The following is a 144,179-nucleotide window of genomic DNA, read 5'->3' as shown; positions in this document are numbered from 1 at the left end:
ACAAAGCGCTGCTTTCCGCCAGGAGGTTAGCATCTGCCAGAAGCTTAGTCCTTGGTGTTGCCTGGCTTCCCCCAGCAAGACATGAGCAACAGATTTGTAAGTAGTTTGAGAGCCCAGTTAGAATGTACACCTGAGTATCAACCCACCAATGCAACCTCTCCCTTGTCGTTAGCTGCCATCAAGATGATTCCACCTCAAGTCAACTTACACACAACACAGAACAAATGCTGTATGGTCCTGTGTCATGCTCATGTTCGAGTTCATTGTTGCAGCTGTAGTGTCAATCCGTCTCACCAAGGGTCTCCCTCACCCTTGCTGGCCCTCTACTTCACCAAATATGATGTCCTCCTCCAGCGTTTGATCCCCCCAGTGATGTGTTCAAAGCAAGTGAGTTGGACAGTGTTCTGTTGTGACCCACAAGGTTTTCATTGGCTTATTTTTGGAAGTAGATCAGGCCTTTCTTCCTATTCTGTCTTACTCTGGAAGCTTTACTGGCATTTGATGTACTGATGGCATAGCTTCCAGCGTCACAGCAACACACAAGCTACCACAGTATAACAAACTGACAGATGAGTAGTGGGTTGTAGGTAACATGAAAATATGCATATGACATGTACCCTCTGCCTCAAGAAAAGGCACACAAAGGAGAAATACCAAATAAAAACATAAATGCAAAGGGTGTGTGGGGAAAACTCTGTTTTAAAACCTTATTTTTTTAATCAGACATGAGTTTTAAGGGGCTCTTAGCTTTAAAAGGAAACCCTGTTGGCATTGTGGCTAAGTGCTACGGCTGCCAACCAAAATGTCAGCAGTTTGAATCCACCAAGCGCTCCTTGGAAACTCTATGGGAAGTTCTACTCTGACCTAGAGAGTTGCTATGAGTTTGAATCGATTCGACGGCAAAAGTATGGTATGGTATAGCTTTACAAACACAGTCAGCTGGTGCCAGCTGCCTGTCAAGAAGCCAAGCTATAAAACCACTGGATCTTAGGACTGGAAGGGACCCCAGATGTCATTTCTCTCAGTCCTTCACCCATTGCTGGAAAACCTTCAGCAGCATCCCGGCATGCTTGTTCACTTCCCTTAGCCTAGCCAAGGAGGTAACCCTTTCCAGCCAGATCCACCATGACTGCTAGAAAATGGTTCCTTGGATGGAGCCAAAATTTTCTTCCTCTATTTTCCTTCCATATATCTGTCCTAATTCTGCCTGCCAGGGCCACAGAGAACATGGACAGCCCCTCCTCTACGTGACTGTCTAATATCTGAGTACAGTTTTCACGTTTCCCTAAGCCCCCTAAAAACAAAAAAATTAAAAAATTAATAAATCCACTGCTGTCAAGTTGATTCCAACTCCTAGCGACCCTGTAGGACAGATTAGAGCTGCCCTGTAGGGTTTCAAAGGTTGAAAATCCTTACAGAAGCGGACAGCCATATCTTTCTCCCATGGGGCAGCTAGAAAGTTCGAACCACCAACCTTTTGGTTAGCAGCCAAGCACTTTAACCACAGTGCCACCAGGGCTCCCTAAGACCCCTACTCCCAGCAAAACAGACTCATGACTTTCCACTGCTTTCCATGTGGCACGGTCTCAGATCACCTAGCCTGTCCTCGGCACCAGTCTCTGCATCATCCTAGATCTCAACTTGGGCTGCCAGGCTGGGCCAGGGCCCCCATCACCCCAATCCTGTTGTTAGAAATAGCCTCCAGGCAGAAACCCAGGGTGATTGCGGGGCTCACTTTGTTTATTTCCCTGTTTTCAGGGATCACAATCCTACACTGCCTGTTGTCTGGGGGGAAAAAAAGTTATGTCTTTTGTCCAGCTTCCTAGTTGTTTACAGTAAGAGTTAAGTCCAGTCCTTATTACCACGTCATGGCTGAAAGTGGGGGTCCCCATAACATGTATGTTTTCTACACATTTGTAATTTTTAAAGTTATTTCCAAGCTTTTTTGGAGATGTTCCCAATTTACCATGAGAATGCCTATTCTAGGTGTTTTTTTTTTTAAATACCTGTATCTATGTCTTTGCGCTACTTACTATTAAACACTGTAATTGCCCAACACTTGCATATATAATTTAATCCTCACAAGTCTGTGAAGTAGGTATTATTATCCCCACTTTTCAGATGAAGAAACCAGGCTCAACTAGGTTAGTAAGTTAGCTGTCATCAAGTTGAACTCCAACTCATCAAAATAGAATGAAACATTACCCAGTCCTGCATCATCTTCACAACCACTGGCATGTTCAAGAACATTATTGCAGCTACTGTGTCAATCCGTCTCACCAAGCTACTCCATTGCCTTCACTAGACCCCTTCTTCACCAAACACGATGTCCTCTTTCAGCAATTGATCCCTCCTGATGACACGTCCTAAGCAAGTGAGTCTGATAATGTTCTATTGTGATCCTTAAGGTTTTCATTGGCTAATTTTCAGAAACAGATCACCAGGTCTTTCTTTCTAGTCTTTCTTAGTGTGAAAGCTCCACAGAAAGACCCTTCTAGTCTTTGAAATACTGGTGGCATAGCTTCCAGCATCACAGCAACAGGCAAACCGTCATAGCATAACAAACTGACAGATGGGTGGTGGCCAAAGAGGTTAAAGAGGGTGAAAGTGATCAGGCCCCACAACATCAGACAAGATACCATAGACATAAATACGTGCAGGGAAGGACTACATAAGACACAAGTCTCTGCCCTCTGAGTCCTAACCTGCTAAACACACACATGGTATCAAACTTTAAATTGAAAAATTTGTGCTTTCTAGGGACTTTAGCTGACCAAAATATCTCTCTAAAACTTCAGCCTGCTCACTCTTTTACTCCCTTGTTTCAAAATTGGGCAAAAGAGACAATTTTTATAAAAAATACAAATTACCAAACAGACTCAAGAAAAATAGAAAGCGTGAAGAGACCTACGAGTATAAAAGTAATCAAATCATGAATTTAAAACACCCACACACACACAATCATCATGCCTAGAGTTTATCAAGGAGCTTCTATCAAACAGTCAAGAAACAGATAAAGCACATTTTATATAAATTCTTTCAGAAGAAAGAAAAAGAAGGAATACTCCCCAATTTATTTTATGAGGCTTTTTTTTTTTTTTTTTTTTAGCTGCCATCAAGTTGTCCCTACTCATGGTAACCCCATGCACAACAGGATCATACTGTTGTGATCCATAGGGTTTTCACTGGCTGATTTTCAGAAACAGGTAACCAGGCCTTTCTTCCTAGTCTTTCTTAGCCTGGAAACTCTGCTGAAACCTGTTCAGCAACATAGCAACATGCAAGCCTCCACTGACAAGTGGTGGCTGCACTTGAGGTGTATTGGCCAGAATTGAACCTGGATCACTCATATGGAAGGGGAGTGATACGAATTGAATTATGTCCCCCCAAAATATGCATTAGAAATCCCAACCTCTATGCCTGTGGTTATCATCCCATTTGGGAATGGGTTGTCTTTGTTATGTTAATGAGGCAAGATTAGTGTTGGGTATGTCTTGAGTCAATCTCTTTTGAAATATAAGAGATTAAACAAGTGGGCAAACAAGCAGAGATGGGGAAGAGACATGCCAAGATACATGGAGACCTCCAAGGAACCAGGAAGCAGAAGCTAAAGAGACAAGGACCTTCCTCCAGAGCCAACAGAGAGACAAAGCCTTCCCCTACCGCTAGCACTAGCACTCTGAATTCGGACTTCTAGCCTCCTAAACTGTGAGAAAATAAATTTCTGTTTGTTAAAGCCATCCTCTTGTGGTATTTCTGTTACAGCAGCACTAGATAACTAAGACAGGGAGCTACCACTGACCCACCAATGCCCTCTTTAAGAGGCTAGCATAATCTTAATACCTTCCCACAAAGAAAACACCAGGCTCAAAACGTTGTTCCGGTGAGTACTACCAAATCACTTAAGGAACAGTATTTCCAGTGTTACACAAACAGCGTGTGATAAAGAAAAAGAGACAATCATACCTTGATATCAAAACTCGGCAGGACCCAACCCAGCTATACATGAAAATCATACCAAGTCGGAGGTTTGTCTGCCTTTTTTTTTGATGATGATTCCTCCTGCTCCTCCCTCCTGGAGCTCCAAAGAAAGTAATGTGAGTCAAACCTAGTTTGAGTCTACAATTGAAAACAGGATTCCTATGTTCACTTTGACCTGTGCTGTTAGAGGGTGTGCACACATTCCATGTTTAGTGAGCATCACCAGCCGCCCATCATTGGGAATATAAAGGTAAACAAGGAAGATAGGTTGCCTATTGTCACAGAGCTTAAAGAAAACCAAAGGTAACACGTACACAGGTAATTACTGCCCAGCATGCTAAGTGCAAAGAGCCATGGTGGCACACTGTTGAAGCACTCGGCTGCTAACCGGAAGGTTGGTGGTGCAAATCCCCCAGCTGTTTTGTGGGAGAAAGATGTGGTAGTCTGCTTCCGTAAAGATTTACAGCCTTGGAAACCCAATGGGGCAGTCCTACTCTGTCCTATAGGGTTGCTGAGTCAGAATCAACTAAACACCAACATGTTTGGTATCCCAAGTGCTACGCTTGGGAGGCATCATATGTGGGCATTGGAGTCCTGGTGGTTAAGAGCTACGTACGGCTGCTAAAGAAAAGGTCAGCCGTTCAAATCCACCAGCCGCTCCTTGGAAACCCTGTGGGACAGTTGTACTGTGTCCTATAGGATTGCTATGAATCAGAATTGACAGCAACAGGTTTTTGGGTATTTTTGTTTGTTTTTTTTGGTATGTGGACATTGGCGGTTCAATGGTAGAATTCTCCCCTTCCATGCAGGAGACCGGGTTCAATTCCAAGCCAATGCACCTCATGGGCAGACGCCACCCTCTTCCTCAGTGGAGGCTATTCGTGTTGCTATTGAAGCTGAACAGGTTTCAGTGGAGCTTTCAGACTAAGACAGGCCTGGTGATCTACTTCTGAAAATCAGCCAGAGAAAACCATGTGGATCACTACTGTCCAATCTACTGGGGATGGCACAGGACCAGGGAGTTCTCCATTTCGTTGTTCCTGTGGTCATCATGAGTCGGGGGCCAACTCAATGGCAGCTAACAACAAATGCTATGACTGGGAGACCTCGTGTGTGGTGCTTAACAGGGCAGGCATAAGTCAGGTTGTCAAGATTTGAATCTTGACTCCATGATGAACTAACCACACCATGATCTTGGGCTAATTCTTACATTCTCTGAACTTCAGTTCATATTCCCTATAAAACAGGAATATGGCATCTGCCTAATGGGGTTATGGCAAGGGATCAGAGAGTTTAAGTAACTTGCCCATGAACACACAGCTAGTAAGTGGGCAGTCAGGATATCTCTTTTTTTTTTTTTTTTTTTTTGGTGAAAGTTTACAGGGCAAAGTAGTTTCTCATTCAAAAATTTATACTCAAATTGTTTTGTGGTATTGGTTGCAGTCCCTGCAATGTGTCAGCATTCTCCCCCTTTCCACCCCAGGTTTCCCTATTTCTGTTCGTCCAGTTTTCCTGTCCCTTCCTGCCTTCTCCTCTTTGCTTTTGGCAGGTGTTGCCCATTCTTCACGTGTGTTATTGTTTTATAGACCTGTGTAATCTATAGCTGAAAGTTGGACTTTGGGAGTGGCTTCAGTTTTGAGTTAGTAGGGTGTCTGAGGCCACAGTCTGAGGGAATCCTCCAGTCTCTGTCAGACCAGTAAGCCTGGTCTCTCTTTTTTTGCATTTGAATTTTGTCCTACATTTTTCTCTCACTTTATCCAGGAACTCCCTCTTGTGATCCCTGTCAGAGCGATTGGTGATGGTAACCAGGCACCACCTAGCTCTTCTGGACTCAGGCTGGTGGAGGCTGTGGTTCATGTGGTCCGTTAGTCCTTTGGACTAATATTTTCCTTCTGTCTTTGGTTTTCTTCATTTTCCTTTGCTCCAGACAGAATGAGACCAATAGATGTATCTTAGATGGCCGCATGCAAGCTTTTAAGAACTCAGACACTGCTCACCAAAATAGGATGTAGAACAGTTTCTTTATGAGCTGTTATGCCGACTGACCTAGATACTCCCCGAGACCATGGTCCCCAGCCCCTAGCCCCAGTAACTTCGTTCGTCAAGGTGTTTGAATGTGTCAGGGAGCTTCTATGACTGTGCTCCCTCTGTACATGCTGTACATACAAATAAAAAAGAAAAAAAAATTTTTTTATACGTATGTAAAAATATCCACAGACCTAACATATATATATGTATGTGGTGTACTCCTATACGCTCTCCTTCCCCTATTTGACATATGTATCTACCTATGTATCTGCTTGTAAGTTATTTGTTTTTACTGTTGTCGTAGGATTGTGTATGCTATAGTATTTACTGGTTGCCTCTTTTTCTTTTCTCTTGTGTTCCTCTAGGTGTCTTCCTTTGCCTTAGTCAAGTTGTGCTGACTTCCACTATATCGTGTATCATCTTTCTCTTTACCAAAGTTAACACTTGTCTACTATCTAGTGTTTTCCCCTTCCCATCCCTCCCCTACCTCATAACCATCAAAAGATTGTTTTTTCTGTTTGTAAACGTTTTCTTGAGTTTTTATAATAGTGGTTTCATACAATATTTGTCCTTTTGTGACTGACTTATTTCACTCAGCATAATGCCCTCCAGATTCATCCATATTGTGAGATGTTTCAAGGATCCATTACTGTTCTTTATCATTGCATAGTATTCCGTTGTGTGTATGTACCATCATTTGTTTACCCATTCATCTGTTGATGGGCACTTAGGTTGTTTCCATCTTTTTGCTACTGCAAATAAAGCTGCAATAAACATGGGTACGCATATGCCTATTCGTGTGATAGCTCTTATTTTTCTAGGATATATTCCTAGCAGTGGGATTGCTTAATCGTATGGTACTTCTATTTCTAGCTTTTTAAGGAGGCACCATATCATTTTCCATAGTGATTGTACCATTTTATATTCCCACCAGCAGTGTCTGAGAGTTCCAACCTCCCCACAACCTTGCCAGCATTTATTGCTTTCTAAATTTTTGATCAGTGCCATTCTTGTAGGGGTGAGATAGTATCTCATCATGGTTTTGATTTGTATCTCTCTAATGGCAAATGATGAGAATCTTTTCATGTATTTGTTGGCCTTGTCCTCTTTCGTGAAGTGTCTGTTCATGTCCCTTGTTCATTTTGTGATTGGGTTGCTTGTCTTTTTATTGTTGTTGAAGTTTTCTGTATATTTTAGAGAGTAAACCTTTATCAGATATGTCTTTGCCAAAGATTTTTTCCCAGTCTGTAGATTCTCTTTTTACTCTTTTGGAAAAGTCTTTTGATGAGCGTATTTAATTTTTAGGAGGTCCCAGTTATCTAGTTCATCTTCAGGAGTTTGTGCACTTTTAGTTATGCTTGATATTCTATTTATGTGATAAATTAAGGTCCCTAGCATTGGCCCCATGTTTCCTTTCATGAACTTTATAGTTTTAAGTTTTACATTTAGGTCTTTGATCCATTTTCAGTTAGTTTTTGTGTATATGGTGAGGTATAGATCCTGTTTCATTTTCTGCAAATGAATGTCCAGTGTTTCCAGCACCATTTGTTGAGGCGACCGTCTCTTCCCTACTTAACACACTTTGACCCTTTGTCGAAGATTAGGTGTCCATAGGTGGATGGATTTATTTCTGGGTTCTTCATTCTTTTCCATTGGCCTATGTGTCTGTTGTTGTACCAGTACGAGGCTGTTTTGACTACCATGACTGTATAGTAGATTCTGAGATGGGGTAGTGTGAGGCCTCCTAATTCGTTCTCCTTTTTCAGAAATGTTTTACTTTTCTGGGAGCTCTTTCCTTTTCACATAAAGTTGATTAGTTTTTTCATCTCATTAAAGAATGTTGTTGGGATATGGATGGGAATTGCATTGTATCTATAGGTTACTGTGGTTATTACTGACATTTTCACAATGTTAAGTCTTCGTATCCATGGGCATGGTATGTTTTTCCATTTATGAACTTTTTTTTGGTTTCTTGCAATAGTGTTTTGAGTTTTCTATGCTTAAGTCTTTTACATCCCTGTTGTTGTTGTTAAGTGCCATTCAAGTCAGTTACAACTTATAGTGACACTGTGTACAACAGAATGGATCACTGCCCAGTCCTGCACCATCCTCGCAATTGTTATGTTTGAGCCTGTTGTTGCGGCCACTGTGTCAGTCCATCTCACTGAAGGTCTTCCCCTTTTTCACTGCCCTTCTATTATCCAAGCCTGATGTCCTTCTACAGAGACTGGTCTCTCCTGCTAATATGTCCAAAGTATGTGAGAAGAAATCTCACCATCTTCACTTCCAAGGAGCACTCTGGCTGCATTTCTTCCCACACAGACTTGTTCATTCTTCTGGAAGTTCATGGTATATTCAATATTCTTTAACTCTATGGGGCAGTTCTACTCTGTCCTATAGGGTTGCTATGAGTTGGAATCGACTTGATGGCACTGGGTTTTTTTGGTTTTTGCCAACACCATAATTCAAAGGCATTAATTCTTTTTGGTCTTCCTCGTTCATTGTCCAGCTTTCACATCTGTGTGAGGCAATTGAAAATATCATGGTTTGGGTCAGGCACACCTCAGTCCTTAAAGTGACATCTTTGCCTTTTAACACTTTAAAGAGATCTTTTGCAGCAGATATGCCCAATGCAATGCGTGGTTTGATTTCGTGCCTGCTGCTTCCATGAGTGTTGATTGTGGATCCAAGTAAAATGAAATCCTTGACAACTTCAATCTTTTCTCCATTTATCATGATGTTGCTTATTGGCCCAGTTATGAGGATTTCTGTTTTCTTTATGTTGACACATAATCCATACTGAAGGCTGTAGTCTTTGGTCTTCATCAGTAAGTGCTTCAAGTCGTCGTTGCTTTCTGCAAGGAAGGTTGTGTCACCTGCAGATCACAGGTTGTTAACGAGTTTTCCACCAGTCCTGATGCCACATTCTTCTTCATATAGTTCACCTTCTCAGATTATTTGCTCAGCATACAGATTGAATAAGTATGGTGAAAGGATGCAACTCTGATGCACGCTTTTCTTGCTTTTAAACCATGCAGTATCCCCTTGCTCTGTTCGAACAACTGCCTCTTGGTCTATGTACAGGTTCTGCATGAGTACAATTAAGTGTTCTGGAATCCCCATTCTTGGCAATGTTATCCATAATTTGTTATGATCCACACAGTTGAATGCCTTTGCATAGTCAATAAAACACAGGTAAACGTCTTTCTTGTATCCTCTGCTTTCACCCAGGATTCATCTGATATCAGCAGTGATACCCCTGGTCTTAGGCTGGGTTCCCTAGAGAAACAAACCAGTAAAGCATATAAATATATAGAGATTTATATCAAGAAAACAGCTCACTCGATTGTAGAGGTTGGAATGTCCCAAGTCCTTGGATCAGGATAGCGGCCTTTCACAATTCACGGAGCCACAGAAGCTAGTGAACCTAAGATCAGCAGGTGGGAAAGCAGGGCTCGCACTCAGGCTGTGAAATCCCCAAGGTCAGCAGGCAAGACCACAAGGTTTCTCCTAATTCACTTAGCTGCAGGGGCTGGCAAACCCAAGATCATCAGGTCAGGGTGCAGGACTCTTGCTCTGAGGCTGTGAAGATCAACAAATCCCAAGATGGACAGGTAAGCTGCTACCTCAAGTCCCAAGAACTGGAGGTTAGACAAGAGACAGCTGCTGGATCCAGAACAAACCAACAACCTTGACAAGGTGAGCAAGAAGGAAGTAGGCAGTGGAAGGTGGAGAGATGAAGGCCCCACCCCCTCTGGTACCGCTCAGCAGATTCCATCAACAGGGAAGTGATCATAACATTATACAACTGCCAAAACACTGAGAATCACAGCCCAGACAAGTTGACACACAAGCCTAACCATCACACCCCTCATTACACCTCCTCTTCTGAAGCCAGCTTGAATTTCCAGCAGTTCCCTGTTGATGTACAGCTATAACTGCTTTTGAATGATCTTCAGCAAAAGTTTACTTGAGTGTGATATTAATGATATTGTTTGATAATTTCTCATTCTGTTGGGTAATTTTTCTTTGGAATGGGCACAAATATGGATCTCTTCCAGTCAGTTGGCCAGGTAGCTTTCTTCCAAATTTCTTAGTATAGACGATTGAGTACTTCCAGCACTACACCTATTTATTGAAACATCTCAACGGGTATTCCATTAATTCCTTGAGCCTTGTTTTTCACCAATGCCTTCAGTGCAGCTTGGACTTCTTGCTTCAATAGCAACGGTTCTTGATCATATGTTATCTCCTGAAATGGCTGAATATCAACCAATTCTTTTTGGTACAGTGACTTCCACTGGTACATATTCCTTCCATCTGCTTTTGATAATTCCTGTGTCACTCAATATTTTGCTCATAGAATCCTTCAAAATTGCAACTCGAGGCTTGAATTTTTTCTTCAGTTCTTTCAGCTTGAGAAATGCTGAGCGCGTTCTTCCCTTTTTCTAAGTCCAGGTCTTTGCACATTTCATTATTTTACTTTGTCTTCTCGAGCTGCCCTTTGGAATCTTCTGTTTAGCTCTTTTATGTCATCATTTCTTCCATTTGCTTTAGCTACTCTACATTAAAGAGCAAGTTTCAGAGTCTTCTCTTCTGACATCCATTTTGGTCTTTTCTTTCCTGTCTTTTTAATGACCTTTTGCTTTCTTCATGTCTTCCCCCAACTTGTCTGGTCTTCAATCATTAGGGTTCAATGCGTCTAATCTATTCTTGAGATGGCCTCCAAATTCAGGTGGGATATACTCAAGTCACATTTTGGCTCCCATGGACTTGACTTAATTTTCCTCAGCTTCAACTTTTTTTTTTTTTTTCAACTTGAACTTGCATATGAGCAATTGATGGTCTGTTCCACAGTCGGCCGCTGGCCTTGTTCTGACTGATGATATTGAGCTTTTTCATCCTCTCTTTCCAGATGTATTTGATTTGATTTTTGTGTTTTCCATCCAGTGAAGTTCATGTGTTTTGTTGCCATTTATGTGGTTGAAAAAAGATATTTGCAATGAAGAAGTCATTGGTGTTGCAAAATTCTATCATATGATCTCTGGCATCATTTCTATCACCAACACTATATTTTCCAATTACCAATCCTTCTTTGCTTCCAACTTTCACATTCCAATCACCAGTAATTACCAATGCATCTTGATTGCATGTCTGATCAATTTCAGACTTCAGAAGTTGGTTAAAAAAAAAAAAACCCTTCAGTTTCTTCATCTTTGGCATTAGTGGTTGGTGTGTAAATTTGAATAATATTCATATTAACTGGTCTTCCTTGTAGGTATATAGATATTATCCTATCACTGATGGTGTTGCACTTCAGGATATATCTTGAAATGTTCTTTTTGATGATGAACGTGACACTATTCCTCTTCAATTTGCATTGAATCAGACAATAATAGTAGACCATGTGATTGTCTGATTCCAAATGGCCAATACCAGTCCATTTCAGCTCACTAATGCCTAGGATAATGACCTTTATGCATTCCATTTCATTATAACCTGGTACGTCCCTAGTTAGGTTTATTCCTAATTATTTTATCTTAGGGGCTATTGTAAATGGTATTAATTTCCCAATTTCCTTCTCAGAGTTATCTTTGTTAGTGTAGAAGAATTTGACTGATTTTTGTATGTTGATATTGTACCCTGCCACTTTGCAGATTCCTTCTATTAGTTCCAGTAGCTTTTTTGTGGGTTCTCTGGGATTTTCTATGTATAGGATCATATTTGCTTCAAACAGGTATAGTTTTATTTCTCCTTTACCAATATGGATGCCCTTTACTTCCCTTTCTTGTCTTACCACTCTAGCTAGGACTTCCAATACAATATTGAATAAGAATGGTGATAAAGGGCGTCCTTGTCTTGTTCCCATTCTCAGGGGGAATGCTTCCAGTCTCTCTCCATTGAGAATAATATTGCCTGTTGGTTTTTTTGTATATGCCCTTAATTATGTCGAGGAATTTCCTTTCTGTCTTAGTTATCTAGTGCTGCTATAAGAGAAATATCACCAATGGATGACCTTAACAAAGAGAATTTTTTTTCTCTTATAGTTTAGGAGGCTAGAAGTCCAAATTCAGGGTGCCAGCTCCAGGGGAAGTCTTGTTGGCTCTGGGGGAAGGTCCTTTTCATCAATCTTCCCCTGGTCTAGGAGCATCTCAGCACAGGGACCCCAGGTCCAAATGACAGTCACCACTCCTGGCTCTGCTTTCTTTGTGGTAGGCAGTCTCCCTGTCTCCCTGCTCACTTCTCTCTTTTATATCTCAAAAGAGATTGACTGAAGACACAACCTAATCTTGTAGATTGAGTCCTGCCTCATTAACACCATAGAGGTAGGATTTACAACACATAGGAAAATCACATCAGATGACAGAATTGTGGACAATCACACAATACTAGGAATCACGGCCTAGCCAAGTTGACACACATTTTGGGGGGGATACAATTCAATCTATAACACCTTCAATTCCTATTTTGGTGAGAGTTTTTATCAGGAATGGTATTGGACTTTATCAAATGCCTTTTCTGCACCAATTGAGATGATCATGTAATTCTTTTCCTTTGTTTTATTTATGTGGTGGATTACATTGATTGATTTTCTAATGTATACCTTACATACCTGGTATGAATCCCACTTGGTCATGATGTATTATATTTTTGATATGCTTTTGGATTCTATTGGCTAGAATTTTGTTGAGAATTTTTGCATCAGTGTTCATGAGGGACATTGGTCTATAATTTTCTTTTTTAGTGGTATCTTTGCCTGGCTTTGGTATCAGGGGTATGCTGGCTTCACAAAATGGATTCAGGAGTATTCTTTCCTTTTCTGTGTTCTGGAATAGTTTGAGTAGTACTAGTGACAATTCTTCTCTGAATATTTGGTAGAATTCTCCAGTGAAACCGTCTGGACCAGGACTTTTGTTGTTGTTGTTGGTAGATTTTATACTTCTTCAATTTTTTTTTTTTTTTGGTTCAGGGTCTGTTCAGATTTTCGATTTCAGTTTATGCTAGTTTAGGTATGTAGTGTGTTTCTAGGAATTTGTTCATTTCCTCTAGGTTTTCAAATCTGTTGGAGTATAACTTTTCATAGTATTGTGTTATGATCCTTTTTATTTCAGTTGGTTCAGTTCTGATGTCACCCATTGCATTTCTTATTTGGGTTATTTTCACCACCTTTTTTTCTTTTGTCAATTCGGCCAATGGTTTGTCAAGTTTATTGATCTTTTCAAACAAGTTTCTAGTCTTGTAAATTGTTCCAATTGTTTTTCTACTTCATTTATTTCTGCTCTCTAATCTTTATTATTCCTTTCCTCTGGAGTCTGTGGGCTTCTTTTGCTGCTCTTTTTCTACTTGATTAAGCTGTAGAGTTAAGGTATTGATTTTGGCCCTTCTTTTTTGCTGTGCATGTTTACTGCTATAAATTGGCCTCTGACCATTGCTTTTGCTGTGTCCCAAAGTTTTGGGTATGTTATAGTTTCATTCTCATTTGAATCTAGAAATTTTTTTATTTCATTATTAATTTCTTCTGTTACTCAGTGGTTTTGAAGCATGGCGTGTTCAGTTTCCAAGTATTTTATTATTTCCCTTGTTCTTCCTGTTATTGATTTCTAATTTTATAGCATTGTGATCTGAGGAGATACTTTGTATTATTTTGATATTTTTTAAATTTATTGAGGCTTTCTTTGCAGCCTAGTATACGGTCTATTCTAAAGAATGATTCACGTGCACTGGAAAAGAATGTGTACTGAGCTACTGTTGGGTGAAGTAATCTGTATATGTCTATGAGGTCAAGTTGGTTGGCTGTACTATTTAGATCTTCCAGATTTGTTGAGTTTCTTTCTAGTTGTTCTGTCCGTCGTCAAAAGTGGTGTGTTAACTGCTGGTGGGAATGTAAAATGGCACAACTACTTTGGAAATCGATTTGGCACTTCCTTAAAAAGCTAAAAATAGAACTACCATACACTCCAGCAATCCCACTCCTTGGAATATATCCTAGAGAAATAAGAGCCTTTACACGAACAGATATATGCACACCCATGTTTATTGCAGCACTGTTTACAATAGCAAAAAGATGAAGAAACCAAGGTGCCCATCAACAGATAAATGGATAAATAAATTATGGCATATTCACACAATGGAATACTATGCATCAATAAAGAACAGTGAGGAATCTGTGAAACATTTCATAACACGGAGGAACCTGGAAGGCATTATGCTGAGTGAAATTAGTCAGTTGCAAAAGGACAAATATTGTATAAGACCACTATTATAAGAACTTGAGAAAGAGTTTAAACTGAGAAGAAAACATTCTTTTGTGGTTACGAGAAGGGGGAGGGAGGGTGGTGGGAGAGGGACATTCACTAATTAGATAGTAGAGAAGAACTACTTTAGGTGAAGGGAAAGACAGCACACAATACAGGGGAGGTCAGCACAATTGGACTAAACCAAGAGCAAAGAAGTTTCCTGAATAAACTGCTTTGAAGGCCAGCATAGCAGGGGCAGGGGTCTGGGGACCATGGTTTCAGGGGACATCTAAGTCAATTGGCATAATAAACTCTATTAAGAAAACATTCTCCATCCCACTTTGAAGAGTGGCATCTGGGGTCTTAAATGCTAGCAAGCAGCCATCTAAGATGCATCAATTGGTCTCAACCCACCTGGATCAAAGGAGAATGAAGAACACCAAGGACACAAGGCGATTACGAGCCCAAGAGACAGAAAGGGCCACATAAACCAGAGAGTACATCCTCCTGAGACCAGAAGAGCTAGATGGTGCCTGGCTACAACCAATGACTGCCCTGACAGGGAACATGACAGAGAACCCCTGAGGGAGCAGGAGAGCAGTGGGATGCAGACCCCAAATTCTCCTAAGACCAGACTTAATGGTCTGACTGAGACTGGAAGGGCCCCGGTGGTCATGGCCCCCAGACTTTCTGTTGGCCCAGGACAGGAACCATTCCCAAAGCCAACTCTTCAGACATGGATTGGACTGGACAATGGGTTGGAGAGGGATGCTGGTGAGGAGTGAGCTTCTTGGATCAGGTGGACACTTGAGACTATGTTGGCATCTCCTGCCTGGAGGGGAGATGAGAGGGTGGAGGGCATTAGAAGCTGGTGAAATGGACACAAAAAGAGAGAGTGGAGGGAGAGAGCAGGCTGTCTCATTAGGGGGAGAGTAATTGGGAGTGTGTAGCAAGGTGTATATGGGTTTTTGTGTGAGAGACTGACTTGATTTGTAATCTTCCACTTAAAGCACAATGAAAATTATTGAAAAAAAAAGTGGTGTGTTGAAGTCTACTATTATATTAGAACCGTATTTCTCTTTTCATTTCTGTTGGAGTTTGTTTTAGTATTTTAGAGCTCTGTCACTGGGTGTGGCTATATTTCTATGGTCATGTCCTCTGGGTGGACTGATTCCTTAATCATTGTATAACATCCTTCTTTGTCTCTTATGATAGAGTTTCATTTAGTCTATTTTATCAGAAATTAATATTGCCACTCCTGCTCTTTTCTGCTTAGTGTTTGCTTGATATATTTTTTTCCATTGTTTAGTTTTAACCTCTTCATGTCTTTGTGTCTAAGGTGTGTCTCTTGTAGGCAACATATTGATGGGTCTTTTTTTTTAATCCACTCTGTCACTCTCTGTCTCTTGACTGGTACATTTAACTCATTTACATTCAGTGTGACTATTGATAGATATGAACTTACTGCTGTCATTTTGTTATGCTTTTTTTTGTGTGTGCGTGTGTGGTGTTAACAAACTGTTCCACTTAATTTTCTGAGTTGAGTTCTTTTTGTTCACGGATTTTCTTTTCATTTCCTTCATTTTTTCAATTTTGTGTTTAGTGAGCCTTTTTTTATTCTTTATTTTGATGGGTAGGTTTGTTAATTTTCTTTGTGGTTACTGTGACATTTATCTTTACCATCCTGTGTTTAAAACAGTCTGTTGTTTTTAAATAGCTCCTTGACTTCCTCTCCATATAGAAGTTCTGTAACTACACTTTTCTTTCCCCTTTTTTGTTTTGAAGTTGTTGTTGATTTCAGATAGACATCTCTGGTTCCTTGTTTTTTGGTTCTTTGGCTTTATTTTACTTTTGAGATGTCTCTAACTGGGTTGGCATCTTGGTGTTGCTGTCGTGTGCTTGGTCTCAGGTTGTTATCTGCTGTCACTGGTTCTCTATCCAAAGGACTCCCTTTAATATTTCTCATAAGGATGGTCTTATTTTTATAAATTCCCTTAATTTGTTTTTCTGGGAATGTCCAAATTTTGCCATCGTATTTGAGAGACAGTTTTGCTGGGTATATGATTCTTCGGTTGGCAAATCTTTTCTTTCAGGGTTTTATATATGTCATCCCGTTGCCTTCTTGCCTGCATGGTCTCTGCCAAGAAATCAGAGCTTAGTCTTATTGGAATCCCTTTGTAGGTGATATTTCATTTTTCCCAAGCTGCTGTCTGAATTCTTCCTTCATCTTTGGACTTAGAAAGTTAGATTATTGATATGTCTTGGTGACTTTCTTTTGGGTTCTATCCTGTATGAGGTTCACTGAACTTCTTGGATGGAAATCTTTTCATCTTTCATGATATTGGGGAGGTTTTCTTCCAGCAGATCTTCAAATATTCTGTTTTTTTTTTTTTTGGTCTCCTCCTATTCTGGGATTCCTATCACAGGTAAATTATTCCTCTTCATCTCTTCATAGCGTCTCAAGTAAATCTTAGGCTTTTTTTTTTTTTCTTTTTTCTGATTGTTCCTCAAATAGGTATCAAAGGGTTTGTCCTCTATTTTGCTAATTCTGCCCTTTGAATGAGTTATATTTTTCTGATACTTTATTGTTAGTCTTCTGGATTTCTAGTTGCTGTTTTTGTATGATTTCTAATTGTCTATTTGTCATTTTGTTCTTGTATCATTTTCTTGAATTCTTCTAGGGTTTTGCCTGTTTTCCTTGATCTATTTGAGGATTCTACATACAGCCCTTTTAAATTTCTTATTAGGCTGGTCCATTACCATCTCTTCCTCAGGGAAATTTCCTGCCCCTTTGTTTTGGTCAATTGGTAGAGCCATCTTGTCTTATTTATATGATTTGTCTGCTCTCTCTGAGGCATTAAGGTGCTGTTTTATTTATGTTTTTGTTTTGTTTTGTTCCATCAGTGCAGGGAGGTCAATTGTGCTTTGGTGATGGCTTGTCTAGCAGCACAGAAGCATTCACTTCCTGCCCCCAGTTGAATGGGGCAACTGCAGCCAGGATTTACACTCAGTCTGTCTTCCTCCAAAGTGTGTGCCCTTAACCCACTGCTATATCTCTTTGTTTGTTCCTCAGGAATTACACTTCAGTGTTTGGTTTTTTTACAGGCATTTTCAGCCACAGACAACCTATATACATTGTTATATGGTACTCTGAAGAGAAGCCTCTTAAATGCATACCTTTGGCCCAATTCTAAAGTTGAGTTTCAGGTTTCCATTGGATTTAGCTACTTGGGTATATATTGGCTCAAACCCAATATATATTAAATGCAAACTTATTATTTTCACCTGACACTGGTAAGTCCTGGCTTCACCTCTGTCTAGCTGTGAGACCCAGGGAAAGCCCCTGAACCTCCGCCTCTCAACTTTCTCATTTGTTGAATGTTGTGGGGAGCAGGGGCAGTGGAGAGATCAGGGAGGCAGATATATATCATGCATAGTTCCTATTTCTCTTCGTGTCTGCAGTATCAATCTTTTTTTTTTATTGTATTTTAGATGAAGCTTTACAGAACTAGCTTCTCATTAAACAATTAGTGTACATATTGTTTTGTGACACTGGTTGCCAACACCAGAACATATCAACGCTGTCCTTTCTCAATCATGGGTTCCCTATTACCAGCTTTCCTGTCCCTAGTCCTTGCCCCACAGCTGGTGTGCCCCTTTAGACTTTTGTTTTGTGGGCCTAATCTTTGGCTGAAGGGTGAACCTCAGGAGTAACTTCATTACTGAGCTAAAAGGGTGTCTGGGGGCCATACTCTCGGGCTTTGTCCAGTTTCTGTCAGGCCAGTAAGTCTGGTCTTTTTTTTGTGAGTTAGAATTTTGTTCTACATTTTTCTCCAGCTCTGTGCGGGACCCTCTGTTGTGATCCCTGTGGTGGTTGTCAGGCACCATCTAGTTGTGCTGAATGCAGTACCAATCTTGGTGTCTGATACATGGCAGGTGCTAGGTATATTTTTGTATTTATTCATTCAGCATCTATTTCATCATCAGAACTGATTTTAACAACAAAATCAGAGACCTGGATTTAGGCCTAACTCACCAAAAAAAAAAAATTTTTTTTTCACCACATATAGGTTAATTTTTCAGAAAAGCTATCATTTCCCACTTAATCATTTCGCATTAAGCCAAGTAAACAGGGTGCTAAAGGACACAGCTGGTTTCATTTCCATCTGGTGTTTGTGTACGCCATCTAGTGGACTCTGAGCAAATCACAAGCAAAAAAAAAAAAAAAGGGCACTGGGTCCCTCTTTGGAAACCCTGGTGGCATACTGGTTAAGAGCTACAGCTGCTAACTAAAAGGTCAGCAGTTTCAATCCACCAGGCACTCCTTGGAAACCATTTGGGGCAGTTCTACTCTGTCCTATAGCATCACTATGAGTCAGAACTGACTTGGAGGCAATTGGTTTGATGTGGTTTTTTGGTTTGGGTCCCTCTTTGAGGACCCCTGGTGGCACAGTGGTTAAATGCTTGGCTGCTAACTGAAAGGTCAGCAATTTGAACCCACCAGCCACTGCATGGAAGATGTGGCAGTCTGCTTCTGTAAAGATTTACAGGCTTGGATCCTATGGGGGCAGTTCTACTCTGCCCTACACGGTCACTATGAGTAGGAATTGACAGCAATGGGTTTGGTTTTCCTGGTTTGGGTCCCTCTTTTGACCCAAGTGAGAAAGGTAGCATCCTGGAATTAAAAAAAGTATGAAGACTTATCTATACCACTGTTAGATTTCAACAACTCTCTGAAAACATAAATGACAATGTTTTAAATATAGAGGTCAACATTGTATCAAGTTACCAGCTCACAATCGTATAATCAATCTCTAACTTGTTCTAACCAAAATAAAAATAATAAAATCAGCATTATTTCCTACAACTGATTGCTTTGCTTCATTTAGATTCTCCATGCCATCTTAAATGGGAACCTAAATTAAAGAGGAGCCCGGGGGTTGACTGAACTAGGGGTTGGATTTCCAGACCGTTCTACCTTTAGCTAGCAAAACAAGTTGGTTTTCCTTTCTGAGTAACAGTTACCATTATGGAGTGCTTACTGTCTTGGAACTATGCTGAACATTTTACATGGATTATCTCATTTAATCTTCATGAATATCACTTTTCCCCTGCCTTACAAAGGGAGGCGCTTTTACCTATGTTTCTCAGCCTACTGTCTAATCTGTAAAAATGAGATAAGTATATTGCTGGAGGTCAATACCAGGAGATGAAGTTGGATCCACAACCCAGGCTGCCTGAAACAAACTCAAGCTCTTTATGACTACATTATACTAAATAAAACCTCTTGATTCTAAAACTTTTGTGAGGATGAAACCATTCACGGAAAACACTGTTTGGAGAATGCAATGTTTGAGTGTTACATTTACATAACAGATATCTTCCCCACAAATAGGCTCAAAATGTTTTATCTTCTATTGGAATATTAGAAAAGTATTCAACTGCTCTTCCTGTAATGTTAGTAAATCAGGTTTCATTCCTGATTTTAGTAACTTGAGTCTCCTTTTTCCCTTGGTCAGTCTAGCTAAAGATTTGTCAATTTCATTGATCCTTTCAAAGAACTGTGAATGTAGCTACTACAAATGCAGACTGATGCAGTGTTCTGACTTGGCAATTCAGTCCATGAGCAACGCTGCTACTGGGGACAGGGGTTTTCAAAATGGTAAAAAGCAAAATAAAAATCTCTTGGTAAAATGCCAAACAGTACAACCCCCCTTATTTGCATTTCTGGATAAGTCAAGAATTGCAAATATGTTTTTAAAAATGTAAAATAAAGATGAGAGGAGGCGGGGCCAAGATGGCGGAGTAGTAACGCTTCAAGTGAACCCTCTTACAACAAAGGCCCTGAAAAAACAAGTGAAACGATTATATTTATGACAAGCTAGGAGCCCTGGACATCAAAGGCAAAGTCAGACAACAGACTGAGCAGCAGGGGGAGGGAGAAACAGTTCAGAAGCAGAAAAGAGTTGCCAGACCTGAATCACTGGGAACCCTCGGGCACCATTCACGGGAGCAACTGCAGTGGGCTGGTGGTAGCATTCGGCCGCAGTTTCCTCAGACAGCCAGTCGCACTGCCTACTCACACCTCCGAAACCAGAGAAAAACAGTGCTCTCAGCAAAAGCTAAGTACTCGCGTATAATTTACCGCTCCCCAAGCCCCAAGCTGGCTTCAGTGGCTGTTGATCTCCCTGGGCCTGAGATAGGTCCTGCTGCATTCCCTGAGCCATTCTCCCACCCTTGGAGAAGGAATAAATTCACAGTTGGGAGAGATGATCTGCCACCTCCACTAACCTGGGGAGCTCAGGACAGAAGTGGCTCCTGTCCAAGCATAAATGGTCCTTGGACTTTGAATGCTTTTACCCCTGCATAGACCTGTGTGGGCCTATTTCAGGAGAATAGGCCCTTGTTGGCAGACTGCAACTGTTTCAGCTGTGCAGTGGAGAGGTGGGTGTTTCATGTTTGACATTGCTTTGCCTATTAAACGAGGTCCTCACCTACCCACATTAGGGCCCTAAGGACTGGTGGCTCCACTCAGGTCACCCAGCCACCCGTGACAGGGGCCAAGGATAACTGGTACCTCCCAATCCTTACAACCAAAAACACTGGATGCCTGTGGTCCATCTGCAGAACCCACCTACCTGTGCGCTCTAGGGAACAGGGACACTCAGGAGATGGCTGTCAGCCCCCTGCCTTGTTCAGAGGGTGACCCCCTGCTGCAATAAGATACCGGTACCTACACCAAACACCCCTGCCCCTCTAAGACAGTATGATGGAGAATGTGTCACACACTTGATGACCAGCTACCTGGACACCTGAGCTGAATCCACACAAGAAAAGTGAATGAACTCATAAGCTCATATACCTGACAGCAGCTCTAGCCATCTGATGACAGGACGTCAGAGCTCCAAAATTGAAAATAATCAAGCTAGCTCACTCAAGCAACCCATTTGGGCAAATCAAAGCAAAAAAAAAAAAAAGGCAAGAAACTAGGATACAGTAAGCAAACATAAAATAAACTAGTAACTTATGGGTGGCTTGAAGACAACAGTCAATATCAAACCACAAAAAGAAACAGATCATGATCACCTCAACAAGCTCTCAAAACAGAAAATCAAAGGATCTTCTGGATGAAAGTGCCTTCCTGGAATTACCGGATTCAGAATACAAAAGATTAATATATAGAACTCTTCAAGGCATAAGGAAAGAGATCAGGCAATACGAAGAACAAGCCAAGGAACACACAGATAAATCAGCTGAAGAAACTGAAAAGGTTATTCAAGAACATAATGAAAAAATTAATAAGCTGCAAGAATCCATAGAGAGACAGCAATCAGAAAATCAGCAGATTAACAATAAAATTACACAATTAGACAACACAATAGAAAATCAGAGGAGCAGAATTGGGCAAGTGGAAGACAGAATTTGTGAGATTGAAGATAAAGCACCAGTACCAATATACTGGAAGAAAAATTAGATAAAAGAATTTTTAAAACATGAAGAAACCAAGAATCATGTGGGACTCTCTCAAGAGAAATAACCTATGAGTGATTGGAGTACCAGAACAGGGAGGGATAATAGAAAATACAGGGAGAATTGCTGAAGATTTGTTGACAGAAAATTTCCCTGCTATCGTGAAAGATGAGAAGATATCTCTCCAAGAAGCTTATCGAACACTACATAAGGTGAATCTTAAAAGAATGTCACCAAGGCGTATTATAATCAAACTTGCCAAAACCAAAGAAAAAGAAAAAGTGAGAATTTTAAGAGCAGCTAGGGTTAAACGAAAAGTCACCTACAAAGGAGAGTCACTAAGAATAAGCCCTGGCCCGGAGGGCTTCACTGCAGAGTTCTACCAAACATTCAGAGAAGAGTTAACACCACTACTACTAAAGCTATTTCAGAGCATAGAAAAGAGCAGAATGCTCCCAAACTCATTTCTATGAAGCCAGCATATCCCTGATACCAAAACCAGGTAAAAACACCACAAAAAAAGAAAATTACACACCTATATCCCTCATGAACTTAGATGTAAAAATCCTCAACAAAATTCTAGGCAATAGAATTCAACAACATATCAAAAAAAAATAATCCACCATGACCACGTGGGATTAATACCAGGTATGCAGGGATGGTTCAACGTTAGAGAAACAATTAATGTAATCTAATCCATCATATAAATAAAACATAAGAATCACATGATCTTATCAACTGATGCAGAAAAGGCATTTGACAAAGTTCAACACCCATTCATGATAAAAACTCTCAGCAAAATAGGAATAGAAGGAAAGTTCCTCAACATAATAAAGGGCATTTATACAAAGCCTACAGCCAACATCATCCTAAATGGAGAGAGTCTGAAAGCATTCCCCTTGAGATCAGGAACATGACAAGGATGCCCTGTATCGCCCCTCTTATTCAACATTGTGCTGGAGGTCCTAGCCAGAGCAATTAGGGTAGATAAAGAAATAAAGCACATCCAGATTGGTAAGGAAGAAGTAAAAGTATCTCTATTTGTAGGTGACATGATCTTATAACAGAAGACCTTAAGGAATCCTCAAGAAAACTACTGAAACTAATAGAAGAGTTCAGCAAAGTATCAGGATAGAAGATAAACACACAAAAATCAGTTGGATTCCTCTACACCAACAAAAAGAACATTGAAGAGGAAATCACCAAATCAATGCTATTTGCAGTAGCCTCCAAGAAGATAAAATACTTTAGGAACAAAGCTTACCAGAGACGTAAAAGACCTATACAAAGAAAACTACAAGACACTACTGCAAGAAACCAAAAGAGACCTAAGTTAGTGGAAAAACATACCTTGTTCATGGATGGGAAGACTTAACATTGTAAAAATGTCTATTCTACTAGGAGCGATCTATAGATACAATGCAATTCCAATCCAAATTCCAATGCCTTTTTTTAATGAGATGGAGAAACAAATCACCAACTTCATATGCAAGGGAAAGAGGCCCTGGATAAGTAAAGCATTGCTGAAAAAGAAGAACAAAGTGGGAGGCCTCACACCTATGCTCATCTAAAGGCTTCACCAAAAGAGTAAAAAGACTACCTATAAACTGGGAAAAAGTTTTTAGCTATGACATTTCCGATCAGCATCTGATCTCTAAAATCTACATGATACTGCAAAAACTCAACTACAAAAAGACAAATAACCCAATTTAAAAATGGACAAAGGATACAATCAGGCACTTCACTAAAGAAGACATTCAGGCGGCTAACAGATACATGAGGAAACGCTCTCAGTCATTAGCCATTAGAGAAATGCAAATCAAAACTACAATGAGATTCCATCTCACTCCAACAAGGCTGGCATTAATCCAAAAAGCACAAAATAATAAATGTTGGAGAGATTGTGGAGAGACTGGAACACTTATACACTGCTGTGGGAATGTAAAATGGTACAACCACTTTGGAAATTGATTTGGCACTTCCTTAAAAAACCAGAAGAAATAGAACTACTGTACGATCCAGCAATCCCACTCCTTGGAATATATCCTAGAGAAATAAGAGCCTGTACACAAACAGATACCTGCACACCCATTTCGCTGCAGCACTTTTTACAATAGCAAAAAGATGGAAGCAACCAAGGTGCCCATCAACGGATGGATAAATTATGGTATATTCACATAATGGAATACTGTGCATCGATAAGGAACGATGATGAATCCGTGAAACATTTCATAACACGGAGGAATCTGGACGGCATTATGCTGAGTGAAATTAGTCAGTTGCTAAAGGACAAATATTTTATGACATCCCTATTATAAGAACTCCAGAAATAGTTTAAACAGAGAAGAAAATATTCTTTGATGGTTATGGGAGCAGGGAGGGAGGGAGGGAGAGGGGTTTTCACTAATTAGATAGTAGATAAGTGCTATTTTAGGTGATGGGAAAAACAAAACACAGTACAGGAGAGGCCAGCACAACTGGACTAAACCAAAAGTGAAGAAGTTTCCTGAATAAACTGAACGCTTTGAAGGCCAGCATAGGAGGGACAGGGATTTGGGGACCATGGGGACATCTAAGTCAATTGGCATAATAAAATCTATTAAGAAAACATTCTGCATCCCACTTTGGAGAGTGGCATCTGGGGTCTTAAATGCTAGCAAGCGGCCATCTAAGATGCATCAATTGGTCTTAACTCACCTGGAGCAAAGGAGAATGAAGAACACCAAAGACACAAGGTAATTATGAGCCCAAGAGACAGAAAGGACCACATAAACCAGAGACTACATCAGCCTGATACCAGAACTAGATGGTGCCTGGCTACAACCCATGACTGCCCTGACAGGGAACAGAGCAGAGAACCCCTGAGGGAGCAGGAGAGCACTGGGATGCAGACCCCAAATTCCCATAAAAAGACCAGACTTAATGGTCTGAGACTAGAAGGACCCCAGAGGCCATGGTCCCCAGACCTTGTTAGCCCAAGACAGGAACCATTCCCAAAGCCATCTCTTCAGACAGGAATTGGACTGATTTTATGGGATAGAAAATGATACTGGTGAAGGATGACCTTCTTGGATCAAGTAGACACATGAGACTATGTAGGCAGCTCCTTTCTGGAGAGGAGATGAGAGGGCAGAGGGAGTCAAAAGCTGACTGAATGGACATGAAAATAGAGAGTGGAGGGAAAGAGTGTGCTGTCTCAGTGAGAGAAACTAGGAGTATGTACCCAGTGCCGTCGAATTGATTCCGACTCATAGCAAGGTGTATATAAGCTTTTGTATGAGACTGACTTGATTTGTAAACTTTCACTTAAAGCTCAATAAAAATTAAAAAAAAAAGAGAGTATGAAATCAGTACATGAAATGTAAAAAAAAAAATGTTTTTGAACATAAAATGGAGCTATAGTTTATGCTCAGATTATTGTTGCCTAGTGGGGAACCACTGGTGGCGTAGCGGTTAAGTGCTGCAGCTGCTAACCAAAAGGCTGGCAGTTTGAATCCGCCAGGCGCTCCTTGGAAACTCTATGGGGCAGTTCTACCCTGTCCTGTAGGGTCGCTATGAGTCGGAATCCACTCGATGGCACTGGGTTTGGTTTTTTGGTGGTTTTAATGGGGAACCATGGGCTGCCTCTGTATGAGGATGTTACCAAAAGACCCGTTGCTATCTAGTTATTTCTGCCTCATGTGACTATGTATGCTACAAAGCACACTTGCCCCATAGGGTTTTCTTAACCATACTTCTTCCAGAAGCAGATAACCAGGCCTTACTTCCACACTGTGGTGGGTGGGTTCAAACTACCAACTGTAGGTTAGTAGTCGTTGAGTGCAAACTGACAGCATCACCCAGGGATCTTATGAGAGTGTTAGAAAGGGCTTACTTAGAATTTGGGCTCGTTTGGTGATTTCAAGTAGAATTCCGTGGGCCATGGTTTTACTCTGGATTGGGTGCGTTAAGCAAGGGGAATCCTGTGAGTGGATATCTTAATAGTTTTCATCCAGGAGGCAGGAGGCATAGAGTGGGCTGAACTGGTAAAGCGGCACCGGTCACTCATATGGTCCAGGAGGGGATATTTGATCATTTTTTGTGGTTTGCAGTATTCGTTTCTATGCTCCAGCAGTGCTCTTATCTTTGTCTCATTCCAAGACACACTATTTTGTTCTGTAAAATTGTTGTGTTTGAGAAGAGAATGTGATGGCCGTGCTGTTAGGGCTGCAAGCTGTCGGGAGATGCTTCTTCTTTCTCATTATAAACAGTGTCTTTGCACACATAAATACGCAGTAGGACATTTGGAAGTTATGAGAAATGCAGGATGATTCACTGTAGAACCCGTGCTCTGCCACTGCCTGGCATCGGCAGCCCCCACCCACCAGATGCCCATGTCATCCCACCAATCCCTATGTTCACCCTGCCCACCCTGGCCAATTTCACAAACACCGTCCCTTGGGAATGGCACCACGCCCATGAAACCACTGTTTGGAATCCAACCCCTGAATCACATCAAAGCAGAGATACATGCTTAGAGTTTATCAGTCTCACCCTCACAGAACAATCTTAACAAGTTGTAGTTTAATGGTTTTGCATCAAAAGGTAGCCAAAAAAAAAAAAAAACTGTCTAGATAAAATGTCACTTATTGCTTATAGACGATGCTGAGAGCATTGGCAGCACACCACTCACATTCTCTGCATAAAGCCCCACCTGAGAAGTGTGTAGCAGACACTGCCAGTCGCCCACCCAGCATCACTTCCCCCATCATCTTTACTAACAAAACCTCAACTTCTTTAAGGCAGCTAGCTAAACATCTGCTTTTCCAGGCTTCCTTACACCTGGGGGCCCCCGTTTTGGCAAATGAGACATAAACAGAAGCAGCAAAAGTTTGTGATTTCTGAGAAAGCATTTGCTTTCCTAAAAAAAATGAAACAAATGCAACTGGGGCTTCCTTCTTTATTCCTTCCTTTAAAAATAGATGTGTCCTCTTCACCTGTGGCAGCATCTTGTGACCATGAGGCAATGAGCATGGGGACAAAAACCAGCTGAGGACAGCAAAACGTCAGGATCCTTGATGGAACTGTTGAGTAGGTCAATCAACACCAAGTAATTGTCTCCTTCCAGACTTCTTACGTGAGGGAAAAGAAAAAAGCTTTTTTTGTTTAAGCCACTATTATTTGTTTTTAAACCACTGTTATTTGTAACTAGACAAATTCCTAATAGATGAAGTCAACAGGTACAACATATAACTGATGGAATAAAAACAAGGTTTATGTAGCGCCTTTAACACTGCAATGCTCTGAACGTGGTGGGAGATTTAAGTATTCATTTTTCACAACAGGAAGTCAACAGTTAACATGAAGTTGATAAACCAAGAAACACTGTAAGCACATTATTTAGAGGTACAGGGGTTATCTACCTAAAAATATAAAAACACAAACAAAGATGTTTGCTCCTCGGAACAGAACTGGGGGCAGGATGGGCCCTTGCTTTTCTTTGTAAGCTCTTCTGTACAAGTTGCTTTCCTGATCACAAGTGTTTAATTTTTTAAAAAATTAATCCCAGTTGGAACAAGTAATGTATGAGATTAAATTTTTCTTGGCACTGAATTATGATTTCTTGAGGAAATGTTTCCTCCTTTCTTGTAAAAATTACAATATAAATGCTTTAAGGCATGCTTCCTCTTTTCTTAAAAGAATTAGATATTTATTTACATACATTTGAAAAGTATATTTACATACCATTTTACCCTGTACCCTGTAAAACCAGTAGACTTCGGTTTCACTTTCCTGGCAGTGGTTCCTTGGAAGCTGGTGGTCAACGTCGAGCCGGTGGTTCAGGACTCCCTAGTCCTGCTTCTACTAGAGCTGTTTTGCTTTACTTACTGTAGATACTAGGCTTTGACAAAAGATTTTATTTGAAGAAAGAGTTCCACTAGTTGAAAAATGCTTGAAAATCACTGCACTAATAGCAATGGTTAGCCACAGCTGGATGTGACCTGCAAATGTTTAGCCTGGCTTTGCATGTTTTCTTGTTCCTTTTTAAACTTAATTTACAGCATTTAATGATCAAATTTCATATAAGCATCCAGATTTCTTATTTTTCTTGAAAAGCCAAAAGATCTAGCAGAAGGGGGGTACTCCTGCTTGGCAGCACACACGGTGAGGGATGAGAAGCTTCTGGTCCTTTAGATTGGACACACATCTCCTAGCTGACACTTTTCCCTGGTTAGTGTCACCCATTTACAGCATCTGTAGGCTCCACCAAAACGTGCAAGCCTGCACTAAGCAGCAAGGAATCCAATTTCTTTCCTTGCAACAGGAAATTGAAGCACGACAAAGACTACTGAACGAGGATTTTTTTTTTTAAAGTTTTCTGAGTATCAGGTTATAATGTTATAGAAACAAATTAACCAGGAAATCAACTGGTTGAGCTTGCCAAAGGTTTATTTCTCACTTGTGCTGTTTGTCCAAGAGGAGTAGGAAGGTTCTGTTCTACAGGTCACCCAGGGACTCAGGATAACAGAGCTTCCATCATCCCAGGTGCCACTGGCTGCCACAGAAGGGGAAGGCTGGAGATGTCACGTGAAGACTTTGCACTTCTTCCCCCGGACGTGACGCATTTCATTGGCTATAAGTAGCCACATGGCCCCCCACTAATTCAGGGACTGGGAAATGTAGGGGAAATGACGCGTTATTTGGTGAACACTGCTATCTCTGCTATACGCAACCTTCGGTGCACAGTTTTACCTACCTCAGTCTTAGCTGTGCTCCTGCAACATGACGCACTTTCAGTCATGAAGCCAGGAAATCAAGGACAAGTGGCCTTTATTCCAGGTTTTATTACTGTAGAAGGAGAAAATGGACACTGGGGGGGTAAGTGGTAGACTCTGCCACATGCATATTCCTAAGAAAACTCAATTCCTATTTGGTTTAGGACTGCAGGTTCAAATACACAACACAGTTACCTCAACAACCATACCAGTATGCCCCCTGACAGACTCTCAATCATAAAGAGTTAGAGCTTTCAAAGAAATAAAAACACAACCTTAGTACAGTATCAACTAATCTCATTCAATGAAACAGCTAAATAGTAAGTAAAATTGTGAAAAAGCACTTAATAAATTAACGTTCCCTGGGCACTGGGTTTTTAAGAAAGGAAACATCCCTGGGTGACACAGCTAACGTACGTGGCTGCTAACCAAAAGGTTAGTGGTTTGAGTCCACCTAGACGTGCCCCGGAAGAAGGGCCTGATGATCTACTTCCCAAAAATCAGCCACTGAAAACCCTGTGGAGCACAGTTCTCCTCAGACACACATGGGGTCGCCACGAGTCCGAACTGACTCGATGGCAACTGTTTTTTTTTTTTTTTTTTAAAGAAAAGATATTTAGACGCAATTATTTCCTTTAAAAACTGTTACAAATCCTGATGGCTCTTGTAATCTGTGCTTCTTGGGAAAACCATTCAACCTGAGGTTCAGTTTCGTCATCTATAAACACAGATCATATGTAACAGGCCTGCTGAGAGAGTTAAGTGAGAGTACACAAGTCAAAGTGCTTTTGCAAACAGTCAAGTTTTATACAAATATAAAGTTATGCACCTTCAAAGCTATCACTCCAACAGACACTTATTCAATTAAACATCTTTTAAAAAATTTTAACAATGTATAAATACAATCACAAAATATGTTGATTAAAAGACTCCCACAATGTTTACAGTACCCACAACAGAATTTAGATTACTACAATAGTTTGTACAGGTTGGTTTAGTTTACAGTTAAATATATTGCTTTAAGAAATATCAATACAAATGAACGATTTACAATATCCCATTATAGCAAGAAAAAAATAGATTCACAAAACAAAATGTCCTTTAGACACTTGCTATGCCAAGTATCTAAATGATTACTCTATGACATAACTCACTATGACGTAAGAATAATATTCTCTGAGTGGTAAAAGACAGATTTCATTTGGCTGAGGGCTACTGAAGAGCTTCCAGGGAATTCCACAGTAAAATCTGGCTAGTCTTTCCATAAAATAAATAGAGCAGCAGCAATCTCTAGGTATCCATTAAATATAAACTACGAAAATTCTATTTACATAAATTGAACCTCTAAGTACATGACTTATTACAAATAAAAAGAAAATTTCAGAAACTAACACCACTGGCCCAAATCTGATTTTTACTTGTAGCATGTTTAGGATAAGGATCATTTCTAATGTAAAGATAAACCAAAGTGCTTACTCTTCCATGGAAGCAAAGCTTTCTTCTTCAAATCAACAGAAACAAAATGTAAATACACAGAGCTTTAAGACTAAGAACACCCTCCTACAAATAACCACGGATCCAAACGCAAGGTTCTTCACTGCACACGCATGTGAGCCCAAACGCTAACTGATTGGGGATACGCAGATACCACAGAGCTGCGCGCACACCGGGACACCACCAGGAAATTCTGACGGCGTTTCTAGGGACACCATACCTTCAATCCTCAACTGCCGGAAAGAAAATGAAAACCACTGTTTTTTAAAATCAATAATTGGAAAAACAAACTCAGTACTACTCTTTGTAACATGTACTGAGCTCTAAAAGGTTCAGAGTCAAGAATTTTTTCAGTCATTCTCCGGTGTAACAGGACACATACGCTTTCCCTAGTTATCAAGTCTGATCATCTTCTGTGTTCTGCAAAAGAGAAAAACTCCTTAACATTAAATTTTATTTCACTTAACATACCACAGACTTCAAAGCAACAGACCTAAGGAAACATTCTATATTTCAGCAGAGCTAGCCACTAAATGATCTCATACTCGCTGGCCCAATTATGTTAAAACTGGACACACTGGCGAAGGAAACAAATGGGCACCATCACCCACCCAGGTGCCCATCATGTCCCATTTCTGCAGCGTATCACAGGTGCCACATGCCTCTACTAATCCCTTCCATGCTGTATCAGGCTCAGGACTCTATCTCACCTCCACTCAACATCCTTCCCCCTTGAGAAACACTGAAAATCCTAAGGAAAAACCTATTAAGCACACACATGGCAATTACCATACAGTGGATTAGAGCAAAGGTGTATTGGGGCCATGTAAAAATACCTTCAGGATGAGAATCACGTCCCTACAAGAATATTAGTTTTCTCTATCTCCTACCTTTATAAGAGAAAGTGAACAATGGAAAGAACAATAAAATTCAAGTCAGGAGAAGTGGGTTCCAAGCCTAACTTTGAATCACGTCCTAGCTGCACATTCCTAAGGAGTCGCCTACTCTCCCAGGGCTTAGTTATCTAAAGTGTAATCATCCGACAAGCAGCGTCAGCATCTCCCAGAAACTTATTAGAAAGGCAAATTATGAGACCTCCCCCCAGATCTACTTGGGGGTAAGAGTCCAGCAATCTCTGTTTTAACAAATTTTCCAGGTGACTCTGATGCTCACTCAAGTTTGAGAACACTGTGCTATTTAATGCTGCTCGCTGTCCAGGCTGCACGAAACAAACCTGAGGTGTTACCCATACAAAGACCCAGTCAATTTCCACAGAGATTTAACTAATATCCTATTTGCCTATGAATACTATGATTCAAATCCTCCTACTGGGGAATTACAGTAGAAGCTTTTATGTTGGGTGGTGGGGACGGGAATCAGGACTTGTACTAGTACTTTAAAACAATTTTAATACGGTGTTATTTTGTTTCAACTTGTTCTTCCTATATGCTTAAAGCCATACGAAAAAACAAACATTCTTTAAAATTGTTCATTTAGAGCTACCATAATTGAAAGCAACTGAACTTAAGGTAATTAAAAACAAGTTATTATCAATGATAGCTGAACATTAAGGCCCTATGGTCTCATTCCTTGAACTCCTATTCTTCTTGATTTAAAATAATTTCAGGACACTGGCAATACATTTTTGGAATGTCCTAAAAGCATCCATTAAGAGTAACTAAAACAACTTTATCATCATCATCTGACATCTGAATATATATGTGCCTTAAAATTCTTATGTTAAGAATTATTTCACAAAATTAAACTCTGCAAGAGTTAGAAATCATTAACACCAAAATTACCCTCACAACCAGAAAACACTTACTTGTCTTAAAAACTGCTTTCCAAGATAAGAGGTAGCCATGCTGGTTAAATTCTTTCTGCTGCCCACTTTACATCTGATGTAGCCATACAGGTTGGCACCTTGTAGCACCACACCCATGATAACCACGGCCTGGGAAAAGAGGAAAAATAACCAGTGGTTACTGGTATAAGAATGACAGCTTTCTCAATGCCATGAACTAAGACACGGCAGCATGTCATGGGAAAGAGGAGGAAAAATGCGCTCTGCAAAGTGGAGGCTGGGCCAATGAGACTCCTGAACTTGCTAAAACAGACCTATCCAATACATGCTCTGCACCAGGCACTGTGCTAGCCCCTGGGGAGCCCCGGGGGGAACCCTTCTCTCCAGGGCTTCCTATGAGTCCATGGTAAAATATAACGTAGATGAGACTCAGAAAAGGCTCAAGTGTTTGTTATTCCTTTAGGGATTACAAAAGAACGGTCAAGATGGAGATGTAGTTCAATAAACTGAGGGCATGCAGTTCTGTGCTAACCATGTGTGGGTGACACCTGGCTGCTGGGAATGCCAACTCAGTGCCTCAAGGCAATGCAGTGCTCAACAGGCTACGCCTTCCATGATGGGGGAGACAGGCACTGGAGGAAGTGCCCTTGTGCAGCTGTTTCTCCCTTGTGGCCACATCAGTGATCCTACAGGTGAGCCCACTGAGGTCACTGACAACAACTCAAACCCACTCTTTAAATATCACAGAAGGAAAACTGACTAGGACAGTGTGAGCTGGTCCCATGGTCAAATATTCTAGAACAAGGGTCTGCAATGGTTTCTGCCAAGGCCCAGACAGTAGTAAATATATTAGGCTTTGCAAGTCATGTGGTCGTGGTTGCAACTGCTCCCCAAAGCAACCAGGTGTAATGGAATGGCTGTGTTCCAGTAAAATTCACAGTAACAGGTGGTGGGCCAGATTTGGCCTGCAGGCCACAGTCTGCCAACCCATATTCTAGAATAAACAGCTCATCAACTCTTCTGCTATAGAAAAGATTACCCAGGAAATGCTTACATCTGTGGAAAGCAAAGCACCTAAACAGAATGTCTTTTCCAATCCAGACTCATACTGCTTAACCAGGGCTTCTAACCTGTATTAATTCTAGTTGAAACCCCTGCTGAAAATTTGCATTTCTAACAACTTCTCCGGAAGTTACTACATAAGAAGCACCTGGGGATCTTGTTAAACTGTAGATTCTGATTCAGTATGTCTGAGTGGAAATGCACACGAACCCAGTTTAAAACCTTGTCTTTTACTCAACAAACTCTATATACCTGATTTTAAGTAAGCAAGTTAGGGAATTTTTACGTTTAATTAAGGAATAGGTTCAAGTTCCTAGTAAGAAAAAATAGTTGGTACTTTCTAAACTTGTATTTCATGAAAATAACACATAAGAATTATACAAAGTTCCCAGTTACCGGAATAAACAAAAAGCTCTACGTTCATTTAATTAAAACTCCACCAATTTCTCAAACTTCTCAAAGTGGGGTGGCTCCTGGGTATGTATGGACCAGGGCTTTGAACCAGTTTGTTCTGGTTCAAACCGCTGCTGATAATTTTCATTTCTACCCCCAGATATACTGAATCAGAATCCACTTTTTAAAAGTGTGCTTTAGGTGAAAGTTTACAGTGCAAAACAGTTCCTCATTCAAAAATTTATACTCAAAATTGTTTTGACTTGGTTGCAAACCCCCAACTGTCAGTACTCTCCCGCATTTCCACCCCGGGTTCCCTGTGTTCCCTTGTCCAGTGCCTTCCTACCTCCTTGTCTTGGCTTTTGGGCAGGTGTTGCCCGTTTGGTCTCATCTACTTGATTGAACTAAGCAGCACATTCTTCACGTGTTACTGTTTTATAGACCTGTGCAATCTACAGCTGAAAATGAACTTCAGGAGTGGCTTCAGTTTTGAGTTAGCAGGGTGTCTGAGACCACAATCTCGGGGGATCTTCCAGTCTCTGTCAGACCAGTAAGTCTGGTCTTCTTGAGTGTGTGTGAATGTGAATTTTGTTCTACATTTTTCTCTCACTTCGTCCAGGAACACTCTATTGTGATCCCCGTCAGAGTGACTGGCGGTGCTAACAAGGCACCATCTAGTTCTGGACTCAGGCTGGTGGAGGCTGTGGTTCACGTGGGTCGTTAGTCCTTAGACTAATATTTTCCTTGTGTCTGATTTTCTTCAATATCCTCTGCTCTGGATGAGATGGGACCAACAGATCTTGCATGGCCACTGGCAATATTTTAAGACCTCAGGACGCTAACCACCAAAATAGGATGTAGAGCATTTTCTTTATGAACTATGTTATGCCAATTGACCTAGATGTCCCCTGAGACCATGGTCCCCAGCCCTCAGCCCCAACTCGGTCCCTCGAGGTGTTTGGACAGGTCTAGGAAGCTTCTAAGACTGCCTTCTTCCCCTATATTGTATGTTCTCTTTCCCTTCACCAAAGTTAGCACTTGTCTACTATGTAGTTAAAGATTTCCCCTCCCTACGCCTCCCCTCTCACGTACCCATCTGTTTTTTCTGTGTGTAAAGCTTTTCTTGGGTTAATACTGATTTCATACAATATTTGTCCTTTTGTGATTGACTTATTTCACTCAGCATAATGCCTTCCAGATTCACCCATGTTGAGATATTTCACAGGTTCATCATTGTTCTTTACTGTTGGGTAGTATTCCATTGCGTATGCACCACAATATGTATACCCATTTATCTGTGGATGAGTACTTAGGTTGTTTCCATCTTTTTGCTGTTGTAAATAACGGTGCAATGAACATGGGTGTGCATATATCTATTTGTATGACTGCTCTTATTTCTCCAGGAAATATTACTAGCAGTGGGATTGCTGGATCATACGGTATTTCTATTTCTAACTTTTTAAGGAAGTGCCATATCATTTTCCATAGAGGTTGTACCATGTTACATTCCCCCTAGCAATGTATAAGAGTTCCGATCACCCCACAACCTATCCAGTATTTGTTATCTTGGTTTTGATACTTTCAGAGTGAGATGGTATCTCACTGTAGTTTTGATTTGCATTTCTCTTATGGCTGGTGATCAACAAGCATTTCTTCATGGTCTGTTAGTTGCCTGAATGTCATCTTTGGTGAAGTGTCTGTTCATATCTTTTGCCATTTTTAATTGGATTGTCTTTTTATCGTTGAGGTGTTAAAGCATTGTATAGATTTTAGAGATTAGACCCCTGTCAGATACGTCATAGCCAAAAACTTGTTCCTGGTCTGTAGGTTCTCTTTTTTTACTCTTTTGGTGAAGTCTTGATGAGCATAGTGTTTAATCTATAAGAGCTTCCAGTTATCTAGTTTATCTTCTAGTATTTGTACATTTTAAGTTATGGTTTGTATTCTACTTATGCCATCTATTAGGGCCCCTAGCGTTGCCCTTATTTTTTCTTCCACGATCTTTATTGTTTTAGGTTTTATATTTAGTTATTTTGTGTTAGTTTTTGTGTATGGTTTGAGGTACAGGTCCTGTTTCATTTATTTACAGATGGATGTCCAGTTTTGCCAGTACTGTTTGTTAAAATGACTGTCTTTTCCCCATTTAATGGACTTTGGTCCTTTGTTAAAGATCACCTCACCACAGTTGGATGGATTTACATCTAGGTTTTCAATTCTGTTCCATTGGTCTATGTGTCTGTAACTATACCAGTACGAGGCTGTTTTGACTAGTAGGTTCTGAGATCAGCTAGTGTGAGGGTTCCTCCTACTTTGCCCTTTTTCTTCAATAATGCTTTGCTTATCCTGGGCCTCTTTCTTTTCCATTTAAAGCTGGTAATTATTTTTTCCATCTCATTAGAGAGTGCTGTTGGTATCTGGACTGTGATTTGTATTTTATATGTAGATCACTTTAGGTAGAATTAATATTTTCACATTTTCCAAGAGCATGGTATGTTTTCCCACTTACACACGTCTCCTGATTTCTGGCAGTAGTATTCTATAATTTTCTTTGCATAGGTCTTTTACATCCCTCCTTAGATCTCCTAAATATCTTTTTAGGGTCTATTATCAGTGATATTGTTCTCCTAATTTCCTTTGCGAAGTTCTTTTTGGTGTATAGAAATCTAACTGATTTTTATACGTTGAACATGTATCCTTCTACTCTTCTGAATGTTTCTACTAGTTCCAGTAGTTTTCTTGTGCAATCTTTGGGGTTCTCTAAGTATAGGACCGTATCATCAGCAAATAGGGGCAGTTTGACTTCTTTTCCAATTTGGATGCCCTTTTTCTTCCCTTACTGCTCTAGCTAGGACTTCCAGTCACAATGTTAAATACGAGTGATGATAAAAGGCATCCTTGTCTTGTTCCTACTCTCAGGGGGAATGCTTTCAGCCTCTCTCTGTTGACAACAATGTTGGCTCTTTGTTTTGTATGGATGCCCTTTATTACACTGAGGAATTCCCCTTCTGTTCCTGTTTTAGTTCTTATCAGGAATGGGTGTTGGACTTTTCCAAATGCCTTTTATTCATCAGTTGAGATGATCTTGTGATTGTTTTCCTTTGTTAGATTTATGTGGTGGATTATACTGATTGATTTCTAACGTTGAACCACCCTTGCATACCTGGTATGAATCCTAGTTGGTCATGGTGTTTTGTTTTTTTTTTTATATGATATGATGCTGAATTCTATTGGCTAGAATTTTTTTGAAAACTTTTGCGTCTATATTCATGAGAGATACTGATCTCTAATTTTCTTTTTTTGTGGTGTCTTTGCCTGGCTTTAGTGTCAGGGTTATGCTGGCTTCAGAGAATGAATTTGGGGGTATTCCTTCATTTTCAATGCTCTGAAATAGTTCCAGTAGTACTGGTATGAGCTCTTCCCTGAATGTTTGGTAGAATTCTCCAGTGAAGCTGTCTGGGCCAGGGCTTTTTCTGTTGGGAGTTTTTTTTTATTACCTTTTATCTCTTGTTATGGGTCTGTTCAGATTTTCTACTTTAGTCTGTATTAGTTTAGGTATGTAGTATGTCTCTAGAAATCAGTCCATTTCCTCTAAGTTCTCAAATTTGTTGGAATACGATTTTTCATAACATTCTGTTACCTGTCTTAGGCTGTGTTCTCTACAGAAGCAAAACCAATGCAGCATATAAATAGAGATGTATAAAAAGGAAATGGCTCACGCGGTTGTAGAGGCTGAAAAGTGGCAAGTTCACAAGTTGGGTTGGAAGCTTCTCCTGAGTCACAAAGCCATAAGTGCTGGTGAATCCAAGATCAGAAGGTCTGACAGGGGGCTTCTGGCTCACAGGCTGTGGAGCCGACAAATCCCAAGACTGCCAGGTAAGCTGCTAGCTGAAGTCCCAAGAACCAGAGGTCAGATGAACCAGAGCTAGCTACAGGATCTAGGGCAAGCAAAAGCCCACAAGCCGTGCCAGAAAGTCTACCTATATTAAATGCAGGTCACACACCCAAGGAAACACCCTTTCCACTGACTGGCTACTCACAATAGATCCCATCATGGAGGTGATCACATTATTATAGACCAAACCCAGTGCTGTCGAGTCAATTCCGACTCACAGCAACCCTATACAACAGAGTAGAACTGCCCCATAGCTTCCAAGGAGCACCTGGAGGATTTGAACTGCCAACACTTTGGTTAGCAGCTGTAGCACTTAGCCACTACGCTACCAGGGTTTCCATGATTGCCAAATTACATCATAACTGCCAAACCACTGAGAATTATGTTTTATTTATCCTGGAGCTCTTGTCATCAAGTACGTAGGTATTTCTAAAGGTTATGTCTTTTTGGTGGATTCTCCCTTTATCGTTATATAATGTCCTTCCCTGTCCTTAACAATGGATTTTCCCTTAAAGTCTACTTTATCGGATATTAGACTTGCCATTTTTGTTCTTTTTTCATAGCTATTTGCTTGATATATTTTTTCTATCCTTTGATTTTTAATATATTTATGTCTTTGCATCTAAGATGTGCCTCTTGTAGACAGTGTATTGATGGGTTGAATTTTTTAATCCATTTTCTCACTCTGTCTCTTTACATGTGTATTTAAGCTGTTTACATTCATTGTGATTATCGATAGGTATGAGTTTATTGCTATCATATTGTTGTGTTTTTTTACGTGTGTGGTGCTGACGTTTTCTTTGATCCTCTTACTTTCCTGTGAATTCCTTCTGTTTGTGGATTTTCTTTTCATTTCTTTCATTATTATAGATTTTGTGTTTACTGAAACTTTAGGTTTTTCTCCTTTTTTATTTTGATGAGTATGTTTGTTAACTTTCTTTGTGGCTACCTTGAAATTTATTCTTATCTTCCTAAGTTTGAACCAGTCTTTTATTACTTGATATCACCTTTACTTCCTCCCCATTTCGAAGCTCTATACCTACACCATTTAGTCTCCCTTTTATTGTTTCGACACTGTCGTCATTTACAGACAGGAAAACTGTCTGTTTCCCTGTTTTAAGTCTTCTAGCTTTGTTTTATTACTGAGAGTTCTTTACCTGGGTTGGTATCTAGCTGATGCTATCCTGTGTCCTAGACACTGGCTCTTGTCTTATGTTGCTGGTTCTCTACCCAAAGGACTCCCTTTAATATTTAAGTTTAGTTTGGTTTTTATGAATTCCCTTAGTTTCTGTTTATCTGGAAATGTCTTAATTTTGCCATCATATTTGAAAGAGATTTTTGCAGAATATATTACTCTTGGTTAGGTTTTTTTCTTTCAAGGTTTTATATATGTCATTCTAGTGCCTTCTTGCCTGCATAGTTTCTGCCAAGCAATCAGGGCTCAGTATTGTTTCCCCTTCGAAAGTGACTTTTTGTTTTTCTAGAGCTGCTCTCAGGAGAATCTACATTTTAACAAGATCCCCAGATCCCCATGTATAACTTCCTGGGAACTTGTTAGAAATTAAAATTCTTAGCAGGGGTTCAAACCAGAACTAACCAGTTTGAGGCCCTGGTATGCACCAACATGTCACAGGGCACCTGAATTCACAGAATGAGCATGGGTTCCACCGAGGCATCAATTTTACTTAATGGCAACAAATTTTAAAATGTATTTATAAGTTAGAATAAGCAGACTTCTGGTTTAAAATGGTGTAGTATGGCCAGATATCTAGATCTCCCTGCCTCTAAAACAGCAAATAAATTTTAAAAAATGGCAAATAAGCCAGTACCAATGAACATTGAAAAGGGCTGGGGAACAGAGGAAGAGCTAGCCTGGTACAGGCCTACACATTACCCTACAACATTCAATACAATTCTACCCTCCAAAGAAGCTTTAAGGAAAATTGATTAGTAATCATCACCCTCAATTCAGAGGCAGAAGTATAGAGCATACAGACAGCTCTAGGAAAAGACAGAGAACCAGTGAAAGAACAGGAGACCCACCCAGCCAACAGCAACAGAGTCGATTCTGACTCACGGCGACCCATGTTTTACAGTAGAAATGTGTTCCATAGGGTTTTCTTGGCTGTCATCTTCATGGAAGCAGATCACCAGGGCTTCCTTCTATGGTGCTGCTGGGCGGGTTTGAAAGGCCAGCTTTAGGTTGGGTTAGTAGCGGAGCACGAACCGTTTGCGCTACCCAGGGACCTTCCCAACCAACAAGGACCCAAAAAGGCAGGGAAATTCTTGCAGCTTGCATGATAGTTCCTTCCTCATGGGAGGAAAGCAGGGGAGCAAGAGTAGAAGGACCAACAATCATCAGAGTGAACCATCTTCAGAGAACAGGGGTAGGGAGGGAGGTTCATTAAAAGCCTAGGTGAAGCTGCCTCCCACCCTACGGACTTAACACTGGAGTCCCAAACAACCTTTAACATAGCCTTTCCCTCTTCTGGAGTCCCTAGGTGATACAAACAGTTAACACACTCAGCTGCCAATTAAAAGTTTTGAGGCTTGATCCACATGGAGATGCCTCAGAAGAAAGATCTACTGCCAAAAAATCAGCTAGTGAAAACACCATGGAGCACAGTTCTACTCTGACATACGTGGGGCCACCATGAGTCTGAGTCAACTCAACAGCAACTGTCTCTCCCTCTTTTGCTTTAGGGCAATAAAAACATCTGACAGGAAAAGACCGTGCTGACGCTCTCAGATGATGCTAAGGTTCTGGGCCTCACGAACTACCTGAAGCAGGAGGCAGAGCCAGAATGGAGTTCACCCCCAGCCAGGGACAAGAGGTCTGCTACATGAGAGAAGGCAGAGTCCAAGCCAACCAGCCAAGTCAGGCCACAGCCCAGGCTGAGTTCTCTTCACACATGCACCTTCAGGCCACCCAAAACAGTATCTAAACTCTAGTTCACAGCAGAGCCCAAATGTCAGGCAACATGAGAAAGCAACCAAGGAGGATTCACCAGCGCTGAACCAGCACAAAGAGGAAATCTGGACAGAGCTGCCACCATAAGCATGAGTAAAATGGTGAGGGAAAAGGCAAAAAAGCTTCCATGCAAAACAACAGCAAAAAAGAAAATCAGGAAGATAATATGCAAAGGACAGGTGAAGAATCTACTCTGAAATATAAACCACCAAATTAAAAACATTCCTGGAAGTACTTCACCCTAGAGAAAAACTGAGTCGGAATCAATTGGATGGCAGTGTTTTTTTTTTTTTTTTTAAAAGAAAAACCTAAAGATGAAAATGGAAAGAGATCAGAGGTAGGCTAAAATAACAGAAGGAGATGAAAGCTGAGCTGGAAGAGCAGAGGAAATGCAGAGAAGCCTTGGCTGGGCACCCGGTTTAAAGCAGCCTCCTGTCTCCTCCTAGCACTCTCTAGCCCATTACTCTGCACCATTTTCTTTAACATCCTCTGTGACCTCGTCTGTCTACCCCCACTAGAATGTACCTTGTTTACCTGCCCCTGTGTCCCCAGATCCTCAGTGGCACAAACAGTTTGCGCTTCACTTCTAAAGGTTGGTGATTCAAACCCATGCAGTTGTGCCACAGAAGAAAGTCCTGGCAATCTGTTTCCATAAAGATTACAGCCAAGAAAACCCTTTGGAGCAGTTCTACTCTGCACACATGGGGTCACCATAAGTTGGAATAGACCCAACGGACAACTCGTTTGGTTTTTGGACCTCTGTCCCCACAACCTCGAATACCACTGGCATATGGTGAACTCCCAAAAATACTTCCTGAATGAATAAACATAAAAGAAAAATGAGACATTAAAGCAATAGTAGATCGTTCTTGTTGTTACGTGCCGTCGAGTCAGTTCCGACTCATAGCGACCCTATGCACAACAGAACGAAACACTGCCCGGTCCTGCGCCGTCCTTACAATCGTTGTTATTGTTGCAACCACTCTGTCAATCCACCTCGTTGAGGGCCTTCCTCTTTTCCGCTGACCCTGTACTCTGCCAAGCATGATGTCCTTCTCCAGGGACTGATCCCTCCTGACAACATGTCCGAAGTATGTAAGACGCAGTCTCGCCATCCTTGCCTCTAAGGAGCATTCTGGCTGCACTTCTTCCAAGACAGATTTGTTCGTTCTTTTGGCAGTCCATGGTATATTCAATATTCTTCGCCAGCACCACAATTCAAAGGCGTCAACTCTTCTTTGGTCTTCCTTATTCATTGTCCAGCTTTCACATGCATATGATGTGATTGAAAATACCATGGCTTGGGTCAGGAGCACCCGGGTCTTCAGGGTAACATCTTTGCTCTTCAACATTCTGAAGAGGTCCTTTGCAGCAGATTTGCCCAATGCAATGCGTCTTTTGATTTCTTGACTGCTGCTTCCATGGCTGTTGATTGTGGATCCAAGTAAAATGAAATCCTTGATAACTTCAATCTTTTCTTCATTTCTCGTGATGTTGCTCATTGGCCCAGTTCTGAGGATTTTTGTTTTCTTTATGTTGAAGCGTAATCCATACTGAAGGCTGTGGTCTTTGATCTTCATTAGTAAGTGCTTCAAGTCCTCTTCACTTTCAGCAAGCAAGGTTCTGTCATCTGCTAACGCAGGTTGTTAATGAAGTCTTCCTCCAATCCTGATACCCCGTTCTTCTTCATATAGTCCAGCTTCTCGGATTATTTGTTCAGCATACAGATTCAATAGGTATGATGAAAGAATACAACGCACATCTTTCATGACTTTAAACCAATCAGTATCCCCTTGTTCTGTCCGAACAACTGCCTCTTGATCTATGTAAAGGTTCCTCATGAGCACAATTAAGTGTTCTGGAATTCCCATTCTTCGCAGTGTTATCCATAGTTTGTTATGATCCACACAGTCGAATGCCTTTGCATAATCAATAAGACACAGGTAAACATCCTTCTGGTATTCTCTGCTTTCAGCCAGGATCCATCTGACATCAGCAATGATATCCCTGGTTCCACGTCCTCTTCTGAAACCAGCCTGAATTTCTGGCAGTTCCCTGTCGATACACTGCTGCAGCCGTTTTTGAATGATCTTCAGCAAAATTTTGCTTGCATGTGATATTGACAATATTGTTCTATAATTTCCACATTCGGTTGGATCACGTTTCTTGGGAATAGGCATAAATATGGATCTCTTCCAGTCAGCTGGCCAGGAAGCTGTCTTCCATATTTCTTGGCATAGACAAGTAAGCACCTCCAGCACTGCATCCATTTGTTGGAACATCTCAGTTGATATTCCATCAATTCCTGGAGCCTTGTTTTTCGCCAATGCCTTCAGAGCAGCTTGGACTTCTTCCTTCAGTACCATCAGTTCCTGATCATATGCCACCTCCTGAAATGGTTGAACATTGACTAATTCTTTTTGGTATAATGAATCTGTGCATTCCTTCCATCTTCTGTTCATACTTCCTGCATCGTTCAATATCTTCCCCAAAGAATCCTTCACTATTGCAACTCAAAGCTTGAATTTTTTCTTCAGTTCTTTCAGCTTGAGAAACACTAAGCGTATTCTTCCCTTTTGGTTTTCCAACTAGTTTTCGTTTTCAAACCAGGTTGTAAAAGGTGATCTGACTTCTGCTTTACAAGCTGGAACACTTGAGACTAGATCTCTGAGCCACTATGTTTTGGGGTGATTTGTTAGGCAGCTATAGATAACCGACACAGATTACCAAGCAGTATTTTCAGAAAAGGACACTCTATTAGTTCCAAACTAAACTAACATGTTTTTTTGGAGTTTACTGAAGTTTAGCACAGGCAGTGACATTCCCCTCCAACAAGAAAATACTGTGACAAGTACGGTAATCTCTGTACAAGGTGGACTCCATCAGAATTCTGCTGGGCACTAATATCCTGAAAAATCAGTGAAGTGGTGCTCTCAACAGGACTCTGCTCTCCAGGACTTAGAGGGCAGCAGAGTCTGGAAACAGAACTCGTCTCCTCAAGATCAGTCCTAATGTTAAGGGCATGGGTGGTTGCTTATTATGACTGTCTGTCAAATAGCTACTGGATTATTCAAACACTCTGCCTTGACACTCACCAACCACTTCACTCTGAAGGAGAAAAGCGCACTGAAGGCAAATATCACCCACAACACCGGACATGTAATAAGTCCTAACCAAAAAATTCTTGATTCAGCCTCTGAAGCAGTTTTGCTGTCTTGAGAAGATGCCTACAAAAGAACATAAATAACCACCATTGTGATATTTATCAGTAAAAAGTTTAACATTTTTCATGGCAAACACCTTAGTTACAAATTCAGATACATTAATACAGACAAACCAGGTAAGCAGTACCCACCTGCCAAAGAAAAAACAGTTCTACCATTATTAAAACCTTAAGAGGTGATTTTAATACACTTTAAACTCAAGAATTTTGCATTTTTAGGGTAAAATCAACAGTTTACCCTGGCCCAAGAGAGTAAAAGGAGGTCTCTGATAGGCTTCTACTCAATTCTTTTCCCATAAGTATACTGTTTATTCACAAAGAAGCTTTAAAAATACCTTATTGGGTGAGGATCAAGGAAACCAAGGTTATAGTCATCCTGGATGCCAAAAGGTCAAGTCAGGATCCAGAGAGAGAAATGGGGTCAGGGGATTCAGGAAATAACCAAAATATCTTCACAATACCAAGGAACTTAATCCTTTAGTGACTCATGGAACATATTGTATCCCACCTACTTTCTATGCCTCTGGAGTTCTTTCGGAGTATACTTTTCTTGCTCAAAGTATCTGCTTCCCTCCAGTGGGGACTTGTGCAATGGTGAAAGGTGAAAGACTGATTCGTTGAAGGAAAATAGCCGGGATATTAGGTAAAACCAGAGGTGCCGCATGTATCCAAATGGAAGGTACCCCACAATAAAGCCTGCTACCTAAGACTGGTGGGCCAGATAAGCTCCCACTAATCATGTATTGTCACATGATATTTCTCAAAATCTGTATTATATAAAAAAAAAAAAAAAAACCAAACCTGTTGCCACTGAGTCGATTCTGACTCATAGTGACCCCATAGGACAGAGTAGAACTGTCCTATAGTGTTTCCAAGGAGCAGCTGGTGGATTCAAACTGCAGACCCCTTGGTTAGCAGCCAAGCTTTTAACCATACCAACCAAAAATTTAAACACACTCAATGACTCAGCACATATTCCACTACTGAAAACATATGGTATCAACAAAAAATTCAAAGCAGAAAATAACTGGGTTTTAAAAGGGTTAAAAAGGTGGTGAGTTGTTTCCAAGGTAGGTTTTATAATATAAAGGAATATGGGTATGCTGAATACAATGCTGCTTTCTGAGAAGTACTAGTGATAAAAGCCCTTCCAAGCAGAAGGTGAGCAAATTAATTCTGTCTCCAAATGTTTTGTCTTCCGTCTCCCAGACTGATCTGAGAGATGACTCAGAAGGGGCAAGTGAAAGAGCTCCTAGTCACTAACCAGCAAGAGGCTAACTCAAAACAGGCAAGGATGGCCCGGAGGTCCTGAAGTCAAAGGCTTACAGAAGAGGCTGCTTTTAAGCAACTTGGATTTTCTGCCCAGTTACAATCCTCTTTCTTCCTGACCAGAAGTGGAAAAAGGGCCATGGGAGCAAGGACAGAGCAGGATATTAGAAGCAGTTTATTGGCTGAATACAGAGGGATTCCTGGAGAAATCAGGCAATGCAATCAATAATAAGTTGAGTGCCATCAGCTAAGCACACTGCATAAACTCTGACCCAAAGTCAGGGCTTCGAACCAGTTCATTCTGGTTGGAACCACTGCTGAGAATTTGCATTTCTAAGGAGCTCAGTATATCTGGGATGGAAGTGCAAATTCTCAGCAGGAACTGGTTTGACGCCCTGCCCAAAGTCCTCTTCTCAGAGGATTCAGTCATAAATATGCCTTGTTTCCAGTCTGAACTACACAGAAAAATATAGTAAGTTTTAGAAGTGTGTGTGAATTTTTTTAAATCTGAGGTTCTGATATGTCTGAATTAGGGGGATTTCAGAACTAAAATGAGGCACTCCATGCTGAAATTAACTGAGAATTTCACTTCTACTCTCCTGATAAAGGTTAAGGTTTTACCACTTGAAAAACAAAGCTCAGTGCCTGTTATGTATGTTTCCCAAAAGGGCTCCAGAGAAGGCCTCACTGATATGTCAAATGAAGTTAAAGCTGTAGATAAACTTGTTAACTACCTTCAAGGAATTTCCCCAGCAGGACTTTATCTTAATTGCCTGGACTTTATCTCCTTTTCCCTTAGCTGAATAAGCAGAGTTTACACTTTGAAAGACTTAGATTTAAAGATGATCTAATCTTTACACTTTCCTAAAGGTCAGTTTTGTATCCAAAGACTCCAATTAAGTAACTCAGACTGCAATACATTACTGAACCTTCATGTCAAAAATGTTTATATGTTTCATTTTAGAAATATTGCCTCAGACAAACTGTGGGAAGAATGAGAGATTTGTGTTAGACTAGAAGCTGATGTTAAGAAAGCTGCAGTTAGTCACCACTTGTAAATCTTTCCCTTTGGTTCCTTGCAATGCTTTGATGTGAAACAATTGTCTATGTTTACTCTGCCTGTTAATTATTTCTTTGTTCTGCCCTCCGCTGTGGCAATGGACTTGAATGCCTCCCTTTCTCCTGAGAGTTATTCCTTCAATCTATTGAAGAAATAACTTGAAAGTTGGTCCTGGACTCCACTAGGACAAAGCCATCCGGTTTAGTGCTGACATTCCAAGTGATTTGGAGTAGTGTTTTAAACTTGAATACTTCATCCTTAAATGTTCAAATGGCACTTTTTTTTTAAAGGGGGGAGGGCAGTTTACCTTCCTGGACTCAAACACCCAGTGGCTCTTTCCATCTTCATCGATATGATTCCACCAACGCAGGCCAACCATTAGTCTACCTGTGACATTCTGATGAAGATTAAATACATACACTTACTTTAAATGCAATATTTAAAGATTCATCTTTAGTTCATAGCTTAGCGCAACATTTCACAAACAAAAACCCTTCAGCTTTACCTTTATAATGTCCGGTGAACATGGATAATTATGCGTCATATCTGGCCAAAGTATTACTTTACCTCCTGCTTTTATCTTTATCATTTTCCTAATTTCTGTCAGGCTTGTTGTTTTTCTGTTTGTTTGCTTTTTAAACTCTGGCTCTGTTTAGTCTACTATTTTCATTCTTTGTCTAATAATAAAAGCATTTGCCCAATAAAAGCATTTAGTCTATTATTTTTCTTCTTAGGGGAAAGCATTGTATTTTAGAATTGGGAATAGGAATTCTAGGAGTGTGTATCTTTGTAAAAGAGGTAGGATTCCAGAAGTATCCTGGGAGTAGGAAATTCTGATGCCGGGAAAATCAGGAGACAGCATTGGAGGAAGCAGTCTAGTTAGCTGTTCTTTGGGAGAAAAAAGATGATGAAACAAGTTCCAGTGGCAACAGGTTATTAAATACAGCAATTCAAACGACGGAAACAAGCCCTCTTTTCCTTTCCTTTAAAAAAAAAAAAAAACTCCTACCTTAGGCACCCTTCAAAAGTTTGATTGTAGTGCTCATTACCTTTAGGGTCTAAATCATCTATATTTACAGTTTTGTTTTCTTTCTAAACCAAGATATTTAGAAGGTTGGCTTTTTAAAAAATTTCCAAGTAGCTGAATAATTTTTGGCATCATTTTTAAATTAATGACTAGTTTTGCTGTATTGGAGCAGAACATGTAGCTAGCTGCTTTGGGCAATTTACTTGGATTTTCTTCATGGTGTTATTTAATCAATTTGTGAATGTGCCAGAAACATTAACAAGTAGGTATCATCTCTGTAGGGTACAAAGTTCCAAATACTGTTATTAAATTGACCTTATTAGTTACTTCATTCAGATCCTTTTATGACCTTATTTTAGCCACTTTGATCTGTCAGAGAAAGGTTTCTTAGAAGACTTCTATCATGGTGCCTCTTTCATCTTCTCCTGGTACTTGTAATAGTTTCTGCTACATACAATTTGTTGCAGTGTTATTCTGTGAGTAAGCCTTACTGCATTAGTACCTTTGTTAACATACAATGATTTTCTTTTTTTTTTTGGTCCCATTTAATGTTTTCTTACCCTGATTTCCACTTTGTCTGACATTATCTGCAAACAAAAACCATCATTTCATTTGAATTGGTCCGATGTTATCTTTGCCTACCTGAATTTTTTCTAACATCACTATTTTTGTTAGATCTCTTTGTGGCTGGACTTTGATTTTTGACCCAATCTTAGAATTCTTACTTTAAAGTGGAGTTTTTAATAATTTAATAATAAATATCAAATGTCATTTACTATTGTAACTTTTTTAATACTTCTGACATCTTGTACTATGCTGTGCAGTATTTAAGCCTCTGCTTTTTCTTTCTTTTGGTACATGAACTATGTTTTAGACTCCAATGTTGTACAAGATACACGACTTGTCTTAAATTTGACCAAGAGTCACCATTAAATTTTTAAAACTACTACTGAACATTCTTTACTCTTACTTCTCAAAGGAATAAAATTAAAACCACATATAAAAATATAACATATAAACATAACTCTAAAAAACTATCCTTCCTTCTCCACCATTTCTTGGTCTGTATTAGTGTCACCTGTGGGTTTAGAGGCAGATTACTTTTATAAAAAAATACCTTTTCTTTTGGTGACTGGACTGGGATTTATAATAATTATAACACACTTCTGTTTTGACCGGTTCCAGAATCCTGCTCTACCCTGTCCCCAGGTCCATTTTAATAATTTCCCCACTCTTGATTTATGTTTGCTTCATATCTCAGTCAGATGTATTAAATCTATAACCAATTTTACCAACAATAAATGGGTGACAGTTTTAAGTCCCTTTAAAAAAAAAAAAAAAAAAGACAGTTTATCAAAAATAAACTTTTGGGCCACAATTTTTTGAACCCTAAGCCCAAAAGTGAGTTTGCACTTGACTACCAACCTAAAGGTGTGCAGTTTGAACCCACCAAATGTCACCACGCAAGAAGGGCCTGGCAATCTGTTTCCATAAAGATTAGAGCCAAGACAACCCTACTGGAGCAGTTCTACCCTAACACACGGGGTCGCCATGAGCTGGAATCGACTCAACAGCATAGGGTTTTTGGTAAACCCAAAAGGGTTGTGGGAGCAAAGGGATTACGAAAGCTGGCTGAAGGCCATGTTCTATCTGGCTGAACAGAAGCTGCACTTAAAAAAAAAAAATCCATCAAAACGAAAACGAGGATACAGTGAACACTTAAGAAAATAAATCTGAAGACATTTGAAGAGATGCTAGCCAAAGAAGGGTGCAAAAGGGAAATCTAAAGAAAACGGGCCTTTGAAATCTTCTTTAAGGACACATCACAATTCTCAGCATTATGAGGCCTATGGAAACTGACCACCACCAAGCCGCCACTCCTGACGGCTGTAAGAATCAAAAGATCTAAAAATGGCTCGGCTGGTGGTCTGAGTAGACCTGTGGTATCTTAGTGGTCTTGGAATCAGTATTAAAAAAAAAACTGCTGCCATCAAGTCGTTTCTGACTCATGGCAACCCTGTGTGTCCAGGTAGAGCTGTGCTCCATAAGGTTTTCAATGGCTGGTTTTTCAAGAGCAGATCATCAGGCCTTTCTTCCGAGGCACCCCTGGGTAGACCTGAACTGACAACCTTTCACTTAGCAGCTGGTACTTAACTGCGCCACCCAGGGACACTGGAATCAGTATACATGTCCCTGAAATTCCAAAACTTGTCTTTAGGTTTTCAGGGGTTTTTTGTGTGTGTTTGCCTTTGATTTTTTCCCCCAGCATTTACTGTGAAAATTTTCAAACACACAGAAAAGTCAAATTTGACAATGCGCACTCACATACCCACCACCCGGATTCTATACTTAATATTTTATTACAGTGACATTACCACATATCTATCCCTCCATCCCTAACTCCACTTATCATTCAACTGCCTCTTGAGTTTAAGACCATTTCTTACACACCATCCCTTAGAGCAGAGTTTCTCAACCTCAGTATTAATGATATTTTAGGCTAGATAATTCTTTGTTGTGAGGGGGTTGTCCTGTGCACTACAGGATGGTAGCAGTGCCCCCGGTCTCTAACCACTAGATGCCAGTAGCATCTACCTTCCCCCAGCTGTGACAACCAAAATTGTCTTCAGACAGTGCCAAATGTCTCCTGCCCTGGAACACCCATCAGCAGCCTCTGCAAATAGCAGGCACTCCTTAGAAATTTGTGGACAAACTATCCTGGGGCACTACCTAGATATCGTGCAGCCCACACTTGAAGGTGAACCTGAAGCAAGACCAGTGGTATAGATTAACAGTAGTATGTAGGGTCTGTGGCTGCTAGTCACATTTTTATTTGTTTCCTCTTTTTTTATTGTGCTTTTGGTGAATCTTAGCTTCTCATACAAAAACTTACGTACACGTTGTTATGTAACCCTAGGTGCTCTCCCTACAATGTGACAGCACACTCCTCCTCTCCACCCTGTATGTCCCGTGTCCATTCAACCAGCTCCTGTCCCCCTCTACCTTCTCATCTCGCCTCCAGCCAGGTGCTGGCCACACAGTCTTTTGGGTCTACTTGAGCTAAGAAGCACACTCTTCACGAGTATCATTTTATGTCTTATAGTCCAGTCTAAGCTTTGTCTGAAGAGTTGGTTTCCTTTGGGAATGGTTTTAGTTTTGGGCTAACAGAATCCAGAGGCCATGTCCTCTGGAGTCCCTCCAGTCTCAGTCAGACCATCAAGTCTAGTCTTTTACTAGGATTTGAGTTCTGCATCCCACTCTTCTACTGCTCCATCATGGATTCTCTGTTGACACTTTTATTTATCCTTAAAGACAGCATAGATTGATGTATGGCACAACTTTGTAGTATAATAATTTACATGCAATATAGCACACCGAACATTTTAGCACAAATGAGACCTGAGGTAACAAAAGGATAAATTAACACTAACCTAAAATGCTTAAGTGTCATATACTTTTTACTTTTCATAAATCATTCAATCTCACCATATTAAATGTGATTTTAAAATAAAAACAAACCTACCTTCACTGCCCAAAAGTCACATGACAACAACAAGATAATTGTCACCATACAGGCAATAAAGCTGGTGCTGAACAATTCACACAGAAGATAGACTACAATTGCACTGACTCGAAAGAATAAATGGAAAAATGATGCCACTGGGTGTCTGAAAACCAAAACATAATAACAGAAATGCAATTACATTTTACTACCAGCACTAACAGATGTAAATGAGAAATGTTTTAGCTAGGACATAACCATGCAAAGTTCTGTCAAAATAAAATAGATGCTTGAGGAAGGTGCAGGCTGCCTACCTCGCTTTCTTCCTAAGTCCCGTTATTTGACTAGGTCACAGAAAACATGACGTGACTTGTATGTAAACATGACTCTGACACCCCACTGTGTATCAGCTTTCACAAAATATACGGCAACAGCTTTACCAAATGTAGAGGAATGAGGAAACTACACTCCAGATTGGAATCCTATTTCACACGTCCAAAAATCATGCCAAAGGAACTCTAAGTCCTCAGAAACCATGAAGTCACCAACCAGTAAAGTGTTCAGGGTTTTTTGGTTTTTTTTTTAAGTTTTATTGACATATAACTCACATGCCTTACAATTTGCCAATTTAAACTATAATTCAATGGTTTTTAGTATGTTCAGAGTTGTGCAAACATCACCACAATTACTTTTAGAACATTTTCATCACCCTAATTAACGATTAAAGGAAACACTGGTGGCATAGTGGTTAAGAGCTACAGCTGCTAACCAAAAGGTCGGCAGTTTGAATCCACCAGGCACTCTGTGGAAACTCTATGGGACAGTTCTACTCTCTCCTATAGGGTCATTATGAGTCGGAATTGACTTGACAGCAACGGGTTTTACGGTTTTAATGATGAAAAGAAATGCAGGCTTAAAAAAAAAAAGTAAAAGAAATCCTATACCCATCAGCAGTTACATTTTTTTCCAATCCTCATCTTCCCAGTCCTAAGTAACTACTTTCTGTCTATGGATTTGCCTATTCTGGACATTTCACAGAAATAGAATCGAACAACATGTGCGCTTTTGTGACTGGCTTCTTTCACTCAGGATAACTGTTGTCACGGTTCACATGAAGTTTTATTTTATTAAATGATTTTCTTTAGCAAGAATGAAATCGGGAATAGAAACCACTTGGTATGTTTGGCTTGATATTTTCATGTCAGTTTATACAAAAGATGCAATTTTGAAATTTGTACAATAAATCGAAATGTAATATAACTACAAAAATTAAAGAAATGGTGCTCCTCTTCTTGGTAAATCATAGCTAACGCAGAATTAAACACATAGTAGACACTGAAATAATAGGATTTGCTGATCTGAAAAATCAGTATTAAATAAATTTCCATATAACCAAAACCAACCCAAACCCACTGCCATCAAGTTGATCCCGACTCATAGCAACCCTACAGGGTTTCCAAGGCTATAAATCTACAGGAGCAGACTGCAATGTCCTTCTGCCGCGGAGCCGGTGGTGATTTTGAACCACTGACCTTTTGGTTAGCTGTCGATTGCTTTAACCACTGTACCACCAGGACTCCTTATGCCAGACATAAAAACCAGAAACCAGCTGCCATCAAGTCGATTCCAATTCATGGTAAACCCCGCCTGTTTGGGAGTAGACCTGTGCTCCACGAGGTTTGCACATACGAGAATCTGAAAAGTCATCTGTGCCTCAGACTAAAGGTCAACTAGCGATGCTCAGTGTTCACGAGCACACTGTAAGCACTCTGCCTTGAACCTCGTCGTTTGTCATCAGTGTTCACGAGCACACTCTAAGGACTCTGCCTTGAACCTCGTCATCTGTCATCACTCCATGGACAGAACAGCACTACACATCTTTTAACTCATACCTGATTTTGGATTTTTTTGGTCTATGAGTTGTCTCCTCTTCAGCATCAAACAGTGAAACATCTTCAGTGTCATCGTTACTGTCCTAAAAGGAAATTTAAATATCCATGAAGCAAAACGAAATTCAGTTTTTCCATGCAAACTACATGCAAGGCAGCAGGCTAGTAAAAGAGGAAGGTAAGACTGAGATGTGGTCACAGCCATTAGGAATTCACAACCGAGGGGATAAAGAGGACAGTGGCCTTCCCTCTCCATCCTTCCGCCATCATTCAGCAAAAGGCCCACATGGTAATCCCAGTGTCTGCGGTCTCCATCCCCACCCCCGAGGGGCTGAGCCCTGAGAGAGAGCCACTCGGGTGTAGACGACGCTCACGCACACTTACATGTAGTCTCAGCAGCTGCCTCTCAAGTCACGGAGAAAGCTGAGGCCATCAGGATTACAGAATGACAACTGCATCCTGCTTCCGGGACCCATCTCGCAACTTTCTCTTCAAGGTTCAACCAACTACTTGTGCTTGGGTCCTTTCTTCTCCTGCCTCCTCAGGGGCTTGTTCAGCCAGTTTTCCCTTCATTTACTTACTCTTTCCCGTGCTTTCAAGTCTTTCCGTTGGATCTGTCTCATCAGCGTATGGACCTGAGCGTCATTCACTAGTCAAAAATATTTTCTAAAACCCTGATCCTGCATCTCCCTTCGGACTAACCTCCCATAGCATTCCTTCCTTTCCCAACCAGGCAGCTAAGAGGGGTTCACTCCTCAATTCACTGTAGTTCATATTCAGTCTCAACCACAACAGTGACACTGCTCCTCCTAACTTCACTAGACTCAGCCACAACAGTGACACTGCTCCTCCTAACTTCACTAGACTCAGCCACAACAGTGACACTGCTCCTCCTAACTTCACTAGCTTCAGCCAAAACAGTGACACTACTCCTTCTAACTTCACCAGAGCCAGCCACGACAGTAACACTGCTCCTAACGTCACTAGCCTCAACCACAACAGTGACACTGCTCCTCGTAACTTCATTAACCTCAACCACAACAGTGGCGCTGCTCCTCCAGACTTCACTAGCCCCAACCACAACAGTGACGCTGCTCCTCCTAACTTCACTAGCCCCAACCACAACAGTGACGCTGCTCCTCCTAACTTCACTAGCCTCAACCACAAAAGTGACGCTGCTCCTCCTAACTTCACTAGCCCCAACCACAACAGTGACGCTGCTCCTCCTAACTTCACTAGCTTCAGCCGCAACAGTGACGCTGCTCCTCCTAACTTCACTAGCCTCAGCCACAACAGTGACGCTGCTCCTCCTAACTTCACTAGCCTCAGCCACAACAGTGACGCTGCTCCTCCTAACTTCACTAGCTTCAGCCACAACAGTGACACTGCTCCTCCTAACTTCACTAGCTTCAGCCGCAACAGTGACGCTGCTCCTCCTAACTTCACTAGCCTCAGCCACAACAGTGACGCTGCTCCTCCTAACTTCACTAGCCTCAGCCACAACAGTGACGCTGCTCCTCCTAACTTCACTAGCCTCAGCCACAACAGTGACACTGCTCCTCCTAACTTCACTAGCTTCAGCCACAACAGTGACACTGCTCCTCCTAACTTCACTAGTCTCAGCCACAACAGTGACACTGCTCCTCCTAACTTCACTAGCCTCAGCCACAACAGTGACACTGCTCCTCCTAACTTCAGTAGCTTCAGCCACAACAGTGACACTGCTCCTCCTAACTTCACTAGCCTCAGCCACAACAGTGACACTGCTCCTCCTAACTTCACTAGCCTCAGCCACAACAGTGACACTGCTCCTCCTAACTTCACTAGCCTCAGCCACAACAGTGACACTGCTCCTCCTAACTTCACTAGCCTCAGCCACAACAGTGACACTGCTCCTCCTAACTTCACTAGCCTCAGCCACAACAGTGACGCTGCTCCTCCTAACTTCACTAGCTTCAGCCACAACAGTGACACTGCTCCTCCTAACTTCACTAGCCTCAACCACAACAGTGACACTGCTCCTCCTAGCTTCACCAGCACCAGCCCTTTACCAGCCCCCGCCTTTCTCTCTAGTTTCAGCCCCTGTCTACTCTAATCTCTGATCGTCCATGTTATAATTGTCTTGACATGGAAATCCTACTGCATCGCTCCCCAGCTCAAATTTTTAAGTGGCCTCCCTCTAGTACTGGGTAAAATTTAAAAACTTCACATACAGCCCATGGGATTTCATAACCTGATGTCTGCCTACCTACCTTCTGACAATCCCTCACGCTTGACACTTCAGCAAAACTGTTACATGGGCTCTGAAAACACCGTAGTCTTTCCTATCTTTAACATGCTGTCTCTACCTGGAAAGCTCTTCCTTGGTCTATTCCATACCTAGCTCACACCAAGCAAACACCAAATCAGCCTTCGAATTTCAGTTCAAATACTCAAATGGCTGTGAAACTTGCCCTCAAAATCCCAAGGCACACCTTTTCTCATGCTCCCACAGTACCTGGACAAATCTCCATTTGAACAATTATCTCAGGAAATTTGTATTGCCAAGAGTGGCCTCCCTGTACCCCCTTCTAGACTCTAAGCTACTAGAGGGAAAAACTGTCTTTACCAGTGTAGTATGTTCTAGGACCTGACTAGCAAGACATGCACCCCAGCATGGATCCTAGCAGGGCACCTGACCAAACAGTGCAATATTTGTTGAAAACATGAGTGAATAAACCAGGAAGGCAATTACCCACAATACAGTGCAGATTGTGATCACTGCCAACAGAAATGCCAGTGCAAACAGAAGCATGGAGAGGAAGAAGATTGTTTTTATTAGACGGCTGGAGAGGAGCTTCCAGGAGAGTCTGATAGATTGGGGGGAGGGAGGCTTCCTACTCACTCTAGTCCCTCAGCTACGTATGTCTTCAAAAGCACAGGAATAGGAATACACAAAGTATGTGTAAGGAATGGCCAAGTAGCCCACATACTGAGTGAAAAGCGGAGTAAGAGCTAAGGCTGAAAAGGTAAAATGGGTTCAGATCTATGAGACTAATGGTTCTCAACACTGGCTACACACTGGAATTGGCTGGGGCACTTAGGGAAAAAAAGGGTGCCAGACAACAAAACAAAACTGATGCCTGGGTCCCACCCCTAGAGGCTCTGATATAACTGATTTGGAATGCAGCCTGGGTATCTGCATTTTTTAAAGCATCCTGAGTGTGCAGCCAAGGCTGAAAACCGCTGAATGATGCAATGGAATAAAAAGCTGAGGTCTCCCACTCTTGATCTCAACAGTCCAAACCCCATCCAGCACCCAGGATGACATTTTTACATTAGATCTTATCATTCTCCTGCTTAAAACCCACAATGCTTTGACTGAAAAGCAGACTCCTTAGGACCTGTCAGGATCTGGCTCCCTCCCACCTCCCAGACCTTATTCCAGGCCACTCCCCCTTCCTTAGCTAAGCTCCTGCCAGACTAAGTTCCTTAGCATGCCAGGTTTTAAGTTCCTTAACTTGTGCCCCACTGGGTCCTTTGAAAGTGTGATTCATTCTATCTAGAATCTTCTTTCTTTTCTTTAACCCAATCTATGAAAGACTAGGTTTTTTTCATTTAATCCATAAGTAAGGAGTGCCTACGACATGCCAGACAGTTGTCAGTAGTACAGCCAGAAACAAAAGACAAACAGATCCGTACTCACAGAGTTACATTTACTAAAATGGCGAAGGGTGAGGGACCAACAGATTAGGAAGGAAAATCCAGCGTTAAGTTTTGGACAAAGAACGAGCTTATTAAAAACGTTGACAGGGGAAACCATGAGAGGGTTCTGAGCAGAGGCCTGAGGTGTTCTAAGTCATGTTTATGTCTCTCCCCACCACTTCCACGACTCCCCAGCTTCCCACAGTTCAGGGTAAGAAAGCGCCTGTATCGTTCACTGTTGGATCCCAGAGTAGACTGTAACGAGTCACAGTAATCCCTCAATGAACTGTGAGTGGAAGTCATGTAACTGGAAGTGCGCCATAGTCAATAAAAACTTTTAGACGAGGAGATTATTAAACTGCGCTCACTAATATCTGGCCGTAAACACGTAGACTACAGCTTCCTTAAGGGGCACAAACGTAACCCTCGAGGTGGACCACTTGGCCGCGCATCCCCAGGGGCCCGGGGAGGACTCGAGAGAGGCCCGCAGTCCACCGCCCCTCACCCCACCCACCCGCGAAGGCAGAACAAACAAAACGTCCGGACTCCGCCGACGACCACCTTTCTGCAGCCAGCACGGAACCGTCCCAGCGCTCCGCGTTCCCAGCACTCCGCGTTCGTTCACAACGTACAGCGCGCTCCTCCAGACTTCGGGCTCTCCGGGAAAAGCTGTCCCTCCTCAGCTTGGTCCGGGTCACCTCCCCCGCGGGTCGCCTCCCTACACGGGTCGCCTCCCTACACGGGTCACCTCCCCACACGGGTCACCTCCCCCCCGAATCACCTCCCCACACGGGTCAGCTCCCACACAGGTCCCCACCGGACACCTGCCCAGCTCTCCCGGGGCCGTCCCCCCGCCCAGGCCCTCTTCCGCGAGCTCAGGCAGCAGGCCGCGTAGCGGACACAACGGCACAGGACGCCGACCCGCGCTAACGCCGCCGTTCAGCCGAGACCCCAAACCCGCCGCCCATTCCCGGTGCCCACCGCCCTCTCCCGGCGCCCACAGCCCCTCACCTGCGACAACATGGCGGCCCTGCGCCAGTCCCACTTCCGGGCAGCCACGTCAGCGCGCGGCCGCCAAGTCCCGGCTGTGGAACATACGCAGCCTCTTACGCACAGGCCAGCAGGGGGCACTTCCGCCTCCAGACGCCTCGCGGGAGGAGAAACTCGGCCCCGGGGCAGGGGGCGGGGCGCGGAGGGCGCGAGGGGCGGGGCTGGGGGGTTTGAGGGGTGGGGCGCGGGAGGAGCACGCGGGCGCGGAGCGGGGCGCGGAGGATGCGAGGGGCGGGGGCGGGGCGGGGCGGGGTGGAGAGCGGGGCGGGGCTCGGACCGGCTGGGCGGGGGCGCGGGGCGGGGTGGGGCGGGGCTAGGACCGGGCAGGGAGGGAGGCGGGAGCGCGGGAGCGGGGCGGGGAGCGCGGGGGGACGGGGTGGGGGGTGGGGCTCGGACCGGCTGGCGCGTGGCCCGGAGGCGGGGCCGCGGGGGCGGGGGCTCGGACCGGCAGCGCGGGGCGGGGCGGGGCGCGGGGCGGGGCGCGGGGCGGGGCGCGGGGCGGGGCGCGGGGCGGGGCGCGGGGCGGGGCGCGGGGCGGGGCGCGGGGCGGGGCGCGGGGCGGGGCGCGGACCGGCTGGCACAGGCCCAGACAGAAGTGCAAACTGATGGTACAGCGGTCCTTTTTGTCGTTTGTTATGGAGAGCTGTTGATTGCTGTTATTTCATAAGTCCTTTTTGTTGGAATGTTTCCCAACGACATATATTCCTCCACAGCATTACTTTTGTACCATAAGTTTCGGAAGCAATTAAACAATCATCTGCTCCTAGGTAGGGGTTAGAAAGTCGCTAAGAGCCCGGCAAAGGGACCGCCAACAATGCGGAGTACGTCTATGCCAGGAAGCTAGCGTACAGGCTGAGACCTTGGCCCCAGAGCTTGAGCGTCTGCGTCTGGACCCCGCTCTTCCTTACCAGCTATCCAACTAACCTCTATGTACTTCTCTGTCCTCAGCTGTGAAGCGAAGACGATGATGGTATCTATCACGGAGAATAACCAGAAAGAAAAGACCGACTCGCCGCGGCGTGTGTTCCCGCTGCTAGCATGGGGTAACTACCCAGTAAGGAGGAGCCGTTACTACCCTAAGTCCAGCCGTCACCTGCCGTTAACGGGGTGACCTCGCCCGATGAAGGAGCTGAAATGCAGCGGCACCGAGTCACCTTTGAAACTGACGATAATAATATCCTATCTGCCCGGCCTGCCTCAAACTGCTGTTTGAAGACCCACGGAATAATGTGCAGTAACAAGTTTTCTTAATTAAAGGAATTATTTTCATTAAAATCACAATTTTACATGGCTTTTTATCAGGGCTATTTTAAATAATAGCCTAGGAATGAACGGGGGAAAAAAAAACCCGTTTCTCAAAGGAGCGAGGTCTTGGCAAGACAATTGCATCCCTGCACTTGGGAGGAGCCAAGGTTGGGAATAAATGGGCTGTGGACCTAGGCTGACCACGCCCTGGCTTCTGGGGCCCAGACACCCAGTGTTGTAGTTTTGGTTTTTTGTTCTAATATATTTTTGTTTTTTATTTGCATTGTATTTAAATTCAGTATTACCCTTTAAAATATCACGGTATGTCACAGGCAAACCAGAGTTTCTGGCTTCGCTTGAAGAAGCAGAAGACCTGGCAATGCTGAGCCCCTGAGTGGGAGCTATCCTCCCTCGGGGTGGCATGCAGACTCTCCAATGGGCCACAGCCCCAGTGCAGGCTTCACTCTCGTAAATTACCTACCAGGTCCCTGACAACACTCCTCTAAAGGCTTAAATAGAAACCTCAGTGCACTCACTGTTAGTGGCCTTTTGTGTAAAGAGGATGAATATGTTCAGTTCTCTTCCATAGGAGCGACCCCTGAGAAAGAAAAGAACACAAAACTTTCTCAAATACAATCGCTCAAACCCATTGAGGCCTTCTCTTGTAGATTCTTAACTGAACTCACCAAGCTTCATCAAAATTCCATGCAAAAATACTAGGGCACACCAGTGCATAACTCTGATATAAGCCTGTCACTTGATTTGCTGGAAAAGAATGATAGCACTAAACGGGTCATTGATGGGAGGTATCTCATTTCTGATGATCACCTCTTCCTCCCCCTTCTGCCCCCTCAGTTTCATGGAATGGTTTTCCATGGATGTACAGATGCCAGTCTCTCCCAGCCTCTTTCTGTTTTCTCACTTTGATAATTTCAATTCTTAGGCTCATAGAAAAATAATTAGGAATTCTCAGAATAATTTCTAGGGAACAGTCCAGACAAAGCAAAAGGCCAAACCCCAACACCCACTTGGTTTTATGTTTATTGTAAGACAGTGTAATTTCCCAAGCCTGGTTCAGATAAATGTGTTTTGCCCAAGTTCAGGAGCCGCTATTTTCCCTTGCTTCATGAAATTATCTATAGGCAGGCCTTTGATCTTCCTGAGCCATGCAGTTTTTCTGGCTTTTTCTGGATCAGCTACCCTGGTGGACTCCCTGGCCTGATACTCCTTCATCTTGGCTTCCCCGTACTCTTTCTCCTCCTTCACGGTCAACAGCATGAACCCTGTGTTCATTCTAAAGGGATCGAGAGCTGTGTAGAAGCGAGGCCGTTCCTTCTTGAGAGACAGAGTCGTGGTGCCCACTCTCGGAGCGACCATGCGGTTGGGTCTGAGGACGTGCATGCTGGTCAGGTGGCCAGCAGTGCGTGCTGCCCCTTCAAGAGAACTGGTCACTCCTTCTTCACCTTTGAAGCTGCCCGAGAGCCTGGAGCGGATGATCGTGGGCTGGGGTATGGTGGACTGGACTCTGGGACTGTGCAAAGAATTCTTCAGGTTGGGCTGCAGTTTCTGGATTTCCAGCGGAATGGTGGTTTGTTTCACTACCGTGGTGGAGTTGATGAGCCTCAACCCGTCAACTGCAGGCTGGAGTGATTTTCCTTTGAAACTCAGGACCTTCCTTGGGTGGGAGATCGAAGGTCCCCAGGCATCAATGACTTGGGTTTGGGGCCTCCTGGGATAGGCAAATGTCCCCGAATTGTGGGCCTGCTGCAGGGCATTGACGGTCAGGAGGAACTGGTCAGGCGACATGGGGGTGTGCCAGCCCTTTTTCCTTGGGCAAGAGGACGATTCTACAGGAGTTTCCAGTTGTCTTTGTTTTTGTATTTTTCCCATGTCATCTGCTTTTGCAAAAGAAGAAGACAAAACAAGTCAGCCTTCTGTGAAAAAGATTAAGTACTTAGGCATGAAAGTTAAAGCCATTCTAACACTATGCAAATTGAGGTCTCTGCTACCCAACAGGCATGTCATCTGTGGGCAAATGCCCCTAGGGTCCAGAAATGATGACATTTAACAAGACAGGTTTTTAAGAATATGCTGGTACTTTTATAGGCAAGTGTGTATTAGCCTCGATACCCATGTTTTGAAGGCAACATGTGTTATCTCAGTGCTTCACACATTTTTGAAACATCCCTGTAGAATTGACCTTGATACCTCCTTTATAATTCACCCAAAATAGGTCTTAAATTTCATAGTAACATACCTACCTTTTTTTCCTTCAGAATGTGATGCTTATTAAAATCATTTTCACAGAATAATGATCACAATTAGGATAAGAGAATTGTGATATATCACCTGGTTAAGAACAATAACTCACCAGGTGCCTGTGCTATTGCAGTGGTTTGGCCAGAAGGGAGGGCACTCAGCAAAAGTCTAATGATAAATTTCTGTTGCCAACCTCATCAGTTTCCTAATGGACAGTATCTCCCAAATGTGTCTACGGGTGCGATAAAATGTTTTAATATGTAGCTTCAGTGGTGGATAGCAGACGTAGGATTTGGGCTTTTGATTTCTGAATTTCTACGTGAATGGTCATAGAGAAGTACGCCTTGTGATATTTTTCTTGCTCATCTTTCTCTTTAAAATGTCTTCTCAACTAACACACATTTTTTGTCATCTTCCTTATCACATTGTATTACAATGATGCTTAATTATCCGTCCCCAATCCTAAGCAATTATGAGCCACTTGGGGCAGTCAGGTCTCATCTGTCTCCTGCAGAAATAAATCTACCCTTCAAAGCACAGCTCTAACTTAATCTAGCTTAAAAGACAAAAACTGTATTGTAGAGTTTGATCTCTACCTTATTAATCAAATTTGACTCCAAATGATCTTTGGATGTCTCCAAAAACCAAACCTGCTTTGAGTGTGTCACTTCTGAGTAATGACCAAAAGGCAGCTTCGAAAAAGGGGTTCCCAAAATATTTTGAACAAAATATTTTGAAACACCATGGATAAAGACAAGATGCCTACTTGACTGTACAAACTCTGGCCTATTTCTTTAGAAAGCAGCTTATTACATTATGGCAATACCTCCAAGGTGCCTAAGACCCTCAGGTAACAAAGATGCCTTTACAGGGAAGCAAACCTATTATGTCTCTCCTACTTGGGCTTTTCAATCCTTACACTATCTCACAGATGCGTTATCCCTGTGAAAACGTTATCCCTGTTTTACAAAAGAGGTAACTGAGCCATGGAAAATCATAGTTTGCCTTATCTGACCTAGCAATTAAAAGTCTATGACAAACTACACCAATCAATAACCAACAAATAAAATTCAGCGTTGTGTTGAACATCTAATTGTCCTTGACCAGACAGATTTTAGCTCAATGTTTGTGTATGGGCATAAACTAGGATGAAAAAAAAAAATTCAATTTTCCTCCTTGGCCTTTACTTTATTTGTTAATTAAATAATATTAAAAACATATAAAACTGAATGAAATAAAGATGTAAAATCTTGCCCACTCTTCCAATCCCAGAAGAAACTCTGCTAACACATACATAAAACACAGAGTTTTTGTCCCTTTGTAAAAAAGGAATTATGATGAGCACATTTTCACTAACTTGTTTTTTTTTTTTCTATATCATAATATATTCTGTATCTCCAAGTCACCTTGGATCCTCATTATACAATTTTTAGCTATTGTATAGTATTCCATAGGATGATTGTTCCCATTGTCTTCTCAGCCATTGTCCATTGATGGACATTCAGTTTGCTAGTGATCAACCTTAAAGAAATGCAAATATCATTTTTTAATTGTATTATCGAGTACAAAATGATGGGTAATACCGAGTGTTGGACTGGCTTTGGGGAGCTCTCAGATTGGAAGTGTAAATTGATACAGTACTTTTTAGGCACAACCATGACATCTTTCTGGTTTTTAAATGCATCGGTCCTTTGGTTCAGCAGTTCCACTCCTAAGACTTTACCCCACAGGTATACCCAGACACAGGTATACACACAGATGCCCATTGCTAGTGTAGCCCTCATAAAGCCTAGCTGTTTGGGCCCCACCTTAAAACCAGCCTTTGCAGTGAATCCAATTCTAAGAAGCACTGTTATATTAGTCAAAAATATCTGAAAGACATTTTCAATCTTTACTCACGTCTTCAAAAACATCAAAGGGAGAGCCCATGCCCGATGTCCAGAAACTTTTCTTAAAACCCTCATACCCATCTCCCTTATCTCCTTACCTCACATAACAGCTGACCCAAAATCTCTTTCTCCTCCCTCATCCACACTAATTGCCATTCCTTTAATTCTGACTCATGGTGACCTCACGCACTTCAGAGCAGAACTGGCATCCACAGAGTTTTCAATGACTAACTTTTCATAAGTAGATTGCCAGGCCTTTCTTCTGAGGCACCTCTGGGTGGACTCGAAACTTCGCCCTTTCAGTTTGCAGCTGAGCCCTGTTAACCCTTGTACTATCCAGAGACTCCTCCCTCATCAAATCCCCTAAAAAGCTCTCTGAAGCTAACCCTGACTGCCTCTTGTCTCTTCTGTTGTGCTCATTACCCAGATTAGCAACACAACAGTCCAAGAAGTGAGGAGGCTTAGTGGCAGGGAAGGGAGGCAGGTTGTGAGCCCAAAACTAGAAAGACAGGTCTTTAAAAGGTTCTTGATCTATGGCCTGAAGTTAGGAAACAAGTAAGGAAAACCAACCAGTCTTAGGAGAAACCCGGTGTTGTATCCATCCTGAATTCTCAAAGATAAGCAGTTATTGGCCTGCTGACAAATAAAACTAAAACAGAGGAAGAGATGGATACCTGACACTAATTCAGAACTAAGTATTACCATTCATCTTATCTCCTGCCATCGATTTTGCTTCCGAGTCCTCTTGCCCATCACCCAAGTCACTCGGTTCCTTAAAAGTGGGAGATCTCTTCTTGCCATCTTTCCTTGATGATTTTAACTTTTCTTGAATTGGAGTTGACATTATTAATGCTGATAAATTAAGATTAGAACGCCGTAGTGATTATACAGTTCAATTAGATCTGAATAGCTGAGATGTAGCTAATAAATAGACCAACTTCACCCAAAATATCCCCTACTGTTTACCGTCCTCTGGGACGAAGTAGTCGAGTAGAATCCAAGCTCTACAGCACCTCCCAACTCCCCTCCCACCCACCTTTCCTACTGATTATCAGGCTTTAAGCATTATCTAGCACATTTGGTTGTCTTCTCATCAGGAGATAGCTGACCATTTTTAGTGTAATAAGCTTAGGGATGATCTATCGATCATCTTTATGGAGCTGTAGATCCAATTTCACATGTCAGATATAGTACAAGTCAAAAGAAGGAATGTGGCTATTCTAGCCCACAATAATTTATTCTTCAGATGTCTTATAAATGACACAGTCTTGTACCCTGCCCTCAGACACACACACAACACACACCAGCTTTATAACTAATATATTTCAGGTACACACATTGTTGCAATGGGAAAATCTGCTACAAAAGACTTCTTTAAAGTGTTAAAAAGCAAAGATGTCACTCTGAGGACTAAGGTGTGCCTGACCCAGCCATGGTATTAATAATCACCTCCTATGCATGCAAAAGTTGGACAATGAATAAGGAGGCTTGAAGATGAGTGATGCATTTGAATTATGGTGTTGTCGAAGAATATTTAATATACCATGGACTGCCAGAAAAACCAACAAATCTGTCTTGGAAGGAGCACAGTCAGAATGCTCTTGGAAGGGAGGATGGCGAGACTTCATCTCAAGTACTTTGGACATGTTGTCAGGAAGAACCGGTCCCTGGAGAAGGACATCATTCAGCCAAAAAGAGGAAGACCCTCAACAGGATGGACTGACACAGTGGCTGCCACAACAGGCTCAAACATAGCAATGATTATGACGATGGTGCAGGACCAGGCAGTGTTTCGTTCTATAGTATATAGTGTCGCTGTGAGTTGGAATTGACTCCATGGCACCCAACAACAACACACATATCATCTCTCAGAGGTCTAAGGATATGTGTTAAAATTCTGCATAGAATTTTTTTCTGCTTACAGTAACTTTTTTTTTTTTTATTGTGCTTTAGGTGAAAGTTTACAGCACAAATTAGTTTTCCATTCAAAAATTCATACACAAGTCATTTTATGACATTGGTTACAATCCCCACAACGTGTCAACACTCTGCCCAATTCCCTTTCCACCCTGGGTTCTCCATGTCCATTTGCCCAGTTTTCCTGTCCCTTCCTGCCTTCTAGTCTTTGATTTGGGCACATATTTGCCATTTGGTCTTGTATACTTGATGGAACTAAGAAGCATGTTCCTTACATGTGTTATTGTTTGTTTTGTAGGCCTGTCTAATCTTTGGCTGAAAGGTGGGCTTTGGGAGGGGCTTCAGTTCTGAGTTAGCATGGTGTCCGGAGGCCACAGTCTTGGGATTTCTTCCAGTATCTGTCAGACCAGCAAGTCTGGTCTTTTTTTTTTTTTAAAGTGAATTTGAATTTTGCTCTACATTTTTCTCCTGTTCTGTCCAGGACGCTTATTGTAATCCCTGTCAGAGCAGGCGGTGGAGGTAGCCAGGTACCATCTAGTTCTTCTGGGCTCAGGCTGGTTGAGGCTGGGGCTCGTGGTTCATGTGGTCCATTTGCACTAATGTTTTCCTATGCCTTTGGTTTTCTTCAATATCCTTTGCTCCAGGTGGGATGGGACCAATAGATGTATCGTAGATGGCCATTCGCAAGCTTTTAAGGCCCCAGATGGTATTCACCAAAGTAGGATGTAAAACATTTTCTTTATGAAATGTTATGCCAATTGACCTAGATGTCCCCGAGACAATGGTCTCCAGCCTTTAGCCCCAGTAACTCAGTCTCTCAAGGTGTTTGGATGTATCTAGGGAGCTTCTATGACTTTGTCTTGTTCACGTTATGCTGGCTTCCCCAACAATGTGTGTTGTCTTTCCTTTTACCAGAGTTAACACTTGTCTACTATTTAGTGATTTTCCCTCCCTACCCCTCCCTTCCCATGTACCCATCAAAGACTGCTTTTTCTGTGTATAAACCTTTCCTTGGGTTTTTATAATAGTGACCTCATACAACATTTGTCTCTTTGTGACTGATTTATTTCACTCAGCACAATGCCCTCCAGGTTAATCCATGTTGTGAGATGTTTCGCAGATTCATCATTGTTCTTTATCATTGAGTAGTATTCCATTGTGTGTATACACTATAAGTTGTTTATCTATTTGTCTGTTGATCGGCACTTAGCTATTGTGAATAATGCTGCAATGAACCTGGGTATGAGTATGCCTATTCATGTGATGACTCTTATTTTTCTAAGATATATTCCTAGGACTGGGATTGCTGGGTCATAATGGCATTTCTATTTCTAGGGTTTTAAGGAGGTGCCATATCATTTTCCATAGTGGCTGTATCATTTTACATTCCCACCAGCAGTACATAAGGTTCCAATCTCTCTGAAACCTCTCCAACACTTGTTATTTTCCCTTTTGATTAGTGCCAGTAATGTCGGGGTGAGATGGAATCTCATTGTAGTTTCGATTTGCATTTCTCTAATGGCTAATGATGGTGAGCATTTTTCATGTGTCTGTTAGCCACCTGAATGTCTACTTTGGAGAAGTGTCTGTTTATAGTCTTTGCCCATTTTTTAATTAGATTATTTGTCTTTTTGTTGAAGTATTTTGTAGGTTTTAGAGATTAGACCCTTGTGGGATATGTCATAGCCAAATTTTTTTTCCCAATCTGTAGGTTGTCTTTTTACTCTTTTGATGAAGTCTTTTGATGAGCACAAATACTTAATCTTTAGGAGCTCCAGTTATCTAGTTTATCTCCTGGTGTTTGTGCATCATTAGTTAAGGTTTGAATACTATTTATGCCATGTATTAGGACCCCTAACATTGTCCCTATTTTTTTTTTCCATGATCTTTATCATTTTAGGTTTTATATTTAGGTATTTGATCCATTTTGAGTTAGTTTTTGTGTATGGTGTGAGGTATGGGTCCTGTTTCATTTATTTACAGATGGAAATCCAGTTTTGCCAGCACCATTTGTTAAAAAGACTGTCTTTTCCCCATTTAATGGACTCTAGTCCTTTTTAGTCCTTGGTCAAAGATCAGCTAGCTGATCATAGGTAGATGGGATTTGCATCTGGGTTCTCAATTCTGTTCCATTGGTCTATGTGTCTGTCATTGTAGCCGTACCATGCTCTTTTGACTACCATGGCTATATAGTAGGTTCTGAGTTCAGGTAGTGAGAGGCCTCCTACTTTGTTCTTCAGTAATGCTTTGCTTATCTGGGCCTCCTTCCTTTCCATATAAAGCTGGTAATTAGTTTTTCCATCTCGTTAAAGAATGCTGTTGATATTTGGATCAGGATTGCATTGTATCTGTAGATTGCTTTTGGTAGAACAGACATTTCACAATGTTGAATCTTCCTATCCATGAGCATGGTACATTTTTCCATTTATGCAGGTCTCTTTCGGTTTCTTGGAATAATGTTTTGTAGTTTTCTTTGTTTAAATCTTTTATGTCCCTGGTTAGATTTATTCCTAAGAATTTTATCTTTTTAAGGGCTATTATAAATGGTATTGTTTTCCTGATTTCCTTTTCGAAGTTCTCTTGTTGGTGTATAGGAATCCACTGATTTTTGTATGTTGATATTGTATCCCGCTACTCTGCTAAATCTTTCTATTAGTTCCAAGAGTTTTCATGTGGAATCTTTGGGGTTCTGTATGCATAGGATTATATCCTTTGTGAATGATAATAGTTTTATTTCTTCCTTTCTCATTTGGATGCCCTTTATTTCTTTTTCTTGCCTTGTTGCTGTCACTAGAACTTCCAGCACAATGTTAAATAGGAGTGGTGATAAAGGGCATCTTTGTCTTGTTCTCATTCTCAGGGGGAATGCTTTCAGTCTCTCACCATTGAGAATGATGTTTGCTGTTGGTTTTGTATTAAAAAAAAAACCAAACCCAGTGCCATTGAGTTAATTCCGACTCATAGCGACCTTACAGGACAGAGCAGAACTGCCCCATGGAGTTTCCAAGGAGCGCCTGGCAGATTCGAACTGTCAACCCTTTGGTTAGCAGCCGTAGCACTTAACCACTATGCCACCAGGGTTTCCAAATAGATGCCCCTTATTGTGTTGAGGAATTTCCTTTCTATTGCTATTTTATTGAGAGTTTTATCAGGAATGGGTGTTGGACTTTATCAAATGACTTTTCTGCATCAATTCAGATGATCATGTGGTTCTTTTCTTTGGTTCTATTTATGTGGTGGATTATGTTGATTGATTTTCTAATATTGAACCATCCTTGCACACCTGCTATGAATCCCACTTGGTCATGGTGTATTTTTTTTTATATATATATGATCCTAAAGTCTATTGGCTAGAATTTTGTTGAGAATATTCGAATCTATATCGTGAGAGATATTGGTCTGTAATTTTCTTTTTTTGTGGTGTCTTTGCCTGGCTTTGGTATTAGGTTTATGCTGGCTTCATAGAATGAATTCAGGAGTATTCCTTCTTTTTCTCTGCTCTGAAATAGCTTGAATAGTACTGGTGTGAACGCTTTTCTGAATGTTTGGTAGAATTCTCCAGTGAAGCCGTCTGGGCTAGGTCTTTTTTGGGGGGGTAGGGAGTTTTTGTTTGTTTGTTTAATTACCTCTTTGATCTCTTCTTCTGTTATGGATCTGTTGATATTTTCTGTCTCAGCTTGTTTTAATTTAGGCAGGTAATGTGTTTTTAGAAATTTATCCCTTTCTTCCAGGTTCTAAAATTTGTATGGTTTTTCATAGTATTCTGTTATGAACCTTTTTATTTCAGTTGGGTTTGTTGTAGTGTCCCCATCTCATTTCTTATTTGGGTTATTTGCTTCCTCTCCTGTTCATCTTGTCAGTTTGGCTGATGGCTTGTCAATTTTATTGATCTTTTTAAAGAACCGAGTTTTGGTCTTGTTCATTCTATTGTCTATTTCATTTATTTCTGCTCTGATCTTTATTATTTTCTTTCTTCTGATGGCTCTGGGCCTCTGTCATGGATTAAGTTATGTCACCCCAAAAATGTGTATCAATTTGGCTGGGCCATGATTCTCATTATTGTGTTATTTTCTCATACATTGTAAACCCTGTCTTTATGATGTTAATGAGGGAGGATGGGTGGCAGTTGTGTTAGTGAAGCAGGACTCAATCTACAAGACTGGATTGTGTCTTGAGGCAATCTCTTGAGATATAAAAAAGAGAAGCGAGGAGAGACAAGGGGACTTCATACCACAAAGAAAGCAGTGCCGGGAGCAGAGCGCATCCTTTGGACCCGGAGTCCCTGTGCAGAGCAGCTCCTAGTCTAGGGCAAGATTGATGAGAAGGCTGAAAGAGAGAGAAAGGCTTCTCCTGGAGCCGACACCCCGAATTTGGACTTTCAGCCTACTTTACTGTGAGAAAATATACTTCTCTTCTTAAAGCCATCCACTTGTGGTATTTCTGTTATAGCAGCACTAGATAAGTAAAACACCTTCTTTTGCAGTTCACTCTCTATTTGTTCAAGTTGTAAAGCTAACATTTTGATTTTAACCTGCTCTTCTTTTTTGATGTATGTGTTTATTGCCATAACTTGACCTCTTAGCACTGCCTTTGCTGTGTCCCAAAGTTTTTGATGTGATGTGTTCTCATTCTCATTTGATTCTAGAAATTTTCTTCTTCCCTCTTTGAATTCTTCTATTACCCAGTTGTTTTTTAAACAAGGTGTTATTCAGTTTCCATGTATTTGTTTTTTTTCCCTTGCTCTTCCTGTTATTGATTTCTACTTTCATGGCATTGTCATCAGAGAGAACCCTTTGTATTATTTTGATTTTATCGAGGGTTGCTTTGAGACTAAAATGTAGTCTGTTCTGGAGACTGTTCCATGGGTATTGGAAAAGAATGTATACTTTGCTGATGTTTGGTAGTCTATATAACTCTGTTAGGTCAGATTGGTTAATTTGGCCTTTAGATCTTCTATATCTTTGTTGAGTTGCTTCCTAGGTGTTTTGGCCTTTCCCAAGAGTGGTGTATTGAATGCTCCTACGATTATTGTACAACCGTATATTTCTTTTTACAGGGATGTTAGAGTTTGTTTTATGTATTTTGAAGCCTTGTCAGGTGCATATACATTTATTAAGGTTATGTCTTCCTAGTGGCTTGTCCCTTTAGTCATTATATAAAGTCCTTCCTTGTCTTTTATAGTGAAGTTTGCCTTAATGTTTATTTTATCTGAAATTAGAATTGCCACTCTTGCCCTTTTTTGTTTACTGTTTGCTTGATATATTTTTTCCATCCTTTAATTTTTAAATATATCTATGTCTTTGTGTCTAAGGTGTGTCTCTTGTAGACAGCATCTTGATGGGTTGTGTTTTTTTTTATCCATTCTGCCACTCTCTGTCTCTTTACAGGTGCACTTAAGTCATTCACATTCAGTGTGATTACTGATAGCTATGAGTTTATTGCTATCATATTGTTGTGCCTTTATTGTGGTGCTGACGTTTTCTTTGTTCCTCTTACTTTCCTGTGCTGAATTCCTTTTGTTTGAGAATTTTCTTTTCTTTCCTTTCATCATTGTAGATTTTGTGTTTATTGAGACTTTACATTCTTCTTCTTTTTTATTCTGATGACTAGGTTTGTTAACTTCCTTTGTGGTTAAATTGAAATTTACCCTTATCTTCCCAAGTTTGAACCAGTCTCTTATTACTTGTATCACCTTGACTTCTCCATTTGAAAGTTCTATACCTACACTGTTTACTCCCCCTTTTATTGTTTTGATATTGTCATCGTTTACAGATTGACATCTCTGTTTCCCTGTTTTATGTCTTTTTGTTTTATTATTGAGAGTTCTTTACCTAGGTTGCTATCTGGCTGATGCTGTCATATGTCCTAGATTCTGGTTCTCATTTCATGTGGTTTGTTCTCTAACCAAAGGACTCCCTTTAGTATTTCCTGTAATTTTAGTTTGGTTTTTACAAATTCCCTTAGTTGCTCTAATTTCATCATCATTTTGAGAGAGAGTTTTACAGGATATATTATTCTTGGTTGGCAGTTTTTTTCTTTCAAGGTTTTATATATGTCATTCCATTGCCTTCTTGTCTGCATAGTTTCTGCTGGGTAATGAGAGCTTAGTCTTATTGTTTCCCCTTCGAAAGTGACTTTTTGTTTTTCTCGAGCTGATCTCAGGATTCTTTCCTTGTCTTTGGTTTTGGCAAGTGTGATTATGATATGACTTGGTGACTTTCTTTTGGGGACTATCCTTTTATGTCATTCGCTGAGCGTCTCACATGGTCAGCTTTTTGTCTTTCATGATACTTCGGAAGTTTTCTGCCAGCAAGTTTTCAACAGTCTTCTCTGTGTTTTCCATTTTTCCCCCATTCTAAAACTCTGATCATGTGCAAATTTTTCTTCTTGATTGTGTCCCACATAATTCTTAGGTTTTCTTGTTTTCTCTGATTTTTTCTCAAAGTAGTTTCCATGGATTTGTCTTCAATCTCACTGATTTTATGTTCTGTTGTTTCATATTTGCTCCTAAAACCTATTGAGTTGTCCATTTCTGAAATTTGTTATCTTTTGGATTTCTAGTTGCTATTTTTGTATAATTCCTAATGGTTTATTTATTTTGACATTTTGTTCTTGTGTTATTTTCCTGAATTATTCTAGTGATTTGTGTGTGCTGTCCTTGATTTTGGCTATGTTTTTGTTGTTTTTGTCTGTTTTCTGTGCTTTTGTCTATTTTTTCCTTGATTGTTTCTGTTTTTCTTTATCTCTTTCCTAATCTCTTGGAGAGCCTTAAATATTAGTCTTTGAATTCTATATCAGGTATTTCCACTGCCTTTTCTTGTATTGAAATGTCATCTGATTCTTTATCTTGTTCACTCGTTGGAGCCATCTTGTCCTGCTTTTGTATATGTTTTGGTATTGTCTGCTGTCTCCAACACATTAAGGTATTATTTTCTTTATTTATTGATTGTATGTTCATTTGTTTCATCCTTCTTCTTTGTTTTGTTTTGATATGTCAGGGTGGGCGGGCCAGGCATTGTTTGCTGCTTGCTCATCTGTCTCTAGACATGATAACTCTCACCACCTTGTCTGGTTGGGCAGGGCAGCAGCAGGCAAGGCAATCCCACTTCACTGTATAATGGTTTGATGAGGTACCTGGGAGCAGACTGGATAGGTGCTGTCTTCCTCCTGATGATGGTCCAGTGGTGAGGGAGCATTCAAAGCTCTTTGTCAAATAGGCACGTGTGTCATACAGGGAGTAGTATGAGCTCATTTCCCACCATTCAGCAGCTGGTCAAGTGGCAGGAGGAGAGGGTCAGTGTGAGCTCGGTGCACCAGTGGACCTGAGCACCGGGGATGCTCTACCCACAGCGGCATGGCTAGGTTTGGTGTTAAGGTGGGGTGTTGTACACGGCTAGGTGGGGGGAGAAAAGAAAAAAAGGATAGATGGAAGGTTGGGCAGGGCAGACCTGGGGGCCGGCAGGAAGGGGGTAGGTGGTGTACAGGGCTAGGTGGGATATAGAAAGGAAATAAAGAAAGAAAAAGGAAAAAATAAATAGTGGTGCCATTACAACTAGTAAGTGGGGGTGGGCTAGTGTACCAGTGGCACTCTATACAGGGTAGCACACCAGGGGCCAGCATGAAGTGGGGAGAGGGAGAAAAAAAAGTAAGAAGGAAAAAGAAAGAGAAAAGAGGAAAAATGGCAGCACAGTGGAATCTGGCAAGTGGGAACAGCATAGACCCAAGGCTAGTGGGAAGGGAGAAGAGGTGACATACAGGCTAGGTGGGAGTGAGAAAAAAAAGGAAAATAAAATGGAAGTATGTTGGGGGCCACGGGTGGGGACAGGGTGGACCCAGGGCAGCAATAGGCTGGTGTGCCAGTGGCTCTCTAGCCATGGCAGTGTGGTGGGGTATGATGGGACAGGGGGAGATTGCATACAGGGCTAGGTGGGAGGGAGAAAGAAAAGAAAGAGAAAAGAAAAAAATTTAAATAAAAAAACTGGAGGCATTGTGGGGGCTGGTGAGTGGGGGTGGGGAAGGCCCAATGGCCAGTTGGAAGGGAGAAGAGGTGATGTGCAAGGCTACATGGGAGCAAGAAAGGAAAGAAAAAAGAGAAAGAAAAAAATATGGTGGCACAATAGAAGCTGGCCAGTGTAGGCGGGGCAGACCCGGGTCAGCAGTGGGCCAGTGGCTCTCTACCTTTGGTGGTGCGGTGTGGCCCAGTGGGAAGGGAAGGAGGTGGCATACAGTGCTAGGCGGGAGGGAGAAAGAAAAGGAAGAAAGGGAAAAAAATGATGTGGTGGGAGTTGGCAGGTGGCAGCAAGGTGGGCAGCAGGCCTGAGCACTGCGGACACTCTAGCCATGGCGGCATGGCTAGGTTTGGTGTTAAGGTGGAATACTGTAGGATGGCTGTGGGCTAGTGGCTCTCTATCTGTGGTGGTGCAGTGTGGCCCAGTGGGAAGGGGAGGAGGTGGCACACAAGACTAGATGGGAGGGAAAATGGAAAGAAGGGAAAAAGATGAAAAAAATGGCATGGTGGGAGCTGGTGGGTGGAGGAGGGGTGGACCTGGTGGCAGTGGCTTGATGGCTCTCTGGCCACACTGGTGTGGCGTGGCCCAGCAGGAATGGGTAGAGGTGGGTTATGGGGCTAGGTGGGAGGGAGAAAGCAAAGAAAGAAATAGGGGGAAAATGGCACAGCCAGAGCCAGCAGGTGGGGGCGGGGCAAACCTGGGCTGGCCAAGGGCCAGTAGCACATTAGCCGAGGAGGTGTGGCATGGCCCGGCAGGAAGGGGTAGAGGTGGCATATGGGGCAGAAGGATGAGGGGTGAGGAAGCATGGTTTCCTGGTTAGCAGGTCCTTTGTCTCCTGTTGGGAGCTCTGTGAAGTTGTTTTCCCATTCTCCCTATCTAGGGTGGTTGATGGCTGTCCTCCAAGATGGCGACACTGTGCTGTGTTAGTTGGCAGGGGACCTGCATTCCGTATCTCTCCTCAATCTCTGTTTTCTTTCAGTTTCTTCTTCATTTGGTGTTTGATCTAGTTTTTTATCCCTTCATTTAATGCTTAGGGTTCCAGGATTGATGTTTGTATCTGGTTTAGTTAGTTTTTAGGGTCTTTGCTTCAGAGGGATGGCATGGTGCTTCTGTCTATGGTGCCATGTTGGCTCTGCCTCTTATACTAACTTCTTCTCTTTGTCCTAAGGAAACAGTTATGTACTACATATTTGGGCTTTTTGCTTTTTTTCTGGTTGTTTGTTTTTTGTTTAATGGCAGGTGTTGAAAGCTAGTCTTACCTACTGTACAAAGATTTTAATAAGTCTGAAATTCTAGGCCTTGAAAATCAGGATATTTGCTTTACCTCTCTACCAAATTGTCTGGGAGATCAAAGAGAATGGCTTCCACTTTCCTGTAAGGTCAGAACTTATATCCTCGAGAAATCAAGCATTAGCCAGAAAAATCCACAAAGAAACCATGATGTCCTGACCTGTCATCTTTCACTGGTTATCACTGAAATTGCCTAAGATTTAACTGTTTTACCTGTAGATAACATGGCTGCCTTCAGGAGAACACGAGATCTGTGAGCTTTACTGGATAAAGCCTCCTGGCCCACAATTTGTTTACTGGATGCAGAGTCCCTTAGGCTATGAGCCTGAATGCTTGACTTAGAGACAGCATCAGCAAGACTATTCTCTTCCTTTTCCTCCTCTTTATCCTTGTTCTTCTTTTGTTTCACTCGATCCTGAGAGTACTGCCACTTTATATTCTCAAACTGGAACATGATAATATTGCTCTCCGTGTTGATCACCATCCTGCAACCAAAATAACAAGATTTTTCACAGAAGGAGCATGGAGGCCACCCCTGCCCAGCCTCCAAAATATGCATTTCAATTACTGTTCCATCCCATCCTTAGGCCAAGGGAATGGTGTCCAGTAGTGACCACATAAACAGGGCGGGATAGGGTATTGGAGGGTCTGATGTGGTGAAAGGTGGCAGGCTCACAGCAGAGGTGGTTAGCTCTGTGCCTATTTTCTTTCGAAATAAACATGAACAGGGCCTGTTTATTCTCATTACATCACTTCTCAAGTTAAAATATTTTTAAACACGTGTTAGATCCAGGAGTGAGCGCCAAATACCTAGCTAGGGTGTCCGAGGCAGAAGGCTTAGGCACCCTGCACACAGAATCAGTTGTCATAAGGAGAAAAATGTAAAACAGAAACTCAAATTCTTAAAAATTCTAGACTTACTAGACTGGTTGAGACTGGAGAACTCCCGCAAGACTACTGCCATAAGTTACTTTTTAAACCTTGAACAGAAACTAGCCCCTGAGGTCACCTTTTAGGTAAATAACAGATTGGCTCACAAAATAAAGAATACCATCCATGAGTACTGTGCTCCTTAAGAAACATCTAAAAAGACCAAACAATAATAACTACTTTAAAACAAAGATGAGACGGTAAGGGAGCAGGGAAACTACGTTAATGGAAACAGAACAACCAGAACAGAAATAATGAGAATGTTCATGCATTATGAAGAATGTAACCAATGTCACTAAACAATTTGTGTAGAAATTGTTGAATGGGAACCTAAACTGCTACAAAAACCTTCACAGAAAACACAATAAAATATTTTTTTTTAATCAGATGCCATTGGGACTTATGGTGTAACTTATTGATTGTGATTTATGGAGACCCCATGTGTGTTAGAATAGAACTCTGCTCAACAGGGCTTTCGATGGCTGATTTCTCAGAAGTAGATGGTCAAGCCTTTCTTCTAGGGTGCCTCTGGGTGGATTTGAACCACCAACCTTTTGACTGCCATTTTGCATCACCCAGGGACTACACCCTGTGCATAAAAGCCATTGCCATCTCCAACTCATAGCGAATTTACAGGACAGAGTAAAACTGCCCCATAGGTTTTCCAGGGAGCAGCTGGTGGATTTGAACTGCCAACCTTTTGATTATCAGCTCTTACATCTTGAAATGTACTGTTTTTAAGCACAGCATTCAAATCCAATGTTTCTATCACTGTGATAGAGATGATATGGAGAGCTCCCCCTTCACTGACCCTCAGCCCACTCTCCTCCAGGTCTTTGTCCATACTCCAGGTTTAGACAGAACATTTCTACTTTACATAAAACAGGATAATTTCTATCTTCTCTCATTCCCACTTTTACGTCCTTATAGAAAAAGCACTTCCAAAGTTGGCTACCCTGCACTGCCTCCCACCAGCCACAGCGATCACCAAGGAAGTGGCTGTCCCTTCTCTGTCCAGATTTACTGTAACTATAAACAGGAACTTGGAATAATATGTGCTCCAAAAGGCTACAATTTTAAGACTTTAATTGATGGCATAATCTTTGTTAGTGTTTTGGTTGGAAAAAAATTGGGATAGAATTTGAGGGATCATTCCAATAAGAAATCTCTCTTGGGCTTATTTTTACTCAAGTCAAAAGGAAATCATCTCTCCTATCTTTTGGATGCTGTGAATAATAAAAAGGTCACAGCTAATTTATTGAGCCTTATTACTCTCTCCCCCTTTAACATGGTAAATAGTATTAATAACACTTCATTTAAAGGGAGGCAATATGGTTCAGGGAGATTAAGTGATGTTGCAAGTGAGTCTGTGGTAGAATTTGTAAGTTAATTCTATTTGGTTATTTTCACATATATCACCCCAAAACTAGCGTATAACAACCACAGTGCAATATACAATGTGTCAGTCATCGTACTGGTTTCCGAACTCACTTGCTTGGTTCTCTCCTACTGGAACCCTTGCTACTCCCAATCTTCCACCCTCCTTTAAGTCTCTTTGCATCAGAAGTGGGACATTGGAGACAGCTGCTGGAGGTCTCAAGTAGTTGAATGCATGATCAGGAGCAAGGAGGGACAGCACGTCTGCAGAACCAAGGTCCTTGTAGCAAACCATCAAAATCAGTTGTTATCAAATCGACTCTGATTCACGGCAACCCCATATGTGTTAGAATAGAACTGTGCGCCATAGGGTTTTCAATGGCTGATTTTTCAGAAGCAGATCACCAGGCTTTTCTTCCCAGAACCTCTGGGTGGACTCAAACAACCAACTTTTTTGTTAGCAGAGGAGCACATTAACCATTTACACCATCCAGGGATGTAGCAAACCATGTTGTCCCACTTTATTAGCCCCCAAAAACGCATGATTTGGCCAAATACCCAGAACAAATTCAGAGTCCAAATGAACTCTGATTGCTAAGTTTTGTGCAAAGCCAAATTCGTTGTTGTTATTGTTAGGTGCTGTCAAGTTGGTTCCAACTCATAGTGATGCTATGTACAACAGAACGAAATGCTGCCTGGTCCTGTCCCATCCTCACAATTGTTGTTATGTTGAGCTTATTGCTGCAGCCACTGGTTCAATCCATCTCCTTGAGGGTCTTCCTCTTTTACACTGACCTCTACCAAGCATGAGGTCCTTCTCCAGGGATTGATCCCTCCTGATAACATGTCCAAAGTATGTGAGACATAGTCCCACCATTCTTGCTTCTAAGGAGTATTCTAGTTGTACTTCTTCCAAGACAGATTTGTTGGTTCTTTTGGCAGTCCATAGTACCTTCAATATTCTTCACCAACTCCACAATTCAAAGGCATCAATTCTTTGATCTTCCTTATTCATGATCCAGGTTTCACATGCATATGAGACGATTGAAAACACCATAGCTTGGGTAAGGCACACCTTAGTCTTCAAGGTAACACCTTTGATTTTTAACACTTTAAAGATGTCTTTTGCAGCAGATTCACCCAATGCAATATGTCTTTTGATTTCTTGACTGCTGCTTTCACAGGTGTTGATTGTGGATCCAAGTAAAATGAAATTCTTGACAACGTCAATATTTTCTTCATTTAGCATAATGTTGCTTATTGGTCCAGTTGTGAGGATTTTTGTTTTCTTTATGTTGAAGTATAATCCATACTGAAGGCTACAGTCTTTGATCTTCATCAGTAAGTACTTCAAGTCCTCTTCACTTTCAGCAAGCAAGGTGGTGGCATCTGCATAACGCAGGTTGTTAATGAATCTTCCTCCAATCTTGAGACCACGTTCTTCACCATACAAGTCCAGCTTCTCAGGTTATTTGCTCAGCATACAGATTAAATAAGTATGGTGAAAGGACACAACCCTGACACACACCTTTCCCGACTTTAAACTATGCAGTATCCCCTTGTTCTGTTCAAATGACTGTCTCTTGATCTGTGTACAGGTTCCTTATGAGCACAATTAAGTGTTCTGGAATTCTCATTCTTCACAATGTTATCCATAATTTGTTATGGTCCACAGTCAAATGCCTTTGCATAGTAAATAAAATACACCTTTCTGATTATTCTCTGCTTTCTGCTAGGATCCATCTGACATCAGCAATGATATCCCTCATTCCATGTCCTCCTCTGAATCCAGCTTGAACCTCTGGCAGTTCTCCTTCAATATAATGCTGTAGCCACTTTTGAATGGTCTTCAGCAAAACTTTACTTGTGTGTGACATTAATGATATTGTTTGATATTTCCTCATTCAATTGGATCACCTTTCTTTGGAATCGGCATAAATATGGATCTCTTCCAGTTGGTTGGCCCGATAGCTGTCTTCCAAATTTCTTGGCATAGACAAATGAGCCAAATTAATCCCCTATGAAATTAATCCTCCACTACAGCCCAAATCAGAGGGGAGCACTGCCAATTCTTTCCTTCTCTCAGCAAATCCACAGCTGGTGTCCCAGAGGAGAAAAAAAATCATCTGAAACAGAACTGCTCATGGTTCTGACTTCCATACCTACCACCCACCTGTTTCCCTGAATAAAGAAGGACAGCACAGGGTCACCTCTGCCATTGGCTTTCATCACCTTCAGGCAGTTCCCGTTTAAGAAATTGTAAATACGAATCTTGCCATCTGCACAGGCACTGATGACTCGGAGGAAGAGAAGGGACACATGGAGGACCTCCCTGGAAGAGAACAGAGCAACAGGTAGTACCCATCTTCTGGTAAACTGCTTGGATTTGTTTGTAGTTTGGAGTATTTTGTGTGTGGCTGAGAGGCAGTGGTGGCAACTGAAGTGATATTTGCCATCTTGTGATAATTCCGGATGTAAGCTATCAGCTTTCAAGATGTGGCTATACTACCTCTTCCCATTCCACAGGTGTTCTTCTTGGTCATGGTGCCACAGGTAGCAAGGCGAAGAGGCTTGTGTCAGATTATTTTTGTCTAAGATATATAGCTTTATGTTTTTTCTTTTGCAATTTGATTCCTTCTAACAAAAGTCATGATGAGAATTATTTAATATTTTTATTTCTTCATAAAATAGTAATATTATGTACAACAGAAACAAAACCAGGGGAAATGGTCACCATTATATCTAGCAAAAACCTGGTATTCAAACATTTTCTTTTTTGATCTTAAATTAGTGGTTTCTCATTCTTTCCACAGAAACATTGTTAAGGAAAACTGGACCCAGGATAATTGAAATGTATGAGTGTTCTTTTGTAATGACCAGCAGGAAAAAGGAGAGGATAGGTAGATACTTCCAAAATAATCCTCCCTAAAATAGCTCCAAGTAGGACTTTGGATGCAGAACGCTGAAGTCTGACAAGTATAATTACCCTATTCCTGGTAATGACACTGAAAAGCTGAATCTGATACCACTGATGTTTTAGAGCCTATATGCAAACCAAGTCCATTGATCTCTCCCCATCTAAGTCCATCCGTGGCTTAGGTCACCTACTATCTTGCCCATAAAATCATCTCCACACACAACATACACAAACTTCAGATATGCTGTCAGATTCTCTTGGGCACAGCCCATATCTTATTCGTCATTGCAGGTCCAGTATCTAGCACAGTGCCTAGCCCATAGCAGTCCTTTTGTAAATATTGGTTGAAAAAGTGACTGTCTGCTCATGTTGTCAGAGCATGGTCATTGCTATAGTGTGTTAAAAGAATGTCATCCACCCTCTACCATTTTGCCTTAGCCTTGGTCATATCCCAGGCCTGGACAAAGACTTTTCAAGGCTCCAACCACCAACAAAACAAATAACAAAGATCCTGAAAGGCAGGAGCCTACTCAGCATGTTCAAAAAACAGCAAGGAAGCCAATGTGGCTTGAAATCTCTGCACATCATTCATAAGTAAACAAATTATTCATACTAGTATAAAAATAAGTATAAGAAAGTCCAACAAAGTTTAATTTTTTTCCAAGATGGAAATATAATAGCTTTATGGTGCCCCAAGCATATCTCAGTCTGTCTATAGAGCAATCTAGAACAGGGACAGATGCTCTCTTAGTCATCTAGTACCACTGTAACAGAAATAACACAAGTGGATGGCTTTAACAAAGAGAAATTTATTCTCTCACAATCTAGTAGGCGACATGTCCAATGTCAGGGCATCGGCTCCAGGGGAAGGCTTTCTCTCTGTCAGCTCTGGAGGAAGGTCCTTGCCATCAATCTTCCCTGGGTCGAGGAGGTTCTCAGGCACAGGGACCCTGGGTCCAAAGGACGTGCTCTGCTCCCAGTGCTGCTTTCTTGGTGGTACGAGTTCCCCCACTCTCTGCTCACTTCCCTTTCCTTTTATCTCTTGTAAGATACAAGGTGGTACAGGCCACACCCAGGGAAACTCCCTTTACACTGGATCAGGGATGTGACCTTAGTAAGGGTATTACAATCCCACCCTAATCCTCTTTAACATAAAATTACAATCACAAAATGGAGGACAACCACACAATACTGGGAACCATGGCCTAACCAAGTTGACACATATTTTGGGAGGACACAATTCAATCCATGACAAATGCCCTGTGGTAGAAGGGTTTGCCTGTTTGTATACCTCTTTTGATCTTACTAAGCTGGGCTTATACGTCTCATAGATTCCTGTGACATTTGGCAGTTCAATCTATATTATTATAGCCTAGTGATTAAAAACACAAGCTTTGGGATCAGAAAACCTAGGATCAAAACCTGATTTTACCAATTACTGACCTTATAACCTTGATAAAGAAACTTAACCTCTGAATCCTCAGTTTCTGCCTCTGTAAAAAGCCAAAACCAAACCAAGCCCATTGCTATCGAGTCAATTTTGACTCATAGCAATCCTATAGGGCAGAGTAGAACTGCCCCATAGAGTTTCCAAGGAGCAGCTAGTGGATTCAAACTGCTGACCTTTTGGTTAGTAGCCAAGCTCTTGACCACTGCACCACCAGGGCTCTGTACTCTGTAAAAGGGGGTAGTAATTTCTGCCTCATGGCATTGCTGTAAGAATTGAATTAATTAAGGTATCCAAAAAAAAAATAGGAGGTGGGGCCAACATGGCAGAATAGTCAGATGCTTCCTGTGGTCCCTCTTACAACAAAGAGCTGAAAAAACAAGTGAATCAATTATATATGACAATCTAGTAGCCCTGATCATCAAAGACAAAGTTGAGGAGTTGGACTGAGCAGCAGCGGGAGGGAGAGACAGTTCAGAAGCAGTGAAGAAGTGCCATTTGTGAGGTAGCCAGCTGGCACATGCAGGTTGAGGTGAAAAGTAGTCTCAGGACATATTTCGCACATTGGGAGAGAACAGGTGATGGAGAGTCTGCATAAGCCTCCGGAGCCGAGGGAAGCAATGCTGAATCTGTGAAAGTTAAGTGCATGCATCTAACCTACCACAGGGGGTCAAAATAACCCTTCCCCCTCTGGGACTTTTGCAATAGAGAAGTGCCAGTTTCCCCTCACTCACCCTCCTACCCACTCCACTCCAAGACAAGTCTGGCAGTATTCAACAACTGCCACGTTCCCTAAGCAGGAACTAAAGACTATCCACTACCAAACCAGCCTCATGGTTTAAAAAATCGCCATGCCTCCTAAGTCGGGAACTCAGGGCAGGCACTGGCCCTTTGCTAGGCACTGGCATAAGGGGTCCATGGGCATCTAATGCCCTTCACCCCTGCCTCTCCCTGTGTGAGCTGATTCAACAGTGTAGTCCCTCATTAACATAGAATAACAGGACATATACCTGAAGCCTATTTTCAACTGTAACAGCCAAGGGGGAGTTGCACATTCATGACATTTGACACCAGCCTACCAATTAAGGAGGGTCCTCACTCACCCACATCAGGATCCTGAGGGCTGGCAGTATCACCCATTCCATCTAGCCACTCACGACAGGGGTCCAAGAATAAGTGGTGCCTCCCAGTCCTTACAGTCAACAGCATTGGGTACCCAAAGTCCAGCTGCAAAACCCACCCACCTACACACTCCAGGAGTCAGGTCCATGCCTTCCACCCAGGCACTCAGGTGCAGACCACAGCCCTCTGCCTTGCTCAGCACATAGTCCCTTACCACAGCCAGATACTTGTGCCTGCTCAAAACACCTCTACGCAGCTCTTCCCATCTAGGACTGTAGCTGAGAGCCTGTAACACATACTCAGTGACTGATGACCTAGTCACCTGAGCTGAATCTATCAAGAAAAGTGAACAGACTCCTGGGCTCACATACCTAGTAGCTGCTTTAGCCACCTGTTGACAGAATGTGAGAGCTTCAAGGATGTCAAAAACCAAAGTAGCTCACAGGCCCAGCAGACTTGGGCATATCAAAACAAAACAAAAGGCTAGGATACAGTAAACAAACATACAATAAATACAGTAACTTATTGATGGCTCAGAGACAATGGTCAATCTCAAATCACATAAAGAGGCACACCACGATGGCTCCAGCAAGCAACCAAAACAAAGAACCAGGAAATCTTCCAGAAGAAGAGAAGGTCTTGGAATACTGGAGGTAGAATTCAAAAGTTTAACATACAAAGCTCTTCAAGAGATCAGGAAAGGAGATCAAGCAAAACTCAGACCAAGCCGAGGAACACCCAGACAAAGCAATAGAGAAATCCAGGAAAACAATACAAGAATAGAGTGACAAATTTAACAGACTGCTAGGAACCATAAGGAGACAGCAAAGAAATCCAAAAGATTTACAATAAAATATCAGAATCACACAACCAAATAGAAGGTTATAGGAGCAGAACTGAGGCAATGAGTCAGAATTAGTGAGATTGAAGATAAATCCCTTGACACCGATTTACTGGAGGAAAAATCAGATAAAACAATTTTTAAAAATGAAGAAACTCTAAGAATTATGTGGGACACTATCAAGAAGAAAAACCTACGAGTGACTGGAGTACCAGAACAGCCCCCCAATAAGAGAAAATACAGAGAGAATTGTTGAAGATTTGCTGACAGAAAACATCCCCGATATCGTGAAAGATAAGAAGATATCTATCCAAGAAGCTCATCGAACCCCACACAGAGTAGATCCCAAAAGAAAGTCACCAAGACACATTATAATCAAATTGGCCAAAACCAAAGATAAAGATAGAATCTTAAGAATGGCTAGGGATAAATGAAAAGTCACCAACAAAGGAGAGTCAATAAGATTTTAAGCTCTGACCACACAGTAGAAACTATGCAGGCAAGAAGGCAATGGGATGACATATATAAAGCCTTGAAGAAAAAAAATTGCCAGCCAAGAATTATATATCCAGCAAAACTGTCTCTCAAATATGAAGGCAAGGTTAGGGCATTTCCAAATAAATAGAAGTTAACAGAATTTGTAAAAACCAAAACAAAATTACAAGAAATATTAAAGGGAATCCTTCAGCTAAAGAACCAACAATATCGGACAACAACCCAAGACTAGAACACAGTACATAACAATCAGATATCAACATAGATAAGGAAATTGCAAAAATAAGTCAAAGCTAAAAGACTGAAAATAGGGAAACAGAGAAGTTAATATGTAAATGATGTCAACAATTAAAAAGGGGGACTAAATAGTATAGTCATAGAATTTCCATATGGAGAGGAAGTTAAGGCGATAAATTTTAAGGTAACCACAAAGGAAACTAACAAATCTACCCATCAAAATAAAAAAGAAAAACATAAAGACTCAGCAAATACAAAATCAACAATAATAAAAAAAAGATGAAAAGAAAATACATAAAGAAAAACAACTCAGTACAGAAAATTAAGTGGAACAAAGAAACTGTCAACACCACAAAAAAATACATCAAAATGACAGCACTAAACTACACTGAATGTAAATGGACCAAATGCACCAATGAAGAGACAGAGTGGAAAATGGATTAAAAAAAAACACAATCAGTCTATATGCTGCCTATAAGAAACACACCTTAGACTCAAAGACACGAACAAACTAAAACTGAAAGGATGGAAAATATATATCAGGCAAACAACAACCAAAAAACAGAAGTGGCAATATTAATCTCTGACAAAATAGACTTTAAAACAAAATCTACCACAAAGGATAAGGACAGACACTACCTAACGATTAAAGGGTCAGTACACCAGGAGGACATAACCATAATAATTACATACGCACCCAATGACAGGGCTTCAAAATACATAAAACAAACTCTAACAGCTTTGAAACGCAAAATAGACAGCTCCACAATAACAGCAGATTTCAACATGCCACTTTCTAGAAAGAACCTCGATAAAGACACAGACGATCTAAATGCCACAATTGATCCAATTGATCTTGTAAACACATACGTAACACTCCACCCAACAACAGCCAATATACATTCTTTCCAATGCACATGCAGCATTCTCCAGAATAGACCACATATTAGGCCACAAAGCAAGACTTAACAGAATCCAAAACACTGACATATTACAAAGCATCTTTTCTGATCATAAGCCATAAAAGTAGAAATCAATAACAGAAAAAGCAAGGAAAAAAAAAATCAGATACACAGAAACTGAAAACACCTTGCTCAAAAACTACTGGGTTATAGAAGAAAGCAAGGACGGAATAAAGAAATTCATAGAATCAAATGAGAATGAAAAAACATCTTACAAAAGCAGTGCTCAAAGGTCAATTTACAGTAATAATGCACACATCCAAAAAGAAGGGCCAAAATCAAAACATTAACCTTACAACTCAAACAAATAGAAAGCAGCAAAAGAAGCCCTCAGGCACCAAAATAAAGGAAATAATAAAGATTAGAGCAGAAATAAATGAAATAAAGAATAGAAAAACAATTGAAAGAGTCAACAAGACCAAAAGCTCGTTCTCTGAAAAGATCAATAAAATCGACAAACCACTGGTCAAACTGACAAAACAAAAACAGGAGAGAAAGCAAATAACCCAAGTAAGAAATGAGATGGGTGATATCACAACAGACCCAAACGAAATAAAAAGGATCATAACAGAATACTATGAAAAATTGTACTCCAACAAATCTGAAAACCTAGACTAAACGGACAAATTTCTAGAAACACACTACCTAAACTAACAAAACCGAGGTAGAAGAACTAAATCCATAACAAAAGAAAAGACTGAAGAGTTAATTAAAAAAAAAAAAAGCCCTGGCCCTGACTGCTTCACTGGAGAATTCTACAAAACTTTCAGAGAAGAGTTAACACATATACTACTAAAGATATTTCAGAGCATAGAAAATGAAGGGATACCCCCAAACGCATTTTATGAAGCCAGCATACCAAAGCCAGGTAAAGACACCACAAAAAAGAAAATAACAGACAAAAACTAACTCAAAGTGGACCAAAGACCTAAATATAAAATCTAAAATGATAAAGATCATGGAAGAAAAAAAAAGGGACAACGCTAGGAGCCCTAATACATGGCATAAATAGTATACAAACCACAACTAACAATGCACAAGCACCAAAAGAGAAACTAGATAACTGGGAGAGGGAGGGGAATTCACTAACTAGGTAGAAGACAAGGATCGTCTGTGAAGAGAAAGACAACACACAATGCTCATCAAAAGACTTCACCAAAAGAGTAAAAAGAGAACCTACAGACTGGGGAAAAAATTTTGGCTACAACATATCTGATAAGGGTCTAATCTCTAAAACCTACAAGATAGCGCAACTCCTCAACAACAAAAAGACAACTAATCCAATTAAAAAATGGGTAAAGGAAATGAACAGACACTTCCCCAAAGAAGACATTCAGGAAGCTCACAGACACATGAGGACATGCTCACGATCATCAGCCATTAAAGAAATTCAAATCAAAACTAAAATGATATACCATCTCACCCCAATCCAAAACACAAAATAATAAATGTTGGAGAGGTTTCGGAAAGACTAGAACACTTATTCACTGCTGGTAGGAGTGTAAAATGGTACAACCACTCTGGAATATGATTTGGCGCATCCTTAAAAAGCTAGAAATAGAAGTACCGTACAATCCAGCAATCCCACTCCTTGTAATATATTCTAGAGAAATAAGATCCACCATTTGAATAGATAATATGCACACCCATGTTCATTGCAGCACTGTTCACAACAACAAAAAGATGGACACAACCCACGGCCCATCAACGGACGAATGGATAAACAAATTATAGTACATACATGCAAAGATAAAGAACAATGATGAATCCGCAAAACATCTCACAACATGGATGAATCTGGACAGCACTATGCTAAGTGAAAAAAATCAATCACAAAAGGACAAATATTGTATGAGACCACTATTATAAGCGCTCAAGAAAAGGTTTAAACACAGAAGCATTATTTGATGTTTACGAGGGTGGGGAGGGAAAAAAAAAACCACTGCCATCAAGCTGATTCCAACTCATAGCGACCCTAAAAGACAGAGTAGAACTGCCCCATAGAGTTTCCAAGGAGCACCTGGATTCGAACTGCCAACATTTTGGCTAGCAGCCATAGCACTTAACCAATACACAACCAGGGTTTCCTCAGTGGGGAGGGAAGGACAGGGGAATTCACTAACTAGATAGTAGACAATGATCATCTTCAGTGAAGGGAAGAACAATACACAATACAGGGAAAGTCAGCACAACTGGACCAAAGCAAAAGCTAAGAAGTTTCCTGAATACATCCAAGCACTTTGACGGACAGAGTAGCTGGGACTGGGGCCTGGGGACCATAGTTTCAGGGGACATCTAGGTCAACTGGCATAACAAATTTTATTAAGAAAATGTTCTGCATCCCACTTTGGTGTGTGGCATCTGGGGCCTTGAAATCTTGTGAGTGGCCATCTAAGATGCATCGATTGGTCCCAAACCACTTGGAGCAAAGGTGAATGAAGAACACCAAATACACAAGGAAAATATTAGCCCAAGAGACAAAAGGTCCACATAAACCAGAGACTCCACCAGCCTGAGACCAGAAGTACTAGATGGTGCCCAGCTATGACCAATGACTGCCCTGACAGGGAACACAACAGCCTGACAGAGTGAGGGAAAAGTACAGAGCAGAACTCAAACTCTAGTAAAAAGACCAGACTTAATGGTCTGACAGAGACTGGAGGAATCCCCGAAACTATGGCCCCCAGACACTCTGTTAACCCGGAATTAAAACCATTCCCGAAGCCCACTCTTCAGACAAAGATTAGACTGAACTATAAAACAAAACCCCCACGTGTCTGTCAGTTTGTCATACTGTGGGGGCTTGTGTGTTGCTGTGATGCTGGAAGCTATGAAACCGGTATTCAGATACCGGCAGGGTCACCCATGGAGGACAGGTTTCAGCTGAGCTTCCAAACTAAGATATACTAGGAAGAAGGACCCGGCAGTCTACTTCTGAAAAGCATTAGCCAGTGAAAACCTTATGAATAGCAGCGGAACATTGTCTGATAATAGTGCTGGAAGATGAGCCCCCCAGGTTGGAAGGCACTCAAAAGATGACTGGGGAAGAGCTGCCTCCTCAAAGTAGAGTCAACCTTAATGACATGGATGGAGTAAAGCTTTCGGGACCTTCATTTGCTGATGTGGCATGACTCAAAATGAGAAGAAACAGCTGCAGATATCCATTAATAACCGAAACCTGGAATATACTAAGTATGAATCCAGGAAAATTGGAAATCATCAAAAATGAAATGGAACGCATAAACATCGATATCCTAGGCACTAGCGGGCTGAAATGGACTAGTACTGGCCATTTTGAATAGGACAATCATATAGTCTACTATGCTGGGAATGACAACTCGAAGATGAATGGTGTTGCATTCATTGTCAAAAAGAACGTTTCAAGATCTATGCTGAAGTACAACGCTGTCAGTGATAGAATATCCATATGCCTACAAGGAAGACCAGTTAATACGACTATTATTCAAATTTATGCACCAACCACTAGGGCCAAAGATGAAGAAATTGAAGATTTTTATCAGCTGCTACAGTCTAAAACTGATCGAACATGCAATCGAGATGCATTGATAACTATTGTTGATTGGAATGCAAAAGTTGGAAACGAAGAAGGATCAGTAGTTGGAAAATATGCCCTTGGTGACAGAAACAATGCCGGAGATTGAATGATAGAATTTTGCAAGACCAATGACTTCTTCATTGCAAATATCTTCTTTCGCCAACATAAACAGCCACTATACACATGGACCTTGCCAGATGGAACACACAGAAATCACATTGCCTACACCTGTGGAAAGAAACGGAAACCCTGGTGGTGTAGTGGTTAAGTGCTACGGCTGCTAACCAAAGGGTCGGAAGTTCAAATCCACCAGGTGCTCCTTGGAAACTCTGTGGGGCAGATCTACTGTGTCCTATAGGGTTGCTATGAGCTGGAATCGACTCGACGGCACTGGGTTTGGTTTTGGTTTGGGTGGAAAAAGATGATGGAAAAGCTCAATACCATCAGTCGGAACAAGGCCAGGGGCCAACTGTGGAACGGGCCATCAATTGGTCATATGCAAGTTCAAGCTGAAACTGAAGAAAATCAGAGCAAGGCCGCGAGAGCCAAAACATGACCTTGAGTATATCCCACCTGAATTTAGAGACCATCTCAAGAATAGATTTGACGCACTGAACACTAGTGACCGAAGACCAGATGAGTTCTGGAATGACATCAAGGACATTATCCACGAAGAAAGCAAGAGGTCACTGAAAAGACAGGAAAGAAAGAAAAGACCAAGATGGATGTCAGAGGAGACTCTGAAACTTGCTCTTGAGCATCGAGCAACTAAAGCAAAAGGAAGAATTGATGAAGCAAAAGAACTGAACAGAAGATTTCAAAGGGCCTCTCGAGAAGACAAAGTATTATAATGACATGTGCAAAGAGCTGGAGATGGAAAACGAAAAGGGAAGAACACGTTCGGCGTTTCTCAAGCTGAAAGAACTGAAGAAAAAATTCAAGCCTCGAGTTGCAATAGTGAAGGATTCCATGGGGAAAATATTAAACAACACAGGACGCATCAAAAGAAGATGGAAGGGATACACAGACTCATTATACCAAAAAGAATTAGTCGATGTTCAACCATTTCAAGAGGTGGCATATGATCAGGAACCGATGGTATTGAAGGAAGAAGTCCAAGCTGTTCTGAAGGCCTTGGTGAAAAACAAGGCTCCAGGAATTGATGGAGCATCAATTGAGATGTTTCAACAAACAGATGCAGTGCTGGAGGTGCTCACTCATCTATGCCAAAAAATATGGAAGACAGCTTCCTGGTCAACTGATTGGAAGAGATCCATATTTATGCCTATTCCCAAGAAGGGTGATCCAAGCGAATGTGGAAATTATAGAACAATATCGTTAATATCACACACAAGCAAAATTTTCCTGAAGATCATTCAAAAACGACTGCAGCGGTATATCGACAGGGAACTGCCAGAAATTCAGGCCAGCTTCAGAAGAGTACGTGGAACCAGGGATAACATTGCTGATGTCAGATAGATCCTGGCTGAAAGCAGAGAATACCAGAAGGATGTTTACCTTTGTTTTATTGATTATGTAAAGGCATTCGACTGTGTGGATCATAACAAACTATGGATAACACTGCGAAGAATGGGAATTCCAGAATACTTAATTGTGCTCATGAGGAACCTTTACATAGATCAAGAGGCAGTTGTTCGGACAGAACAAGGGGATACTGATTGGTTTAAAGTCAGGAAAGGTGTGCATCACGGTTGTATTCTTTCACCATACTTATTTAATCTCTATGCTGAGGAAATAATACAAGAAGCTGGACTATATGAAGAAGAATGGGGCATCAGAATTGGAGGAAGACTAATTAACAACCTGCATTATGCAGATGACACAATCTTGCTTGCTGAAAGTGAAAAAGACTTGAAGCACTTACTAATGAAGATCAAAGACCACAGCCCTCAGTATGGACTGCACCTCAACATAAAGAAAACAAAAATCCTCACAACTGGACCAATGAGCAACATCATGATAAATGGAGAAAAGATTGAAGTTGTCAAGGACTTCATCTTACTTGGATCCACAATCAACAGCCATGGAAGCAGCAGTCAAGAAATCAAAAGACGCACTGCATTGGGTAAATCTGCTGCAAAGGACCTCTTCAAAGTGTCGAAGAGCAAAGATGTCACCCTGAAGACTAAGGTGCACATGACCCAAGCCATGGTATTTTCAATCACATTATATGCATGTGAAAGCTGGACAATGAATAAGGAAGACCGGAGAAGAGTTGATGCCTTTGAATTGTGGTGTTGGCAAAGAATATTGAATATACCATGGACTGCCAAAAGAATGAACAAATCTGTCTTGGAAGACGTGTGGCCAGAACGCTTCTTAGAGGCAAGGATGGCGAGACCGCATCTTACATACTTTGGACATGTTGTCAGGAGGGATCAGTCTCTGGACAAGGACATCATGCTTGGCAGAGTACAGGGTCAGCGGAAAAGAGGAAGACCCTCAATGAGGTGGATTGACACAGTGGCTGCAACAATGAGCTGAAGCATAGCAACAATTGTAAGGCTGGTGCAGGACTGGGCAGCGTTTCATTCTGTTGTGCATAGGGTCGCTATGAGTCGGAACCAACTCGACGGCACCTAACAACAACAACATAAAACAAAAGGAAACCCTGGTGGTGTAGTGGTTAAGAGCTATGTCTGCTACCCAAAAGGTTGGCACTTTGAATCCACCAGGCGCTCCTTGGAAACTATGGGGCAGTTCTACTCTATCCCTATAGGGTCGCTATGAGTCAGAATCGACTTAATGTGGATTGGTATTATATATTGGTATATAAAACAAAAAATTATACTCATGAGGAGTGTGCTTCTTAGTTCAATCAGATACACGAGACCAAACGGGCAACTCCTGTCTGGAGGCAGGATGAGAAGACAGGAAGTGGCAGGAACTGGTTGAATGAACACAAGAAACCTGGGGTGGAAAAGAGGAGTGTGCTGTCACATTGCAGGGATTGCAACTAATGTCACATAATATGTGTACAAATTTTTGTATGAGAAATTAACTTGAGCTGTAAACTTTCACCTGAAGCACACACACAAAAAAAATTAGCCCAGGAACTTGCACAAGGGTGGTTATTATGACCTTAGCATAGCCCAGTCTCCTTTCAGGGTTTATCTCTGTCCTAGAAATAAATCATTTGTCTCCTTCTATGTTCCTTCTTCATTAAAAGACATGGCAGAGGGTGACATCAGTGAAAATGGCAGAGTAAGGATCTCCAAAATTCCTCCCCTCCATAAAAGCGACAAAAAACCTGCTAAAAACGGTCAGAACCAACTTTTTTTTTTTTAGAAATAAACCAACCAAAAGCTTACAGTGACCCTGGCAGCACTTATTCAATAAAAATGGCTAAATCTTCATAATAACAGGGAGCTTTGTGGCATTTTAACTGACATTAGTCCCATTCTCTGCTCCTCAGCCCAGCAGTGGCCATAAAAATAACTGCCCACAGAACAGACCTCATTTACAAAGAAATATTGGATCTGTCTGGTGGGTTCCTGGTAGACTGGCTAAAAAGGCTTGTCTTTATTTGTTCATATGAGTAGGAACTCATCTAGTGCTAAAACTGCTACCTGGAAGACATTTGCTGAAAACACTTATAGGCAAATGTTTTAGTCACTGCTGCTTGAGGCAAGAGATACCAGTGGGGGCCGAACAATATACTAGCCAAAAAGCTTGGGAGGGAAGACTGGGAAATCAAATGTCCACACAGCTTTGAAAAGCTCAGACATATTCCTGGGAATCTAAATCATCATGTGCATGGGCAGGGCTGTGCACATATGTAGGAGAGACCACAGAGGTGCTGAGCTCTCAGCCCTGGCTCACCTTGAGGCTCTGTGCAAACAGAAAGTGAAGGCCAAGGCAGAGTTGTAAACTGCCTGGCTGAGAGTTGAAAGCTTGCCTCCATAGGCACACAGAGCCCCTAGGCAAAGACTGGGGAGATATGTTGGTTCCAGGTGTTCAAGGAAATCTCTGTTCAGTCATTAGCTCACCACCAAGCTAAAGGAACAGGGACTTTACAGAATTCATTCAGAAAAGTCACTAAACAAACAAGCAACAAAAACTATGACAAGCAGCAGCAACAACAAACACTGGGGAGAAGGCAATATATGATTTCTAGAATTGCCATATTATAATATCCAAAATATCCATGTTTCAACAAAAAATAATGAGGCATACAAAGAAACTAGAAAATATGACCTACACACAGAGAAAAAAGGAAATAGTAGAAATTGTCCCTAAGCAAGTCCAGTCATTGGGCTTCTAGACAAAGATTTTAAATCAGGTATTATAAATATTTTCAAAGAGCTAAAAGGAAATATTGTCCAAAAAAACTAAAGTATGAGAACAATATTTCACCAAATAGAGAATGTCAATGTCAATAAATAGTTAGAAATTCTGGGGTTGAAAGGTATTACAGCTGAAATAAATGTTACAATAGGGGCTCAACAGAAGTTTCAAGCAGGCAGAAAGTTTCAGCAAACTTGAAGAGAGGTCAATTGAGATTATCTAGTAGGAGGAACAGAAAGAAAAATAATGAAGAAAATTGAGTAGAGCCTTAGAGACCTGTGGGATACCCTAAAGTGAAATACATCCTTACAATGGGAGTCCCAGAAAGAGAAGAGAAAAAGGGAAAAAAAGAATATTTGAAGAAATAATGGCTGAAAACTTCCAAATTTGATGATAAACATTAATATACATATCCAAGAAGTTCACAGAACACCAAGTAAGATAAACTCAAAGAAATCCACATGCAGACATCATAATCAAACTGTCAAAGGTCAAAGGCAAAGAGAAAATCTTTAAAGCAACTCGTCACATGCAAAGGACCCTTAATAAGATTAATAGCTTATTTCTCATCGGAAACCACCAAGGTCAGAAGGAAGTGGAATGACATATTCAAAGACTGAAAGAAAAAAATTGTCAACCAAAAATTCTATAATCAACAAAACTATCCTTAAAAATTAAGGAGAATTAAGACACTTCCAGATAAACAAAAGCTAAGAGACTTCATCACTAGCAGAGCTAGCCCTACAAGAAATGCTACTTGGAATCTTTCAGACTAAAATGAAAGGATACTAGACAGGAACTCTAATCCACAAGAAGAAATAAAAAATATCAGTAAAGCTAACTACATAGGTAAATATAAAAGACAACATAAATGTATTTTTTGTTTGTTTGTAACTCTTTTTTTTCCTATATCACTTAAAACGCAGCAACACAAAGCAATAGTTAAAAATCTGTGTTGATAGGCACACAATGTAAAAAGATTTCATCTGTGACAATAACAATATAAAAGGGGGGACAGAGCTGGATAGGAGCAGAAATAATGTGTGCTACTGAAGCTAAGTTAGTATCAACTCAAACTACAACATAAAAGGACAACCCACTGCCGTCAAGTTGATCGCAACTCACAGCAACCCTATATTAATGTATGTTAATTATCATCTCTGTGGTAACCACTAATAAGAAATATATGGAAAAGGAAATTGAAGGAATCAACACAGTGCACTAGAAAAATCAATCAAACGCACAGAAAAGGTATTAACATTGGAACTGAGAAAAAAAAGAGAAGACATAAATTATATAGAAAACAAATAGCAAAATAGCAGAAATACCTTCTTTACCAAAGGAGAGCTGGAGGGCTATAATAATATCAAACAAAATAGACTTTTAGACAAAATTGTCACTAGAGACACAAGAAGACATTATAGAATGGTAAAAGAGTGTGAATCCATCAATTATACATAACAATTATAAATACATACGCACCCAACAACAGAGCCCCCATAATATTTGAAGCAAAAGCTGGCAATATTAAAGGGAGAAACAGACAATTCAACAACCATAGTTGGGAATTTTAATACTCCCTTTAAATAATGAACAGAACAATTAGACAGAGATCAGCAAGGAAATAGAAGACATGAACGACATTATAAACTAACTAGACCTAATAGACATACACAACACTCCACCCAACGAGTGCAGAATATGCATTCTTCTCCAGTGCATGTGGAACATTCTCCAGGATAGACCATATAGTGGGCCACAAAACAAGTCTTAATAAATTTGAAAGACTGGAATCATAAAAAGTATGTTTTCTGGCCACAGTGGAATTAAATTATAATCGATAAAAGAAGAAAATTTGGGAAATTCATAAATATGTGAAAATCAAACAACACACTCCTAAATAATCATTGTGCCACACAAAACACAGAAGATAAATTATAAAATACTTTGAAGTGAAAACACATCATACCAAAACTTATGGGATGTAGTGAAAACAGTAATCAGAGGGAAATTTACATCAAATGTCTATATTAAAAACAGAAGAAAGTTCTCTAAGCAACAACATGTCACCTTAAGAAACTGGAAAAAACTAACTAACTAACCTAAACCGAGTATAAGGAAAGAAATAACAAAGAGTGGAAATAAGTGAATAGAGACTAGAAAAACAATACAGAAATCAACAAAACCAAAAGTTGGTTATTTGAAGAGACCAACAGACCTTCAGCTGAAAAAACTGACAAACATTTAGCTAGACTGATGAAGAATAAAAGAGAGGGAATTCAAGTTACTAAAATCAGGAATGAAACAGAGAACATTGCTATTGAGCTTACAGAAATATAAATTACAAGGGAATATAATGAACAATTGCATACCAACAAGTTAAATACAAAAAAAAAAATTTTTTTTTTTTTAGTTAAATAGTCTAGATGAAATGTACAAATTCCTGGAAGCATACAAACTATTAAACTGATTCAAGAAGAAATAGAAAATCTGAACAAGCCTATAACAGGTAAAAACTTATAACAAAGAAAATCTTAGGAGCACAGGGCTTTACTGGTGAAATCTACAAAAGATTTAAACAATTAACACCAATCTCTCTCAAACCCTTACAAAAATTAAGAGGAATGAATACTTCTTAATTCATTCTATGAGGTCAACATTACCATGATGCCAAAGCCAGACAGACAAAGATATCACAAGGAAAGAAAACTACAGACCAATATTTTTTATGAATATAAATACAAAAATCTTCAACAAAATGCTAGCAGCTAAATTCAAAAGTGTAGAAGAAGAATACACACCATGAGCAAGTGGGATTGATCCCAGGAATGCGAAATTGATTTTAACATCCAAAAATCAATGTATACACTATATACCAGAATAAAAAGCAAAAAACACACAATCATCTCAATAGCTGCATAAAAAGCTTTTTGAAAAATCCAATACTTTTTCATGATTAAAAAACACTCAACAAACTAGGAATAGAAGGGGACTATTTCAACCTGATAAAAGCTATCTATGAAAATCCCACAGCTAACATTATACCTAATGGTGAATGACTAAATACTTCTCCCCTAAGATCAGGAACAAGAACAAGGAAGTTGGCTCTCACCACTTCTGTTCAACATTGTACAGGAGGTTATAGCCAGGGAAATTAGTCAAAAGAAATAAACAAAAGGCATTAAAAAGAAACACGTAAAGGATAGCTCTATTTGCAGATGACATATGATCTTATATGCAGAAAATCTGAAAGAATCCATACCAAAAAATAAAATAAAATAAACCATAAGAGCTAATAAAACAAGTTCAACAAAGTTGCAGGATACAAGATCAAGATACAAAAATCAGTTGTATTTCTATATGTTAGCAATAAAATCAAGGAAATAATTCCATTTACAATAGCATAAAAAGAATAAAATACTTAGATATAAATTTTACCAATAAAGTGCAAGACTTTTACACTGAAAACCATAAAATGTTGTTGAAAACATTTTTAGAAAGATCTAAATAAATGGGAAAATATCCTATGCTCAAGGACTATGTAGAAGACTTAATATTATTAAGAAGACAATATTCCCCAAATTAATCTACAAGTTCAATGCAATCATATCAGAATCCCAGCTGAATTCTTTGTAGAAATTGACAAGCTGATTCTAAAATTCATATGGAATTTCCAGGGACCCATAATAGCCAAAATAATCCTGAAAAATAAGGATAAAGTAGGAGGAATCATACTTCCCAATTTCAAAACTTACTGCAAACAATGGTGATCAGGACAGTACAGCACTGGCACAAGGACAGACATAGATCAATAGGATAGAATTGAGAGTCCAGAAATAAACCTACATATTCACTTCTATTGTCAGCTGACTTTTGACAAGGGTACCAAGACAATTTAATAGAAGAAAAAACAGTATTTTCAACAAATGGTGCTGGGACAATTGGATATCCACACGTAAAAGAATTAAGTTGTACCCCTACCTCAAACCACATACAAAAATTAACCCAAAATGGACCAAAGGCCTAAATGTAAGAGCTAAAGCTATAAAACTCTTAGAAGAAAATGTAAGTGTAAATCTTCATCACCTTCAATTAGTCAACAGTATCTTAGATTTGACCTAACAAGTAAGCAATTAAAAAAAAAAAAAACAGATAGATTGGACTTTATAAAAATTAAAAATCTTGCACACCGAGGACACTATCAACACAGTTGAAAACAACACACAGAACAAAATAAAATACTTGAAAATCATACATCTGATAACATTTTAGTATCTAGAATAATACAAAGAATCTGTGCAACTCAACAACATAAAGACAAACAGCCCAATCAATATAAATGGCCAACAAGCACCTGAAAATATCTTCAACGTGATTAGTCATTAGGGAAACGCATACCAAAACCAAAAGGCGATAACACTAGTATCTTTTTTTTTTTTTAATGGTCGTTCTAGTGGGTATAATGGCCACTATACCCACTAGAATGGCCATTTAAAAAAAAATGAAAGAAAAACAGCTAACAGAAAATAACAAGTATCGTGACGTTGTGGAGAAATGGGAGCCTTCATACACTGCTGGTGGGAGTGCAAAATGGTGCAGCTGCTATGGAATACAGTTTGGCATTTCCTCAACAAGTTAAACATAGAATTACCATATGACTCAGCAATTCTACTACTGTATACATAACCAAAAGTATTGAAAACAAGTGCTCAAACAAAAACTGTACTTGAAGTCAGAGGAGCAGAATTGAGCAAGTAGAAGCTATAATTTCTGAACTCGAAGATAAATTACTTGGTACTAATATGTTTGAAGAAAAATCAGATAAAATAATTTTTTAAAAATGAAGAAACCTTAAGAATCATGTGGGACTCTATCAAGAGAAATAACCTATGAGTGATTGGAGTACCAGAAGAGGGAGGGATAACAGAAAATACAGAGAAAATTGTTGAGGATTTGTTGGCAGAAAACTTCCCTGATATCGTGAAAGATGAGAAGATATCTATCCAAGATGCTCATCGAACTCCACATCAGGTAGGTCTTAAAAGAAAGTCACCAAGACATATTATAATCAAGCTTGCCAAAACCAAAGATGAAGAGACAATTATAAGAGCAACGAGAGATAAATGAAAAGTCACCTACAAAGGAGAGCCAATAAGAATAAGCTCGGACTGCTCGGCAGAAACCATCCAGGCAAGAAGGAAGTGGGGTGACGTATTTAAAAAAATTGAAGGAAAAAAATTACCTGCCAAGAATCACATATCCATCAAAACTGTCTCTTAAATATGAAGGTGAAATTAAGACATTTCCAGATAAACACAAGTTGAGGGAATTCGTAAAAACCAAACCAAAACTACAAGAAATACTAAAGGGAGATCTTTGGTTAGAAAATCAATAATATCAGGTATCAACCCAAGACTAGAACACTGGCCAGAGCAACCAGAAGTCAACCCAGACAGGGAAATCCAAAAAAATAAAGCAAGATTTAAAAAAAAAAGCCCAACACAGGGTAATGGTGATGTTACTATATAAAAGAAGACAACATTAAAATAATAAAGAGAGACTAAGAAATGTAATCATACACCTTGCATATGGAGAGGAAGATACAGTGATACAAAGAAATAAAAGTTAGTTTTAAATTTAGAAAAACAGGGGTAAATAATAAGGTAACCACAAAGGAGACAAACTATCCTACTCATCAAAATAAAATACAAGGGAAAAAAACAGACTCAGCAGAAACAAAATCAACAACAACAAAAAGGAGGAAAGGACAACATATAAAGAAAATCTACTCGGCACATAAAATCAAGTGGGAAAAAGAAGCTGTCAACACACAAAAAAACACATCAAAGTGATAGCACTAAATTCATACCTATCCATAATTACCCTGAATGTAAATGGACTAAATACACCAATAAAGAGACAGAGAGTGGCAGAATGGATTAAAAAACGTGATCTGTCTATATACTGCCTACAAGAGACACACCTTAGACTTAGAGACACAAACAAACAAAAACTCAAAGGATGGGAAAAAAATATATCAAGCAAACAATCAAAAAAGAGCAGGAGTGGCAATATTAATTTCTGACAAAATAGACTTTAAAGTTAAATCCATCAGAAAGGATAAGTAAGGACACTACATAATGATTAAAGGGACAATACACCAAGAAGACATAACCATATTAAATATTTATGCACCCAATGACAGGGCTGCAAGATACATAAAACAAACTATCAGCATTGAAAGGTGAGATAGACAGCTCCACAATAATAGTAGGGGACTTCAACACACCACTTTCAGTGAAGGACAGGACATCCAGAAAGAAGCTCAATAAAGACATGGAAGATCTAAATGCCACAATCATCCAACTTGACCTCGTAGACACATACAGAACACTCCACCCAACAGCAACCAAGTATACTTTCTTTTCTAGTGCACATGGAACATTCTCTAGAATAGACCACATATTAGGTCATAAAGCAAGCCTTAGCAGAATCCAAAACATTGAAATATTACAAAGCATCTTCTCTGACCATAAGGCCATAAAAGTGGAAATCAATAACAGCAAAAGCAGGGAAAAGAAATCAAACACTTGGAAACTGAACAATACCCTGCTCAAAAAAGAACAGATTATAGAAGGCATTAAGGACAGAATAAAGAAATTCATAGAATTCAGTGAGAATGAAAACACTTCCTATCAGAACCTTTGGGACACAGCAAAAGCAGTGCTTGGAGGCCAATTTATATCAATTAATGCACACATCCAAAAAGAAGAAAGGGCCAAAATCAAAGAACTATCCCTACAACTTGAACAAATAGAAAGAGAGCAACAAAAGAAACCCACAGGCACCAGAAGAAAACAAATTATAAAAATTAGAGCTGAACTAAATGAAATAGAAAACAGAAAAACAATTGAAAGAATTAACAAGACCAAAAGCTAGCTTTTTGAAAAACTCAACAAAATTGATGAACCATTAGCCAAACTGACAAAAGAAAAACAGGAGAGGAAGCAAATAATCTGAATAAGAAATGAGATGGGTGATATTACAACAGACCCAACTGAAATTAAAAGAATCATATCAGATTACTATGAAAAACTATAATCAAACAAGTTTGAAAACCTAGAAGAAATCCTAGAAACACACTACCTAACTAAACTAACACAAACAGAGGTAGAACAACTACATAGACCCATAGAAAAGAAGAGATTGAAAAGGTAATCAAAAAACTCACAACAAAAAAAAGCCCTGGTCCAGATGGCTTCACTGCAGAGTTCTACCAAACTTTCAGAGAAGAGTTAACACCACTACTACTAAAGGTATTTCAGAGCATAGAAAAGGATGGAATACTTCCAAACTCATTCTATGAAGCCAGCATATCCCTGATACCAAAACCAGGTAAAGACACCACAAGAAAAGAAAGTTATAGACCTATATCCCTCACGAATGTAAATGCAAAAATCCTCAAGAAAATTCTAGCCAATAGAATTCAACAACATATCAAAAAAATAATTCACCATGACCAAGCGGGATTCATAACAGGTATACAGGCATGGCTCAACATTAGAAAAACAATTAATGTAATCCACCACATAAATGAAACAAAAGACCAGAATCACATGATTTTATCAATTGATGCAGAAAAGGCATTTGAAAAAGTTCAACACCCATTCATGACAAAAACTCTCAGCAAAATAGGAATAGAAGGAAAATTTCTCAACATAATAAAGGGCATTTATACAAAGCCAACAGCCAACATCACCCTAAATGGAGAGAGCCTGAAAACATTCCCACTGAGATCAGGAACCAGACAAGAATGCCCTTTATCACCACTCTTATTCAACATTGTGCTGGAAGTCCCAGCCAGAAGAATTCGGCTAGATAAAGAAATAAAAGGCATCCAGATTGGTAAGGAAGAAGTAAAAGTATCTCTATTTGCAGATGACATGATCTTATACACAGAAAACCCTAAGGAATCCTCCAGAAAACTACTGAAACTAATAGAAGAGTTCAGCAGAGTACCGGAATACAAGACAAACTTAGAAAAATCAGTTGCATTCCCACCTGGATCAAAGGAGAATGAAGAACACCAAGGTCACACGATAACTACGAGCCCAAGAGACAGAAAGGGCCACATGAACCAGAGACCTACATCATTCTGAGACCAGAAGAACTGGATGGTACCCGGCCACAACCGATGACTGCCCTGACAGGGAGCACAACAGAGAACCCCTGAGGGAGCAGGAGAATAGTGGGATGCAGACCCCAAATTCTCATAAAAAGACCAGACTTAATGGTCTGACTGAGACTAGAGGAATCCTGGCAGTCATGGTCCCCAAACCTTCTGTTGGCCCAGGACAGGAACCATTCCCGAAGACAACTCATCAGACATGGAAGGGACTGGACAATGGGTTGGAGAAAGATGCTGATGAAGAGTGAGCTACTTCTATCAGGTGGACACTTGAGACTGTGTTGGCATCTTTTATCTGGAGGGGAGGTAGGAGGGTAGAGAGGGTTAGAAACTGGCAAAATTGTCACGAAAGGAGAGACTGGAAGGGCTGACTCATTGGGGGAGAGTAAGTGGGAGTATGGAGTAAGGTGTATATAAGCTTATATGTGACAGACTGACTTGATTTGTAAATGTTCACTTAAAGCTCAATAAAAATTATTAAAAAAAAAAATCAGCTGCATTCCTCTACACCAACAAAAAGAACATTGAAGAGGAAATCACCAAATCAATGCTATTTACAGTAGCCCCCAAGAAGATAAAATACTTAGGAATAAATCTTACTAGAGATGTATAAGACTTATACAAAGAAAACTATAGTATGCTTCTGCAAGAAACCAAAAGAGACTTACATAAGTGGAAGAACATACCTTGCTCATGGATAGGAAGACTTAACATTATAAAAATGTCTATTTTACCAAAAGCGATCTATATATTTAATGCAATTCCGATCCAAATCCCAATGACATTCTTTAATGAGGTGGAGAAACAAATCACCAACTTCATATGGAAGGAAAAGAGGCCCCAGATAAATAAGGCATTACTGAAAAAGAGGAACAAAGTGGGAGGCCTTACTTTACCTGGTTTGAGAACCTGTTATACTGCCACAGTAGTCAAAACAGCCTGGTACTGGTACAACAATGGATACATGGACCAATGGAACAGAACTGAGAATCCAGACATAAATCCATCCACATATGAGCAGTTGATATTTGACAAAGGCCCAAAACAGTTAAATGGGGAAAAAACAGTCTTTTTAACAAATGGTGCTGGCATAACTGGATATCCATCAGCAAAAACATGAAACAAGACCCAGGCCTCACTCCATGCACAAAAACTAACTCAAAATGGATCAAAGACCTAAATATAAAATCTAAAATGATAAAGATCATGGAATAAAAAATAGGTACAATGTTAGGAGCCCTAATACATGGCATAAACAGTATAGAAAACATTATAAAGAACGTAGAAGAAACACTAGATAACTGGGAGCTCCTAAAAATCAAACACCTATGCTCATCCAAAGACTTCACCACAAGAGTAAAAAGACTACCTACAGAGTGGGAAAAAGTTTTTTGCTATGACATTTCTGATCAGCGCCTGATCACTAAAATCTACATGATACTGCAAAAACTCAACTTCAAAAAGACAAATAACCCAATTAAAAAATGGGCAAAAGATATGAATAGACACTTCACTAAAGAAGACATTCAGGTAGCCAACAGATATATGAGGAAATGTTCATGATCATGAGCCATTAGAGAAATGCAGATCAAAACTACAATGAGATTTCATCTCACTCCAACAAGGCTGGCATTAATCCAAAAACCACTAAATAATAAATGTTGGAGAGGCTGTGCAGAGATTGGAACACTTCTACACTGCTGGTGGGAATGTCAAATGGTACAACCACTTTGGAAATCAATTTGGCGCTTCCTGAAAAAGTTAGAAATAGAACTACCATATGATCCAGCAATCCCACTCCTTGGAATATATCCTAGAGAAATAAGAGCCTTTACACGAACAGATATATGCACACCCATGTTTACTGCAGCACTGTTTACAATAGCAAAAAGATGGAAGCAACCAAGGTGCCCATCAACAGATAAATGGATAAATAAATTATGGTATATTCACACAATGGAATACTATGCATCGATAAAGAACAGTGAGGAATCTGTGAAACATTTCATAACACGAAGGAACCTGGAAGGCATTATGCTGACTGAAATTAGTTGCAAAAGGACAAATATTGTATAAGACCATTATTATAAGAACTTGAGAAAGAGTTTAAACTGAGAAGAAAACATTCTTTTGTGGTTACGAGAGGGGGGAAGGAGGGAGGGTAAGAGAGGGGTATTCACTAATTAGATAGTAGAGAAGAACTACTTTAGGTGAAGGGAAAGACAGCACACAATACAGGGGAGGTCAGCACAACTGGTCTAAACCAAAAGCAAAGAAGTTTCCTGAATAAACTGAATGCTTTGAAGGCCAGTCTAGCAGGGGCAAGGGTCTGGGGACCGTGGTTTCAGGGGACATCTAAGTCAATTGGCATAATAAAATCTATTAAGAAAACATTCTGCATCCCACTTTGAAGAGTGGCGTCTGGAGTCTTAAACGCTAGCAAGCACCCATCTAAGATGCATCAGTTGGTCTCAACCCACCTGGATCAAAGGAGAATGAAGAACACCAAGGACACAAGGTGATTATGAGCCCAAGAGACAGAAAAGGCCACATGAACCAGAGACTACATCATCCTGAGACCAGAAGAATTAGCTGGTGCCCAGCTACAACCGATGACTGTCCTGACAGAGAACACGACAGAGAACCCCTGAGGGAGCAGGAGAGCAGTGGGATGCAGACCCCAAATTCTCCTAAGACCAGACTTAATGGTCTGACTGAGACTGGAAGGGCCCCGGTGGTCATGGCCCCCAGACTTTCTGTTGGCCCAGGACAGGAACCATTCCCGAAGCCAACTCTTCAGACATGGATTGGACTGGACAATGGGTTGCAGAGGGATGCTGGTGAGGAGTGAGCTTCTTGGATCAGGTGGACACTTGAGACTATGTTGGCATCTCCTGCCTGGAGGGGAGATGAGAGGATGGAGGGGGTTAGACGCTGGTGAAAAGGACACAAAAAGAGAGAGTGGAGGGAGAGAGCAGGCTGTCTCATTAGGGGGAGAGCAATTGGGAGTGTGCAGCAAGGTGTATATGGGTTTTTGTGTGAGAGACTGACTTGATTTGTAAACTTTCACTTAAAGCACAATAAAAATTATTTTTAAAAAATCTACTTGAATGTTAATAGCAGTACTATTTACAATAGCCATATGGTAGAATATAACATCCACCAAAGGATGAATGGATATCCATACAGTGGCATATTATTCAGTCACAAAAAGGAATGAAGCTCTGATACATGCAACTATGTGGGGAACCCTGAAAACATCATGCTAAGTGAAAGAAGCCATACACAAAAGACTACATATTATATGATTCTATTTATATAAAATATTCAGAATAGGCCAATCAACAGAGACAGAAGGTAAATTCTTGGTTGCTAGGGGGATGGGGGAAGGAGGAATGGAAGTGACACTTAACAGGTACAAGTTTCTTTTTTGGGTGATGTAAATGTTCTGGAGTTAGATGGTACTGATGATTCCATGACAGTATGAATATGCTAAAAACCACTGAACTGTACATTTTTTAATGATAAATTTTATGTAATTAAAGAAATTGCAAAACAAAAAGAAACCTAATTACAACATCAGCTGTGGTAAAAAAAACATTGAAGAATAAAGGTGTTTAAAAAAAATTTTTTTTTAAAACACTGCAGAGTACAGAATCTTTCCTAAGGATTAGCACCCCTGTCAGCCCTACTTTGTATACTCTAATTTCCTCCTTTATCTCACTTCTTTCCCACACTATATGCAAAATTTTAATTTTGGTTGAAAAAATATTGGCTCAAGAGAACAAAAGGGAGACTCCTTTCCCCAGCCCTTCTTCCACCAAAAGAAAGACAGCAACTATATCTGTTGCCTTACCTATGCCATATCCAAAAGATTAGTCCAATCTTTAGAACTCTCCAGGAAGGCATTTCATCAAATTAGTCCTCATTATCAAGCAATTTGACTCAACGGCAGTGGGTTGGTTACCCAGTCCCAGTGCCCTCGGTTGGTTAGTGGGTACCAAACAATTCAAAATATTTATTGAGCACTTACGTATACACAGAACTGGTCCAGGTGAGTGGTGGGGGCACATACAAGCAAGAGCAGTGACCACGTCCTCCAGGTGCCTATGGTTTTGCTGTGACTGAGCAAAGTATCAAGAGCCAAATGTATGTTGGGGCTGTTCTGAGTGGAGTTGTCTCATACCACAGCTTACTCGTCTATGTCAAATAATTTGGAAGACAGCTACCCACTGACTGAAAGAAATCCATATTTGTGCCTATTTCAAAGAAAAAGGTGACCAAACAGAATGCAGAAATTATCCAAGAATATCATGAATGTCATATGGTAGCAAAATTTAGCTGAAGATAATGAAAAAATTACTACAGCCATACATCAACAAGAAACTGCCAGAAATTCAAGCCAGCTTCAGAAGAGGACATAGAACAAGGGACATCACTCCTATTGTCAGATGGATCTTAGCCAAAAGCTGAGAATATCAGAAAGATGTTTACCTGTGTTTTATCAACAACGGGAAGGTATTCCACTGTGTAGATCATAACGAATTATGAATAACATTATGAAGAATGGGAATTCCAGAACGCTTAATTGTTCTCATGCAGAACATGTCCATGGATCAAGAGACAGTCTTTTAAACAGAGCAAGAGGATATCGCATGGTTCAAAACTGAAAAAGGTATGCAGCAGAGTTGTATTCTTTCACCTTACTTATTCAACCTGTACACTGAGCAGATAATTAAAGAAGCTGGGCTATATGAAGAAGACACTGCATCAGGACTGGAGAAGACTCATTAACAACCTGCGATATGCAGATGACACAACCCTTCTTGCTGAAAGTGACACTTTGAAGCACTTACTGACGAAGGCCAAAGATTACAGCTTTACTATGGATCACCCCTAAACTTAAAGAAAAAAAAAAAAAATTCCTCACAACTGGACTGATAAACAACATCACGATAAATGGAGAAAAAACTGAAGTTGTCAGGATTTTACTCTACTTGGATCAATAATCAACACTCATTGAAGCAGCAGTCAAGACACACTGAAGCAGCAGTCAAGACGCATTGCATTTGGAAAATCTGCTGCAAAAGACCTCTTTAAAGTTTTAAAAAGCAAAGATGACTACGGTGTACCTGACCCAAGCCATAGTTTTTGCATGTGAAAGCTGGACACAGAAGAAGAAAGACAGAAGAAGAATCAATGCATTCAAACTGTGACAATGGCAAAGAATACTGGATACATCATGGACTGCCAGAAGAACAAACAAACCAGTCTTAGAAGAAGTACAATCAGAATGCCCCTTAGAAGTGAGGATGGCGAGACTTTGGCTTGCTTACACTGGACACATCCTCAGGAAAGACCAATAGCTAGAAAAGGACATCATGTTTGGTAAAGCAGAGGATGGGCAAAAATGAGGAAATCCTCAATGAGATGAATTGACACAATAGCTGCAGCAACAAAGGGGCTCAAGCATACCGACAATCATGAAGATGGTGCAGGATCAGGCAATGTGTCACTCTGTTATACATAAGGTTGCCGTGAGTCAGAGCCAGCTTAACAACAACAAGGAATGACAACCAAACTGCTAGGAACAAACTGGTTTCTTACAACTAAACTAAGACCTATGGAATCATGTTTGGAAGAGTTGAAAAACTTATAGTTACAATTTTTAGGTGGCATCATTAAGTTTGACTCCGTCTTTGAGGTCAAGGCTCAATAACCCAGATGACATGCTGCGAAGCTCACTGATAATCACCTAGGAGTTGGATAAATCACTGAACATAGGTTCTTCCCTGCACCCACCTGTTGATAACACAGAGATAAACCACAGGGAATATACACATACACACCTATATCCCCTTATGCCCCCAACAATGCCAGTGTGCCTGCTTAAAAGGCTACTAAGAGGATATAAGGAAATCTAGGCCATACATTATTAAATAGCTATCCCCTAATAGATGCTCTAGAAAATCTACTTACTTGTTTTACCAGTTAGAATACCATTTAGTTTCCTGGAATTTCTTATAATGCACTAGGGGAAGAATTATTCATGCAGTACATTAGTGGCGTAGAACAGCCTGGAAAGTCTTGACCATGGTAACATCTTTACTGTATTTTTACGCAAATCACGTACACCTTCTACATTTGTTTGCCAACTGCATCCTCCCCCCATGAAATACTTTAATAAGTGCCGCTATGCCCTTTTTTTTTTTTTAATGTTGCTGTAAAAATTTAGCATTGCGCACTTAACAAAACACCTGGGGGGGGCACGGTTGGCAAACAAACATAGAAGGTGTGCATTATTTGTGTAAAAAATATGGTAAGGAACCACAATACCCTTTCCAAAGAAGCCCAGGCGGGACCTCAGGATACTCGCTTGGTCTAAGCAGACACCACCACTAAATTTGAATCGGTGTGTACAGTGAAATCCATTTGCTGTCCTGGAACAGCCTGTAGCCCACAGCCTTCTAAGCTCCTTTTTTAAGCCCTTGGTTATTTTTAAACCTTTGGCATTTGTATAATTTAAGCTTTTATGAACACAAGCTTACTGGGACAAAGACCAGTTCCAGGAACTTAAAGTTTACGAGAGTTAGCATTGTTTGGTAGGTAACAGGCATAAATTTATCACTTCTGTCGTAAGGATAAAGTTTCAATAACTTCTCAATCACCACACCTATTATTATTTCTTGAGAGAAACAATGAGGGCAGGAGAGGAGATGGCTGAGCAGAGAGGGTGGTGGGAAAAATTGGTAACAGGTGGGAGAGGAGGAAAGCAGAAATGAGTGAGGCACAGAAAGGAAAAGAGGCCAGCACAGCACAGAGCCTCGGCTGTGTCGGCAAAGGGGAGAGCATGGAGGTCAGCAGTCAAGGCCTCGCCAGCACTTACTTGGGATGCTTGAAGGCCATGAGGCATCTCTCGTACTTTCCCACCATGCTCCAGGCCATGACTAGGCCGTCAGCACTTCCTGAGAGGAGATGCCACTGGTCAAAGCACAGGCACTTCACCGCTCCCTCGTGGCCGTTGAGAGTCTGCAAGAAAGGATGCCACTGGTTTCAGCCCACTCAGATTATGACCGCCTCCTAGGGCCTAAGCTGGAGGCTTCTTTAGATGCATCCCAAATCCACACTCAGGCAATCCATGTCTGCCACTCACTTGCTATTTACCTGAGCTGATTTCACTTTTGCTCTAAGACCAGTGGAGTCCACACCTCCTTCTCACCAGAGCTCTCTCTCTCTCCAGTAAAGGAGGAATGTGATCAGGAAGAGGCCTTGCTCCTGATGAGTCTATGACTGGGGCAGGCCCCCTCCTCCTGGACCATCAGACAGGGTCAGAAACTACCATCTTCTGCAAATAGGGCAGAGGATGAGCAATTCTTCACCACCCCTGGGAGGGCACCTGGGGCATCCCTGTGCCTGCCACTGCTGGTTAGACCACAGTGACAACAAGATTGGTGGGAAAAGTCCAGAAGCCAGGCCAGCAGCTTCTTACTGAGAGCTTATGTTCCTGGCACAAACAGTATCTCAATACCACGCACAAGGATCAGGGAGTTCAGATCCAGCAACACTATTTTTTGTGAACATTTAATCACTTTCAAGATAGCCAATGTTTTCTCCTCATCAGAGAGTAAAGAGAAAAAAGCATGGCTTTGTTCATCCCCTTGCCCCATTTCAGCACCAGGCTGGAATACTCTGGAAGAGAAAAAGGTAGTTGTCCTCTTCTGCTCTTAAAAAGGCCCCAGGGCCTATACTTTGTGCTCAGTCAGACGGCAGCCTTGCTCTACCAGCCCTATGACAACATGGGTCACAATGTGGGTGGGGATCCCTGACCCACCACAACCCAGAACACCCTCCTTTGTCGGTCTTTCACTACAGCTCTCACGTCTGCCCCTCCTGTCTACCGTAACTCAGTCACTCTAGGATGGCCTGGAGAGCTCCATGGGGGAGACCACCAGTCTCCTACAGCCCTACCCTCTCACCTTCACCAGCTGGGCCGTGGCAACATGCCACACCTTGACCATCCCTCGCTCACAGCTGCTCACAATGTAGGTGTCACTGATCCTGGTGGCCAAGATGGGGTCTTTGTGCTTAAACGTCTTCAGGCACTTCCCTGTGTCTAGATCCCACACTAGAGGGATGGGGTGTAGGGGAGGAATAGAGGATGGGGATGATTACAATTGAGTCTGCTCCCCATTCCAGAAGCAAAGACTAGCAGAGCCCATCAAGTCAGAGTCCAAGAGGCCTTCCCCTGGCCGGGCTCTCCTCAGGCTCACCAACAGCTCCATCCACCGGCAGCAGAGAGCGCCTGACCAGAGGCCCTCAATAGCCAGCAATGCATAAGACCTGGCTGTGACCCTCAGACTCAGCATTGGGTCCAAATGCTGAACAGCTGTCTCCAATAAGTCTCTTCCTCAAGCCTGAAACGAGTCCCTGAATGGTGCAAACGGTTAAGTGCTCAGCCGCTAACAGAAAGGTTGCAGGTTCAAGTTCTCACCTCAGAAGAAAGACTTGGCGATCTACTTTTAAAAAAATCAACCGCTGAAAATCCTATGGAGCACAGTTCTACTCTGACACATACAGGGACGCCATGAGTTGGCGTTAACTTCATGGTAACTAGTTGGTTTCAAGCCCAAACAACACTTGCTACTAAGTAGATTTCAGGAAAACCATAGCCTGTGTTTAAGTAATCATTCTCCCACAGGCTGTTCTCCTGACCCTCACCTACTATCTGCAAAAGAAAAGAAAGAGGTCTATTTACATTTTTTAATATTTCGGAATCTTACTTTTAGACTTATTATTTGAGAAACTGTCATGGAGAGGGCGAGCCTAATGCTGTTTCTACGTAAACTGCGTTAAAACCACTGCGGTAGATACGAGAACGCATGGGCGCTGGGAGAACAGGAGAAAGAAGGTGAAGGTGGGCACGATGTATTCGGGATGACGGTAGTAACATCTGCTTCCTCAGCCTCCAAACTACCTTCTTCTTCAGGCAACAGAATGAGCAGCCTAAGACAAAATAATAACAATAACTACTATCGACATAGCACTGAGAATGAGCCAGCTACCATCCAAAGTGCTTTGTATGTAATAACTCATCATCTTAACAAAGCAGGTACAATTATTATTTCCCACATTACAGATGAGAAAATTGAAGCATAGAGAGATCCATTAACTTGCTCAAGATCACACAAATGGCTGAGTGGCAGAGCTGAGATTTGAACCCAGGGACTCTGGATCCAGAGGCCATGCTCTTAAGCTAGGTTAACCCTAACTATTTAAGTGTGTTTTTCTTCACTTATTTACTACATATACCTCTTGACCCTTTTATCAAATTAGCAATAGGAGAATTGAAAGTTGTATTATAAGATTCCCTGGTAAGGAAAAGGAACCCTGGTTTAAAGAATTTTAAAAGTAGGGGGAGGGAGTGTTACCTTCAGCCCTCTAATTGTCTCATTTTCATTCTATTTTGTAACTCAGGCAGGTGGGACGCAGGCAGGCCAGTGGTGGGGGCGAGGATGAGGGTAAGGCAAATGATATTTTGTTCATTGTGGATTTTCTACATTAATTTTGACTTTTATTAAAATATTTATCTTGTCCTAATACTAATAAGCATTCACCTCATGGGATTAGTTTTGGTTTGGGGGTGTAGGACAATCCAATCTACTGACATAATAGAATTCTTTTTTTATATAATTTTTATTGTGCTTTAAGTGAAAGTTTACAAATCCAGTCAGTCTCTCATATAAAAATTTATATACACCTTGCTGTATACTCCTAGTTGCTCTCCCCCTAATGAGACAGCACACTTCTCTCCACCCTGTATTCCCCATGTCCATTCAGCCCACTTTTGTCCCCTTCTGCTTTCTCATCTCCCTTTAAGACAGGAGCTGCCTACATAGTCTCATGTGTCTACTTGAGCTAAGAAGCTCAATTCTCACCAGTGTCATTTTCTATCTCATAGTCCAGTCTAATCCCTGTCTGAAGAGTTGGCTTTGGGAATAGTTCCAGTCTTGGGCTAACAGAAGGTCTGAGGACCATGACATCCGGGGTCCTTCTACTCTCAGTCAGACCATTAAGTCTGGTCTTTTTACAAGATTTTGAGGTCTGCACCCCACTGCTCTCCTGCCAATTGGCATAATATAATTTTTAAAGCTTTTGTTCTACCTCCCAGCATGGTAAGTAGTGTCTGGGGTCTTAAAAGCTGAAGAGCAGCTACCTTAGATACAACTGTTGGTCTTTATTTGTCTGGAACAAATAAAAAGAACAAAACCTAAGAATCAGAGAAGGAACTGGACTACAGGACTAATTGTCTACATGAGTACAGGACTAACTGTCTCCATGAACCACTGCCTTCTCTACCTTGAGGCCAGAACTAGATGACGCCTGGCTACCACTACTGAATATTTTGATCAGGGACACAGTAGATGAATCTTGATAAAAAGGGAGAACAACGTGGAACAGAACTCCAAATTCTTAAAGAATTCAGACTTACTGGACCTATTGAGTCCGGAGGAGCCTCTGAGACTATGGCCTTGTGTTGCTCTTCAAACCTTGAGTTGAAACTATCCCCTGAAGTCACCTTTAAACTAAATAACAGCTTAGCCCAAAGAGTAAAGATTGTCACCCTTGAGAATTGCGTTTTAAAAAGTTATCTGTATTTCAATAGCTATTTTAAAGCATAGATGAGAAGGTTGGGGGGAGGGAGATTAAGTAAATGGAAGTGAAACAACTAGAACAGAGATAACGAGAATGCTGACACAGCGTGAAGAAGGGAACCAATGTCACTGATCATTATGTCTAGAAACTGTGGAATAGGAGTGGATTTTGCTTTATATATTTTCACCAAAAATTAAATTAAATTTAAAAAAAAGAAATAAAAACAATTTATATTGATTACTGAGCTCTTGGGTGGACCTTTAAATTTTCGGCCTTAGACAAGGACCTCAGGGGCCTCACTCCAGTCCCAGCCCTGCTGGTACTCTCCCAGCAGGCTTGAAGATCTTGTCTGCCCTTCCATTGCCAAACCTCACCCAGATGTTTTTTATCCTTTCTGCTCCACTCCTCAAAGCATTCTCAGTAATTAGGTATTCAGTCAGGTAGAAGAGGGAGCAGATGTAGGAAGTAAAATCCCTTAAGCAGGTCTGTGTGTTTGAGTGTGTAACACCACTTCACTGTCCTTCTGCCACATGTTCTCCTTCGCCTTCCTCTAACATGCAGTGGCTTCAGTCCCTTGTTTCTCTTCTCTTTTCACACATACACATTTTTCATTTCAGCCTTTTTTACGTGTCCAATTCAGTGACATTAATTGCATTCGCTACGTTGTGCCAAGTTGCCATGGAGTCAGCTCTGACTCATGGTGACCCCATATGTGTCAGAGTAGAACTGTGCTCCATAGGGTTTTCAGTGGCTGATTTTTTGGAAGTAGATTGCCAGGATTTTCTTCTGAGGGGCCTCTGGGTGGACTCAAGCCACCAACCATTTGGTTAGCAGCAAGCCTATTAACTGCACCACCCAGGGACTCCAGGGTCAGTTCTTGGCCAATGCACCTCATACAGTCATCATCCGTAGGTGGAGACTTCCATGTTGCTATGATGCTGAACAGGTTTCAGTGGAGCTTCCAGACTAAGACAGATGAGGAAAAAAGGCCTGGCAATCTGCTTCTGCAAATCAGCCATCCACGACCCTATGGATCACAATGGTTCAATCTGAAACAGATCATGGAGATGGCACAGGACCGGGCAGTGTTTTCTATAGTTTTGCATGGGGTCACAACAAGTTGGTGGCCAATTCAGTGGTAGCTAACAAGGACAACAACAATATCCACTATTCATTTCCAATTTTTTTCCATTACCCTGAAGAGAAACCCAGTGCCTCTTAAGCAGTAAGTACCCCTTGCCCCCTTGAACCTGCCTCTGGTAACACATAATAAACTTTGGCTCTATGCAGTTGCCTACTTAGACTCTTTTCACTCTTTCCTCCTGCTTTTCTGGGGAAATGTCATCCACACTTGTGACTTCCACCATTAATTCTAATTGAAAAATACTAAGCCAACATATTTGGAGCCCCAGCTGGGTATATCCACACCTATGTCTGCCTGCTGGAAATCCTCACCTGGATGCTCTCAGGAATCTCATACTCAATGTATTAGTTTCCTATGGCTGCCAAAACAAATTACCATAAGTTTAGTGGCTTAAAACTATACACATTTATTATCCTATAGAAGTCTAACATGGATCTTACAGGACTAAAAATCAAAGTACCAGTAAGGATGTGTTCCTTTCTGAAGGTGCTGGAGGAAAATTCATTTCCTTGCCTTTTCCAGTGTCTAGAGATCACCCACATTCCTTACCTTATGGCTCCCTTCTTCCATCTCCACAATCAGCAACATAGCATTAATCTGACCATTCTTTCATAGTCACATCTCCCTTTGATCACAGCCAGGAAAGTTTCTCTGTTTTTAAGGGCCCATGTGATTACATTGGGCCTACCCAGATAATCAAGGGTGATCTCCTTAACCTAATTTAATCACACCTGCAAAGTCCCTTTTGCCATGTGTCATGGATTGAATTGTGTCCCCCAAAAAATATGTGTCAACTTGGTTAGGCCACGATTCCCAGTATTGTGTGGTTGTCCTCTACTTTGTGATTGTAATTGTATGTTGAAGGATTAGGATGGGATTGTAACACCACCTTTATGCAGGTCACCTCCCTGATCCAATGTGGAGGCAGTTTCCCTGGGGTGTGGCCTACACCACCCTTTATCTCTTAAGAGATAAAAGGGAAGCAAGCAGAGAGTTGGGGACCTCATACCACCAAGAAAGCAGCACCACGAGCAGAGCACGTCCTTTGGACACGGGATCTCTGCGCCTGAGAAGCTCTTCGGCCAGGGGAAGATTGAGGACCAGGACCTTTCTCCAGAGCCGACAAAGTAAGCCTTCCCCTGGAGCCAACACCCTGAATTTGGACTTGTAACCTACTAGGCTGTGAGAAAATAAATTCCTCTTTGTTAAAGCCATCCATTTGTGGTATTTCTGTTAAAGCAGCACTAGATAACTAAGACAGAATTTGGTACTGAGAGTGGGGTGCTGCTGTAACAGATACTTAAAATGTGGAAGCAGTTTCGAAACTGTGAATGGATAGAGTTTCAACAGTGGCAGAGGACCAGTGCAGCAGAGAACCTGCAGCGGCAGAGAGCCGGCAACAGCAGAGAACCAGCAGCTGGAGAACCAGGAGACCAGCGCCGGACAGTGCTAGAGCCCACCCATGGAGCCAGAGAGCTGAGTGCCTGTGCACAGGAGGCTTCCTGGTGGGGTAGGAGGCCTCCAGACACTTATCAGTGGAGCTAGGCTTTCCCACCCATGGAACCAGAGGGCTGAGCACCTGTGTGCAGGAGGCTTCTTGGTGGAGTGGGGTGCCACCAGGCATTTATCAGTGGAGCTACAGAGCTTTGGAACACTTGCCCCAACAGGGCAGATGCAGGCATGAGGCTTGAGCAGCTGAAAGGCCAAGAAACCAGGAAACAGAACCTGAAGATACAACACAAGAAGCCGAGCTGCCTCAGTCTCAAAAGGTATGGCCATGTCCTCATGGGTCTCAAAGCATACAGCCATGGCCTCTGGTGTTTCTAAGGGTGGAGTCACCACTCAGATGGACTAGGAGAATGGTGCGCCTAAAGCCGAGGGAGCAGAGTTGCTGTTCCAGTGGGCCTAGAAGGCAGAGCTGAAGCCCAAGGCCAAGGGGCTGCCACTGAGAATCTGGAGATTGTGGCTAATACCTAGAGGCTGGAGGCAGGGTTATTGCATAAATTGTCTCAGAGAAAAGAAGGTTATTTTCAAAGCCTTGAAGGCTTATGTAATGTGTCTGCTGACTTGCTTGGTGCCTGTTACTCCTTCTTTCCCTTCAGTTACTCCCATTTGCAATGGAAATCTCTAGCTTGTGCCTGTTCTGCCATTGTACTGTTGCAAGCATATAACTTGTATTCTAGATTTCACAGATGAAGAGGAATTTTTGGATTTTGGACTTGGAGCTAAGACTTTTGCTATGATATGATGGGGTGAATATGTTTTGCATGTTACAAGGATGTGATTTTGGGGGGCCAAAGGGTGGAATGTCATGGATTGAATTGTGTCCCCTCGAAAATACGTCAGCTTGGTTAGGCCACTGATTCCCAGCATTGTGTGGTTGTCCTCCATTTTGTGATTGTAATTTTATGTCCAGAGGATTAGGGTGGGATTGTAACACCACCCTTACTCAGGTCACCTCCCTGATCCAAGGTAAAGGGAGTTTCCCTGGGGTGTGGCCTGCACTACCTTTTATCTCTTAAGATATAAAAGGAAAGGGAAGCAAGCAGAGAGCTGGGCACCTCACACCACCGAGAAAGCAGCACCACGACCAGAGCGCATCCTTTGGACTCAGGGTCTCTGTGCCGGAGAAGCTCCTCGGCCAGGAGAAGATTGAGGAGAAAGACCTTCCTTCAGAGCCAAGAGACAGAGTAAGCTTTCCCCTGAATTTGGACTTGTAACCTACTAGACTATGAGAAAATAAATATCTCTTTGTTAAAGCCATCCACTTGTGGTATTTCTGTTAAAGCAGCACTAGATAACTAAGACACCATGTAAGATAACATAGTCATAGGTTCCAAGTATTAGAATGTGGACATCTTTGGAGGGCGAATATTCTATGACACTCAACATGCCCAAAATTGAACCTATCACCTCCTCCCTTATTCCTCAGCATGCCTGGTCTTCCCCTATAGTCCCTATTTCCTTTAATGGCCTTTCTATACACACAATGGCCTGAATTAAAAGTTTTGGCCTCATCATTTTTCTCACTTCTCATATTCAATTGATGGTTTTGTTGTTGTTAATTGCCAGTGAGTCAGCTCCAAGTCATGGCGACCCCATGTACAACAGAATGAAATTTTGCCTGGTCCTGAGTCATCTTCACTGACAGACAGGTGGTGGAATTGATGGTTAAATCCTGCCAAATCTCCTTCTAGAAATCTCCCTCTAGTCTGAGCCATCTAACGTAAACTCATCCATCTGAGTTTCTTCCCATTTGCCTGTTCTCAGATGTTCTGGAGACAGCAGCACAGTTCTCTAGACTGAAGAGTGTCTTAACTTGTCTGCTGCCTCCAGATAGTCACCCTACTCCAAACCCTTCCTCCACATTATCACTAGAGTTATCTTTCTAAAATACACATTTAATCACATCAATCCCCAGCTTAAAACGCATTTGTAGCGCCTCATGTCCTGTAGGATACAGGTCAACCTCCTACCATGATGCAGAAAGCCCTTTATACTCTGGCTCCAAATTAACTTACCAGCCTAACTGCCAACACCACACACTGCAGTCCAGCCACACCAACAACTGGAAAATCTCTGATACACTGTTTTCTTTCATCTTTCTGTGCATGTTCTCTGTGCTTGGAAAGCCCTAACGGCTCCCTCCTCTCTGCCTGTAAAACTAGTAAGCCTCAAAACTATACTCAAATAGCTCCCTGTCAGTGGAGCTTTCCCTCATTTACTCTCATTTCTTTGGTGCCTTAGAAATCTGCGTGTGGTTAGGAGCACATGATTTAGAGCTAGACAGCCCTCGGTTCAACTCCCAACTCAACCAAAAAGCAGCTTTGATTGGAGGCAAGTTGTTTTCCTCTCTGAATTTTGGAAGTGAATCAACTAGAATGCCTCTGCATCCAGGTGTACTTGTGGAGCAGTGGTTAAGCGCTCCGCTGCTAACTGAAAGGTTGACAGTTTGAACCCACCAGCCACTTCTTGGGAGAAAAAGATGCAGCAGGCTGCTTTGGTGAAGATTACAGCCTTGGACACCCTACAGGGCAGTTATACTCTGTCCTACAGGGTCACTGTGAGTTTCAGAACCGACTCAATGGCAACGGGATCCTCTGCATCCACCTGCGGAGTTCTTGTGAGGGTTGAGTAAGTTAATGGATGTAAAGCACCCATCACAGTGCCTGTCACAAAGTTAAAAAAAAAAAACCAAACCCATTGCCGTCGAATCAATTCCAACCCATAGCGACCCTATAGGTCAGAGTAGAACTGCCCCATAGAGTTTCCAAGGAGCGCCTGAAGGATTTGAACTGCTGACGCTTAGCCACTATGCCACCGGAGTCATAAAGTTAGTACTCGATAAATGGCAGCTGTTATCATTCATAAAGTTATTATATTCTCCATTTATATATTTTCATATCTCTCTCTGTTAGGAGACTATGAGCCTCTTGAGGGAATATACAGTCATATCTAAAGAGCCATATCATATTCATTTTTTTCTCCTCTATATCTAACACAGAGAATGAATGGATTGATGAATATGGATGAATAAAAGAATAAATTAATACCTATAGAAATGGCCAAAGCCCATGAACATTTTGGGAACTCATGGATTTGGGGAAACTTCTTAGAAAGTTTAAAGTATTTCTTTCTCACCTTTCACCTGGCAATCTCTTGCTCCAGATACAAGCTTGTTCTTATATAAATCCATGCAAGTGACTGTCCCTTGGTGGCCATTGAAGATTCGTATGCAAGTTCCACTTTTCAGATCCCAGTATCTGCAGGAATCAGGTCAAAAAGATGTTCTTGAGAATTTCTGAGGCCCCAAGGGATCATACTGTATACAATTCATTTAGATCTATAGCTAGGTGGAAGGCATCAAAGTTTCATGGTTAAGCTTCAAGTCAGAGGCCTGCATTTGATCCCAGCTGTAACACCAATTAGGTGTCACTTAATTTCTATGTAAGCTTCATTTCCTCATTGATAAAATGGAAATGATAACAATAGTAGTTATCACATGAGGTTTTTTTTTAAGAATTAAATGCACTAATGTAGTGATTCTCAACCAGAGGCAATCCTCCCAGGAGACATTTGAAAATGTCTGGCGATATTTTTGGATGTCACAGTGGGAAGACGGTGCTACTGGCATCTAGCGCAGAGGCCACAGGCTCTGATAAACACCCGACAATGCACAGGACAGCCTCCACGACAATACTGCCGATACTAAGGCGTGTAACTTTAGAACAGTGACTAACAGGTAGAAAATGCTTGGTGAGTGGTTGTTGGTATTAGGTGGAAAGGTCCATGGAATGGCCACCAGACTTAAAATTCAGGGCACTGATTCAATGCTGACCTTCAAACAAGAACAACATACCAATTCACTATAGCCACTTAGATTCAAAATATTTTATATATATTTCTAAAGCATATCATAGAGATATATGGGAACATGTGTAAGTCACGATATCTTCTAATAAGAAAATGTCTCTTCAAGCTCTCAGCTATCGTTGATACAAACTTCCACTTCAGACAGACTGCTTTTGTGAGATGGCATAGCGGAATAGTGTGGGCTCCAGAGCCAGGCTGCCTGAGATCCAGACCCAGGTCCGTCACTTACTAGCTGTGTGGTCTTGGGTAAGTTACTGAATTACTCTGTACCTCAGTTTCCACATCTGTAAATTGGGGATAATAATGGTACTTACCTCAAAGAGTTATTGTGAGGCTTGGCACATAATAAATTATTAATAATTTTTTCCCCTTTGGATGTGTTAAGCTTTCCCTTCTAACATTCCTGGAGTCCTTGGTTAATGTACTCAGCTGCTAACCAAAAGGTCAACTCAATGGCAACTGGTTGGTTCTAATATTCCTGAAGGTCCCACAGCCTTACTAGTACTGCAGCTTGTCAGAGCCTACCATGCACTTACACTGCATTTAATGAGGCCCCAGTGGTCTGAGAAAAAGCATGTTTTGAATTTCTTTTTCTAGCATCGTGACAGACCAAGTGTCCAGGTTGACTTTCTTAAAGTATGCAGAAAAGGTATTTGATAAACACTTTTTAAAAATTAGGAATAGAAAGAACTTCTTTGATTTAATAAATGTATAAACCAAAGTCATACAAGAAGCATTATGCTTAATGGAGAAACTGTAGACTTATTTCCTTTAAGAAAGAGAACATAATAAAGATGGTCACTCTCACTGATACTATTTAGCATGGTACTGGAAGACCTGGGTAAAGTTATAAGGAAATAAAAATTACAAGTAGTGTAACTATTAGAAAGGAAGATAAATATCGTCACTATTTGAAGTTGACAAGATTACCTACATAGAACTAAATAGGAAACTAAATTAGAACTAATAACAGAGGTTAGTAAGGTGGCTAGGTGCAAGATCAACCTACAAAAATCAATAACATTTCTCTATGCCAGCAATAACCAGTTCAAAATATAAATGAAAATAAGATATCATTCATAATAGCAATAAAATTATAAAGCTTATAAGCATTAACTAAAAATACAAGAGGACTCTATAAAGAAAATTTTAAAGCTCAAGGAAAGGACAAAGAAGATGATCTGACTGAATGTGTTCCCCAAATCAGTCAACGAATTCAATGCAACCCCAATCAAAGCTCTAGTTGGCTTTTCTGAAAAGTTGATAAACTTTTCCCAAAAACTCAAAAAGCATATACCATAGCTAAGTTACATAAAAAAAGAAAAGTGAGGAGTTGGACTTGCCCTACCATCATATATTAAAGCATTCTCTAGATGCATAGCTAAAAACAAAACAATAAAATAAAACAATTTAAAAGACAGGGTGGTTTTGATGCAAGAACAGAAAAATGGACCAATGGAATAGAACAGAGAGCTCAGAGACATTCTCACATATATATGGGTAATAATTACCATGTGATAAAGATTGCTCACAAATCAATGAGGGAAATAGCAAGATATTTAGTAGCTCCTGTGAGGAAAACTGCTCACTTTATTTAAAAATAATGAATAGAAACCTTACCTAACACCACATACAAAGTTGGACTACAAATAGATTAAAAACCTGAATGTGAAAGGCAAAATGATAACATTAATAAAAAACAATGTTGGAAAATATCTTTGTGACCTACAGGTGGGAAGGATCACAGACATAAGGCAGAAAAATTGATAAACTGAAATTTTTTATTACATCAGTATTAAGTTCTTGTTCAACAAAGGACGTTATGAACAAAGTTAATAGACTGATGAAAAGAATAAATGATATCTGCAACGTTAAAACTGATAAGGGATTGATATCTAGAATATACAAGGCACTGAAAAACAATTTAAAAAATAGATGTCCTCAATAGAAAAATGGGCAAAGGATATAATCAGGCAATTTATAGAAGAGGAAACCCTAAAAGCTAATAAGCAAACTCATTGATGACTAAGAGAAATGCACCTGGACATGGTTTTATACATATTTAACTGGCAAAAATTTGAAATCTGGATGATGCCAAATGTAGACAGGGAAGTAAAGAGATAGGATCCCTGCTGGCGAGAGCGTAGACCCATGCCATCATTCTGGACTTCAATCTGGCACTTCTTAGTCAAATTAAATACTGCCCACTCCACATCTCACAAGTCCTCTCCTGAGTACCAATCCCCAAGAAACCTCACAGTGTCCTGAAGGGACATATATGAAACTGCTCAGTGCAGCATTATTTGGAGGCAGCATAATGTCCATTACTGGGAAAGCAAGTAAGTAAAATGTGTACACAGGTGTCAGAGTACCACAGGGCAGTTAAAACAACAACTCGGCACATACGTGATAACATGGATGGATCTCTTAAACATGGGCGGAGTGCAATGATTAAAGAGATATTTAAGGCAATACCATGTATGTGAATTATAAATAAAAACTAAAAAACCTGTTGCCGTTGATTCCAATTCATGGCAACCCTATAGGACAGAGTAGAACTGCCCCATTGGGTTTCCAAGGAGCACCTGGTGGATTCAAACTGTCGACCTTTTGATTAGCAGCTGTAGCTCTTAACTATTAAGCCACCAGGGTTTCTGAATTATAAATACATGTACAAAATACATCAACACACATTTTGAAAGAACACACATAAACAAAAAGGCACACATTTTAAAAGATTAGAATGATAATCATGGGTAAAAATAATAAGAGTGAAAAATAGAGATAGGATAGATGGATGGATGAATGGATAGATACACAGACAGAGAGACAGACATATAGATAGATAAAACAAGAGCAGAGCCTTATACACACCAATGATTATAATATTACATGAACTGAGGAGTATAATCAACTTAAAGCCTCTGCATCTGAGATCTGAAAAGAACTAAAAACAAAGAAAAAAAGATTTAGATGGAAATGCAAAAGTCCAAGAACAATCAAAACACTCTGAAGAAGAAGAATGGGATGAGGGGCTGGTAGAGAGACTTGCCCTACCAGATATAAGTCTTAAAAACTAATTAAGATAGTGTGGTATTGACCAAGAATAGTCAAACAGGCAAATGGAATAGAATAGAGAGCTCAGAAATATAAATAGCTGGAGATTTGTCTTGTAACAAAGAAGGCAGCGAAGACTAATGGGAGGAAGGACCGCCTTTTCCATAAATGGGTGGTGAGATAATTGGGTGCCCAAATGGAGGAAATTCCTACCTCAGACCATAACAAAAATCTATTTCAGGTAGACCTACAGATGAAAGGCAAAACCATTAAAATAAAATTAAAAAAAACTCTTTAAAAAACAATACAGGAGAATGTCTTTATGACTTTAAGATGGGGAAAGATTCCTTAAACATGCCACAGAAAGCATTAACAGGAAATTACACGACATTAACGTTAAGAACTTCTGTTCATTAAAGACATCACACACATTGAAAAGACAAGTCTTAAATTGGAAGAAGATATTTGCAACACAAAAATAAACAAACAAAAAAAATCAGTATCCAGAAAACATAAAGGATTCTATGAATCGGTAAGTTAGGATAAACAAATAACCACAAAAATGGGAGAAAAACTGAACAGGGATTTCATAAAAAAGAGGAAGTACAAATGACTCCAAAACACACAAAAAAAGTCCAACCTTGTTAGTGATCAGAGAAGTTAAAAAATTTAAACTATAGTGAGGTTTTATTTAATACCCATCAGACCGGCAAAAATGTTAAAGACGGACAATACTCTTTGTATCTCACACCCTGCTGATGGAAGTGTAAATTAGTAAGACCATTTTGGAAAAGAGTTTGGTACTCCTACCCAGAAACTCCACTACTAATAATATACCTTTAAAAAGCTCACGCACATGGGCACCAAAAGATATATTCAAGAATGTCTATGGCAACATTCTTCAAAACAATAAAAAACTAGAAACAATGCAAATGCTCATCAACAGAAGAATAAATAGTTATGATACATTGATCCAATAAAATATTAAGCCTCTCTAAAAGTAAATTAATTACTGCTACTTATACGAAGAAGAGCATGGCATTGGGACTGGAGAAAGACTCATTAACAATCTGCGATATGCAGGTGACATAACCTTGCTTGCTGGAAGTGAAAAAGACTTGAAGCACTCACTTATGAAGATCAAAGACTACAGCTTTCAGTATGGATTACACTTCAACATAAAGAAAACAAAAATCACAACTGGACCAATAAGCAACATCATGATAAACAGAGAAAATATTGAAGTTGTCAATGATTTCATTTTACTAGGATCCTCAAACAATGCCCGTGAAAGCAGCAGTCAAGAAATCAAACAACATATTGCATTGGGCAAATCTGTTGCAAAAGACCTCTTTCAAGTGTTAAAAACCGAAGTTGTCACTTTAAAGACTAAGGCATGCCTAACCAAAACCACGATATTTTCAATTACCTCATATGCATGCAAAAGCTGGAAGATGAATAAGAAAGACTGAAGAAAAATTGATGCCTTTGAAATATGATGTTGATGAAGAATATTGAATGCCATGGACTGCCAGAAGAACAAACAAATCTGTTTTGGAAGAAATATAGCCAGAATGCTCCTTAGAAGCAAGGATGGTGAGGCTTTGTCTCACATACTTTGGACATGTTATCAGGAGGAACTAGTCCCTGGAGAAGGACATTAGGCTTGGTAGAGGATCAGTGAAAGAGAGGAAGACAAATGGGATGGATTGACAAAGTGGCTGCAACAACGGGCTCAAGCATAGCAATGATTGTGATGATGGCGCAGGATGGGCAGTGTTTTATTCTGTTGTACATAGGATTGCTATGAGTTGAAACTAACTCGAGGGAACCTAACAACAACATTTATATCAAATGGATGAATCTCAAAAAAAAAAAAAAAATTCAGTGTGAGAATAAAGTCATAAATTAATTTTTAAAATGCAATTCCATTTATATTAAGTTAAAAACGGGCAAAAGTAATCAATGTATTTAGAGATACATAAACGGGTAGTAAAAACTGTAAAGAAACGCAAGGAATAATTAGTAAAAAGTTTAATATAACATTGCCACTGGTTAGGAGGAAGAAAGAATAAGGGAAAGGCACACAGGGAGCTTTGCAGAGTAGTAAAGTTCCATTTCTTAACCTGAGTAATGGGTACATGGGCATTTACTATATTGTTTAAAAAATGTGTATACATACATTTTAAGCACTATTTTGCAACTGTGCTATAATTCATACCCACCAAAAAAAAAAACTTTCCCCTGAAGGAATCTATAAAGAAAATTATAAATTATTTCTTCATCCAAGAATCTTAAAAAAAAAACTTCTTCTGATTCATTGGCTGTATCTTCTGGTGCCAACGTGCATGAGTTTTTTAAAGGTATGTTGTTAGTAATCTTCAATTAGGAAATACACCTGAGAGGCAGAGCCAACATGGCACTATAGAAAGAAGCACCACGCCATGCCTCCACAGCAAGGAACTGAAAAACTAGGTAAAACAGAGACAAACGTCAACCCTGGAACCCCGATATCAAATGAAGAGATAAAGAACTCAGCCAAGCACCAAAAGGAATAAGAAACTGACAGAGAATAGAGACCATGGAGAGACACGAGCAGAGGTTCCCTAACAGCTAACTCAGCACAGATTCACCATCTTGGACTCTTGTCAGAGATCAGGGACAGGGAGTCTGGGAACGCAGCTTCATGGACCTCCCAGCAGGAGACAGAGCACTGTTAACCCATGATACACGCTTTCCCACCCCTCACCGTTCTTCCCCCTGCTCAGGTTCTGTCATTTCCCAGCAGGCCGAGGTCACTCAGCCTGGAGGCACCGGCTCCATGCCACTTGGATTCGTCCCGCTCACGCCGGCCAGCTCCTTCAGTGCCATTTCTTTGCTGCAGGCATTGCTTTCTTTCGGTTCCTTCCCTGCTTCTCACCTCCTTCCCCTCCTTTCTCTCGAACACCTGGCTCCATGTGCCATCTTTGCTTCTTCTTGACAGGCTGTGACGCACCGCTGTACTGGGAAACTGCTTCCCTGGTCAACGCCACCATGCTGATGGGATCCCTGAAGACTTTTGTTTGTTTTCTTTCTCTTTTTTCCTTTTCGTTTTTCATTTCTCAGTTTCTCGTCTCTCTCTACTTACCTTCTTTTCCTGCCTCCTGAATACCTAGCACTATGTGGCATCCCTGCCATTTCTAGCCAGGCTGTATTGCCCTGCTTAGCAGCTACTTTCCTAGTCTGCACAGCCACACTTTAGGATCCCTGGGAGCATTAGTGTTATTTTTTTCTTTTTTCCTTTTTATTTTTCTTCGTTTCTAGGTTTCTCTTCTTTCCACTCCAACAGCAGGTTCCCTCAGCACTTTTTATTGGCTCCTGTTTCTCTCTTCTCTCTCTGTTCTTTCCCATACCCAACATAGCTCCACACATCACAACCTCTGCACTCCCTCTGGCTTATCTGCACCATGTGCTGAACATTGCACACTGAGCAGCACAGGCATGACCTACCAGAACTTGCCCTGCACTGACCCCTAGGCCTACCCTGTCATCCCCAATACACACCACAAACAACCCATCCGAGCCCCTCTCCTTCAACTGGACCTACCATGCTGTACCTTAGCTGAGCAACTGACTCTGCCCATTAGACAAGGAGATGAAAAACATCGTGTTCACAGATGAGCAAACAACAAAGAACACACAGCCCACCTGCTCAGACATAACCACATAAAACAAAAAGCAGGATGAAACAAACAAATCTACAATCAATAAAATGAAGAAAATAACTACTGAATGTCCTGAAGACAGCAGACAATATCAAAACATATTAAAAAAAAATAAGATAGGATGGTCCCAGTAGGTGTCCAAAAATAAAACACCAGTCGAAGAAAAGGCACTGGAACTACCTGATAGGGAATTCAGATCTGTAATATTCAGAGCTATCCAAGAGTTGAAGCAAAAAGCAGACAAAAATGAGGAAAAAAGATACAAATTCATAGAGAAGTCAGAAAAACCGATGGAAGAATTCAGGAAAATAATACAGGAAAAAAATGTCAAAATAAATTCACAACTAGAAATCATACGAAAACAACAGTTAGAAATCTAAAAGATAAATGGAAAGATTCAGAAATGGACAGTGTCATAGAAGGTCTGAAGAGCAGGTTTGAAACAATGGAAGACAGGATCAGCAAAATTGAAGACAAATACTTGGATACCACTTTGTTTGAGGAAAAATCAGAAAAAAAGAACAAACAAAATGAAGAAACCCTGAGAATTATGTGGGATACAATCAAAAGCAAAAACTTGAGAGCGATTGGAATTCCAGAACATGGGGAGAAAACAGAAAACACAGACAGGATCATTGAAGAACTGCTGAGAGAAAACTTCCCTAATATCATGAAAGATGAAAAGCTGTCCATTCAAGAAGCTCAATGAACGCCACATGGGATAGCCCCCAAAAGAAAATGACAAGGCATATCATAATTGCACTCGCTAAAACCAAAGATAAAGAAAAAATCCTGAGAGCAGCTCAAGAAAAACAAAAATTCACATACAGAGGGGAAACAATAAGACTAAGCTCTGATTACTTGGCAGAAACCATGCTGGCAAGAAGGCAATAGGGAGACATATATAAAACTTTGAAAGAAAAAAAAATGCCAACCAAGAATAATATATCCTGCAAAATTCTTGTTCAAATAGGATGGTGATATTAGGACATTTCCAGATAAACAGAAATTAAGGGACTATGTAAAAACCAAACCAAACATACAAGCATTATTAAAGGGAGTCCTTTGATTTGAGAACAAACAACATCAGATGACAGCTTGAATCTAGGAAGCAAGATGGCACCAGCCAGATACTAACCTAGGATATGACCTCTCAGCAACTATTCAAAACCAAAAGATTTACAACAGGGTACGAGAGAGGTTAATCTGTAAATAACAACAACATCAGAACAATAAAAAAGAGAATAAATGGTGTAGGTATAGAACTTTCTAATGGAAAGGAGGGGAAGGCAATACCAAGTAACAATAGGCTGGTACAAACCTAGGAACATAAGGGTAAATTTCAAGATAACCACAAAGAAAGCTAACAAACCTACTCATCAAAATGAAGAAAAACATAAAGTCTCTAAAAACAAAATCTACGAAAACAAAAGAAATGAAAAAAAATCCACAACAAAAGGAGTTCAGCACAGGAGAGTAAGAGGAGCAAAGAAAACTTCAGCACCACAAACAAACAAACAAACAAAAAACTACAAAGTGACAGCAATAAACTCATATCTATCAATAATTACACTGAACACAAATAGACTAAATGCACCCATAAAGAGACAGTGACAGAATGGGTAAAATAAAAACAGGATTCATCAATATGCTATCCACAAGAAACACACCTTAGAAACAAAGATGTAAATTTATTAAAAATCAAAGGATGTAAAAAATATATCAAGCAAACAGCTACCAAAAAAAGAGCAGGAGTGGCAATACTAATCTCAGATAAAATAGACTTTAAAACAAAATCCACCATAAAAGACAAAGAAGGGCATTATATAGTTATTAAAAGGATGATCCATCATGAAGAGATAACCATAATAAATATCTATGCACCAAATGACAGGGCTCCAAAATTACATAAAACAAGCTCTTACAGCACTGAAAAGAGAAATTGACAATTCCACTATAACAGTAGGAGACTTCAACTCACTACTCTCAGTAAAGGACAGAACATCTAGAAAGAAACTCAGTAAAGATATAGAAGATCTAAATGACACAATCAGCCAACTTGAACTCATAAACATATACAGAACAGTCCACTGAACAGCTGCAAATTACACATTCTTTTACAACACACATGGAACATTCTCCACAATAGACCACATCTTAGGCCACAAAGCAACCTGCAACAAAATCCAAAACACTGAGATAACACAAAGTCTCTTCCCTGATCACAATGCCATCGAAATAGAAATTAAATATGAGAAGACAAGGAAAAAATCAATTACATGGAAACTGAATAACAGCCTGCTTGAAAACCACTGGGTAATAGAAGAAATCAAAGATGGAATCAAAGAATTCCTAGAATCAAATGAGAATGAAAACACATCATACCAAAACCTACAGGATAGAGCAAAGGTAGTGCTCTGATGTCAATGTATAGCAATAGATGCACACATCAAAAAAGAAGAAAGGGACAAAATCAAAACATAAGCTACACAACTCAAACAAATAGAAACAGAACAGCAAAGGAAGCCCACAGCCACCAGAAGAAAGGAAATAATAAAGATCAGAGCAGAAATAAATGAAATAGTGAAGAGAAAAACAATAGAAAGAATTAACAAAACCAAAAGTTGGTTTTTGAAAGGAGCAACAAAATCAACAAAACACTGGTGAAAGTGACAAAAGAAAAAGAGGAGAGGATGCAAATAACCCAAATAAGAAATGAAATGGGGGACATTACAACAGAGTCAATTGAAATAAAAAGGATCATAATGGAGTATTATGAAAAACTACACTCCACCAAATTTGAAAACCTAGAGGAAACGGGCAATTTTCTAGAAACACACTACCTACCCACACCAATACAAAATGATGTTGAAAATGTGAGCAGACCCATAACAAGAGAAGAGGTTGAAAAGGTACTGAAAAAAACTCCCAACAACGAAAAAGCCCAGGCCCAGATGGCTTCACTGGAGAATTCTACCAAACATTCAGAGAAGAGCTTACACCAGTACTACTCAAACTACTCAAAAATAGAAAAGGCAGGGATACTTCCAAATTCAATCTAAGAAGCCAGCATCACCCTGATACCAAAACCAGGCAAAGACACCACAAAAAAAGAAAATTACAGACCAGTATCTCTCATAAGTATAGATGCAAAAATTCTCAACAAAATTCTAGCCGATAGAATTCAGCATCATATCAAAAAACAAATAATAATAATACACCACAACCAAATAGGATTCGTACTGATTGTGCAAGGATGGCTCAACGTTAGAGAAATCAGTCAACATAATCCACCACATGAATAAAAGAAAAGAATCACACGATCATCTCAATTGAAGCAGGAAAGGCATTTGACAAAGTCCAACATCGATTCCTGGTAAAAACTCTCAATAAAATAGATTTAGAAGGGAAATTCCTCAATGTAATAAAGGGCATGTATACAAAACCAACAGCCAACATCACTCTTAATGGAGAGAGGCTGAAAACATTCCCCTTGAGAACAGGAACAAGACAATGATGCCCTTTATCACCACTCCTATTCAACATTGTGCTGGAAGTCCTTGCTAGAGCAATAAGGCAAGAAAAAGAAATAAAGGGTATCCAAATTGGTAATCAAAAAGTAAAACTGTCCCTATTTACGAATGATACGATACTATACATAGAAAACCCAAAAGACTCCACAAGAAAACTACTGAAACAAATAGAAAGATTCAGCAAAGTAGGAGGATACAAGATAAACATACAAAAATCAGTTGGATTCCTATACACCAATAAAGAGAATGATGAAGAGGAAATCAGAAAAACAACACCATTTATAATAGCCCCTAAAAAAATAAAATACTTAGGAATAAATTAACCAGGGATGTAAAAGACCTATACAAAGAAAACTACAAAACACTACCAAAAGAAACCAGAGGAGATCTACGTAAATGAAAAAACATACCATGCTCATGGATATGTAGACTCAACATTGTGAAAATGACAATTCTACACAAAACAATTTAAAAATACAATGTAATCCTGGTCCAAATTCCAACAACATTCTTTAAAGAGATGGAAAAACTAATCATTAACTTTATATGGAAAAGGAAGAAGAATAAAGTAGGAGGACTCACACTACCTAACCTCAGAACCTGCTATACAACTAAGGTCGTCACAACAGCCTGGTCCTGGTACAACAGATATATTGACCAATGGAACAGAATTGAGAACCCAGATGTAAATCCACCCACCTATGGTCACCTGATTTTTGACAAGGACCCATAGTCAATCGAATGGGGAAAAGACAGTCTTTTTAAAAAACGGTGCTAGCAAAACTGGATGTCCATCTAGAAAAAGTGAAACAGGACCCATACTTCACACCATACACAAAAACTAATTCAAAATGGATCAAAGACTTAAATATAAAACAAAAACCTATAAAGATCACAGAAGGAAAAATAGGAACAACTCTAGAGGCCCTAATACACAGCATTAACAGGATACAAACCACACCAAACAACACACAAACACAAGAAGATAAGCTAGATAACTGGGATCTTCTAAAAATTAAACATTAATGCTCATCAAAAGACTTCACCAAAAGAGTAAAAAGAGAACCTGTAGACTTGGAAAAAATGTTTGGCTATTACGAATCAGACAAAGGTCTAATCTCTAAAATCTACAGAAGAATCCAACACCTCTACAACAAAAAGAGAAATAATCCAATTAAAAAATGAGCAAAGGAAATGAACAGACACTTCACCAAAGAAGACATTCAAACAGCTAACAGACACATGAGGAAATGCTCACTATCACTAGCCATTAAAAAGCCATTAGAGAAATACAAATCAAAACCACAATGAGATATTATCTCACCTTGCATTACTGGCATGAATCAAAAAAACAGAAAATAACAAATGTTGGAGAGGCTGCAGGGAGATTGGAACTCTTATGCACTGCTCGTGGGAATGCAAAATGGTACAACCATTTTGGAAAACGATATGGTGCTTCCTTAAAAAGGTAGAAATAGAAATACCATATGATATAGCAATCCCACTTCTAGGAATATATCTTAGAGAAACAAGAGCCATCACTGAATAGACATATGCACACCTGCGTTCACTGAAGCACTGTTCACAATAGCAAAAAGATAGAAACGACCTAGATGGCCATCAAGAGATGAATGGATAAACAAACTATGGTACATACACACAATGGAGCACTATGCAACCATAAAGAACAATGACGAATTTGTGGAGCATCTCACAACATGGTTGAGTCTGGAGGGCATTATGCTGAGTGAAATAAGTCAATCACAAAAGGACAAATATTGTATGAGACCACTACTATAAAAACACATGAAAAGGTTAACACACAGAAAGAAACAATCTTTGATGGTTAAGAGGGAGGAAAGGGATGAGGATGGAAAAACACCAAATAGACAACAGGTAAGTGGTAACTTTGGTGAAGAGTAAGCAGTACACCATACTGAGGAAGCCAGCACAACTTGTCCAAGGCAAGGTCATGGAAACTCCATAGACACAGCCAAACTCACTGAGGGACCGAATTACTGGGATGAGGACTGTGGGGACCATGGTCTTCAGGAACATCTAGCTCAACTGGCATAACATAGTTTATAAAGAAAATGTTCTACGTTCTACTTTGGTGAGTAGTGTCTGGGGTCTTAAAAGCCTATGAGCGGCCATCTAAGATACTCCACTGGTCTCACCCCTTTGGGAGCAAGGGAGAATGAAGAAAACTAAAGACACAAGGGAAAGATTAGTCCAAAAGACTAATGGACCACATCTAGCACGGCCTTCACCAGACTGAGTCCAGGACAACTAGATTGTGCCTGGCTACCACCAGTGACTGCTCTGACAGGGATCACAATAGAGGGTCCAGACAGAGCTGAAGAAAAATGTAGAACAAAATTCTAACTTACAAAAAAAAAAAATTACTGGCCTGACAGAGACTGGAGAAACCCCGAGAGTATGGCCCCCAAACACACTTTTAGCTCAGTAATGAAGTCACTTCTGAGGCTCTTTCAGCCAAAGATTAGACAGGCTGAACAAAACAAGACTTCAGGGGCATACCAGCCCAGGGACAAGGGCAAGATGGCAGAAGGGAATGGGAAAGCTGGTAATAGGGACCCCAAGGTCAAGTAGGGAGAGTGTTGACATGTCATGGGGTTGTTAACCAATGTCATAAAACAGCAAGTGTCTGAACTGTTTAATGAGAAGCTAGTTTGTTCTGTAAACCTTCAGCTAAAGTACAATAATAATAAAAAAAGATGAAAAAATATATATAAAAAAATAGATCTGATAATTGTAATAAATCTGTCTCATTCAACCTTCAACAATATACAATTGCTTGGTTTTTACCTTGACCAAAAAAAAAAAAAAAAAATGCTATAGGCCACTCTAGAAGTCAGTATTACTTAGGATAACTCTTCAATAAACACAAAATGAAAGAGCATGCATGCTCTTCCACAAAGTAACTTCAGGCCCTGAGGGGATGGGGATCATGACTTCCTTGGGTCACTCACCTGATACTCAGGTCATAGCTCCCACTCAGGAGAAAGTTTTCCTCCTCACACAAGAAGAGGGTGCGGATGCTCCCAGCGTGTCCACGGAACTCGACGGGTATCTCCTTTACTTGGATGATGTCCAGAAGCTGGATCTTCCGATTTGATGACACAGCTACCAAATCTCCCCCAGAATAATGGATGACTCTGTTTCTGTCCCACCTGAGTTGCCAGGAAACAAGATTATCCAAGAAATGAGAGTTAGCATCCTTCCTGAAAATGACTTAGTGCCATGGCTTTCTCCCGCAGCAGTGGTGTGATGGAAAATTCGGGGCTTTCCAACAAGGGAGGTAGCAGAATGCAAGGCCGAGTGTTGATGGCCCTGGTGCGTTCTGCAAAGATGCCTGCTGTAGCCTTCCCTGGCAGCAACCAGCAGCCCATGCTCATAACCTGGATGTGGCTCTATTTTTTTCCTGAATGTTTAATTGGTCATGGGGCCCATTTCTGTTTTATAGATCCCACTTGTTTGTCACCGCTTCAGGATTTTCTTTGGTCATTGGTCATACTGTGTCACTGGTATCCACAAGACGTTAATCAGGCCTATGAACCCGAGAAGAATCATAAACAGCCCAGGCAAGCCCCAGGAGGCCTCTTCCACAAGGGGGAATACTAAGGGTTTTGAATGATAGTTCCTGGAGAATTCAGATGCCACCACTACACTAGTGTGCCCTGAATCAAACTGATTATTGCTTCTCTACAGCCTTTTTTGCCCCACTTTATTCTAAGCCAAAGTAATTATTTCCCAATTTGTGTTCCCATAACACTCTACCAACACACATGCACACCTTGATCACAGCTCTTAACACATTACATATGAATTATTAGTAGTTTTAAAAATCTGTTTTTCCTAGTGTATCATGAGCCTTTCAAGGGCAGACTCCATGACATCTTAATCATAGGATGGCGTACAGCCAATATATAGCCCCCGATTCGCCCTCAATATACACCCACTGAAAGGGATTGAATTGAATTTACCACGGTAGGGGTGTACTCAGAATATGTTTCAAGAAAACTGGAGAAGTCCAACAGCTGCTTCTCTTTTGATGTGCCTAAAAGTGAATTTTTTCTTCTGTTTGAATGTTGTTTACTAAAACTGTTTGGCAGAACACATACTCTCGGAATTGTTAATAGATGTTCTTAGAAAGAAGCTGCCTAGTCTAATGGGTTTAAGAATATGATTTTAAACACACTTAAATATCTTCATTTAATGCAGATCTCAGAGTGTTTAATCTGCTAATGCATGCTAAATTCCTTAGAGAGAATAGATGGTGGTGGTGTTCAGTGCCGTCAAATCAATTCCAGCTCAGAGTGTGTGGTATTTCCCAAACTTAGTTGATCACAGACACCTTTTTTCACGGAAGATCTCAGAAGAACACAGTGGAAAGCCTTATATTCACTGCACATCCTGCTGTCCTTTTTTTCTTTTTAACCAAAATCCAATGAACATGTATTATGTTCAAAGTCCTGTGTTAGTAGATACCACGGAAAATACAAAAATGAATAAGATATGGACCTGACTTTAAGGAGCTTATAGTTCAATAAAGCAGGGCTAGTTGATTTAATTTTTCAACCATAGGATTATTAGCAAATAGGTAAAATATGATAAAGGTTACCAAATTATTTATTGTCCAAACTGATATACCTTTGATGAAAAGAGACACTATTATGAACTACCCCAGGAACACAAAGTAAAGCGTGATGGTTCCACATGAATAGGGATGTGTAGTCACTCTAAATATGAGGAGCAACTCTTGACACTTTTGTCCTTGTCTCATTTGTCATATCTAGAGTTCAGTCACCATCTCTTCAAAACAGCCCTGATCTCCTTACTACCCATAAAAATCTAATTTTGCCTCTGCTCTATCCGCCTGTCTTCCCCCTATAGATCTAGTACCCCAAAAAAACTATCAAGGTGCAATTTGGTAGTAAGATTCAGGGACAAAAAGTAGAGATGGCATTTACAATGTCCTGTGAATAAAGAGTAAGGTCCTGTGCCCAAAGTATGGCAGAAAGTTGATTATTAAAAGGTCTTTTTATGGCCTATCCAAATAACGTCATACTATGCAATCATTATAAATACAGTTTTCATATTAGCATGGAAAAGTATCTGCAGCATTTTGCTGAAATGAGTTACAGAAATATGTATATGATGTCATTTCTATTTAAAATGTTTATATATTCAAAAAATTCTAGAAGGATATACACTAATATTAACAATGGTTGCCTCTAGGTGATAAGATTACAGGAGCTCTTTGCTTTTTCCTGGTATCTGGAAGTTTTTTTTCCTAATAGTCATATGTTAGTTCTAAAGTTATAATAAAATATTAAAAATGGTTCAAAAAAGAAAGATTACAGATATGTGAACTGTGAAAAAGATTACTGGCCAGTATACCTAAAATTATAAGAAGGAAGTGTCCTTCACCCACTGCTGAGGATGGTACAAAATCAAACACCTGTTCTCCAAATGAGATCTCATACTAGTCTGGTGTGGAACTTCAGGTGCGGAGAGGATTACCCTTCCATATAAACAAGGATCAGGGGAATCCTAAGACATCAGTGTTAGTAATTCAACAGTTCTGAAGACCTAGGTCCTGACCCCAGTACCTACGTGTCAGAAAGAATCCGGATATTGTAGGTCCCACAGTAGACATTTCTCTCCTCCATCTGGACATTCAGAGTCTCCTGGTTCTGGTATGCAGTCCACAGGTTGTAGTCAGTCTAAAAATGAAATACTTGGAGTGAAAATACAGTTCCAACTTTACTCAGGGTCCCAGATGCACATCCCACCAGAGTCTCCTAAGGCAAGGGCACAAAGGTCTGCGTATTCTTGTTCTTCAAGCTGTGGCTGCTGCTACATGGAAAGGGGCCAATGAGCAGAAGCTAAAGTGGTCAGTGAGTTAGAAAATGTTAAGTCAAGGGCCCAAATTCTTCTATCACCTCTTTGCATTATCTATTCTGATTTCACAGATTTTTAATGCTGAATTACAAATGTCTGTCATGGCACAGCTTCTCCCTAACCAGCTCACAAAGGGTATGAATAAAGTCACAAGTGTCCGTTGACTGATCTTTTTACTGGAGTGAAGGTTTTCGTGTTTATATGTACCTGATAGTACTCATGGGAAGTCAAGCCATAAGTGAAATTACTGCTACACACTCTATGCATTTGCTTTTCCAAGTTTTCATAGCCAGCAACCTTAATTTGTCCTTACAGTTGCTGTGCAAAGTAGATCACTTGCCAAACTAAATATTCTCATCATTTTACAGATAAAGATCTGGGACCCAGAGAGGGGAGATAAATTTCATCAGGTCTCAACAGGCTGTTTCCCTCCCCTTCTCAAACCTTCCTTTTCCTTCCTTGCTTCCTCCCTCCCTCCCTTCTTTTTCCCTTCCTCCATCACACACTTTATGGCATGTCAGGCATGTTAAATTCTGGCATCAGTGACTGAACTGGGACTCACCATTCCATTGTTCTTCTCAATCATACTTCCTACTCTCAAATAGTAGGAAATAACAGTCATGCTATACTAGCAGGAAAGAAATAACAGGGTGAGTTTATCATGAAAGAAAAGAAGACCACAACATCACATTTGCATCTAGGAATTCTTCTGGGGGCCTCTCTCCCTAAATCTCTTTCCAAACCTGAGCCTTCTCCTCCATGCCTTTAGACTCTTCCTTGGAATGCCCTCTTTCTTTCTTAACCTTTAACCAAGTAGTGATGCCTACCTAGAAGTCTCTCCCTATAAGAATCTATCAACTTTCCTCCTTCCCTCTACTGTCCAAACATATCTCCATATCCCATCTTGAATTAGTGAGGCTTTCCTGGCTGCTCATTGCTCAGAATGGAATTCCTTGGCCCTTGTTCATCTCCTAAATTTTGAGAGTCTTAGAAATCACATGGTGGAGTCATTGGAAAGAAAAAGACCTAGATTCAAATTCCATCCCTGCCACTGACCACCTATGAGAACTTTGGCAAGTTTTTTAACATAATAGCCTTTATTTCTGCATCCGTAAACCGGAAGCAATGACACCTTCTTGACACATGGTAAAGACCAAGTAAATGATGTATATAAAGCCCTTGGCACCCTGCCTGGCATAGTGATTTAGCTCTGTAGAGAGTACTCAGTATGATTACCATCCCTAAGAGCACTCACCTCACCTCGTCCCAGCATACTCCTGAACTGCTTAATCTTACCGCTTCACATGTTCTCTTCTAGTCCCCATACTGCTTGACCTGTTTCACTCTCCTGTTTCTTAAATTATAAATTCCTAGAATGTCAAACACTGTCATCCTTTATGACAGGCTAACTACATGACCCAAGGAGGAAGAAGGGTGTTAGTATTTTGTTATACTTAAAAAAGCAATAAACTTGGAAGGAGCACATCTCTGTCACTCAACTGGCTGTGAGATCTTAACCTCTCTGAGGCTCAGTTTCTTCATCTATGAAATGAGTGAACCAACTATCTTAGAGATCAAAATTGCAGGTTAAATTGTAAACGTTCACTTGAAGCTCAATAAAAGTTAATAAAAAAAAAAAATTGCAGGTCAAACAAGGCCCACAAATGTGTCTTCTTTGGTCCACATGGTGTTTAAAAATGGTGTTAATTGGTTGTCACCATTAAAGAAAAGCAAGAGTTTTCACGTGATCATCCAGGTTTCTATCTTCTCTTGCAAGCTCAGATGGCCTGGCAGGTGGAGGTTCACAGACCCACGTGGCAGACGGATAGCAAGTGTTCCCTTCAGACGGGAGTGGTCGCTCCAGTTCAGCACAGTCCCCTAGTTTTTTGCTGGCCACACCCAGCCCACCTCATTCATTTGTGAGACCTGCCTAACCCCCATACACATGAGCTAAATGGTCTCTCAGGACGCTTCTGTTTCTAAGATTCAAATTTATGCCACGCAACTTCCTTATGGGAAACTACAATCAGACCACCCCTCATTAAGCATCCTTTTTAAGCCAATTAGATTGACTTCAGCATAGAAGAAACTTGAGCAAAGAGGAGGGGTCAGTAAGGTAATGTAAAAAGGAGGTAGGGGCACATGTTTTTAGGAATGATTACCATACATGAGTGAACAGAGCATAGAGATTAAAGAGTCTTCCATTTATTCTTCTTCACTACTGCCCACGAATGAGTGGGGAGATCTATAGTTAAGTAAACTCTCCCCTTCCATCACAGAACCAGGGTGAACCTGAAAGTGAGAGATGGGAAAGCTTAATTTATTCTAGGCCCTGGACATTTTGGACCAGTCGTGGCCCTTCCACGTGTCCTTCTCGTTCCTTAGCAGCCTGCTCTTGATATGTGGGCTGATATGTGTTGAGTAGAATCCCAGCTATGGCTGACATTGCTCCTTGCCTCTGAACTCTCCACTAGCTGATTTGGTAGCATGGACATAGAACATGATCATGGGATTTAAAGTAAGGAAGAACCCTGATAGGTCAACTAAATCAGATAAGGAAATTGAGGCTGGAGGAGAGGAAGTAACTTTCTTAAGGCCACACAGCTTGTAGGTAGCAGCCCAGAGCTCAGGTCTCCCTTAGGAAATGTTGCCTTTCACGATCCTATGTCCTTATGGGAGAGCTGAGTCTGTATTTAACCTTCATGGCCAATAAGAACATGACACTCATAGCTGCTTGCCCCAGATGCCACCGAAACCTACCTTTGTTCTCAGCTTCCATTTCTGGTTTTTCACACGCATGTGCTTCCCATCATCTGCCATTTTAGGAACTGGGATAGAAAGCTTGTTGGCATAATTAGGATCTATGCCCCTAGTGTAGGACCCCTGAAAACAAACAAACAGAAAATGGCTATTCTTGGTTAATACTCCGGGAGGAGCGGGAAAAAGCTAGTTCTCAGCAAGATCTGAAAAGATACATCTAGTGCTATTATAACACAAATATCAAAATTAGGTGGCTTTTTAAAGAACAGAAATTTATTTTCTCAAGTTTTGGAGGCTAAAAGTCCAAACCAGGGTCTAGGCCACGTCAATTCCTTCCTTTTTGGTAGCTCCAGGCATTCCCATTGCTTTGTTCCTTGGCTATTCTTACATGGCATCTGTCTCCCTTCCACCCCATGCGTGTGCGTGTGTGTGCATGTGTGTTCACGTGCACGTGTGCGTGTGTGTCTAATCTGCTCTTTTCATAACTCAGAAGTGACTAGGTTTAGAACCTGCCCTACTCGGATATGATCTAGTTAACATAACAAGAAAACCCTGTTTCCAAACATGATTACAGCTACAGGTGTAAGGGGTTGGATTCCAACACATATTTTGGCAGGACACATTTTAACACATAGCTTTTTTTTTGGGTAAGCTCTGGCTAAGGAAGGCAGGCCCAATCCTGGCCAATTGTGCCGGCAGTGTGTGCAGACTGAACTGAGGATAATTACTACCAAATGTCTGGGTGGAGAACAGCAAGAGACAGGTTTCCAGGCCACAGCCTGCTTCCCAGTGCCCGATTCCTGTTCTCTCTCATCTACCTCTGCTGGGAAAAATCCAAGTTACTAAGAATACATGGTTTAGGGTTTAGCATTCCGGCAAGGAACACAGAAATAAAAATACCAAAGGTGATTACTGCATAGGGAAAAAATGCATTTAAACCTAAAAGTACACTTTGCGGCCTTACAAACCTGGTAGCACAATGGTTATGTGCTCAGCTGCTAACTGAAAGGTTGGCAGTCTGAACCCATCCAGCAGCTCAATAGGAAAAAGACTGGGTGATCTGTTCCCATAAAGATTACAGCCTAGAAAACTCTGTGGGGCAGTTCTACTCCATCATATGCGGTCGCTGTGAGTCGAAATGAACTCAACAGCACCTAAGAACAACAAACGTCCGTGTACCATATGAGGCTGATCCAGAAACACATTCAAGATTTTCTTATTGTCTAGGCTGCAATATAGCTATCTGGAAAAAAATTCTCTGCTTTGTGAGGTTTCGGAGCAGCTCTACCTCTCTGTTCCTGAGTTTTATATGCATGTTGTTTCTGCTAGATGCACAGACAATGGAAGAATAAGTGGTGATTAACAAGGAGTCCCAACAAAAAGGAAGTCACTGCTAAAGCTTAGGAAGCACCAAATGCGAGAAGCAGGAGGCCAGCTAAGGGTGGACTGGGGGACTGAAAGGCTTGTGGTCAGGCCAGCCTCTACATGGGAATGAGACTGGTCTCCAGGTCTCTGCCTCCTAGATGGGAAGTACCTGTAAGAGAGCCACCTGGCTCTGAATGAATGTGTGCATCGAAAGGTCCATCTTGACCTGGTGTGCCAGTGCGGCCCAGTGCTGGCTCACAGAGGCACATTTGTTCAGGGTGTTTTTATCCAGCATACCTGAAAGAAAAAAAAAAAAAAGATAGACCCGGGGACCTCAGCACCGGGCTGAAACGAGAGGTCTCTTGAGGAATTCCCCCTCCACATGAACATACTTAGAATGTACTTGGAGACGTGGATGGGCAGGTGGCGGATGAAGTCCCGGTATTGGCTGAACCCCGAGGACAGGTCTCTAACAGCATCCAGGTCAATCAGCTGATCAAAGGGAAGGCCGCCTGCTTTGGGCACACCTGTTTTTCTGGAAAACAGCCTATTCATCTCAGAAATACACTGAAGTGAACTCTTCCATTGCCCCTCTAGAGTGAAGCCAGAGAAAGATGCATTGTTGGAGTGTCTCTGCAGTGACCCCAGGCCAAGAGCAAGTCCTCACCAAAAGTTTTGCCCCCAAATAAAGCTCATCAGACATTTTTGTCATTTCTTCTGCTACTTGAAGATAGAACTCTTGAACCAGACATACAAGTACTTCTCAGCCTTCTCAGCTCAAGGAGATGCCCATAGCATCACAATCTGCAATGTGCAGCGGAAATGGCTTCACGTCTGGGATTTCCTTTAAAATATTGTAGCAAGAAAAATTTCAAAACAATTTAAAAAGAGGGAATGAAATGAGATTGGTAAAATGTTGATAATTACCAAAGCTGAGTGATGGGTACAGGGTGCTTATTCTAGTCTCTTCATTTTGAAGTTAGAAATGTTCCATGTAAAAGGTTTTGTTTTTTGAAATCTATACTTTGCATTTCCTATAATTATTTTATGTATATATTTTGCCTCAAAATCCAGGTTAGGTGTGGCATGAGTTCAGTGTCCAAATTCCCCATTGCTTTTATTTCCTCCTCAAGACTGATTCTAATACTGCAGAAATAACTACTGGTAGGGTGAATTCGAGGAGCCCATCGTGCAAGAGCTCAGGAACCAGGTGGCGGACTGTGGCCTGTGCGAACGGAGACTTCAAAGGAAACCCTTCAGAGTTTCCCTTCTGATCTATATTTTTAGGTGTCTCTGGGAGACAACATGGCAGAGAGGTGAAGCTCGTGCTGACAAATTTTCATACTGTGTTTCCCCTTACCAGCTGTGAGGACTAAATGAGGAAATAAATATGAAAGAACACGACAAGCGGAGGGCATTAAATGAAGGTGAGTTCCCCAAATCTGCCATCCCCAGATGCTATCGTCCTGCCAGGCCCTCCAACTCTATTGGCACTTCCCAGGCTCACATATATTAGCTTTCTCACTAAAAGCTAACTTACCAATAACTGGTGCCCTTCCTCCCACATTTTCAGCCCAACTTTCTTTCCCTGGGGCTTTGGACAAAGGGAAGGATGTTTGCCTGGTTTTGACTGTCCAGTAAACATGTGAGGGCTCAGACTTGGAGCTGGAGTCTTTCTCGGGGAAGAAAAACACATCTGCGGTGTTTTGATCGAGCCCTGAAAAACAAGAGACCAAGACAAGTTTTCTCTTTAAGCAGACGTGTAGAAGAAAAAGAGGTGAAGAGAGATGGTTTTATTTTTACTTGCTTCTTTTAAATATGCATAAAATGGACCAACCCAGTTATATCTGTTTTTATTTGGGACCACCGAATTTCTATGCAAAATTCTCAGAAAACCCCCTTTGCCTAAGGGAGCCCTGGTGGTACACTAGTTAAAGCGCTTGGCTGCTAACCAAAGGTCAGTGGTTTGAACCCACCAGCCACTCCACAGGAGAAAGATGTGGCAGCCTGCTTCCGTAAAGATTTACAGCTTTGGAAACCCTACGGGGGCAGTTCTATTCTGTCCTATAGGGTCACTCTGAGTCGGAACTGACTCAATGGCAGAGGATAAAGGGCTTGGATAAACCCCACCTCAAGGCTTGAACTTGTGCATAAAAAAGAAATATGGTGGAATGAATGAATAAAGCCCTAAATTTGAACCTCTTGGCCTGGTTTCTGAATGTTGTTGCTGTGTGCTGTCAAGTTGATTCCAACTCATAGTGACCGTATAGGACAGAGTAGAACTGCCCCAAAGCGTTTCGAGGGAGCAGCTGGTAGATTCGAACTGCTGATCTTTTGGCCCTTCTTAACCACTTCACCACCAGGGCTCCATTGGTTTCTATATAGTGCAGCTAAAGGGCAAAACAATGTAATAGCTTCCCCCGCCACCTCTCCCAGGAGTCGCTGGGTGCTGTAAACAGTTAATGTGCTTGGCTGCTAACCGGAGGTACCTCAGTCTGCCAATCTACTTCTGAAAGATCAGCCACTGAAAACCCCATGGAGCACAGTTGTCCTCTGACACTCATGGGGTCACCATGAGTCGGAGTTGACCTGACGGTAACTGATACTGCCTGCCTCTCTCCCAAGGCCAAGCCAATCCCCAATGCAGGAGCCATCCTGACATTCAGTAGTCACAGGCAGGGCACCAGCCATTTCTGGGCCAAAGGGACACAGAAATCCATTTTAAATGCTTGACAGTTAAAGGCTTGTACTTCCTTCTGCATTTGTCATTTCACAATCTTTCTAGAAGGAAGTAGCAATCAGCAATTTCTCCTCTGGTAAACAGGATCAGGTGTCAAGACAAGGTGTCAGAAGGAACCCTCTCCTGCACTCTGGAAGATGCCCATTTACCGAAACTCATCTACACCTCTGATTCCTTCACAGGCTCCTGAAATCTTGTGTTCTGGTCTTAGAGGGCCCTCGGGTCTCTACCTGAGGCCTTGCTTACCTACGACAGCGCTCCGCTCTCTCAGAAACAGGACCCTGACCACATTGGCAGCAGTGAGCAGTAACTTGGGGTCACACATTTGCAGCAGCAAAAGAGTATAATTTGCCTTCGTCCAGTGGGTGCTGCTCCCAAACCAGCACAAGATTTCCTTCATCTTCTGTTCCACTGTTTTATCCAACATTTGGTTCAAGGAGGACTTCACAATTTTTCCTTCCTTCTTGCTGAGGTGGATGCGGGACCTGCTGTAGATGAAATCTTTCCCCTGCGTGGTCTGAAGGATGTTTTGAAAATAGTGTAACAAATACAAGCTATTTAACTGCTTCAGAACGCTAACTAGAAACCACCTCTGCGATACTTCGCTGATCCTTCGGAACCACTCTTTGGTAGAGAAGATCTTCCAGGCCAAGATACACGTTTCACACTTCTGGCACACAGGAACCAAGTCATTTCTTTTCTCACAACTAAAATACGGGGCATTCTTGAACCTCGAGTCCAGGTTTTCCATGATGCCAAGATGATAAACTCATTTTATCCTTGCCCATCAGCAACTCCACCAAAACTCCAGGGGAACAGGAGAGACTGATAAATACCCCAATGGAGCCTTTTCTGTTATAAACATCTCCCAGAGAAAACATAAAACACTGCAATGGGTGGAAAGCTCATCTCTCCCAGAAACTGCCGGTAGAAGTCTGGCTTTTTGTACTGACCTCCTTGGAAACATGGCTTTACCGTAAATCTCCTAAACCTGGCACTGCTTCTGTGGAGGCAGTTGCTGTATACTCTGTAAGAGCTGGTAATCTCATTTCCAGAATGACAACACTGATGTTAGTCAAACATATATAATATACGGACCCTTTTCAAAGAAAAATATATGCATGTGTGTGTGTGTGTGTGTGTGTGCACATATATGTATGAAATCGAACCAAAAACCGAACCCATTGCCATCGAGTTCGTTCCGACACATAGTAACCCTATAGGACAGAGTAGAACTGCCCATAGGACTTCCAAGGAGCAGCTGATAGATTCGAGCTGCCGACCTTCTGGTTAGCAGCTGAACTCTTAACCACTGCGCCACCAGGGTTTATATATACATACATAGTGGAAACTGGTGTTAAGCTTCAATTACTTTATGGTAATGGTACCTGTATATATATATATATATAATTAGATGTAAACTTCTCATGTTTTTATGTGTTAGACTATAAGGTGGTTGTCACCATGATCCTGAACATGTTTATATTCATTTTCTTAAGTCATCCTAAAAGTAAAAACACAAATGTTTAATATGAATTTATTTAGCTGCTTCAGAATGCTAAGCAGAAAGCTCGGCAATGAGCCAGTCCCTGGCAGAGAAGGTTTCCCCGGGCCGGAGGAGAATGTATCCGGGGACTTTCAGCCTCCATCGCACACCCGCTCATACACCTGGGAGGTGCAATGAGCCAGTCCCTGGCAGAGAAGGTTTCCCCGGGCCGGAGAATATATCTGGGGACTTTCAGCCTCCATCGCACACCCGCTCATACACCTGGGAGGTGCAATGAGCCAGTCCCTGGCAGAGAAGGTTTCCCCGGGCCGGAGGAGAATGTATCCGGGGACTTTCAGCCTCCATCGCACACCCGCTCATACACCTGGGAGGTGCAATGAGCCAGTCCCTGGCAGAGAAGGTTTCCCAGGGCCGGAGGAGAATGTATCCGGGGACTTTCAGCCTCCATCGCACACCCGCTCATACACCTGGGAGGTGCAGTGAGCCAGTCCCTGGCAGAGAAGGTTTCCCCGGGCCGGAGAATATATCTGGGGACTTTCAGCCTCCATCGCACACCCGCTCATACACCTGGGAGGTGCAATGAGCCAGTCCCTGGCAGAGAAGGTTTCCCAGGGCCGGAGAATATATCGGGGGACTTTCAGCCTCCATCGCACACCCGCTCATACACCTGGGAGGCTGTACAGTTCAGTGGTTAAGAACAGCGGTCTGGGGTCAGACTCCTGCGTTTGAGCCCCAGCCCAGCTGCTTACTAGCTACGTAAATGTGGGCAGGTCCCTTAACCCTCTGTACCTCAGGTCCCTCGTCTGTAAAAGAGACATAACAGTGGTTTTGACTTCGCCGAGTTGTTGTGAGGACCACATGAGATACACACGCAAAGAGCTCACGGACTGCCCGGCCCGTGTGTGTTGCTGTGGTTGTTGGCTGCTGTAGAGTCAGCTCTGACTCAGAGATCTTTTCACAACAGAACGAACTATTACCCGGTCTTGCACTATCTTCAAGATGCTGCCTTCCAACCTATATGACTCATCCTCCGGCACTATATTGGACAATATTCTGCTGTGATCACAGGGTTTTCACTGGCTAGTTTTCAGACATAGAACTCCATGCCTTTCTTCCTACTTTGTCTTAGTCTAGAAGCTCCACCAAAACCTGTCTAGCATGGGTGACCCTGCTGGTATTTGAAATACTGGCGGCATAGCTCCCAGCATCACAGCCATGCACAAGCCACCACAGTAGAAGAAACAGATGGTCGTGGGGCACTTATTTAGCCCTCAGTAAATGCTAACTATTGTCCTATTGTTATCATCATTATCATATGATCATTGTTCTGAGCAGTCAAACAATGTCCACTGCAAATGTGTTTATACATACATTGAGATACATGTAAAGAAACCGTGTGTGTGTGCTTTAAAAGGATAATTACATGAAAATGTAAGTCTTATGTGTGTTGTGAGATCTTTACCCTTTGACAGACTTATGATATGTTCAGAGTCATGATTTGGGTCAATGGAACCACACCTATGAGTACACATACGCCTGTGGGTCCAAACAGAAGACTCCCTTCTGCTCTCAGTTACGACCCACGAAGATAACAGGGGCTCAGTGGCATTTCAAACATCTTAAATAGCAAAATCCTGTTTTCGAATCATATCTTCTGTAAAAGCTCAATATGCAATACAGACAAAAGTGTTATTAGTACAAATTTATGTTACAAGTTCAAAAGTTTATTTGATTAGCAAACCAATTGTTGAGAACAATGGGACTATTCTGATAAAGACAAAATCTTCAAACCTGGGGTTAAAGATGACATATACTTCCTTATATGAGCATCGACATCCACAATATTTAAATTAACAGCTGCTCCAGGAAGACAAGAGTCCACAGAAAATGGTTAAAAAGCATTGTCAAGTGCTGACATACTTCAGGGAGAAGTGTCTGCAAGTAATTGTCCAAAGGTTCCACCAAAAGTATATCTACATACTATGTGTGTATGTGTATTATATTTGTGAGTATGTATACATTGTTGTTGTTAGGTGCCATCGAGTTGGTTCTGACTCATAGCGACCCTATGTACAACAGAACAAAATATTGCCCGGTCCCGCACCATCCTCACAATCCTTGTTATGCTTAAACCCACTGTTGCAGCCACTGTGTCAAGGCATCTTGTTGAGGGTCTTCCTCTTTTTCGCTGACCCTCTACTTTACCAAGCATGATGTTCTTCCCTTTTGGTTTTCCATCTCCAGGTATTTGCACCTGTCATTATAATACTTTACTTTGTCTTCTCGATCTGCCCTTTGAAATCTTCCGTTCAGCCCTTTTACTTCATCGTTTTTTCCTTTCACTTTAGCTACTCAACATCCAAGAGCAAGTTTCAGAGTCTCTTCTGACATCTATTTTGGCCTTTTCTTTCTTTTCTGCCTTTTTAATGACCTCTTGTTTTCTCCATGTATGATGTCTTTGCTGTCATTCCACAACTCGTCTGGTCTTTGGTCATTAGTGTTCAACGTGTCAAACCTATTCTTGAGATGGTCACCAAATTCAGGTGGGGTATACTCAAGGTCATATTTTGGCTCTCATTGACTTGTTCTAATTTTCTACAGTTTCAACTTGAACTTGTATATGAGTAATTGATGG

At 41.0% G+C, this 144,179-nt stretch overlaps 2 protein-coding genes across 4 annotated transcripts; both read right to left on the bottom strand.

Moving 5' to 3' along the window:
- Nucleotides 1-26,151: 26,151 nt before the first annotated feature.
- Nucleotides 26,152-56,909, bottom strand: TVP23C (trans-golgi network vesicle protein 23 homolog C). Its single transcript, XM_049861571.1, has 7 exons — nucleotides 56,753-56,909; nucleotides 52,061-52,143; nucleotides 50,190-50,334; nucleotides 45,947-46,036; nucleotides 43,183-43,314; nucleotides 31,791-31,919; nucleotides 26,152-30,385 (listed from the first exon to the last, which is right to left on the bottom strand). The coding sequence occupies exons 1-7, from the start codon at nucleotides 56,762-56,764 to the stop codon at nucleotides 30,362-30,364; spliced, it is 615 nt and encodes a 204-aa protein (XP_049717528.1). The 5' UTR covers nucleotides 56,765-56,909; the 3' UTR covers nucleotides 26,152-30,361.
- Nucleotides 56,910-59,059: 2,150 nt separating this feature from the next.
- On the bottom strand, nucleotides 59,060-141,333 carry FBXW10B (F-box and WD repeat domain containing 10B). Of its 3 annotated transcripts, XM_049861549.1 has the most exons (14): nucleotides 140,284-141,333; nucleotides 138,838-139,014; nucleotides 137,690-137,890; nucleotides 137,467-137,594; nucleotides 135,933-136,055; nucleotides 132,885-132,994; nucleotides 130,238-130,438; nucleotides 116,219-116,340; nucleotides 107,757-107,905; nucleotides 106,667-106,809; nucleotides 77,881-78,039; nucleotides 73,614-73,885; nucleotides 62,887-63,036; nucleotides 59,060-59,934 (listed from the first exon to the last, which is right to left on the bottom strand). In XM_049861549.1, the coding sequence occupies exons 1-14, from the start codon at nucleotides 140,786-140,788 to the stop codon at nucleotides 59,111-59,113; spliced, it is 3,264 nt and encodes a 1,087-aa protein (XP_049717506.1). In that variant the 5' UTR covers nucleotides 140,789-141,333; the 3' UTR covers nucleotides 59,060-59,110. The 3 variants fall into 3 exon arrangements, 2 of the variants coding, with proteins under 2 accessions (XP_049717506.1, XP_049717507.1); XM_049861550.1 differs by lacking the exon at nucleotides 77,881-78,039; XR_007514252.1 differs by lacking the exon at nucleotides 73,614-73,885 and having other exon boundaries at nucleotides 59,850-59,931.
- Nucleotides 141,334-144,179: the final 2,846 nt, after the last annotated feature.

Source organism: Elephas maximus, chromosome 19 (assembly GCF_024166365.1).
Source record: "Elephas maximus indicus isolate mEleMax1 chromosome 19, mEleMax1 primary haplotype, whole genome shotgun sequence".
In the NCBI taxonomy this organism is placed as follows: domain Eukaryota; kingdom Metazoa; phylum Chordata; class Mammalia; order Proboscidea; family Elephantidae; genus Elephas; species Elephas maximus.
Note: the sequence above shows the minus strand (reverse complement) of the source record. Positions and strands in the feature narration are given on the sequence as shown.

Excerpts from the sequence above, each read along its gene's own strand:
- FBXW10B (XM_049861549.1), bottom strand. The coding sequence starts at position 140,788 with ATGGAAAACCTGGACTCGAGGTTCAAGAATGCCCCGTATTTTAGTTGT. Across the intron at positions 116,341-130,237 it reads AGCTATGACCTGAGTATCAG|ATACTGGGATCTGAAAAGTG; the intron begins GTGAGTGACCCA and ends TGATTCCTGCAG. Across the intron at positions 73,886-77,880 it reads TTCTTTATTCAGGGAAACAG|GATGGTGATCAACACGGAGA; the intron begins GTGGGTGGTAGG and ends TTTTGGTTGCAG.
- TVP23C (XM_049861571.1), bottom strand. Across the intron at positions 50,335-52,060 it reads CCAAAAAAATCCAAAATCAG|ACACCCAGTGGCATCATTTT; the intron begins GTATGAGTTAAA and ends TTTGGTTTTCAG. Across the intron at positions 46,037-50,189 it reads GTGACTTTTGGGCAGTGAAG|AATGTCACAGGTAGACTAAT; the intron begins GTAGGTTTGTTT and ends AATCTTCATCAG.